Source organism: Ovis aries, chromosome 20 (assembly GCF_016772045.2).
Source record: "Ovis aries strain OAR_USU_Benz2616 breed Rambouillet chromosome 20, ARS-UI_Ramb_v3.0, whole genome shotgun sequence".
Classification (NCBI taxonomy): Eukaryota; Metazoa; Chordata; class Mammalia; order Artiodactyla; family Bovidae; genus Ovis; species Ovis aries.
In genome coordinates this window covers 49,978,858-50,121,115 of record NC_056073.1, presented here as the reverse complement: position 1 = coordinate 50,121,115, position 142,258 = coordinate 49,978,858, and the positions used below count along the sequence as shown (strand labels likewise).

The following is a 142,258-nucleotide window of genomic DNA, read 5'->3' as shown; positions in this document are numbered from 1 at the left end:
AGGCTCTGCTGGGAGTGGAGGGTTGGCCGCAGACACAGGACGTGGAGACCCCTGGAGTCCCTAGACACAATCAGACATGGTCCGCAGAGCTTCAGGCCTTTCTGTTCGGCAACAGAGTCCCCTGTCCATCCTGCGATGTCTCCAGAGCTTCAGGCCTCTCTGTTCGGCAACAGAGTCCCCTGTCCGTCTTGTGATATCTCCAGAGCTTCAGGCCTCTCTGTTCGGCAAGAGTCCCCTGTCCGTTCTGGGATGTCTCCAGAGCTTCAGGCCTCTCTGTTCGGCAACAGAGTCCCCTGTCCGTCCTGTGATGTCTCCAGAGCTTCAGGCCTCTCTGTTCGGCAAGAGTCCCCTGTCCGTTCTGGGATGTCTCCAGGGCCGTGGCCTCAAGCTCTCCGGCAGCCCCTCTTCACTCAAGCCTGCACGTGTGCTTTTTTTAACCAGCTTAAGTACAATAATGGCAGGAGGTAGAGGAGGAGGGAGACGAGGTGGCTGCGTGCAGGCCCCACCCCGCCCCAGCCCCCTCCCCAGGCCTTCCTGACCCTCGCAGTCTGCGTCTCTCTGTGTGCTGGCTGTGGGGTGTTTCGCCCTTCCTCCCTCCTAGCTGTGTTCAACTTGCTGTGCTCCTTGCTGAAGTCGGTGAAAATTAAGATCTAAGATGCCATGAGTATTAGTCAGGCATGTGTTTAACTCAATGCAATACAAAACCTGAAGATGTTTAAAAACTAAGGGCATCAGCTGTGTCAGTTAATGAGGAATCTCAGTGTGGCCGAAACCAGGCTCCTCCCCAGGCTCCATCTGCCTTCCTGCTCTGGTGCCTTCTCTGCGGGTGCGCTTCGTCCTCACGGTGGCGAGATAGCTGCTGCACCTCCAGGCCCTGCATTCCAGGCAGGAAGAAAGGTGAGTGAAGGGGAAAGGGCGGAACCCTGAAACAGCCAGACCTACCGGATCTTTCCTCTTTAAAAAGCTTTGCGGGACACTCTGTCCTTAGAGGCCTACTGACATCTCGCCGCCCAGAACCGGCTCTTTTATCTACCCTTGGCCGCATAAACTCGGTAGCTTCTGTGTTAGAGGAAGGGGACCAGGAAGACTTCTGAGTAGCTTTGTGAGGATTTTCACACTGTTCAAGATAATCCACAGGAAACACATACCTTGATTCCAGCACGTAAGTGGTAAGTTGAGAGTCGGGATCTCGAGTGAGCATGGGGACCCCCTGTGTGAGCTGCTCTGAGCCGGGACAGCGGCAGCCTAAACTGTGTCCCCGGCCCGACGCTGTAGTGTGTCTCGTTCCCCCAAATCGTCACTATGAACGAGTCAGAAGGGTTTAACCAGAACACCTGCCTAGCCGGGACCTTGAGCCTACTATTAACAGACTCCTGCAGGCGTCTTCTCATATATCTCTCCACCCGTCAAAACCCCATCAAGACGTAAAACAGGAAAGTCCCTGATTTCCCCCTTCACAGGCAGACAGCTTCTCTTCCAGCTTTTGACTTGGCCTGTTCAAGGGCTTCAGATAAGTGGAGTCACACAGTAGATCTTCTTTTGGGTAAATGAAAACTCAGGATGATATTTTTGAGAATCACCCAGGTGTATCATTGCAAAAGCTAATTTATTTCACTCATTGTATGAGACCAAAACACACTCTGGTGCTCGTTTCGGCAGCACATATACTAAAATTGGAACGATACAGAGTAGATTAGCATGGCCCCTGCGCAAGGATGACACGCAAATTCGTGAAGCGTTCCATATTTTTAAAATGGGCCAAAGAACTAAATAGACATTTCTCCAAAGAAGACATACGGATGGCTAACAAACACATGAAAAGATGCTCAACATCACTCATTATTAGAGAAATGCAAATCAAAACCACAATGAGGTACCACTTCACACCAGTCAGAATGGCTGCGATCCAAAAATCTGCAAGCAATAAATGCTGGAGAGGGTGTGGAGAAAAGGGAACCCTCCTACACTGTTGGTGGGAATGCAAACTAGTACAGCCACTATGGAGAACAGTGTGGAGATTCCTTAAAAAATTGCAAATAGAACTACCGTATGACCCAAAACACACTCTGGATCCCAGTTGGGTTCAAATAACCTATCATATTTTTGAGGGTTATTTATTCTTTTTTTTTTTTTTTTTCCTGAGGAGCCGATGAAACTCTGGGCTTTTATCAGAAGCAGAAGCTTATCCCTATCCAAAATGAAATTACACAAATTCATACATATGGTAAAGATCCTAACTGCCTCTTAAATGAGACAAATTTTCAGCAGAAAGGCCAAAAACAAACTGGTTCTAGTCCTCTAAATTAAAAAACAATATTTATGGGGAAAAAGTCATTTTTGTTTTAAAGAATAGTTTAAAAAAAGTCCCTCTTCCAGGCCATAGGGTTTCCTTTGTCCAATCAGGTTGGAGTATGCCAGGAGGAAAGTCAGCTTGCTTAGAAGAAGCTATCTGATGAAGAAGAAACAAGAATCCTTTTTCTGAAATCTCTATAGACAGCACAGAACTTTAAAGCTCTCAGAGCAATGCTACCCTTCTCTGTGGCAAAGAATGCAATCTCTTGGAAATAAAGATCTTTATTTCATAAGAAGGAATGTGGGTTTGGGAACTTTGAAATGACTCATTTTAGATTTCTTGTCTCTGAGAGATATAAATTAGCAGCAGCAAGATCTTATGGCCCTTTGAATGCTTCAGCCCTTGAATTGTAAATTAAAGTTTGTTTAGCCAGTCGGTGGGGCTTAACCGTACCAGAAAGAGCTGTTAAATATTTTATGGTGTCTGAATGCGTTTGCAACCCTGGGCACCATTCCTGTCCCCTGACACATTTTTGTTCAAGTGAGCAAGGGAATGACAGAAAGCACATAAAAATACTCCCAGTTAACAGAAGTTTAAATGAATTAAAGCAAGAAACAGCGCACATGTTTGCATTTAGGCATGGTATAGGGCCAATTTTTTCATGAAGAGCGCCTTATTACTTCGGCTCTAAGCGATGCTCTGACTGTTCAGCGTTTGACAAGGGGAATTTCCCTCCCTGCTCTCCTTCCCCGATAGCATATATTAAACTAATTGCTTTATTTTAACAAGGGGGACCCTGTTTCCCCCAGCCATCCTCCTGACCCTCAGCTTGAACTCCAGCTCCGAGGATCTTTGCCGAGAGATAATCGCACCGTCGATGTGATTTAAGGCACTTTCGCTCTAGTGCGTGAAGTCTTCTCTGTCTCCAGAAACATTTTTAACTCTCAAAGGGTCAGATTCCCATCCTGCATAATTCTTGGAGAGTCATATAAAAAATTTGGCCCAGAGTTTCCTTATCATTTATAATTTTCAAAATGCTCTCAGAGTCACAGACCTAGCTAGTGTTCCAGAGATGAACAATATGCTGTTTTTCAAGAATAAAAATTCTCCAAAGAGTAACGTTAGGAAGCCAATGAGATCAAGACTGTCTTAGGGAAACTGTGAATAACGCGCCTGCCAGAGTCTGCAGTGCCCGCCTCTCAGGCCTCCATGCATAAACCATGCTTCAGCCTCTCCTTAAAAAGCACTCAAGGTCGAAGCGAACACACATGGAAAACTGGCATGTGGTGAGGGGTGGGCCGTCCTGCTGTGGATGGAGAGACGGAGGGGGCGCCCCTCTGAAGGCCCCCACCCTCAAGACTCAAGATTCTCCCTCTCCGGAAACTCCCCTGCCCCACCTGCCCTGAAGTCGCGGTCCTGCAGCTGGTGGACCCTGTTCCTGCCCACCTCCTCCTTTTCCTGGCAAGATGCTTTCTGCACTTATGTATCACACACGCACACACAGGCACACACACAACACCTAAAACAAACGTGCAAGCCCCACGTACCCCCAGCTTCTACAGGCAGACGCACATTCACACGCACTTTCAGAATGAGCAGCTTCAAGTCACTTACGTCCTCTCTGGCCCTTTCTCCTTGAGGAGACCCTTGCTGTCTTGGTCTGGGCCGGGGCAAGCACTAAGACTGCCTCTCCTGGAAGGCGCTGGGTCCATCAGCAACGCAAATATCCTGTATCTCCAGGTAACTTCCGCAGGACCAGGGCTCAGCAGCGCCGTTCTGTAAAGGCCAGAGAATGAGTTTTATAATAATAATACTTTAGACCTTGTGGGCCACGTGGTCTCTGCCTCAACTACTCGACTGCAAAGAGGCCACATCCACAGGCAAACAGGCGGTGTGGCCATGTGCCAATAAAACTTTATTCAAGGACATTAAAATTTGCATTCCATCTAATTTTGACATGAAATATTATTCTTCTCATTTTTCAAAACCATTTGCAACTGTAAAAGTGACTCTTGGCTCACAGGCTATAAATAAACAGACAGTGGGCTAGACTAGACCCAATGCCAACAGCTTACTGAACCCCGTACTTTCCAGAGTATAAATTCTGAGGACTGGGCTTTTCAGGTTTGTAATTCTGGAGCCTTAAGTACCATGACAGATACTTAATAAGTACTTGTTTAATAAAAAATAGCAAACTAAGTAATTTCTTCTGAATCTGTAATATAAATTTAATGCATGCTTAGTAATATGCATTATAACATAACAATAATAATAGATGGTATTGTTTAAATATAATACTATAAACTTATATTTGCCTGGTTCTTTACAGCTGGACAAATACTTTCACAAACCCCATTTGTTTAGCTTGAGTGCCTGTGATGTCTGCAGGGAACACAAATCTGTGTGACAGGTGATGGAATTTATCACCGAGTGCATTGTTGCTTTTGTGAGCACATCATGAAAACACTGATTTTTAATTTTTTTTCTCCAAATAATTACGCTATAGAAAATGCCTTCCTGCTTTTTGTTTTTAACTTTCATTACTGTCTGAGAAGTTTTAGGTGACTTTTTGACACATTATCACATTTCAGCTTCTCGGGGACTTTCGTTCACATGTGGGAAGAGAGCAAACTCCCTCAGTGTTCACAAACAAGAGGTCGGTGTGGACTCGGGACGCGCTTCCGGCAGGGGGTCCTCTCGGAAGGAAGAGGAGGCTGTCCACGGCGGCGGGGAGCCTGAGGGGCAGATGGCGGCTGAGCCGGCCGTGCAGTATGGGCTGCCGAGCCCAGATCTCTTCCCTGTCCTTCTCAGCCCACTCTGTGCCCAGGCGGGTTGGCATCCAGCGGGTATGATCATTGGACAACACCCGTGGGACCAGAGGGTGGGGCAGAGAGAGGGCGGAAGCTCGTGCGCCTGCTCTGGGCCTGCAGCCCTGGGTCCCACCGGAGCGCCGCTGCCTTGCCCTTCAGCCGAGGGTGCTAATGGTTTTCTATGCTGCTGCTGGGCCACCTGACCACCCCTAGCCTGGACTTCCTGGTGGCTCAGTGGTAAGAATCCGCCTGCAGCGCAGGAGACCCACGTTCAATCCCTGGGTCGGGAAGATCCCTGGAGAAGGGGATGGCAACCCTTTCCAGAGGAGCCTGGCAGGCTATAGTCCATGTGGTTGCAGAGAGTTGGACACAACCAGGTGACTAACACTAATTAACTTGCCCAAACTTCTGTAAATAACCTCTTCGTAAAAGCTTTCCAGGTGAGCCATCTGCTTCCTGTGTGGAGCCTGGCTGACCGAGGCATCTATGGGGTCTGCCTGGGGGATATGGGAAACTTGGTAGTTGGGGGCCCTGACTCAGAGCCGTCACTTCAGAAATGTCTCCTGCTAACCCTCCTCTTGGGGTCACAACTCTGGGTATTTCCTTTGACTCTATGAACACCCTCGCCCACATCATACGTGAACGACCATGATCCTGCTCTCCGTGGGCCGGCGTGAGGAGCAGGCCTGCTGCACCCTCTCTCCTGAGACTCGATTGCCTTCGGCACTGAGGTCAGCCCCCGCAGCGAGGGGAGCAGCAGGGGCGGGGAGGAGAGCTGGGACCGCCTTCCTGGATGGGGCTTCCCTGGCAGCCCAGTGGTGAAGAACCTGCCTGCAGTGCAGGAGACCCGGGGTCGATTCCTGGGTCAGGAAGATCCCCTGGAGGAGGGCATGGCAACCCACTCCAGTACTCTTGCCTGGAGCATCCCAGAGGAGCCTGGTGGGCTACAGTCCACGGGGTCGCAGAGTCGGACTCAGCTTAGTGACTAAACCAACTACCACTTCCTGGACGGAGCCTGCAAGGACCAGGGTGCGGCAGGGGGCAGTCAGCGAAGCAAGGGGCTACACCTTCCAGGAGCTCAGAACCGGAATCACTGATCACAGCCTGTGTCTATTTGCTCATGTTTTCAGCACCACATATGAGCCCATTGCTGTTTTTCATATTTGCATTTCTCCCCTCATCATTTCACGTTCTTTTTTAAAACTGAAGTAGAGTTGACTTGATTTACAATGTCGTGTTGATTTCTGCTGTATATCAAAGTGACTCAGTTACACACAGACATACATTCCTTTTCTATTCTTTTCCATTTTGATTTATTACTGGACTCTGAATATAGTTCCCTGGGCTATACCGAGGGACATTCCAATGGATTTTGATGTGAGTTTTACTAAAACCAACGCTTTTATTTCCTTATTGTTATTACTGTTTTCCTATTGAAAAAATTTTTTCATTTGCTTTTAGGTGATATTCTGCTATCTTGATTTTGATTTTTCAGTAACAGAAGGATTTAAAGGTTTAAAAATATTTCTAGATGGTAGGTTTGTTTCCTAGTTTTATTTTATTATTAATTTTTCATTTTATTGCTTTATGATCAGAAAAGGTTATTTTTGCTTTCTTAAAGATATGAATGGAGGTCTTCTTTCTGGCTGACTAGAGTCCATTGTTGTGACTGTTAATGAATCTTTTTAAAACCAGCTATTCTCTGATTCCAGGGTTCCGGGTGCGATGCGCCGTGCGTGCCTCTTGGCGTGACTCTGTGCCGTTCGGGCCTCTCCTCTGACCGTGTGTGTCTGCACACGCCCCACTGCTCACCCTTCAGAGGTTTCTGCTCAGTTACTGCTTTGTTTCCACCTTCACTCTGTGCAACTCTTTCCCATCTCGCGTTTTGCAAAGGCAACAAAACCCACGTCTGACAGGTCTATCTGCAGATCAGATGAGCTCAGAGCAGCGTCTTGGCCCTGACACGTTCTGCAGAGGCGCAGGCCAGGCCTGGAAAGCCCAGCGGGGGAATCTGGAAGGAGCGAGGGCGTGCTATGACAGTCGGCGCGACTAAGACTGGCACGGCTTTGGCCTGGGACCCGTCGGCTGGACTTTCTTATTTGGTGGGTGTGTATCGACACAAGACCTCGGAACTCTTCCCTGCGCAGCGGCCAGGGAGCGCCGGGTGGTTCTGTGAATGAGCAAATGAATGTCCTCTTAAAGCTTATATCGCAGGCAATTAAAAATACATAAAATATATGACTGTCAGACAGTAATTGGCACTAGACCAAAAATTAAGCTGGGAAAGAGGATAGTTATGAGGAACAAGGTTTTTATAGCATCAGAAAGTGGGAGAAAACATTTGCAAACCACACATTTGATAAGGAGATAATACCCAATATATATAAGGAACTCACACAACTCAATAGTGAAAAACCAAGTAACCCAATTTAAAAATGGACAAAGGACTCGAATGGACATTTCTTTCAAAGAAGACATACAGATGGTTAAAAGATACATAAAAGATGCCCAACATCACTCATCGTCAGGGAGAAGCAAATCAAAACCATGAAGAGGTATCACCTCTCACCTGTTACAGTGACTGCTGAAAAATAGACAAAAAAAAAAAAGAAGTGTTGGTGAGGCTATGGAACAGAGGGAGCCCCATGCACAGTTCCTGGGACAGAGCTTGGTGCAGCCGTCCACCTCACTCCCATTAAACTTCTGTTTGTTTCTTTGCACTTTCCCAGACTTTTTAAATGTAAATGCTAACAACTGCAACTATATACGTTTAATCTCTCCTTTCATTGTTACACAAAATGATTAGACAATACCCGCAGCTTTTTCACCTTGCTTTTTACACAAAATTATGGATCTGGAGATTTTTGCATACCAATATATAGGAAGACTCCTCATTGTTTTCTAATAACTGCTTGCTCCATACCGTAAATAACTTCTACTAATGGAAGTTCGGAGCGTGTCCAGTGTTTCGCTGTTGGAAACAATGCCGCAGTGGAAAGCCTGGTTTCTGTGTCATTTTGCGGGTGTGCAAGTCTACAGGATAAAGTTAGAGAAGGGGAGTAATGGGTTAAAGGGTAATGCGCATGGTAAGTCTGGCGATCACTGACAAACAGACCTTACATAGCAGGGCCCGGAGGAGCACTCACTCCCACCCGCAAGGCATGAGGGTCTTCTTTTCCTGAAGCCTCCCAATGGAAGGTGCCAACAACTGTCAGAGTTTTGCCAACGTGAGGGATGAAAAACGACATCGCAATATAGTTTTAATTTGCGTTTTTCTTCCTCTAAATACAATGAGCTTCTCTTTCTGTCGTATTTCGTAATTTTAAGATGTAATTATCATCTTTTCCTTTGCCCATTTTTCTCCTGGATTGTTGGTCCGCACTCTGTGTTTTTAAGCCAACTGAAAAATGTGAAATGCTGTGCATTATTTTGGATCTAAAAATCCCATCGCATTTTTAATGTTGTAAAACTTACAATAACCCTTCCATTTTAATAAGAGTAAATATGTGTTATTATACTACAAAATAGTTTCTTTGTTCAGAGTCTGAAATTGGAAATTTCAAACATGGCTCATATGTATGTGTGCGTGCATATAATGATGGCCTTCTTATAAAGTCATGTGAGGCCATAAAACTTTACTCCAAAAAGGGAACCAACCTCAAATGAGGGCTCTGGAATAGAGCTATGCTGAAGCTTAGAAATAAGGTCTCAGATTAGTCCAGGCATTTCTCCCACTAAGGGGATAACATTTCTAATTACATTTCTAATTATTTTAAGCCCGTTTGTTGAACAGATTCCAGCCTAAATCATTAATATCAAACCAGATTCCTGCAGTGGCTGCTCGAATGTGTATTGCATTAAATTGAACTCCATTTTATTAATAATTTTTAAAAGAATAATAGACATCGTGAAATAAAGTGTCAGAGCTTGTCCTCTTGTCTAATCCCCTCATTTTATGTAGGCCTTTAATAGGGGCTTTGATTCTCACCCTCCCTCTTGATGTTTCCTTGCCGTTTAAAATGCATTCAGTACTGACCGTAACACCTGGTCACAGGTGAGTCCACACAGCGCCCGTGCGGCCTGATGCCCCTCACGCCTCGGAGCACATGAGGTCTTCCCTGTTTAGTTCTTGCCTATTCCAAATCTCAGGGGTCACCGGAGAGAATCCTCTGGGACTGCAGCAGTTCTATTTTTCTCAGTTAGTAGGCTTCAGTTTCTCCATGGGTCCCTTAAGGATTTTTGACTAGAAGCCTTCTAAGTTCCCCAAAAAGCCAACCATTGCTGAGTTTGGACGGGGAGAGGAGGGTGGGTGATGGATTCTCCACTTTCTCTGGGGAAAGCACTGCCCTGTTTGGGGGCAAAGTTAATATTTCTGCATAGCTTTGTTACATTCTGTTTCCTGAGGTCATAACAGTCTGGGTTCCAATTACATTCCCAGAATAATGAGCCTATTACAGTAAATGAACATTTTCAAGTGCGACCGAACAGCCGTCTATTGAATATGCCCGCACCTAATAATTTTCCATTTGGCAGAAGGAGAGAAGGAGGCGTTTGGGTGACAGGAAGCCGTCTGTGAAACGTGATCGAAGAAGGAGGATGAGATGATGAGGCGGGGCTCACGTCTCCTCTCCCGCGGCGTCTGCTTAGCCAAGGCTGCGGGGAGACGGAGGCTGCAGGCCTTTTCTGCGAACGCCGAGGCCCCTGACTCCAAACCGCTTGAGGGTCCCCACGAGTCACCTGCTCTGAGTGTCCCCTTTCTCCTTTGAAAGCTGTGGTGGATATCAAATGGCAGCCCAGCACCCTGACTTTGCTGGCTCGGCGCTATCACAGAGAGTGGGGGCGGATCAAGTAGCCCATGCGGAGAGTGAGCTTTGGGAACAGGTGTCATTTTCAGTGTCAAAAACATAGTTTAAACAAAGCCTGTTCTATGCAACTATATTGCAAGAAGATGAAAAAGATATATTTAATTTATGCATCAAATTAACTTACAAATATGTAGCTTTATATAACATATAGAACACTTACATGTAAAGCAGAAAAATATATAATATGTAGAACAGAGGCAGATGTCAAGTCAGTGTGAGAAATATGTCCCACTGCTGCTGGTCCTGTCTGTGTGACTGATCATGAGACCACAGTTGATATGTTTTTAAGTGTATTTGTTGACATATAATTTACATGTCATAAAATCCATCTATTTAAAGTGCCCAGTTCAATGGTTTTCGGATGTTTGCCGAGTTGTGCAACTCTCGCCACAAACATTTTAATCAGCCTCCGAAGCAGACCCTGTTCCATCACCCCCCTTTCCACTGGCCCACCCCCCAGTCCCGGGAAACCACTAACTTACTTCCTGTCTTTAAAGACTCGCCTATCTAAAATTGTATACTTCGTATAAGTGAAATCATACGATGTGTGGTCTTTTATAATGAACTTCTTTCATTCAGCATGTTTCCAAGACTCCTGATATATTCATGTGTGTGTGCCTCTCAGTCATGTCTGACTCTCTGCGACCGCATGGACTGTAGCCCACCAGGCTCCTCTGCTCATGGAATTTTCCAGGCAAGGATACTGGAGTGGGTTGCCATTGTCTACTCCAGAGAACCTTCCTAACCCAGGGATTGAACCCGGGTGTCCTCCGTCTCCTGCATTGGCAGACAGATTCTTTACCACCGCACCACCTGGGAAGCCCAGTTTTTTCATAGCTGATGTTTATAACAGCTTAATAACTGATACAGTGTACAACAGCAATGTTTATAGAGTGATTATGGGAAGCAAATGAATTAATACATATAAAATCCGTAGGATAATGTCTGACAGAGCTCGCGCTTAATAAATTATTTTTTGTCTTTATAAAAAGAACTCACTTTAAAATTGCATTTTTTCTAACTATAACAATAATAGCACAGAGATGACATCCAAGGTCATTCACAATAACCGATATCAACACCATAATTCCCGTCTCTGACAATATTTTGGAACATATGTAAGGTATACATATATACACACACACACATACACAACTTACTACAAATACATATGCACGTATATAATACCCCACTGTCTCACTGAAGTACAGCTGGTTCACAACGTTGTGTGAGTTTAAGGTTTAGGACGAACTAACTCAGTTATACATTACACATATGTCTGTTATTTTCCAGATTTTTTTCCCTAATAGGTTATTACAAAATATGGAGCAGAATCCCTGTGCTGTGCCGCAGGTGCTCGTTATGTGTCTGTCCCATACATAGCAGAGCGTATCTGCTCATCCCAGTCTCCTGTCTATCCCTCCCCACCCAGCTTTCCTCTTTGGGAACTGTGAGTTCTTCCTGTGCCTGCGGGCCCACTTCTGTCTCGTAAGTGAGTTCACTTGCATCACCGTTTCAGATTCCACCTGAAAGCGGCGTCACGCGATGCTTGTCCTTCTGCGTGACTGAGTTCGCGCGGCACGATTGTCTCCAGGTCCATCCCTATTGGCACCAGTGGCAGCATTTCATTTTCTACGGCCGAGGAGCATTCCGCTGCGTGTCTACCACGTCTTCTCTGCCCACTCGTCTGTCGGTGGACGTCTAGACTGCTTTCATGTCTTGGCTATTGTGAATAGTGGTGCAGCGAACATCAGGATGCATGCTTGTTTTTGAATTATGGTTTCCTCTGGATATATGTCAAGGAGTGGGATTGCAGGATCATTAATTAAAACTATCATTGATTACTTCATTTGGTACAGGAATACTCATGGAGATAAACAACAGTAGGTGTCTTATATTCTGGCCTTACCGAAAAATCATCAATTTTTTTTTCCAGTATAGGGTTTTCAATAGCAAAAGCATGATTACCGTGATACTTGGCATGAGTTGAGTTTTTCCGCGAGTTTTTCCTGTCTCTCCCTCAGGTTCAGCAACGGCACAAGGTCTGCGGGCAGATGTCGAACTTGCCAGGCTCTTCTGAAATGTGGGAAAACACTTCGAATTAGTGTATTCTTATTTGCTGTTGTTTAGTCCCTTAGCCGTGTCTGACTCTTTGAGACCTCAATAGAGGAACCAAGAGATCGGGATCGAGTTTAAGCATCTTTTAGTTTTATTCCTGTACTGAATGAAGACTTTGGACTATCAGAATTTGTTTTTTATAAAAGCAGCAAATAAAAATAGATCAAACAGCCTGTGAGTTACTAAGGATAAGAATTTTGTGTTTAACCAACTTAATTGCCTCGGAGTCTAGCACAGCGCCTGGCTCAGAGGGGGTAATCAATTGATGTTTGCTGTCTTCTTAGATTTATCGAAGATGTAATTGTCACCATCGTGACCGTACGTGGTTCACTCTTCATTCTCGCCCGTTTTCATGGTGCCTCAAGTATAAGCGGATCTCAGTAAACGCTCAAGAATTGAGCTCGGCTGCTTGAAGACGATGTGACTCCTTTCTGTTGGGGTAGATGTTTCTTGAGAAACATTTTTATTATTTAGCTTATCATGGAGATTTGGATTTGCTACGCAGCTCATAACTGCATCTACTTTTTTATTACTTGTTTTATCCCTCTGGGTTTCTTGCTCACAGTACGCAGCGCTCTCTGGTGTGGCAGATCTTGGCACAAGTAATTCCAAACTCAGAGCTCTCTCATCATCCAGCCCCAAGCAATCACATGAGCACTTGCGAGCCTGGCGGAATTAGAAGCGTGGACGTGAGTGAAACAGACAAGGTGGAGAGGAACTCAGCCAGGCCTCGAGTCGCCTGCCTCAGGCGCCTACCCCTTCCTCTGTCCTCCCATCGGCTCACGATGTCCCAGGGCCGTCTCCCTGGACTGTGCAGGCCTCATCCTCAGTCAGCCTGCAGCCCCTCCAGGCAGGCGACACCCGGGACGGCGCATCGGTCATTTTCCCGAGCTCCGTGCCTAAGCGTGGATCTGACCCTGTATCTTTGGAAAGTGATCCTATGTGTAAACTCTTAAACAATCTTTTAAGACCTCTGACTCCTTTTCTACAGAGAGTTCACATACAAGACTTGTGTCTTGGCCACGACCCTTTTAATGAAATTAAAGATAGAAGGAAAACTGAGACTACTGGTTGTTCAGGTGATAGAGTGTTTGGGTTTAATGTATGCTCACTCTTTCCTGGATCTCTGAGATGGATTTTATGGTTTTAATCAAAAGTGTAAGCTTTCGGGATAATGCTAAGAGATGGTCCATTGAACTGCATTCTTAAAATATGAAAGCTGTCCAATCATTCTACAATCCCTACATTGTAAAATTTTATGTCTCAACTACAGTTAATTTTCCATCACCCAGCCTCTTGGCTGGACTTCCACGTCTTCTCAATAACGACTTCTCTTACTTGGCTAGTCATGTTAAATTTAGCAAAAGCTGGGGTGCCGATCACCTCTGCCCGGCTCCCCTGTATTAAGTCGTCTCTGATGCTATCTCAGGCTCCTTTCATCACCTTGTGGGTCCCCTCCGTCACTGGGCTCCACGTTCGTAAGAAATTGCTGATTTGGACATCCATCCAGGCAGGCCCGTCAGCCCTTTTGCATCGGATTGCCTGAGCCTGGAGCTGAAGCCGCTGGTGCAGACAGCAGGCCTTCGTGCCCTTGCATTCATGCGTGGGGAGGGGGCATTTGTCAGACGCTTGCCACTGCGCCTCCCTGCGCGCCATCGCTGTCCACGTGGGAAGCAGGGACCGTCCATGCTCACGAAGCGCCGTGGCTCCAGGGGAGAGAGGGGCCACCTCCCTCTTCCTCTCCTGCGTGACCACAGTCGGCTCTCTGTGCGTCCTGAACGATGTCCGTGGAGCACGAAGCGAGAGGGTGGAGGCCACGTGGAACGGTTTCCCCGGGGACAAACCCAGAGGGATATCCCAGGGGCTCCGATTCTAGCAGAAGGCGAGTGCGGCTGGGGCGGCAGCAGTGTTGCCTCTGTCTCGCGCTGGGACCTGGGGGACGGGACCTCGTCTCTGCTGGCTCCCCAACCGGGACCCCCTGCCCCCTGCCTGCACCCCAGGCTACAGTCTCAGCCCCAGCACTCCCTGCCCGCCTCTGCTGCTCTCTGGCGTACTGATCTTGAAGAAGGCTGTTTATCCCCCGGCCACTTTCCTTGTTCACACACACACAGACGATTGCGCCCAGGCGCACGCATACGCTGGGACAGATTGCGCATTCAGACGCACGCACACACAGCTGTGAGCACCTCAGAGGCAATTCCACGTCTAAGTCTCCCCACAGCCAAAACCCTTGCCCAGAGCAGGCGTCAGTGACGCCGCTGAGTGAACGCTAAGCAGAGAGCAGGGTCCCGGAAGTGTCCACCTCTCAGGGCCAGCTGCCGGCAGATATGGGACCTGGAATTTCCCATCTGCTTTGATTCTCATTGAAAGTCTGCTGATCACAGCCTGGACTTGGAAGGCCAGTTATGTCTTACCGGTTGCCCAGATACACCGTCAGATCAACCTGGAATGCACATGACCCAGGAGCCGTCAAGGGCAGAATCATTCTGTCCTCTGATTAGGTCTCATCAGAGACTCAAACAAACAAATAAAAACCAAGCAGCTCCCACTCGGGAGTAAACATTGCTTGAATTGACAGTAGGTCCACGAGAACCTGGGCGGGTCGGCATCCACCAGTAAGTGAAGCGGCACATCACTGCCAGTTGTCCAAGGTCAGCCCACAGCACAGACATAAGCATACGTACACATGAAATACAAGAAATCATGAATCACAAACAGCAGCAAAGACTGAGAAAGTACAGCTTCATGAAAGACGCAGATACGGAGATTCACACGGACACGTGTGCATAGATGCAGAGATGGATGGTGGATGGAGGGACAGTGGGATAGAGAGACAGGCAGATGGGAAGTGTAACGTTGCGGGGAGGCAGCCTGCTGTATATTTTTGAGGCTGAAGGTTGAGACGCGAGAATTTGCAAATACATGTGTTTCAAGACGGTAGCAAATGAGAGCCTCCGGGTGAGGTTGGCTGGAGGTCGGCAGAGAGCAAGGGTGTGTGGGAGTCAAACAGCCCACTCCAGCCCCTTTGGCAAACCCCCTCTTGAAGGGACAGGTGGGGGTGTGAGCTGGGGGACACTACAGACAGAGCCAAGAGCAGGGGAAAATGAGGCAATGCAGAGAAGGACCATCAGCAGAACCTCTGTCCCCACCCAGATCCAAGATTTCCACTCAACAAATGCTTGGGAAAGATCTCCAGCGCCCTCCAGAGCTTTCTGGAACAGGAGCTGAGCTTCTTTCCTTTTCCACACCCCCCAAGGCTGTGCCTAAGTACCCAGTTGTTCTTCAGTTGCTAAGTCATACCTGACTCTTTGTGACCCCAGACTGCCGCACACCAGGCTCCTCTTCATTTCCCACAGTTTGCTCAAACTCACGTCCGGAGAGTCAGAAATGCCATCCAACCATCTCATCCTCTGCTGCCTTCTCCTTTTCCAGCACCCAGCACATTGTGCAAAATCTCGATAATAAAAAAAATACCTCCTGATGTTTATACTTACCCTGCAAAGCATTTCCACACTTGTCGTCTCCCTTGGCCTGTGTCTGAACAGGCTGCTTCCACACCCACGTGCAGGCAGGGGTCAGGGACAGGGTGGGGGGCTGAGGGGCCGGATGCCCGAGCCCGCCCTCCCCCTCGGCTCCACCCGAAGCCCTGGGTGTCCAGAGACTCTGGCGCACACTGCCTCCAGGGGCAATGTCCCAAGGCCCCCAGCCTCAGGGCACTTCCTGAAGCCTGTCATCTTGCGGTAAAAGTTTTCCTTATTTTGGATAGCTCAGACTTTCCCTCCGGTGCTCCTATTCCTGAGATAAATGTGGAGCCCTAGCTACTCAGAGTGTGGCCCACGGACTGGCAGCATCACCATCGCCTGCGGTCTTATTAAAACACAGGCTGCCAGACCCCAGCCCAGAGCCCACTTTGAGGGAACGCGCCCACCAGGCCAGGCCTGTGGGGACATGGGGACCTCCACTCATGCCCACCAGGTTGCTGAGTTTCTCCTGAAGAGTGTCTTAAAGGAGAAGCTCTCCAATATTCACTCCATTAGCTAAGGGAAAAGGCAGGCGTGGGGGTTGTGGGGAGCGCAGAAGAACATACATTATCCCTTGAAAGGGGACTGATATGTTTCCCAGCAGTGTGACCTCGCGCCGCGCCTGTGAAGGACTAGTGTCGATCCGAAGTCAATTCGAGTTAATAAAGCGCGCCTCTTCCTTACAACGACCTTTTGTTGGAGGTATTTGAAGTTTGTTTTCATAAACAGCTTTTACTTAAATGAGAATCTTGTTATCAGTTTATTGTAAAAGTCAGTTATCCCGTAGTCAAGGGATATAGAGCAGAAGCTTGCTTTTGCCCAGTCTGGAAAATGTATCCACCCTTTTGAAATAAAATTACTTCAGTAGATTTTAGTAATAACACATTACGTATGTGTGGATGTGTGTATACGATAGAAAACATAAACAGGTGTTCATATATAATAAAGTATAATCATATACACAACTATGTACTTATTTGCCATACAAAACATTTTCTGTCCATGATCCCTTTCCAGAGTCATGAATACAGAACCTTGGGCACACTGGATATTACTTCTGTTTTGCTGGTGAAAATATGGAAGCTTTAGGTTCACCGAGTCGGCCAAAGGCACAGCCCGGTTCAGTGGTAACTAGACGCCACCCTCCCCAACCTCTCTTGCCCCCCACAGCCACTCAGATTCCCTGAGACCCTCTGTGGACGTGTTAGCTGATTACTCAGTCTCGGCTTCCATTTCATGCTGCGGAACGCAAGGGTGACTGGCTCCCTGCGGCTCACAGAGAAATTAGGGAGAAAACTGAGTTTTAATCCGAGCACTGAACACACACACACACACACACACACACACACACACACACACACACGTCTACCTCCTATTTTCAGAAAGGATTTGTGGTGGTTGATATCCACATTAGGGACAATAATAATGTCACGGAAAGAGACAACAGCAAAAAAGGTTTAAAAACTAAAAATTACAGAATCTCTACTATTTATTATATGCTGACTGTTCAGACTCTGAGATGATAGCAAAATGAGAATGTCCCTTCTCCTCGGTGATGTTTCAAAGGTCACAGCAGTTCAGAAAGCGCAGTGGCGCTCTGTGTTGGTAACAGCGTGAAATAAGCCTGTTACAGAAGGAAAAAGACCCCGGGCTGCCGGGCCTGGGACGTCCAGGAGGAGGGGTCCTGTGGTGAAAACAAAGCCAAGGTACAACCAGGGACCAGAGTTTCCAAAGTCCACCTCAGAAAACAATCTATGGGACGCTCCCGAAAGCTTTATTCTCCCGGACCCCAGTTTCATCATCTGCAACAAAGAAGCAAAGGTATTTTATGGGTTGTTATTCAGAATGGGGACAGTGTGCTAGACCATCTCTGCAATTCTCCCCAGCAAAATCTTTTAAAACAGTAAACCCCGGAGAAAAATAATACAATCTGAAATACACTGAGGAAGCACAGTGCGATGCAAATGCTTCGTGATGAGGTGATGAAAACCCAACCGAGGCCTGCAAATAGCCGGTCTGCCTGACTCCACCGCCGCAGAACAAGTCTGGCTGCAGCAATCTCAGGAAGCGCAGATTTCAACAAACAAACACGGACCCTTTCTGAGAGACGTCACCTCTCCCAGCACCACCTGACGTGCAAACCCCTGATAGTGTGAATCGCTCAGTCATGTCCAACTCTCTGCAACCCCCTGTACCGGAGACCACCAAGCTCCTCGATCCCTGGAATTCTCCAGGCAAGACTACTGGAGTGGGCAGCCGCTCCCTTCTCCGGGGGATCTTTCCAACCCAGGGATCAAACCTGGGTCTGCTGCACTACAGGCAGATTCTTAACAGCTGAGCCACCAGGGAAACCCCGGATAATGTCAGGACAAATTCGGCTCCTTGGCCGTGGAGTCCGGGACAGGCCCACCTCCCCTGCCCCCATCACTTCGGCCTCGAGGGACAGACCGCTTCCCTGCTCGGTCCTGGCGAGTCTGACTCCCGCGTAGTCTGCGGGCTGAGGGTAGGACTTGCAGAGGCCTCCCGTATGGCGACTTGCCCCCAACGCTGCAGCTACGTTTCACTAAGCTCGTAGCTTCCCAGGTATGCCTTGGTGTACATTTTCAGGGGCGGGTTCTTTCTCTCTCCTTCCATCCCTGGATTTTCTTTCTTTCAAAAGTAAAATACAGCCGCTCCAAGTGATCATTTTGCCCTTGTTGTTTGCCGTAGGATCCCTGGTGCCCTCTGTGGCTCAGGCCGGGTGGTTCCCCAGTGCTGCCTCTGGCTCCTTCTTACAAACGGGGACGTGGGCACTGTAGTCGGTCAGGGGAGCTCCGTCTCCCGCAGACAAGCACGTATATGCGCACATATACACCCTATGATACGCACGAACACTATAACGTGTGTACTCAGTTGCTCAGTCGTGTCCAGCTCTTCGCAATCCTGTGGACCATAGCCCACCCGGCTCCTCTGTCCATGGGATTTCCCAGGCAAGAATCCTGGAGTGGGTTGCCATTTCCTTCTCCAGGGGATCTTCCCGACCCAGGGGTCGAACCTGCGTCTCCTGCGTCTCCTGCACTGCAGGCAGATCCTGTACCTGCTAAGCCACCGGAAAAGGTCATGTTGTATATATACACACAAGAAAAAACTAGCCCCCAAACCACACATATTCACACATGTGTGGGTATGCATGTATATGTATGTGCGTACATATGGTTTGGAGGATATCTGCACACACTCAGTAGGTCTGCCCCGGTTCCCCAGTCAGATGGTCTGAATCAGCCCTGAGACTCGTGGAATCCAGCCTCCTCTTCACCTGGTCCCTTCCCGCCCACGCTGAGCCATCCATCCGGAGGTCCTCCACGTGGAGACGCAGTGCGGTCGCCGCGGGGCGGAAGTCCAGGCCCCAGGAGGAGAGCTTCCGCCCTGAGTGCTCCGCTCCTGGGCTCCGTGTTCTGCAGTTTTCCCCGAGTTGACAAGAGCGTTACAGGGTCCCTCGGGGACCAGCACACCCCTTCCTGCCGGCCACGCCACGCGCCCTCTGCCTTGATCTTGAATCCAGGCGCTCTTGGGCGAAAGCGACCTCGAAGTGCGCGGGCCCCGCCCTCGACGCCACCCACACAGGCCCTGCCCATCGCGGGTCGAGGTGCGCCGCCCGGAGGACGCAGGGCAGCCGGTGGGAAGGGGCAGGGCGTCCGGAAGAAAGGACGCAGGGGCAGCCGGTGGGAAGGGGCAGGGCGTCCGGAAGGGGGAGGACGCAGGGGCAGCCGGTGGGAAGGGGCAGGGCGTCCGGAAGAAAGGACGCAGGGGCAGCCGGTGGGAAGCGGCAGGGCGTCCGGAAGAAAGGACGCAGGGGCAGCCGGTGGGAAGGGGCAGGGCGTCCGGAAGGGCCCGCGGAGGGGCCGCACCTGCCCCCGCAGAGCCAGGCCTGGACGCGCCCACAGCCCGCGGGGTTCGTGCCGACGTCAGAGCCGGGGCGGGGGTCGGCCTTGGCCGCGCGGTGTCCGCCGCCCGCCGGGAGGGGAGACCCCCTTCCATAATCCGAATGCAGAGAGCCGGACACCCAGCCCGGCCCAGCTCAGGGCCCCTGGTGACAGAGGAGCTGCCGGGGCGGGGCGGGGTCCGCTGGGCCCCGGCGCAAGGCCCTGGAACCCAGAAGGAGGGCACCGGAAAGAGGGCCTCTCTGCTGATGGCTGTGATCTCCGGAACATAACCCGCTGAGCCCTCTCCTTTTTCCAAAGTCGATTTAGAAGAAGCTCTGGGGACTGTGAGCCAGCGTTTGTTTACGGCCGATTGCAGTTATCAGTCGGAGGCTCGTGTTTCACAGGCCACATGTGTAAACGCCCGCTCCTCCCCGCACTGTTCATGGAGAGGCAGAGCCCGAGGTTTCCAGGGTGCCCCGGCTCCTCCGGAGGGCCGGTGGGGGCTGGGGGCGCAGGAGGTCAGCCTCCCTCCTGCAGGAATCTCGGAGCTTGCCGGAACCTTCCAGCACGTGGGTGGCAGATGTATCAGCTGACGGGAAAGCGAGAGCGTGAAGGCGGCCACCCAAGACTTCGGGTCACCCCCCGACATCCGTGCCGGGGCTGGATCGCAGCGCTCGGAGGGCACCTGCTGGCCGAGCGGAAACCCCAGCCCTGCGAGGGGCGCACGGCAGAGGAGGGGCCGAGGGCGGGGGCTCCAGTAACCGGCCCAGGACAACGCGATGCCTTGGGCGCGGCAGGCGGACAAAGGGCCCCACTCAGATCTGGCAGCGCCCCCGCTGAGCGCTGGAAACCAGCCGGCTGTGCTCGCACCGCACTCTGGTGGTCCTCCGCTGCCGGGCTCTCCCACCGCTCTTTGTTGTCTTTAGGCCTGAGAGTCCATCTGGTTTTGATTCAGGTGGCCTCAGGCTCGCCTCAGAGGTGAAAAGGGTGCACACTCAAATTGAATTTCTCACAAATCTCAAACCAGAAGAATCCTGGTCTTCTCACACAAAGCCTGTTCTGCCTGGGCAGCCCCCGGTCCTGGGAGCCTGGCATAAATCACTTTCACCTGTTAGGCCCAAGAAGCCCGGGTTAGTCTAACAGGAGGGGCCAACACATCCAGAGGGCGTCTGCACGTGCCTGAACCAGAGAGAACAGGGTGGTGACCTCTTGTTGACCTCTTGGTGGGGACAGTGGGTCTGGGTCCTGGTGGGGCAGGACTGGGCAGTCCCGGACATGCAGTGGGGTTCTCTGGGGCTTCCCAGGCAGCTCCGAGGTAAAGAATCCCCTGCAGTGTGGGAGACTTGGGTTCGATCCCTGGGTGAGGAGGATCCCCTAGAGTAGGAAACCCACTCCAGTATTCTTGTCTGGGAGAGACCGTGGACAGATGAGCCTGGTTGGCTGCAGTCCGTGGGGTCGCAAAGAATTGGACACGTCTGAGCACACACACCGATGGGATTCTCTAGCCAACTGAGCCGGGCTGGGGGAAGGCAACTTCCCATCTGCAGAGGGTGCATGTCATATCTGAGCCATTAGGATAAAAGGCCCCCTGAGGCTGCAGATCTGAGCCATTAGAATAAAAGCCCCCCTGAGGCTGCGGATCCGGCGGCCAGGCTTCTGAAGAGAGATGTTTAGGCCGTGGCCCCTTGTTTCGGAGGTCAAGCCTTGCAAACAGCCCTCCTGTCGTCGAGCAGGGTGAGGAGGGCCCGGCTGGTTGTGGGACACGTGGTCCAGCGGGCACACCTGCCAAGGATGCACCGGGAAGGAGGGATGTTCCCCCGCCCGGGGTGCCTGGGCATCCTTGGGACCTGTGGTCTGCCATCACGGTGACTTATTAAACACCTCAAGTAAGATGAACAAAGAGAAGTTGGATCCTCCAAACAGGGACCAGCAAACTGGCTGGTGTGCTGACTTCAGCCCACAGCCTGTTTCACCTGTGAAGTTTTATTGGTACACATACCTGTGCACACAGGGACATGCCGCCTGTCACGTGTTACCCAGGGCTGCTTTCTGAAGGGCAGAGTAGCTGTGACGGGGACTGCAAAGCTGAAAATATCTGCCGTCTCGTGCGTCACAGGAAAAGCGTGGTGCCCTGTTCCGGAGGCGCAGGCAGCTTCTTCCTGGGTCTTCTGCAGCTGTCGTCACGCTATCATCTTCAGTGGCAAAACTGGCGGCCTTCTTTTCTAAGAAGTCGTCAAAATCCATAGTCGTTTTGCAGCGAGCAAAAAGCAGACATACCACAGAGGGGTGGGGGGGGATCTCTGGAGGGGGTGGAACTCCAATTGTCCCCGGACTCTGCGCCATGAATTATTCTGGGACTCGAGGGAAAATGAAGCCTGATTTCCTGTTCAGAAAAACGTCATCCATCGCCGAAGCCAGCCACACTGGACAACAGCTGGAAAGGGCTCAAGACGAGGTAAAAGCCTTGGAATGTCTTGGTTTTCAAACACACGCTGGATTGTTTTCTCCAGCTTCATCCGTCAGCATCTCAGGCGGGTGGCAGTGGTGTCACCAAGGGCCTCTCAAGGTTTTTATGCAGAAAAGCAGCTTGAAACGATCCTATCTCCACAGGAAAGACAGATCCGTGCCAAGGTCAGCAGGCTGAAGCTCTGATTTCAAGAGGAAAGCAGAACGGAGTGGAGCAGAGGGTCGGCCTCGGCCCCTGGATGGAGGCAGCCCGCTCTGCGCCTCGCCCCATGTTCTCCCCCAGCGACGGAGCGCAGCGTGATTCTGGGTCACACTGTGACATGCGGACCACACAGAACAACGGAGGGCAGGGCTGTGAGCTGACCGCTGCCCCCGAGCTCTCCAGGGTGTGATTTCAAGGAGTAAGTTAATGGCCTCCTTACAAAAGAGCCCCAGGGGTCTCTGGAGCTTGACCCCCAAACTTGAACTCTACCTGAACTGATTTTCTCATTTTTCCCCCTTTTTTGAGGTTTGAAAACATTTAATCAACTCTCCTCCCAGGACATTTGAGTTCCGTGCACCCCTGCCCTTGTGGCTCCATCTGGGAGAGGAGGTGCCAAAACCACCGCTGGAAAGGCGGCCCGGGGTATTTTCAGTCGATGGAAAGCAGCAGGTAACGGAAATCTTGTGAGACGGCTTGTTCTCAGGAGATGGTTTTGGGTCCAGTTTTGCTGACCAGAGCATTCCCCGGGTTTGGCTAAACCTTGAATTAACAATTGCACTTTGAGACGCAGGCTCTCAGTTGTAACTGCAGTGGAAGTGCTTGCAAGCCCTGCCCCCGCCCTGCAGTCAGCCTCCCCGGCAGGTCTGTCCTGACACAGTGCTTCCCAGCTCCCCAGGGGCGTTTACGCCCTTCCCATCCAGAAACGCCGGCTGTGGCTGGATAAATCCCTAAAAGCTCTCAGTTCACGTCAACGTGCATCTATTCAGCATCAATAACATTCCATTGCCCTAGGAGTAAGCGAGGGGGCCTGGTGCCCCGATTCAAGGGACTTGCCTGGCAGAACAGGCAGACACTGTCACGAGATGGTATCAGTGACATTAATAATGCTAGTTAAGTATGGTGGGAACACACAGACACCAGGGTAAGTAACTGTGTTTTGTTTTTTTTTTTAATAATGGCTCACACAAAGTTCTTCCCCTCAAATGCTAGTTAACTTAGGGAGGAGTTTGCTTTGTTTAAGAGTCTAAATGTAGGGACTTATCTGGCGGTTCAGCAACTAAGACTCTGCACTCTCAATGCAGGGGGCGTGTGGTCAGTCCCTGGCTGGGGAACTAAGAGTCTGTGTGCCCTTCGTATGACCAAAAATAATTTTGGGAAAGAGTCTAAATGTACAGACCATGGGTGGCGGGTCGTTTTCAATGCCGGGCTCGTTTTCTGGGAGTTGTTGTTTGGGGGTCTGTGTTGAGAAAGACTCCGAGGTCGTGTCTGGTCTCCGAGGTTGTGATGGGCTGGTTGTCCTGGATGCCCGGTGGAGGAGGAAGGCACGTGGTGCAGGAACACCAGCCCTGAAGCCAGCCAGTGTGGACCCCGCATGAACCAGCGAGGAGTGGAGACATAGCCTGGCACTCGCCTCCTGGGCCCCCACGGCGAGCCGCAGGCGGCCTGTCCGTGACCCCGATTTGTGTACCCTGCGAGCCCCAGGCTGGCTCCTGAAGCGGAAGAAGGCCAAGAGGACAAGGCAGAGACAGCCGCTCGTCGGAACACTGACGTCCGCACGGACCCCCGGTCTGAGTTTGTAAGAACTGGCAGAATGAAGCCCCCACACGGCGCTTTAAGACTGAACATGCGCTGTGGCCTGTCGTGAGCTAGAGTCAGGATTGTTCGTAAACTTCAGATTCACCGAGCAAGGAGCTGAGGGGGTTAGGCCTAGAAACCTAAGGATGTGCCGAGAGGTGGGACACGTGTGAGCTTGTGGAGACGCAGATTTCCAGCTAAGTCTGGAAGACTGAGGGCCCAGCCAGGGCCGGCCCGACAGCAGTCACCAGGAGGCTCCTGGTGGGATGCGCACGGGCGCATTTATCATCCGAGCTCCTAGGAGAAAGCAGGACTCCAGGACCAGCGCGCTGTACAACTGTCTGGGTATTTCGGGCATGATTCTCATGAAAGTTCTCTTACCATGAAACATGTTCCTGGGTGGATTTCTGTCTGCCTGGCAGCACCAGCCCCATAAATCCTGCAGGAGAGAACTGGCTGGCTGGAGCTGGAAGCTGCGTGTAGCATTTCTTCAATGGCAAGAAAATGGCCACACATTTTTTTAATTGTTTCCCTCGCAAATAACTTTCAAAGAGCCTTACAAAAATGTTTTCCTTGCTTCACTCCCCTGTGAGTTAAACTCGCAGCCCCGGGCCTGCCAGTTGGCATCCCCCTCCTGACTCCGGCAGAGGGGTGGATGAGATTGCTGGGGTCAGGGAGAGGCGGGGGGCATGCGTTTCCTTGCAGTGAGCAAAATGAGCCTTTTGATTTGTAACCAACTCCTTAAAGCCAAAGCACTTCCTGCCCATGAGCGTTGCCTAGCTGGGGGGCTTGGGAGATGAATGAAGACAGGAGCCTCAAACAGAGAGGGCTCCCTGCTCCCATCTCCACGCCACTTAGTGGTCAGCGCGCAGATCACATGCGCGGAGCCACCCTGTCCAGAGGCCTGCCTGGGCCTCCGGGGGGTGGACACGCGGCCGGGGCCCCGAGCGGTTTGATGGGACCCTTGCTCTCTCACCCCTCTGCGTAAAGGAGGATGCGCTTCCGTACGGGGCTTGCGGTTCTATAATGAGATGCTTTTCTTCTTCAATTATACTGTGGTGGATCAAACTTTACACAATAAGCCTCAAATAGGACTGCAGCCTGCCCCAGAGGAAAGCATATGAGTGGGTGTCAAGATGCAGGGGTCAATTGATGACATCCTGAACTGTGCGGGTCGCCCCTGTCAGGATCGGGGCTTGCTACAGGCACGAACTTGTAAAGAGGCCAGGAATCTGGTTTTGACACATGCCTAACCCTCTTGCAGACCTTTAAAAAAATTTAAAGCTCTGTTTCTCTGCTCTTTTACCCGATGAGAGCCATCTTCTCGGTTCTCCCCGCTCCCACCGTTAAGCAGGGCTGTATTCCAATCTGCGGGGTGCTGTCACACCGTGGAAAGATGCCTGGGTGGGGAGTTCTTTCATTCATTGATTTAATCAATAATTGTTTAGGCACCTGTTGGGTGCTGGGCTCCAGACTAGGAATGAGGGGCTTGACACCGAGCGGAACGAACATGCCCCGGCTGCCTGCTGTGTGGAAGGGACAGACACGAGTCAGACAGTGACAAAGAGGCATGTGCAGTTAAATCCATGGCCTGCCCTGTCCTCCAAGCTAACGGAGGAGTTGACTCCATGATGGGGTTCTTGGCAAGGAAATGGATGAAGGCGAGGGGCTTGGGGGAGACATCTTTGTGTTGACCAAGAGCAGCTGAAGGAACAAGGGGACGAAGGGTGTTCGCATGTGAGCGGGGCTAACCTGGGGAGCCCCCAGGATGGGGACTTGCCGGGAAAAACCAGGACTGTCCCTGAAAGGGGGTGGGGTGCGTAGACCCCGCTGCAGCTGGAAGCCGGTGCTTTGGGGATTGGGGAGGAGGCCAGCCTCACTGGGAGATGCGGGCAGCTCCCTACCCCAGACAAGATCCGGTGAGACTGACAGGGCCAAACCGTTCAGGGCCTCAAAGGTCGTGTTAAGGTCTCTCTCCCAAGAGCAGAAAAAAGCGTTTTATGCAAGTAAACAGCAGGTCCTGTGTCCTTCCCCGAAGTTCATCCAGTTAGAATACGGAGAACACGGCCGGGCGACGCCTAGCAGCCTCCTCCTGGGTGCAGCGGGCTGTGGCCCCTTGGCCCTGGTGTGCGGCTGTCCCCAGGGGCGCCCGCAGCAGCTGGAGACCCGGCTGGTAGAATTTGCCAGTTTCCGCGGTGTACGTCTCCCACCTGGTCCATTTCAAGCCACCACGTGGCGTCCCTGAGCCCAGAGGTGGCAGAGACGCCACATGGCCTCCAACAGCTTCCGCTCCCTTCCCGTCGTGAAACACCAGAGGACTGTCAAACAACCCTGAGTCTAGTGACCGATAACCGGAAGCCTTCCCCTGAGGACTCTGGCCCCGGAGGGGATTTTAAAACCTGCTACGTAATGGGGAAATGTGGTAGGCATGGGCCAGGCTTGCTACCCTGAATCTGGAGGTCCCTAAGGACATAGAAAATAACAGAACCCTGAGAGAAATGTAAACCCGACACCAGGTTAGCAAGAAGCGCTTTGCAGCGGCTGACCAGTGCCCGACTCTGCGGCCCCATGGACTGTAGCTCACCAGGCGCCTCTGCCCATGGGATCGTCCAGACGAGAATACGGGAGTAGTTTCCCATCTCCTTGTCCAGGGGATCTTCCCGGCCCAGGACCGAGCCCCCATCTCCTGCACTGGCAGGCAGGTTCTTTGCCTCTGGTCCTTCTGTGACGCAGGAAGTCCCCCCAAGCGCTGAAGGCCAACACCGGTGTGATCTGACATCACTAAGGTTTCTGCTGTCTCGCCACATAGCTTCAAAGACTTTGAAATTCCAAAATATTTTAACAAAAATTCCACAGACTGGCAGACTCGGAATGCTGTGTGCCCCTGGCCTTGCAAAGAAGAGGGGCAAGCGCCGTTTAACCCCACCTGGGCAACCAGAGTTGTAGACATTCAGGCCCAAGGTCAAGGAGATCTGCAGTTCTTGTGGGCAGGGGTCATTTCTTTCCCACTTATGTGTCCATAGTCTCTGAACATGGGGTCAAGTTCAAATTAGAAGTTAAAAGATAGATAGATGATCTAACTTGCATAAAAAGATGTCTTCCGGATTAGCTTTATAATTTTCTGTCATTTAAAGCTATCTTATTCGTTCAGCTTTAGTATAATTATTTGCTTTTCAGAAAATGATAGCTTATTCATTAAAAAAATTTGAATACATTTTTATTATGGAATAGGCAGGGTGTACAGAAGCTTCTGAGGATGGTGCACAGAGCTCCCATAAATCCGCTTCCAGTTTCCCTGATGTTAAGACTTCACATTACTGAGGTACCTTTGCCACAATTAAGAAGCTGACATCGATACATCATTATTCCTCGAAGTCCATAGTTACTTGGATTTCCTGAGTTTTTACCTAATGTCTCTTTTCTGTTCCGGGGTCTCATCCAGATAGCGCTTTACACCGAGTCGTAATGTCTACACAGCTCTTCTTGACGGTGGTTCTCCTCGTCTTGTCTGTTCCGAGGCGTACTGGCCAGGTGCTCCCTTTGTATTTTCAAGACAGTCCTTTGGACTGGAATCTCCTGATTAGACCGGGGTGCCTGGGAGGAAGGCCGGAAGGAACATGCCTTTCTTGCACAGAGTGCCCAGGGCACACACCATCAGCATGGCCCATCACTGTGATGCTGGCTCACAGGTTTCTCTGCTGCAAAGCTGCTCTACTTTGCTCTGCTTTCAATGTTGTAAGAAACTGCCACCCTGTCTTCTGAACAGGTTAGAGCACTTCCATGCCTGCTGGCAATGCCTGGGAGTTTGTTTTCCTCTGTGTCCTCACCAGCAATCACTCTGGTTAACTTTGGATTGTAGCCATCCTTATGGTACGAAATGGTATCTCACTGCTGTTTTAATTTGCGTTTCCCTAACGACACGAGGTTCTGAGCATGTTGCTGTATGCTTATTTTCCATCTGTGTATCATCTTTGGCGGGCTTCCCTGGTGGCTGACGGTAAAGAATCTGCCTACAATGCAGGAGACCCTGGGAGAAGTGGAAGCAGTGACAGATGTTACTTTCCTGGGCTCCAAAATCACTGTGGACAGTGACTGCAGCCATGAAATTAAAAGACGTTTCCTCCTTAGAAGGGAAGCTATGACAAACCTAGGCAGAGTATTAGAAAGCAGAGACATTGCTTTGTCAACAAAGGTCCATATAGTCAAAGCTATGGTTTTTCCAGTGGTCATGTATGGATGTGAGAGTTGGACCATAAAGAAGGCTGAGTGCCGAAGAATTGATGCTTTTGAACTGTGGTTTTGGAGAAGACTCTTGAGAGTCCCTTGGACTGCAAGGAGATCCAACCAGTCCATCCTAAAGGAAATCAACCCTGGATTTCATTGGAAGGACTGATGCTGAAGCTCAGGGCAGGAGGAGAAGGGGGCAGCAGGGGATCAGATGGCTGAATGGCATCACTGACTCAATGGACATGAATGAGAGCAAACTCCAAGAGACAGTGGAGGTGAGAGGAGCCTGACGTGCTGCAGTCCATGGAGTCGAGAAGAGTTGGACACAATTTGGTGACTAAACAACAATAATTTCATGGTATGTTTGTGCCGTTCAAGGACCTAGGGGTTGTGTCCAGTTTGGGGGGGGGGGTGTGTGTGCTTAGTCGCTCAGTTGTGTCCAACTACTTTGGGGGTTATTATAAATAAAAATTTTATGCACAGTGTTTTGTGTAAGCATATTTTTTTCCTCTGGGATAAATGCCCAATTGGGCAATTGCAGGTTGTGTGGTAGCTGCGTGCTCAGTTTCTTAAAGAGCTGCCACGTTGCTTTCCAGAGCGTCCGTCCTGTTTTGTATCCCCAGCAGTAGCGCGTGTGACCCAGCTTGCCAGCGTTCTCAGCAGCGTTCAGTGGTAGCACTACCAGAGCCTTCGCTGACTCGCGTGTGAGATGAGACACGACGGTGCCTAACTTGCAGGGGTGCGGAGAGAGCTCGATTGGACGCTGCATTCGGCGTGCTCAGCACGGTGTCTGGCAATTAATTAACCGCCAGCCCGTGAACGTTGCTGCCGCTGCTGCCCTTGCCCTCATTCTCCCATTTCTGCTCTTCCCCGTTTGCTTACTTGTTCCACGTGGTCATCCTGTCGACCCTGCTAACTTGGGAGCTCTCCAGAGGGGAAGGCGATGCGGTCTTTGCAGTATGTTCTGCTCCTGCGTCACGCACACTCACACACGCACACACGCACACACACACTGGACATGGCTGGGCTAGGGCCGGCTGAGCAGATGGCAGATGCGCGAGTTTCCCATCTCCCGGTGTTGGGGGGGGGGGGCGCCTGGGCCCCGTCATCTGTAATGATGGGAGGTGGGCCCTGAGTGAGGAGGCCAGGCTGCCAACCGGGAGGGGCACTCACGAGGGGCATGGCTGTCTCATCGAGTGTCCCCCGGAGGAAGGCTAGGACGACATCGGGTGACTTATAAAAACAGGTGAAGAGCAGCTGATGGGGAAGGGACAGCTTCTAGAGTCAGGATCTCAGGGAACTAGAAGAAAGGTGAAGACAGGAGAGAGGCAGGAAGGGTCCCAAATCGCAGCCCGGGCGATGGCCGTGCAGGACTTTCCCATCTCAGACTCTTACTTCTAACACTATTTCTCATGAAGCAAAACCGAACTCCAGGTAACATGGAAGGAAAAAGCAACAGAAGGCAACTGAGGACAAGCAACGGGAACCAAAATGTTCAGTCCTTATCACGTCTCACCTCCACGCAGAGCGAAGAGGCAAGTCACAGCCCTCCAACGCTCCCTGGTTTCCAGGCTGGGACTCCCCGAGAGGCAGAGTTCCGACTCGTACTATTGTTGCTTCAACCAGCTCCGGGGCACTGATTTTATCTCTCCAGATTTATTCACTTGTTTTCCTGTCTCTGAAACGCGCCATTGTGTAGACTCCAGGCGTGGCTGCAGAATTGCCCCATTCTCCTCCGCAAAGTCTGCTCTGAACGCTCGTGGCAGCCCCACCCCCTCCTACCTCCCACCTGGGACCAGGAGCACCCTGGACCCTCGTCTTCAGGCAGCATCTGGAGCACCAGCAGGCCGGGGGTTGGGGAGAGAGGCATGAGGGGTCTCAGGGTATAAACACCAATGATTCTGACCTTGACCAGACCAGCGGAAGAAATGGATCCTTCAAGGGAGACAAGTCCGTCCACTAAAAGGCAAACAACCACAAAACAAAAGAAAACCAAGGGCCTGGGGTGATCAGTCTCTCAATGTAACATGGCCCTTTGTTTCTTAGCTAACCTCAGTGTTTTCATTTCAGTGCTACAGAGACTGGGGTTGCTGGTGGACACAGGTGGGCCTGTTTGCATTCTGGTCTGTGCAGTCGACACAGATTTCCAGGTAGGCTGAGTCAGTTAACCAAAGAAATAAAGAAATAGAAGTGGTTGGCCCAGGGCAGGCCTCGCTCTACAGATGGCAGATTTCGGAGTCACGAATGCCGTCACTACAGTGAGACCTCGGTCACGGCCGGGACCACCAGACGAGAACCAGCACTGGAGGGAGATGAGTGCTCTCGTCTCCCTGGGGGAAAGTGTGCCGGTGTAGACGCTTTAAAAACCCCGAGCCCGTGTCCCCGGGTCAACAGTCAAAGCTTCTGCTTATATTAGACACAAGTGAGACCTGTGCAACTAAAGGTAGAGCCTTTCTCTTGTCCTGGAGAACGAAGCCCGAGGTTGAAGAGTCGGGTCCTGGTGGCCAGGAGCACCGTCGTCTGCTTTCGGTCTGACACCAGTTTGGGGCTGGCTCTGGGGTCTCTCTCTCCCTCTCTCAGCCAGAGAGCATGGGGGGCAGAGGCCAGCCTTACAGTCCACCTAAGAACGTCTCACTGAGATGGCAGACCTGCAGAACACCCCAAATCAGAGCAGCTGAAGCAAGAATCTAGTGCCCTCCACACACACACTCACACACACACACACACACACACACACTCACACGGCTCCTTGCCGAGGCAGACAGTGAGGCCTCTCAGATGCCCTGCTCCCCTCCCACCAGCGCCGAGAGCCCTTCGGGTCAGAATTTGCCTCTGGCCTTCACAGTGACCAGGGTCTCAGGACACGCACTTGGTAACTTGCCAGACATTTGTTGCCGTGACCCAGCCCTGGGCTGCCAAGGTCGGAGCCAACAAGGGCGTCTGAAAATGTGCAAAGTGTGTTCTCGCTGCCTGCCTGGCAGAAGCCGAGCCCAAGGGCAAGGAACCAGACGTCTTCCTGCCAGAATTCAGTCCCCAGCTTCATGGAGACTGGAGATGGTTTCTGAAGCTCCTTTTGACGGTGCCAGGGCTGAAGGCAGCTGCAGCCTCTCCACCTCCCACTCAACATATCCTTGGCCCTAAGACCCTGGAGACGTCTTAATCACTAAGTGCATGTTAATAAAAGCCAGTGGGATATACCATATTTGTATGGTGAGTACAGAGGAAAAAGCAAGCTGGGCAGTCAGGCAAGAAAAGGAAATGTGTTAGAGGGAAACGAGAGGGTGACAGGCCCTTAAGGAGAACCCGTGTCCTCCCTTTCTGACAGGGTCTTTCTTATACTCCACCAGTGAAAAATTCTCGGAAGGGGCGGTTAATTTCTAGCTTGTAGTTGAGCCCTGTGGTCACGCAGCAGAGGTCTGGAATCTGGTGGTCTCGCAGCCTTGAGAAGGTAGGCGCCAGTGAGAAAACAGAACGTCATTTGGGCAATTTGGTCAGTCTCAAGGGTCACTGTGGTTTTATTCTTTGTTTGCGAGGTCAACATCATGAGCCATCTTATTAATGAGACCCCAGATGGACCCTATCAATATTGTAACATATTTAGCACAATAATATAAGAATGTTATTCATCAATACAAGAATATTGTATTAATTGTATATTAACAGTCTTCCCTGATGGTTCAGATGGTAAAGAATCTGCCTGCAATGCGGGAGACCTGGGTTCCATCCCTGGGTCAGGAAGATCCCCTTGAGGAGGGCATGGCAACCCACTCCAGTGTTCTTGCCTGGAGAATCCCATGGACAGAGGAGCCTGGAGGGCCACAGTCCGTGGTGTCGTGAAGAGTCGGACACGACTGAAACGACCATGGAGCCCGGTCTGTCCCAGCCCCGGACCCGGGGAGGCTGAGAGCCCAGGACCCTGGTCTGTTGGAGCGGCTCCGCCCAGCACATGAGGCCAGAAGCTGCCCAGCCGGCCGCAGCCTGCAGGGCGGAGCGGGGCCCTCCCTGAGGGAGGGCGCAGGGCAGCTCTCCTCAGCAGGCAGGGCTGACTCCAAGGCGGGCGGCACAGACCTGGGCGCCCCCGGGACCGCAGGGCAAAGCCCATGGAGCAGGTGGCGAGAGCCCAGGAGACAGCGCTTCACCCTCAGCGACCGCGGCAGGCACACGGCGTCAGGGTTGGAGGGGCCTGCACACCACGGAGATGACCGCGGCAGGCACGCGGCGTCAGGGCTGGAGGGGCCTGCAGACCACGGAGAGAACGGCGACAGTCACATGGTGTCAGGGCTGGAGGGGCCTGCAGACCACGGAGATGACCGCGGCAGGCACGCGGCGTCCGGGCGGGAGGAGCCTGCAGACCACGGAGATGACTGTGGACTGCGGTGACACCGAGGCGAGAGCGATGGGCCCAGACGAGAGCGAGACGCCGGTGGCCCTCGTAAGCCAGAGACGGCGCGGAGGCAGGGGGCCCAGCACACACGCAGGGCCCTCGTGGCCAGCTTCCCGGCGACCTTCAGGAGCACTGCCCGAAGAAGGGCCTGGTCCTGAGATGCCTGCGTCCGCGTCTCAGGTCACTGGGTGCCAGGGAAGCGGGGAAGCCCAGACCCCTGGGGGCGGCTGGGGTGACGACTTTGCTGAGCACTGAGGGTCCCGGGTAGACCTGTGCCAGCGGAGGTGGAGAGCGCCCGGCTGGTGGAGAGCAGGGGCTCACGGGTGAGCCCCCAGACCCCGGCAGAGCCCGAGGCCCAGATGGGCTGCCAAGTGACCACAGAGCCAGAGTGCCTGTCCCAGCACTGGGACCTTGCTGGATGCCGGGCCGGGCAGTGGGTCTCATTCGAAACTGTCTCCAAGTCAGACAAAATGGGCCACAAACACGCGGATCCCCCCAAAGGGCTCATTGCACTTCCTTTGCAGAGCAGCGGCTCCAGGAGGAAAAAAAATCATTAAAAAAAAAAAAAAGTTGTTAAAGTGAATGGAAACATAAGGAGGTCCTTCACTGGCTTAAGAAAATAAACCAAAATCCAAAATATTCTGAGAAACACATTAGGGAATTAGAGGGGATCAAAACGTCCACCGCTGGGCCAGTTATCCGTCAGGCTCAGAGACATTTAATTCTGCATGAACAGCAGGGGGACCTTAGCTCGCCCCAGTCCTGAGAAATTCCCTTCAGCTGTCCATTCTCTGCCTCAACAGTGGGGAGAAGGCCAGCCCGTCCTTGCAAATGGCAGGAGGGTCATGACGGCGATTCTCGCAGGGCAGGCTGAGCTCTTCCAGGAACCAAGCGCCGTGTTTACGCAGGACGAGGCCACCTCGGGTCAGGGTCCACTGCCAGCCACACACTCGGTGGTGCGTCCAGATGCCCCCACCCCCGTGGTGACACGGAGAGCTCCTCCGGGGACACCAGGCCGGCGCAGGGCCGGGGTGGGGGTCCCGTCTGTGTCCTTGTTGTCCTGCCGTCCAGCCACGTGCCTCCGTGAAGACAGGTGCAGATGCAGGGAAAATGGAGACCGTGAGCACGTGTCCAGCCACTCAGTCATGTCCTCCCAGGGTCGGCCTTCGTTTCCGCTTGACTGTCTCCGTGTGAGTGTGGGTGTCCTTTCCCTTCTGATATGGCCAGCCGTCACACTGGATTCGGGCCATCCAATCCAGCATGACTTTGTTTTAATGTGATCTCGTCTTCAGTGTGAGACCCTATTTCCAAAGCAGGTTCCATTCATTGGTTAAAATTTCAGCATATCTTTAGGGACACAATTCAACCTATAATAATGTGTGTGGTGAACATTATTCCACCTTGGTTCTGCACTCTCCATAACCCTTGTGCAGGCACGTATTTCTTCTATGTCCTTCCAGAGCGGCTTTATATTATTACAAACAAGCACAAACCCAGACACTGGTTACTTTTGCCTTTATTCCTTGTCATTGTCACCTAGTGCTATATCTGTCTTTATCTCCTGTTACGAGCAAGCCATAAGGCTTTCTCTCCTGTTACGAGCAAGCCATAAGGCTTTACATGGGCTTCCCTAGAGGCTCAGATGGTAAAGTATCTGTCTGCAGTGCAGGAGACCTGGGTTCGATCCTTGGGTCAGAAAGATCCCCTGTAGGAGGGAATGGCTACCCACTCTCGTACTCTTGCCTGGAGAATTCCATGAGGAGCCTGGTGGGCTATAGTCCGTGGGGTCACAAACGGTCAGACACGACTGAGCAACTAATGCTTTATTTTCACTTTCTTTTAACAAATTACAAACGCTAGATTTTTTTTTTTCAGTTAATAGTATGTAGTGGAGACTATTTGATAGAGACCCTTCATTTTTTACAGCTGTATAATATTCTATCATAGGGTTATAAAAAATTATTTAACAAGTCCTTTACTGATGAAAAGTGGGTTGTTTCTAAGCTTTTGCTATTGCAGCCAACACCAATGAATAACCTTGTACATATTTTATTTCTCCCTTGGATTAATATATTTATAAAATAAATATAACTTACGTTCAGGGCAAAGAGCATATACATTCATAATTTTAATATCTGTTGCCAGATTCCCCATAGAAGTTGAAAACAACATGTTTCCATCAGCTTTTCATGAGTGACTTTTTCCTCCTTCGCAGCTTCAGCACATTATCCTTTAAAAAAAAACAACCAACTAGGAATTGGATAATGAAATCTCAGTCTAGCTTAATTTGCATTTTGCTCCTGGGTGAGCTTGAGCACCTTCTCTACTCACATATTTAAATGTCTGTAAAGTGCTCTTTTAAGCATTTTCTACTGGGTCACTGGGTTTTTTTTCTCATGGACTTGTGGGAACTATTTAGGTATTAGTTATATCCCTTTTGCCTGTATGACTTGCAAATATTTTTCCCATTTGTTGTCTTATGAAGGCTGCTTTAACACGAATCTTGAATTTATTGTCAATTGATTGTCTTGGATCCACGTAAGTATTTTATTTCTTAAGTCAGAAGTAGTTTTTAGAAAAAGCTATAAAGTCTCTCATAAACCCAACAGTAGCAGTTGGTTGTTCATACTATTTTGTCTCTGGGAGTGGACTTTGGGGACAACAGCATATTAAGATACAAGCATAAATATGATTTATTTTTTTAGTAACAAAAACTGAGGGTCTTTTTTTTCATTTTATAGAAACATTATAGAACATCGTAGTTGTATCCATCAATTACAAAGACAGAATAACAGCGATAAACCCAAATATCTGCCCTACATAAACCTATTTTTATTACTCTGACAAGATCTAAAATTTACTAAATAGCTTGGTTTAAAAAACAAACAAACAAAAAAACTAATTAGAAGGTTCCCAGGTGGCTCAGTGGGTAGGATCCACCTGCAATGCAGGAGATGAGGGTTCAATCCCTGGGTCAGGAAGATGCCCTCGAGAAGAAAACGGCAACCCACTCCAGTATTCATGCCCGCAAAATCCCACGGACAGAGGAGCCTGGCAGGCTACACCCTGCAAAGTGTCGCGGAGTTGGACACAACTGAGAGAGTAAGCACCGGGAAAAAAGCGCATAGACTTCATGGGTAGAGTTTCAGAGAATATTTTGCCCCAAAGGGCCAAAAAAGTGCCTTTCAATTTTTATCATGTTTTAATTTTATGAAGATTTGTAAAATTTTACTAAGATGCGCGCGCGCACACACACACACACACACACACACGCGCGCACACACACACACTGTTGTTCAGATGCTGTCATGTCTGATTCTCTGTGACCCCATGAAATGCAGCACACCAGGTTGCCCAGTCCTTGACTGTCTTCTAGAGTTTGCTCAGACTCATGTCCATCGAGCTGGTGATACCATCCAGCCATCTTATCCTCTGCTGCCCCCTTCTCCTCTTCCCCTCAATCCTTCTCAGCATCACGGTCTTTTCCAATGAGTTGACTCTTCCCATCAGTTGGCCAAAGTATTGGAGCTTCAGCTTCAGCATCAGTCCTTCCAATGAATATTGAATTGATTTCCTTTAGGATTGACTGGTTTGATCTCCTTGCAGTCCAAGGGACTTTCAAGGGTCTGTAAATAGATGCATATGTATTCCTTTCTCAGATTTAAGAAACACCTGATGGCTGGCTGCTCATTTCAAGGGACATTTCAAGGGTGTCACCGTCTGCTCTGTTTGCTGGTGTTAGTGGGTGGCTGCCTGAACCTTCACCAAGGGGGACATCGTGGAGGGGCTATCTGGCCACATGGGAGCATCTCACCTACCTGCCAGCCTCCCCAGGAGTTCAGGGCTCCCGGGAACCCACCTGACCTGTGACCTCCACCTCGGTGGGTCGCACCCCAGCCCCTCAGGGAAGGGGCTGCAGAGCTAACATTTTGAAAGCGATTTTCTGCTGCTGAACAAACGTGTGGTTTATCACAGCCTTCAGAAACGTCGATTGATCGGGATTATCCCCTTTCTCCTTTCCTGTGTGCCTTCAATTAGCTGAATGAAAGCAAACCCCGGGCTTTAGGACCAAAAATAGCTGGGGAAAAGTGACGCAGACTTCACCGAGATGAAAGAGTGGAGCCCAGAAGCCTAATTAAAAGCAACTGAGAAACCAGCATTTGATACGGAGTTTACTCACCTGAAAAAATAAACGGAGAGCTGCAGCAGGGCTCGGGGGGAGGGCTGTGGGAAAGGGCCGTGGGGTCCCTGGCGGGTCACAGGAAGGCCCTGCCCGCAAGGACGCAGGCTGCCTCTCCGCCCCTCCCGGAGTCAGAGGGAGGTCGGCCAGGAGGGGACCCAGGAGGGCGCGCCGCCCCGGTGGCAGGGACCACCTCCGTCCTTCCCCGGGTGCGGGCTCTTCCCCTCCCTGCAACGAGCGTCATTAGCGAGCATCCTCCCCCAGATCTCCCAGCCTCTTCCCTTCTCCCGTCTCCTCGCCTCCAGCCTCTCCCCCGCCACCTTCCTGACATTCAGAGCGTTTCTGTGCATTCAGCATATGGATTGTTTTTGATGGCATGAGCTTTCAAGGACTCACTGAAAGAATGAGCCCTCCTTTACCAAGAGGAAAATTCTCTGTTTTGAGATAAATCAAGGCCCAAGGTCAGTCAAGAAATAAATGACTCCCTCTTTCGAACACTGCATATTTTTAACCTACAAGTCAGCCCCACACATGGAACACTGGCAAATTTAAATGGCTTTGGCAGGGGTGGGGGGGGCCCCCTTGAGGCAGCTGCCATCTTGTCCAAGGTTTTACTTGGAGGCGAGAGAAAGAATTTCGCCTAATTGTCTTGGCCCTTGACGGCTGGGGGAGATGGCCCACATTCTCTCCTTTCCAAGCTGGATACTCATTGCCTTGGGCAGCACTCGGGTGGGGGAGGTGGAAAGATGTATTTGGTGTTTTCTAACAAATGCGGGGCCTCGTTACTGCAAATAACTGAAAAGACAGCACCGTTTCTGGAGCGATCTGCTGTGCGGAGGAGGCACAGGCCAGATGCTGGCTCCTCGGGGCCCCGGCGGCGTTTCCTCACCTCATGCTTTGTTGGGGAGGGCCCAGGACTCCGTGAGACTGTGGCGGCCGGTGTCAGCTGCTGTTCCACAGAATGTGAGGTCCAGGAGTTTTCACAGAGACAGGGGCCAGCAAACCGTGACCCAGGGGCCAAATCCAGCTGCATCCTACAAATAAAGTTTTATTTGAACGCAGCCACGCCCACGCGTCTGAGGATTGTCTGTGGCTAGTTTCAAATGGCAGAGTTGCGTAGCTGTGGCTGAGGCCATCTGGCCCCACAGAGCCTGGAAAAATCACACTCAGACCCTTTAAGAAAACGCCTGCCCGGCCCGGAATGGGGTAGGGATGGTCATCGAATATCAGAACATCCCTGTTTATGAGATTTAATGTGAACCAGGGACTCAGAGGTCAGGAGCAACAAACAGAAAGGAAATAAGGGGCCAGGGAAGCAAAGTCTATCTCCCACATCTGTGATCTTTCCAAGTCCACAGGAGGTTTTCCTAGTCTTTCAATAACCCAGTCCGAGGGTGCAGAGCAGGTAACTGAATCATGACAACTAGGGTTTCCCAGGTGGAGGTAGTTATAAAGAATCCACTCGCCAGTGCAGGAGATGCGAGAGATCCATGTCAGGAAGATTCCCTGGAGGAGAGCACAGCAATCCACTCCAGAATTCTTGCCTGGAGAATTCCATGGACAAAGGAGCCTGGTGGGCTTCCGTCCATGGGGTGGCAGAGAGACAGACACGGCTGAAGTGACTGAGCATGCAAGATTTGGAGGACAGATCTACAAGCCGAGGAACCCCAAAGGCTACCGGCACACCCTCAGAAATCAGGAGGGGCCTGGGGTGGAAGGGTGGGGAATCAGCCCAGCTTGATTTCAACTCCTGCCTCCAGGATGTGAGACAATAAATCTGTTCTGAGCCACCAGCTGGAGGCACTTTGTCACAGCAGTCCCAGAAACTGAGAGCACACCCTCCGTAATTTTTGAATACTGAACCATGTGAACGTCATATATATTCAAAGAAATTAGTAAGTAGTTGGAAAATTTTTGGCCAAGAGAAGAAATAAATAAAGTACGTCCTATACCGTGGCTCTGTTTCTAAAATCACGCAGAACTTCATGAGATATACGGGGAATTCGTTTCAATGGAGTCAGCCACACTTAGCTGAATATTGTGAAAATGAAAGAAATAAACCAGCGGGAATCCAGGGCAGGCAGGACACCAGCCCCTCAGCCTCTGTCCTGGATGCCCGACCCAAGCTGAGAACTTGACTTCATGGAGAGTAGCTCTTTCCCCAGTTTGCCGCCTTATCTCACTTTTTTTTTTTTTTTTTTTTTAAAGAAAAAAGGTGAATTCCTTTGAGGAGCAAGAGAATCTGCCTGAGCCCAGTGAAGCGACCAGAGCTGTTGGGAGAGCTGACCCAGGGGCTTTCGGCCGCTGTCCATCCGCCCAGCGGTGGTCACACAGCAGCCCCGCAAATGCCGCAGCAACGCCGGTGCCACAGACGCCCGGCTCCCTCTCCGCCTGTCGAGTGAGGCTGTGGCTTCTTGCAAGCTGGGTCGGGGTCATATTCGTACTTGCTGTCAGCTCTGAAACTGAAACGTTGTCATGATCGCAATGCAACTGACACATGGGAGTGTCTGTCAACTCAACAGGCTCAGACCAGATTTTCACCCGAGATGCTCAGCTGGATCTTTTTGAAAGAAAATACTTTTTAGTAGGATGTTTTGGATTTACAGAACAATTGCAAAGATAATACAGAGTGTTCCTGAATGTCCCACACCCATTTTCCCCCATTAGTAACCTTACTCATTGGAAAAGACCCTGATGCTGGGAAAGATTTAAGGCGGAGGAGAAGGGGACGAGAGAGGATGAGACGGCTGGATGGCATCACTGACTTGATGCACATGAGTTTGAGCAAGCTCCCGGAGATGGTGATGGACAGGGAGGCCTGGTGTGCTGCAGTCCATGGCGTCACAAAGAGTCAGACAAGACTGAGCTACTGAACTGAACTGAACTGAATCTGGTAATTAGTTACATTAATGAAACAAAATTGATAGCATCATTATTAACTGAACAGAGGTTCGTGACATTGTACAGGAGACAGGGATCAAGACCATCCCCATGGAAAAGAAATGCAAAAAAGCAAAATGGCTGTCTGGGGAGGCCTTACAAATAGCTGTGAAAAGAAGAGAAGCAAAAACCAAAGGAGAAAAGGAAAGATACAAGCATCTGAATGCAGAGTTCCAGAGAATAGCAAGGAGAGATAAGAAAGCCTTCCTCAGCGATCAATGAAAAGAAATAGAGGAAAACAACAGAATGGGAAAGACTAGCGATTTCTTCAAGAAAATTAGAGATACCAAGGGAACGTTTCATGCAAAGATGGGCTTGATAAAGGACAGAAATGGTCTGGACCTAACAGAAGCAGAAGATATTAAGAAGAGGTGGCAAGAATACACAGGAGAACTGTACAAAAAGATCTTCATGACCCAGATAATCACAATGGTGTGATCACTCACCTAGAGCCAGACATCCTGGAATGTGAAGTCAAGTGGGCCTTAGAAAGCAGCACTACAAACAAAGCTAGTGGAGGTGATGGAATTCCAATTGAGCTATTTCAAATCCTGGAAGATGATGCTGTGAAAGTACTGCACTCACTATGCCAGTAAATATGGAAAACTCAGCAGTGGCCACAGGACTGGAAAAGGTCAGTTTGCATTCTAATCCCAAAGAAAGGCAATGCCAAAGAATGCTCAAACAACCTCACAATTGCACTCATCTCACATGCTAGTAAAGTAATGCTCAAAATTCTCCAAGCCAGGCTTCAGCAATACGTGAACCATGAACTTCCAGATATTCAAGCTGGGTTTAGAAAAGGCAGAGGAACCAGAGATCAAATTGCCAACATCCACTGGATTATGGAAAAAGCAAGAGAGTTCCAGAAAAACATCTATTTCTTCTTTATTGACTATGCCAAAGCCTTTGACTGTGTGGATCACAATAAAATGTGGAAAATTCTGAAAGAGATGGGAATACCAGACCACCTAACCTGCCTCTTGAGAAACCTATATGCAGGTCAGGAAGCAACAGTTAGAACTGGACATGGAACAACAGACTGGTTCCAAATAGGAAAAGGAGTACATCAAGGCTGTATACTGTCACCCTGCTTATTTAACTTCTATGCAGAGTACATCATGAGAAACGCTGGACTGGAAGAAGCACAAGCTGGAATCTAGATTGCTGGGAGAAATATCAATAACCTCAGATATGCAGATGATACCACCCTTATGGCAGAAAGTGAAGAGGAGCTTAAAAGCCTCTTGATGAAAGTGAAAGAGGAGAGCAAAAAAGTTGGCTTAAAGCTCAACATTCAGAAAACGAAGATCATGGCATCTGGTCCCATCACTTCATGGGAAATAGATGGGGAAACAGTGGAAACAGTGTCAGACTTTATTTTGGGGGGACTCCAAAATCACTGCAGATAGTGATTGCAGCCATGAAATTAAAAGATGCTTACTCCTTGGAAGGAAAGTTATGACCAACCTAGGTAGCATATTGCAAAGCAGAGACATTACTTTGCCGACTAAGGTCCATTTAGTCAAGGCTATGGTTTTCCAGTGGTCATGTATGGATGTGAGAGTTGGACTGTGAAGAAAGCTGAGTGCCAAAGAATTGATGCTTTTGAACTGTGGTGTTGGAGAAGACTCTTGAGAGTCCCTTGGACTGCAAGGAGATCCAAGCAGTCCATTCTAAAGAAGATCAACCCTGGGTGTTCATTGGAAGAAATGATGCTAAAGCTGAAACTCCAATACTTTGGCCACCTGATGCGAAGAGTTGACTCACTGGAAAAAACTCTGATGCTGGGAGGGATTGGGGGCAGGAGGAGAAGGGGACGACCGAGGATGAGATGGCTGGATGGTATCACCGACTCTATGGACATGAGTTTGAGTGAACTCCAGGTGTTGGTGATGGACAGAGATGCCTGGCGTGCTGCGATTCATGGGGTCGCAAAGAGTCGGACGCGACTGAACGGAACGGAACTGGCACTTTATTCAGATTTCCTTGCTTTTTTCTGGTGTCTTTTCTGTCCCAGGATCACCCCCGAGACACCTGATTGCATAAAGCCATCCCATCCCCTTAGGCTCCTTGGGGCTGTAACGGTTTCTCAGACTTTCCTGGTTTTTGATGACTTGGACAACGTTGAGGAGAGCTGATTGGGAATTTTGTGGAATGTCCAGGGTTTTTTCCTCATGATTAGCTGGGATTATGGTTTGAGGAGGAAGACCACAGGCAAAATGCCATTTTCATCACCTCCTGTGAAGGGCACATACTGTTAAGATGGCTTGTCACTGTTAATACTGACCGTAAGTCCGGGCTAAGGTTGTTTCTGCCAGGCTTCTCCACTGCAAAGCTGCTCTAGCCCCCTAGCCCCGCCACACACACACACACACACACACACACACACACACACACACACACACACACACACTGTCCTCCTTGAAGGAAGCCTCTGTGTACACCACACACTTAGGGGTTGGGGCTCTGCTTGTCTCCTTGAGGACAGAATGTCTCCATAAATTATGTGGAATTTTCTGCAGAGAAGACTTGTCTCTCTTCAGCCATTTATTTATTTATTCAATCATTTGTTCATATCAGCATGGGCTCATGGATATTTATTCAGTCCAGAGCTACTTTATTTACTTAGTGAATCTTTTTATTGAACAGGGTGGCTGTTTTGGAATCATGAGCAGAGCAGCTCAGAGCTCAAAACTCGCTGCGCAACCATCCACTCCAGCCTGTTTTTGCTCGCGTGGTGACCACATTTCTGGAACTTCCTTTATTGGCCACGTAGGGGCTGGTGTGCCCCGGGCACGTGGGGGCGCGGGGGTGAGTGGGCAGGCTGTGCCCCCCACACTCCCAGTGGCATGTCTGGTGTAGTTGCTTGCACACAGCCCAGCGTTCGAACGCGGGGAACAACACAGACCCGCTAATTCCTGTCCTCAAGAAGCTCCAGCAGTCACTGGAGCAGACACGAGGCACCCCAAACCCTCACGAGACGAGAGAGAGAGAAGTCCGGCGCCGTCGTAAACCAGAATGCGTCGGGTGCGACATAGGGCAGAGTTTACCGAGGAGGGTTTTCTTGAGCTGGTGCAGGAATAGCATTTCTCAGAAAAGTTCTATTTTGTGAAAAGCGGGAACTGGAGGTGTGAGATGATGGGAAGGGATGATGGGCTCAAGTATACTTGTTTGTGTGTTTGGTTTTTTGAAGGAAGAATGAACAGATGACCCTAACCCTAATAATCACTATTATAGTCCGTCTACTCTCGTTTAAAATCTTCTCTAAAAGCCAGAAGCATTCCCTGGCTTGCCTGTACTTCATATAACTCCCTGTTTGCCAATTCATATTAAAAGAAAATCTGTGCTAAAGAGAAACTGGGAGCACATGGCCACCTGCTCACCCTGCACTCAGGAGTCGGGCCTTCATGGAGTGCGTCGGGGGTTTACCCACTCTGAGGTTTCCGTTTGGAGTCTGGGCGCCCGCAGGGCGTGGGGATTGGCTTTACTCTGAGAGACCCCAGGTGAGTTTGGTAAAAGCTTGTAATGTAGCAAATTTTCTCTACAAATCAGGAAAGCAACTGATTCTCATGAGATTTTTATATGTAGGTCAGTAAGTTTGCTGAATTTGTCTTTCAGGTCAGGAACAGGAAGAGATCTTACTGGCCACCTCCTTTAACCTCACTGTTTGCTGAACGGAGCAGGTGGGGCGCAGAGCGGGGTGACTGGACAAGGCCACCCACTGGCAAGTGCAGAGCCACGGCCAGCCTGGGGCCAGGGACGCCCAACAAAACTTCCTGGGTTCTGATGTGGGGCGGAGGAAACTCTTTGTTTTAAAAGTTAAATATTTCTGTCTCAAAACAGCTGGACTTCCTGCTTCTGTAGGGAAAATAACACTGTGTGTGCGTGCGTGCGCGTGCGCGTACCTGTTATCAGGAGGGGTTTCCCAGGTGGCGCTGGTCGTAAAGAGCCCACCTGGCACTGCAGGAGACATAAGAGACGTGGGTTTAATCGCCGGGTTGGGAAGACCCTGTGGAGCAGGGCATGGAAAATCACTCCAGTATTCTTGCCTGGAGAATTCCACAGACAGAGGAGCTTGGCAGGCTACAGGCCATGGGGTCACAGAGTCAGACACCACTGAGTGTCTTAGTACTCCCACGTGTGTAGCTGGGGAAAGTGCTAGTAGAACATCATGCCGTGTAACAGTGTTGATGGCATCCAGTCCAGTTCAGTTCAGTTCCATCGCTCAGTCGTGTCCGACTCTTTGCGACTCCATGGACAGCAGCCCACCAGCCCTCCCTGCCCATCACCAACTCCCAGAACTTGCTCAAGCTCACGTCCATTGAGTCGGTGATGCCATCCAACCATCTCATACTCTGTCGTCCCCTTCTCCTCCTGCCCTCAATCTTTCCCAGCATTAGGGTCTTTTCCAATGAGCCTGCTCTTTGCATCAGATGCCAAAGTATTGGAGCTTCAGCTTCATCAGTCCTTCCAGTGAGTATTCAGGACTGATTTCCTTTACAGTTTACTGGGTTGATCATGAGAGAGTGTGATGATGGCATTAAATTGGTATTAACTTGTGATGATGGTCATTCAGCTGAACTTCTCTACTTTGGAGCAAGCTGCTGGCTTGAAGCGTCTCCAGATAAACGCGCCTCCCCCTGTGTGTCATCTCATGCCCCGTGCTGCTGAGCTGCCATGGAAACACTCCTCTTCTTAGCGGTTGCAGTCAGGTGGCTTCAGTTAACAGAGCCGCGTGTGTGAATCCCGTTTGGTCTCCTAAGCGACACACCTGTTGAGTGTTTGGGTTATCTGTTGCTGCATAAAATTCTGCCTCCAAACCTTAAAAGCACATTGCTAAATGGAAGAAGCCAGTCTGTAAAAGCTATGTGCTGTACGATCCCAGGGACGCGACACTCTGGAAAAGGCAGAACCGCATAAAAAGTGGGGAGATCAGCGGGGAGATCAGCAATCGTCGGGTTGGGGGTGGACGAGCGAGGGATAAACGGTGGTGCGCGGAGGACTTTTAGGGGCAAAATTACTCTATATGACTCTGTCCAGGGGGCATATGACATCACAGTGCTAGTCAATTGCGTCTCATCCAACTCTTTGTGACCCCATGGACTGTAGCCCACCACGCTCTTCCGTCCATGGGATTCTTTCCAGGCAAGAATACTAGAGTGCTATGCCCTCCTCCAGGGGTCTCCCCCACCTCAGGGATCAAACCGGCATCTCTTCAGTCTCCGGCATTGGCAGGCAAGTTCTTACCGCTAGCGCCACCTGGAAAGCCGTATTCCATCATACATTCGTCAAAACCCATAGGATGTATAACATGTTGCTAGAAAACCAGGGCAAAAAGCATTGCTTCCCGCTAATCAACTGGAAGGGTGGCTTAAACCCATGAAAATTCTCAGTTATATTCAGAAAAAAAAAGAAATATTACTTTCAAGCAAAAGAAGTCATTAGACATAGGCTAACGGTATTTCTTACTAAGCTCTTAAATACTGCAGTAAACACCCATCCTATAGAAGCCACGAGGAAGGGACAGATGGGTCCCTCCGGGGACCTTCAGGGCTGATCTGGTTCTTCCCTCCAAGACAGGGCCTGGAGTCCTGGGTGCAGCTAGGGTCTCCTGGGCCGTGGGCACTGCTCCTCAGGGGGGCCTGCCGCCTCTCTGGCGGCCCCTCCCCACCCTGTCCCCCGCCTCCAGGAGTCTCTCTTCTGGCTGTGCCCCCCTGCTTTGGCAAGCGCATCTGGCAGCATCCTAAACCTCTTCTCCTCTAATGAGTTACACTTTGGGTGCACAGAAGCCAGAGGGGCTCCTAGACCATTTTTCTTTCTGGCCTGGGGCTGCCTCCAGCAAATCTGAAGGGACTCGGACAGTTATCTGCCAGAAGTGTCACTGAATTCAAGGTCACAGAAGGAAGATGAGGTCCATGGAGGGCAAAAAACAATGGAGTCACAGGGCTGTGGGAGAGGCAGAACGTGCCTGTCACCTTGGGCCTCGTTTCAGGATGGACAGATGCTCCGAGGGCTTCCTGGAGGAGGTGGCGGGAGAGGGCAGGGGAGAAAGAGGAAGCCAAGGACGACGATGATGCCGGCAACGGAGCCAGTGTCCATGGGGAGCAGCTGGAGGAATTCTGGCAAATACTTGGATGCGAGATAGTCTGAAGGAAGGCCCTCCTTTCTCTGGGGTGCTGAGGCCAGGAGTCCACAGGGAGCCGTGAGGAACGGGCTGGGGCTGCGGGGCCTGGGCTGTGGGAAAGCGCACCTGGGGGGCGAGTGGCAGGCGTGAGCCCCTGTGCTGACCGGCTGACGGGGGCCAGGTGCCGCTCAGCGCAGCCAGCGGGCGGCAAATGGGCACCCACAGGGCCCCGCCTTTGTAACAGGGACTCGCGAGGCAGCGAGGGTCTGGGGTGAGGGGAGGAGGGAAGGATTGCGAACCCCCCTGAAACCGGAGACCGAGCTTTTGGAAAGGAACGCTTTCCTCATCCTTTTCCTGGATGACAGCAGCCAGCTGTATGCCAAGTTCACATCTCAGGACTCGGGCAGGAGACGCTCTCTTCTCGGTACCTGAGCAGTTAGGGAGCTTTGGAAACTTAATTTAAAACAAGTGAAAGTTCATCAAGGAGCGTGCACCACTCAGAAGGGATTTTCAGTTGTTCGGAGTATTTTGAGGCTGTAAGTAGGCAGGGCGTTCTGCTACAGTTGCCCTATGAACACAGCCTTTCTGCTTGGAGAGAACAAAAATAAACTTCAGTCAGCGCTCCCAACCCCAGTTGCAAAGTCAGTAACCCACATGCTTCTCTTTGTCTTTGCTCCACGTCCATTAGAAAGATAGGCACCCGTGAGCTGCATCAGCCCGCAGTCATCGCGCAGACGCCACTCAGACACTGCGCTCTCGGAAAGCAAGGGGGTGGACGCCAAATGGTGTTTGTAAGAGGCTCGCAAGGGCTTTGCCTCTCAAGCACAGTCAAGTTCTGAAAATCACTTCCATCTGAGGAGGGTTTGGGGGCCTGGTGTGACAGGAGGGGACGGGGTCAGCCAGTAATCTGATCACCGCGAAAATCGTCACAATTATCACCTGTGTGGGTGGTCCTGTCCCGGGCTCAAATTGGCCTGGAACATAGCAAGCATCACACCGCTCTCTCTTGCCCCTGGAGGCACGACTCTGCAGCGCCGAGGCCCTCCGTGGTTAACGGAGAGTAGAAGGCACCCTGTCTGCGGGGCTGGAGCCAGCACAGGACTCGAAGACCTCACAACTGTTCCCCTCAACGCCCAGGACACGGGCTCCAAGACCTCCATCCGCAGCGTGTGCACACCTCCCAGCCATTCGGGTAAAGGTGACCCCGAGCCCTGCTGCGAAGGGCTCTACAGATGTCAGTAAGCTCCCAAGTCAGCTGACCTTACCACGGGGAGGTGACCCAGTGGGCTCAGAGATTCAGAGCCGGAGAGGAACTGACATGCCCTTGCTGACTGAGAGGGGAAGGGCCCGTGGTGAGGAGGTGACCCCCGCAACCTCAGAGCAAGTCCCTGCTGACACCAGAAGGAAAAGGACCCCAAGTCCTGCAACCGCAGGGAACTGGATCCTGCCAATGAGGGGCATGAGCTCGGAAACTCTAGACGAGAAGGCCGCCAGACCGTGCTGGACTTCTGACCCACAGAGACTTCAGTAATATCGAGATACAAATTCTAGCTTTCAGCCACTGTTTGTGTTAGTTCATTATTCCACGGTGGAAAATGCATAGAGCCCCCTTTGAAAGTGTTAGCTGCTCAGTCATGGCCAACTCTTTGTGACCCCAAGAACTGTAGCCACACACACCCTGACCCCAGACTCCTCTGTCCGTGGGATTCTCCAGGCAAGCATACTACTGTGGGTGGCCATTCCCCTCTCCAGGGGAGCTTCCTGACCAGGAGTCAAACAGGGTCTCCTGCACTGCAGGCAGGTTCTTACCATCTGAGCCGCCAAAGCAGCCCCCTTTACATCCTTCCACAATTACCTTCCACTGTTTTCACTCACTCTTATCCTCTATTTCTGATGCACATTGAATACACGGTAAGCCAGACGGAGAAGAATGATTTTACATCCAAGAGCCTCCTCTTAAAGAAAAGACCCTAGAGACACAGGTTCTATCCCTGGGTCAGGAAGATCTCCTGAAGCAGGAAATGGCAACCCACTCCAGTGTTCTTGCCTGGAGAATCCCAGGGACGGCGGAGCCTGGTGGGCTGCCGTCTGTGGGGTCGCACAGAGTCGGACACGACTGAAGTGACTTAGCAGCAGCAGCAGCCGCTGCCACAAGCAAAACAAAATAAAACAGGCTGCTGTCTGCGTCGGTCGGGTGTGGCCAGGCTCCCCCTGAGGTGTTGTGTTCACATCTGCGACCCCGCAGCGCTCAGATTCTCAGAGGTGGGAAAGCGGGGCCAGGACGAGGGCGAGACCAAAAGGACACAAACTCGAGGCGGAGGGGAGGGGGCGGAAAACTCAGCCGTTGAGATAAGTGGTGCGTCAAAATTCTGACCAAACACACACAGCACAAAACGTGCCTTTTAACCACTTCTAGGTTCAGCGGCTTTAAGTTCACGCTGCCCTGCCCCCATCTCTGCCTCCCCGGGACTCTTTCCGTCTCGTGAAACTGAAACTCTGCCCCCATCGTACCGGTAATGCCCCAGATAAATAACATATTAATGCAATGTTTGTATCAAACTCCATTTTTTAGAGAAGTCTTAGGTTCACAGCAAAATTGAGAGAAAGGTGCAGAAATTTCCTGCCTGCCCCCTACCCCCCCACATGCCCTGTTCCCACATTATCGACACCCCCACTGGGGATATAGTCGTTATGACCGATGATCCTACACTGACATGCCGTCAGCACCCAGGGCCCGCTGTTTACATTAGGGTTCACGCCTCGTGTTATGCATTCCAAGGCTTCGGACAGACGCTTAACGGCATGTATTCATCACCGCAGTGTCCTACGGAGGAGTCTAACTGCCCGCCCAGAATCCTCTGTGCCCTGCCTGTTCACCCCTGCCTCCCTCCCTGCCCCCCAATCCTGGGAGCCCCTGATCTCGTCCCTGTGTCCATCGTTTTGCCTTTTCTGGGATGCCATCAAGTTGGAATCACAGCACACAGCCTTTTCAAACGGGCTTTTTCCATTTAGTAATACGCATTTAAGTTCCCTAGTACAATATTTTTTTTTTCAAAGATCAAAATTAATACCAAAAAAATCCAGGATGAGCAAAATATCTAAATGTAAAGGCCAGCTGGGTCTTCACGCGTCAACTCTCTCTGCAATCCGATCGTGTAACAGACTCCGTCCTGTAATAAAACTGGGACTTCGCTCTGACCGTTCGCTGCCAATAGTTCCGCTTATTTGAGGAGGTCGTCTACATGAATTATGGAGCCGGCCGTGACAGATTGGACCTGGAGCCTGGCGGCCACGGGCATTCCTGCTCGTCCCGCCCCTCCCCTGCCGGACGTTTCTGGGAAGTTCATAGGTGGTGGGTGGTGTCGATTACAGCTGAGAAGTCAGTCCAGATCATGAAATAAACAAGGCCTGGAGAGTCGGCATGGAGCTTGTGTCCCCGGCTTCCAGCACAAGCTCCCATCACTGTTTCCAGAGCATTTCCTGGCTTGACTTCAAAATAACCGCGTTCCGAAGTTCAGCAGGAAAGCGCTTCCAGGGATGAGAGAAGTACTTTGTGCCGGGAAAGGCAGGGTCCTGTCCCTTCCCAGCCCTCTCCCTGCCCCCTCGGGCGGTGTGAGGTGGGGTGGAGGGGCTGCCAAGGCGGGCCCCCTCCTTTTGGCAGGAGGAGCCCCCCCAGGAGGCAGCCCCAACAGTGCTGAGCACGCGTGACTCACCGGGACTAGCATCTCCAAGGAGCTCATCGAGGGCACCGGGAAGGAAAGACGTCACCCCCTTGAGCCCGGTCCAGGGAGGGTCAGAAGATGCCATTTCTAACGTCCTTTGGATGGAAGAGGGTCTCCAGGCTTCTCAGAGGCCAAGGAGTGACTTGGCCAGAGTCGGTTTCTGAGGGCGTGGGGTCCATGTGGGGAGGAGGAAAATGCTCCAAGCCTGACAGCAACAGCGTGGGGAGATGGAGGAGAGAGCCGGCGATGGGGCCGGGCTTGAGCAGGGCGCGAGCAGGCTGAGGGCTCTTCCGGGCGGAGCAGCTGTGAGGCGCTTTCCTGCTCAAGAGATTAACAGGGCCCCCTCCTGCCCCCAGGGGAAGGGACTGTTTCTGGAGTGACTGTGGGCGCCACCACCTCGCAGGAAAGGAGCACTCGCTGCTTTCTCACAGCTACTCTCCTATCCTGAACATGCCAGGTTAACACGGACCACGTTCTGGTCGTCATTCAGCCATGTCCGACCCTTTGCGACCCTGTGGGTCGATCCCTGCAGCACACCAGGCTCCGTTCTCCACCATCTCCCAGAGTCTACTCAAACTCACGTCCATCGAGTCGACGAGGCCGTGAAAGAACTGGTTTTTATTCCCCGATCTTCTGGACCTTAGCTCTTAGCTCCTAGAGCTGAGCCTCCTTGAGCTTTCAAGGACTGACAGAAGCAACGGCTGGGAGTTTTGCATCTCTTGGCATTGCTTGTGAACCCTGACTCTGAGAATAAGGCCCACGCCCTGCACTGGAGTCACGCCTTTCCACGGCAGGGAAGGGGGAGCACGAGTCACCTGTCGTCTCACGGGCTGCGCTGGAGCTTGTTGGGTGAGGGCTCTGGGACGCCCTGGGTCTCAGCCCAGGCCTGGCAGAGATTAGCTCTTCTCTCCTGCCCTCAAATAGAGGCTGGGTGCTGCTCCCCTGCTCTTTCCGAGTGTCTCAGGACTGGGTGATGAGAGGTGTCTGAAATAACCACATTTTCTCAGGATGGAAAGTCCAGCCCGGAGCTGCTCAGGGGTGGCTGGGGTGGGCTTCCCTGGAAATTCTGCCCATGTTGAAGGATCTCATGTGACGATCAGGACATCACGCTGCCTTTCCATCTCCACAAAAACAACAGAAATCGAGTTCAGCCCTAAACCACCTCGTTCACCAACACAGAACTTCCCTGAAACAACCTCTAGCACACACACAAACACACCCGCCAAGATTACCTCCCCTGATGGTGAAGTGCAAAGCAAGAAGCAAAGAGGAGAGGGGCAAGGGAAACAGACCAGACAGGTGCGTTTCTGTGTCACGCTCTTAGCAGGGAAGTCCAACAAACACAAAACAAGATGTGAATACAGACAGACTCTGGAACACCGAGCGCTGGTCCTAACCCTGCCCCACCGGCGCTGCCGCTCGCTGTGTCTGCTGCGTCCTGGGCCTCTAATTGTGATTTTCTTTCCTCCCCCGTTAGATTTTTGTTCTTTTGAAGTTAGGAAATGTCAGTGGTTTCTTTCAAGCGTTTTTGGGCAAGACTCTTTTTTTTAAGAGTCGGAGCAGGAAAAGGCCATTCAGCTTATCTCGTTCACTTCCTGAAATCCAAACAAGCTCTCAGAAAACCGCATCACACCCCATCCATTCAGCGAGGGGCTCTGCACTTGGACAGGAGATTTCAGGGCCATTTCGCTTTTATAAAAACCTTCAGAACTGGATCTGAAAAACCTCCAGAGATTTGGAGAAATAACTTGAAAGCTTGAGGCTAAAATTGGGTGGTTATTTCCCTCCTGAGGAAATGATTCAGAAAAATCCTTTCTTTCCTCAGAGAATTCCATCCCCGCTGGCCGCCCAGAGCCCCCACGTGGACCAACGGCTGAGTTTTTCAGACTTGTGGGCTGATTCCGTTTCTCTGCTGAGCAGAGGATGCCTCCAGCTGCGCCAGTTCCTCCCCGGTCCTGAGGACCAGACTTTGAGAGCCACATGTGATGGGGAGGAAGAGTTTTGAATGAAACTACTTGCCCCCATCAACTAGCACTTATTTAAGAGTCATCTGCAGAGACTCCCCTGGCGGCACAGTGGATAAGAATCCGCCTGCCAGCACAGAGGATGCACTGATTGCTGGTCTGGAGTGATCCCACAGGCTGCAGAGCAAGCAAGCCCCCATCTCACAACTGCTGAACCCCGAGTGCCTAGAGCCCGTGCTCCGCAACAAGAGAGGCCACCGAGGGGAGAAGCCTGCACACCTCGACGGGAGCAGCTCTCACTTGCCGCGACTAGAGAAAAGCAACAAAGACCCAGCGCAGCCACAGAAAAGAAATCACTTTGAAAAGTCACTTACAGAGCATCGAATTTCTCACTAAGCAAAACAAAAACAAAGTTAGAATTCCAACCCCAAACTTAAAATCTTGTTTTCTCAAAAAAAAAGGTTTGAAGCTCCCTGACTTAAAAAGACAATTATGAGAGGGCCAGTGGTCAACACAAGTCAGCCATGTCTCCAGAGCCTGCCCCACCTCGGTCAATGGTCTGTGCTTTCAGGATTCCTCCCCTTTTAACGTGGAAGAGCAGAAACATCGAGCAAAACAGACGGCAGGATCAGGCAGCAGGAAGAAGACAGCACCCAACGCGACCTCCTCATCTGGCCGGACAAAGCTCCTCAGAAAGTCCCTGGCGTGGTCCCGGCACCGTGACAGCAGCGTGAGTCCTTAACACTGCGGTCAACAGGGTGACGACCGACCTCGAGTGGTCGCACCTCTGAGTAGAAGCCGCCGCTCCGGGGGCCCGCGGGGGTCGCTGCGGGGCCTGCGGGGGTTGCTGTGTTCGGTGCTGGCCGCCAGGAATCCGCTCGCCGTTGTCAAGGCAGACAGTCCACCTATCCATCCTTGAATCACCCCACGCACAGCGGTGGAATCCTGAGGCCGCAGAATCAGAGGAGCCGCAGAAACGGGCCCAGTCATCCAACATGGGTTTTCTTTAAGTTCTACTATCAAACCACAAGATTTGTAGTCATATTTCACTGCCACAGTTTAAAAAAAAAAGCCAGTCCCCAAATCATGACATCTGATTCTATTAGGACCTGATTGCTTGCTGTGTGTGTGTGTGTGTGTGTGTGTGTGTGTGTGTGTTTTTTGCTTGCTGATTTTGAACAAATCCCAGTGACATCATGACCATCAAGTCTCTGTGATAAAGGAGACACTGTTCCTGAGCGTCTCACGAGGAGAGAGTCTGCTTACCCTTCTAGGCACCACCGTTTTATTTTGAATCATATACGTTTTGGTTATTTTTTTCCAAAATATATTACAAACCTCCCAATCCTCCTAAGACCTGATTTTTTAAATGGTAGTGACATACGTAGCGTAATGTTCACCATGCTCATCACGTCTGCGTGCAGTTCAGTGGTCGTCAATACATTCACACTCTCGCGTGACCATCACCCCTGCCCGTGAGACTGACTATCGTGAACATAACACAAACTTGCTTTGATAAAGACTCAGCGCCGCCCGTAGGCCTCCAGCGCTGTGAGCCCTGTAACCTTACTCACGGCGAGAGAGGGCACGAATGAAGAGTCTGTGCAGTTTACGCTGCACATTAGCTAGCCTCGAGCCCCTAAGGCTTTGGGGTCGTGAGATGGTTTTTATTGCTCCTGTTTCTGTTATTCTGTCTTCTCCCATCAGGGGCTAACAACCGTTTTCTCTGCTTTCAGGACACTTTTCTGTGACGCCCACTCTTTCCTAGCGCACTGCAGGAAAAGTCAGCGGTCAGACTCTAAAATGTGCTTAACTGAGAGTCCGGCCGTGGGGAAAAACTTTCCCTTGAGTTAGGGTCAAAATAGCCTGTGAACGGACCTCACGATGTGCGTTTTCTTTGGAAAACATTCCTGCTTCTTCCAGATTCTTCCCTGCGTCTTAGGTGGCAGTGACTGACGCGCGTCTGGCCTGCGGAGAAGGGGGCTCATGCTTGCGGCTCTTGGTTGTCCGGAGCCCCCTGAACATCAAAAGGCAGCGGTAACATCTGGAAGCCTGGTCCCCACCGGGAAAACAACAGAGAAAATTAAATTAGGGAGACAAAAATTTAAGCAAACTCCCTTTCAGGTTCCTATCATTTCCTGCCATAGAAATAAAAGACAGATTCTTTCTCTATTTGCTCTCAATTTGTCTTGACCATATCGTTTTTACTCATGAAATTATCCCTCCTAAGTGTAGCCAGCAGAGAAATAAACTCAGAACCGAGAGCTCCAGGGCAACCTTGGAGGGCCCGTCAGGCTGCACATCCTTCCGTCCTTTCCACCAGCGCCTGCGGGCAGAGTGGGCGGGCTGGCTTTTTCTCTGAGAGCATCTGCCATGGGGACTCTACCGAGGGGGTTTGACTAAGTCACTGGTTCTCAGTTTGGGGCAGGTTTGCCCTCATGAGACATTTGGCAAGGAATGGAAACAGCTGTGATTTCACAACTGGGGGAGGGGGAGAATCGAGCAGGTAGACGCCAGGGAGGCTGCTGAACAGCCTCCAAAACCAGGAACCCCCTACCCCCTGGTGTGGACTCCTCAGCCCCCGCGTCAGCAGCGCTGAGGTGGGAAACTAGGGCTGAGAGGTCCAGGGCGACAGAGGAGACGGATGCTGCAGGCGGGGACACAGAGGACCTCGGTGACTACTCGGGGACCCAGGGCTGGAAGAGTTACTGCAAGTGGATTTTTTAAGCCAGAGGACTTGCTTTGGGGGGCTTGAGCCTATAAAATGTAAACGATCCTTGTGGAATTGAGGCCTCAAAGTTGAGCTGAGCTGAGCATTCTGAGAATTGTTGTGATTGTATATATTACAACCATTTCATATAAAAATATGTGTTTATATATATTAAGTATATATAAAGAGAGAGTGGGTTCTATACCTACGTGGATAGAGACATGATTACTTCACACACACACGCGCACACACACGCGCACACACAATTGGTCCCATTTCTCTGATGAACCCCGATGATCATTCACTAACTCGTTTGTAAGAGGAGAATTTGAAGACAGTCTAAATTTCCAACATCAAGAGCCAATATAATGGAACACAAAATATTTATTAAAGGGAACAACTGAGTTTATGCCTTGAACAGCTCTTGAAAACAAAATGTTGAATATACTAAGTGGTCTTAATCAATGCCCACAACGGGATGTCACTTATGTAAATTTTGAAAATACAGAAATCAATCCTATGCCTTTATTATGGAAAACAGAAGTGTAATGACTATATAAGCAAGTGACCCACAAGGGACCGACCGCATCGGGTGAATCAGAGCTGTGTCCTCTAAGGAGGGAGGGGGACAGGGGCGGCAGGGATGTGGAGAAGTGGGGTCCAGAAGGAACCCAGGGAATTCCAGTTTCCTTGGTGAAACTTGGTTGTTTCATAAAAAATGTCTGAGGCATGAGGGACAAGATGTTTGCTCTTTGCAGACAGAGGTCGTCGTAGGTAGGATCCTGGTTCCTTCCAACATGCATCCACAAGGAATCCACGGCGGTGGCATCGTTTGGGAAGAGTCTGTGCAGAGGTAGCTAAGCGGTGATTCCAGGTGAGACCACCCTGGATTCAAGTGAGCTCCAGATCTTATGACAGCTCCTCTTCATCATGGATTTCCATTCCGCTTCCACAGTTCTGGGCCTGTTATTCCCAAATATGTTTATATACTGGTGAGAAAAGAGCTAACCTTCACATTTCTTCAAGGTGCCTTCATCAAATGTGAAAGTTAGAGCTTGTTCTTGAAGTGGTTCCAAACCTCTGGTTTTGGCATCGGAATATGGTCTTCAAAGCACCCCACCCGCCCTCAGGCCCTCACTTCTTCAGTGTGGCAGCCTTGAAACCTGGCAGCTCCCTGGCAGGGCCACAGGGGAAACGGCTAGGACCCCTGCTCATCCTTGGGAGTAGAGCTGCCCTGTGAGCCAGCCAGCCTGCACTTGGATAAGAGATCGGCTTTTATTGCATTAGGAGACCCAGGGGCTTGTTTGTTACGCAGCATGACCCATTTTCCTGACTGATACAAGTCCCCGAGCAGCTGTCTCATTATTCATTCTCCTGAACTCCTTGAACATCAGCATTTACAAACCTGCCAGAGAAATTCTCCCAGTGACCATGGCTCAGTCCGTTCTCCTTCAGATCCCCAAAGTATTCGTAAACAAGCACTAAAGTCACTTTATGGTCTCTTCCACTGGGATTTCACAAATACCATCTCATAGCCAACATCTTCCCTCCCTCGTCTGACTCAGAAAAACATATGGTAATCAGAACACCTTTTGCACAATAAGGAAAACAAAGGCGCCTTCACAGCTGGTGCTGGCTCCCAAACGCGGGCGGGCGCTGGGCTCTGAGTCCTGGCCAGCCCCGGCTGCTCACTCCCAGGCTGCTCTGAGAGAGGGAGGCCCGGTGCTGGCGCGAGGTGTGTGAGCACCTGTGTGCGTCTGCTGCATCTAACTCCTCCTTTCCCCAAACCGCAGCTTCCTGTAGACCTCTCCCACGCAAAGCCACCCCTAGCGATGGCGACGTGACTCAGGGACACACTGAAGGGACGCCGAGCGCAGGCCCCCAAGGTACAGAGGCCTGGGGGCCAACACTGGCCCTTCTCAGCTGCGTTCCCACCCAAGCGACTCCGTTTCCTCGTGTGGAAAATGGACCATCATGTCGCCTCGTGGAGTTTCTAGACAATATTGAAAGTGCTTCCTGGAGGGCCTGGCTGGAGGGAAATCCCCACAGTCAAGGCAGATGAGGGTGGACGTGGCTGTCAATCTCCAGGACCTGTCCCCAGAATCCTGCCCCCAGAGGCAGATCACATCCCCTCTCAGAAGCGGGTCAGAGGCCACAGATGCTTGCAGCAGCCTTGCCCCAGTGGGTGGGGGACAGACACGGGGGTGAGGCTCCCTGAAGCCAGGGAGGCCCTTCCCCCCACGGAAACCCCAGGCCCTCCCCACTGGGCAAACCTGAAAACCAAAGAGCCAGACACTTCTGGTCGACGAGATGTGTTGCGACTGGTTTTCAAGTAGGAGAAACCTGTGTGTTGACAAGTTCATCTTGAAATGAATGCAGCAGAGAGACGTCTTCACAGAGAGTCACTGAAATGTTCCTGGTTGCCGATGGCTGATGACATCTGAGATGGTTTTTCAGACTGTATTTTATAAGAGCAGTAATGTCACGTGCACGAAGCAAATGAGGTGTGCTTTCTTATTTCTTCTTATTTTGTATTTACGGAAATAAGGAGGATGTGCCCCAAGTTTTGAGTCTGGACCCAAGTCCAATGCCGGCTCTGCAGCCAGCAGCCAAGGCCCCAAGTGACCCCGCGTCTCCAGGGGCCTCGTGTCCACATCTCAGCACAGAGATGGCGGTGTCAACCTCCCGGGAAGGTCTCGCACTTCACGTGCGTAACTTACAGCGACACGGTTAGAGTAGGACTCGGAGAACAGGCGATGTTTTTTAAATCCTGACACTCCCAAACAACCTGACCTCCCTGTGGCTCAGCTGATAAGGAAGCCGCCTGCAATGCAGGAGACTTGGGTTCAATCCCTGGGTCGGGAAGATCCCCTGGAGAAGGGAAACGCTACCCACTCCAGTGCTCTTGCCCGGAGAGTCCCATGGACAGAGGAGCCTGGCAGCCTACAACCCACCGGGTCGCGAAGAGGAGGACACAACTGAGTCACTTTCACTTCCAAAAAAACCTGCTGGGGAAAGTCATTTTTCAAAGAAGGTACTTACTGGACATTGATCAGCCCCAGCAAAGCCAGAGAAGGCCGTGCTCCTTCTGCTTCTCCTCCACGTCACCGTGGGTCAGAGGAGGTGGGAAGACTTAGCTGTGGACGCCGGAAGGTGGTCCCAGAGCAGGCGTGTGAAGCTGCAGCAACTGTGCAGCCCCCGCTGGTGCAAGCCCACCCTAGCCCACCCGCCCCACGCGGAGCAGCCTGGCTCCAGCCTGTCTCCACTGGAACCCAGCACCGGGCTCCTCTCTGCGGGTCTCCTTAGACGCGGAGGGGCAGAGAGGACCCCGCGCCTCACCACGGCGCCATCCACATTTGCTCTCTGCTTCCTCCTCCCCCAGCTCCGCACCTTCCCCTTGTGGCCGGCCTTCTCTTTCCAGAAGTTGGCAGGTCAGCTGGAGGCCAATCCCCACCAGCTCCTCGGTCTTTCCCGTTGTCAGGTTAGACATCCCGTGAGGACCAGGGATCCGCACTCTGCTCATCAATAACGTCCTCAGCAAATCCGTCCACGTCCTCCCGGCTCCCCTCGCTCCTCCACTCGGTCAGGGGGGGCTGCGGTCTCCAGCCTCCCAGTCTTCCCACCTCTCTTCTCCCGGGAGCTCAAGCTTTCCCTCCCTGTTTGAATCCTACGCTCGCCATTTCATCACTGCAAGGAACTTAAGAGACATCATCATTCTTGGGGGCTTGCAATTTTGTAGCAGGGAGGTTTCCTGCCTACAGCTGAACAATGGTCTTGTTTTAAAAATTGCAACAAACTAAAGGGATAAGGTATTCGGCCTGCAGGGCTCACGATTAGAGAAGCAAGTTTCCTGGGCACAGTTTATCGCCCCCCACCACCAAATGTGCACCGCCACGGCCTCGGGGACCACGCTTGGCCGCCCTCCGCGGCTTGTCGGACAGGCTCCCCAGGAGTGACCAGCAGGGGCTCATCCTCTCTCCCGCGCCCTGTGAGTGACTCCCAGCAGAAAATAGGCCGCAGGAGACCCCCTGGGCCCGGGTCTTCACAGCAGCCCGGTTCCCACCTGGAGCCGGGGAGGAGGGCAGACAGGCGCGAGCTCTGGACGCTCCTCCTCCCGGCCAGCGGGAAAGCCTGAGGGATGCAGGCGAACCCTTCCGAGGTTCTGTGCGGCCATGCCCGCCCGCGTCTCCGCTTTGTTTAGGACGCACCTCGGTGCCCCTAAGGCACCTGGGAGCCGAGGGGCCTTCGCTCCAGCTCCCAGACGTATCTCGTTGGCCACGTAATCTTGACCATCGGGCCTTCAGCATCCTCCTCTCTAAAGCAGTGATGACAACGGCTGCTGCGCTAGACTGCTGGGAGAGCTGCTTAGCATAACTCAGGGCACGAGGTCTGATGGGCGGGGGCTCAGGGCAGGCGGCCTGATGGGCGGGGCCTCAGGGCACGCGGTCTGATGGGCGGGGCCTCAGGGCACGAGGTCTGATGGGCGGGGGCTCAGGGCAGGCGGTCTGATGGGCGGGGCCTCAGGGCACGAGGCCTGATGGGCGGGGGCTCAGGGCACGCGGTCTGATGGGCGGGGCCTCAGGGCACGCGGTCTGATGGGCGGGGCCTCAGGGCACGCGGTCTGATGGGCGGGGGCTCAGGGCACGCGGTCTGATGGGCGGGGCCTCAGGGCACGCGGTCTGATGGGCGGGGGCTCAGGGCACGAGGTCTGATGGGCGGGGGCTCAGGGCACGCGGTCTGATGGGCAGGGGCTCAGGGCACGCGGCCTGATGGGCAGGGTCTCAGGGCACGAGGCCTGATGGGCGGGGGCTCAGGGCAGGCGGTCTGATGGGCGGGGCCTCAGGGCGCGAGCCTGATGGGCGGGGGCTCAGGGCAGGCGGTCTGATGGGTGGGGACTTAGAGCACGTGGGTGCCCGCACCGCTGGAGGTGGACCCCCCCTCCGACCTGTGTTGTCGGGCCGCCAGCTCGCAGCCCGAGGTTCCACTCGGCCTCCCACGGTCACGGTGTTTCCATCACGCTTCTGCTTTTTGTTTGCGTCCCGTCTACGCGCTCCCCTCTGGCCCACACACGGTCATGACTCACCCCCTTTCCAACGTCCCAGAACTGGGTTTATAAGCTTTCGGCTGCTGTTACAAAGGCCCCACCTGTAATGACCACCCTGTTCAGAGCACTGTCCCCAGAAGCAGGGTCCCTGGTGTCCCCAGCTTCCCGGCCCGCTCGGTCTCAACTGCACCAGTTCCCTAAACCATGAGGAGCGTGTTTGGCTCCCTGCAGACTGAACTGAGCGCCCGGAGCCAGCCCAACTCCGGACAGAACACAAAGGCTGAGCCGGGCCCAGCAGGTCCCAGCTGCAGTGTTTCGGTTGCTCACCACCAAAGGAAGTCTTGCCTCTATCTTTTACGGGAACAGATTTGCACATGTGCCCACTGGAGGGGCTGCCTTCCGTGCTAGCTGGGACACGGCTGGCCCCGGGGCTGGCCCCTCCCCTGCTGGCCGGGGCCTTGGCCGCTGGGCCCCTTGGGTCAGCAGATTTCTTTCCAGATGTCCACCTGTGCGCGTCCATCAGACCACCTTACGCCTTGCCGGGGTCGCTCCCCTTGCTGGGTAATGCTTTCTCTGAAGCAGCTGCGGCCAGGGAATCTGCGGAGGAATGGCGCTTTATAAATCAAAAAATAATAACGGAGCGCAGGCTGAGCGCTGGAGGCTGGACATGCCTGGGCGACCTGGCCAGCCCGGGCGCCGCGGGCGCTGGTGAATGACCACAGTGCCACCTGGTGGCCGAGCTGAGCTAGCGCCCCAGGGTGCATGCGAACCAGTGTTAAAACTAAAATCCCAGAGAAAACATAACCCAGCAATCCAAAGAGCTCCCCCGGAAGCCTTCAAGCTGGGAAGAAGCATAAGAGAAAAATCTCATTTTTTTAAGACTTTGAATTTATTTACTTTGGTCCCCAAATAGTGAGCTGAACTTCTGAGTAGTTATTTTTTAGTGAGAGCTCACTAAAGAATATACTTTTTAAGGGCATTTTATAATATTGCTTTTAATAAGCAAAATATTTAAGACACTGCTATCTCTGTTAATAAGAGTGGCCAAAAATGCTATGAGACTCGAAAAGGAATGAAAGTTTATGCTTCCTTTGTGTTACATAAAAATGCTGGGTTTTAAGTTAAAAATTATTCAGATTGAGGACTTCCTATCTAAACTCAGAGCTCAGGTTCTTTCTGAGCCAGAAACCTGGCTTCTGCCCCCATCCGCACATCCGTGAGAAAGGCATGCGTGACCCCGTATGTGTAAGCCAGGCTTGAAGAAGTCTGCCTCTAACAGAGCGTTTCATTAAAGTTCCAACCTCTTGCTGTAAACGTCTCCAGTCTAGACTGAGGAAAAAGCCGTGGCGTATCTGGAAATCAGGGTGGGGTATGGCAGTTCAAGGAGGCGTGCTCCTTCTGGAATTTTCCACTCCCTCAACTGTTTCTTCATAACGGGAAGAACCCTGCCACTTCCCTCTCTACCGCATTGCTCTGTGAGAAAGATTCATACAGTGGATTTTTATAAAGCTCTTTGAGCTTCTTTCAAGGGAACAGCCTCGTAAAAGTAACCAGTAAAGGAGAAAAAAACTCAGCTGACACTTAGGTATGATGGTTCCAAAGAAGACGTGCTCTAAGCATTATGGATCAAATCTGCCTTAAAAGCAATGGATATAAACTCCAGGGAAACGTGCAAGGGGCGTTGCGCGTGCATTCTATGTTGCTTACACGCCCGATGAATAGAAACATCGGTGTGAACCAAGTGACATTTTCCAGCAGAGCCATAAGCATCACAGGCAGGAAAAGTAAAACCCAAACAAACCGGAGAAATAGGCAAAGGCCTGAATGATGGAACCGAGTGCTCGGCCCTCCTCGAATCGGGAGAAACTGACCAGAGCCCCGTGTACGGAGGACGAGCGGCCGCCATGGGTGCAGCGGGGAGTGAGCGCCTTCGGGGGTGGAAACCAGCTTCTCCACCTCGAGAGCGCCTCGTCCCCGGGGTGGAGAGCTGCTTTCTTCTTTGTTACCCTGGTGGCTCAGACGGTAAGGAGTCCGCCTACCAATGCAGGAGACCCGGCTTCAGCCCCTGGGTCGGGAAGGCCCCTTGGAGGAGGGAATGGCAGCCCACTCAGTGTCCTCGCCTGGAGAATCCCACGGATGGAGGGCTGAAGTCCCTGAGGTCACAGAGTCAGAACTGAGCAGCCAGCGCAGCAACGGAAAACGTCCGGTCTTAACCGCTTCACACGCGCAGGCCAGTGGCGCTAACAGGCGCGCGGTGGTGCACCCGTCACCACCGTCGCCAGAACTCTGCTTGCAAAACTGAGACTCTGTCCCCATTAAACATTCGCTCCACCTTCTCCCTGAGCCCCTGGAAACCACCTTCTGAGTCTATGAATCTGCTCTAGGGAGCTCGTGCAAGCGGAATCACGCGGAGCTTTTTCTTCTGTGGCTGGCTTGTTTCGCTGAGGGTGTTCTCAGCGTTCCTCCATGCTGCAGCAGGTGTCGGAACCACCTTCCCTTCTGAGACTGAGCCGTAATCCACCGTGGGGATGGACCGCGCCTTGTTTGCCCGGCGTCCGCTGACAGGTGGGCTGCTCCCACCCTTCCGCTGCTGTGAATGGGGCACCTTTTTTGAGTCCTTGCTTTTCAATCTTTCGGGTGTACATGCAGAATGGAATTGCTGGTCATGGAGTAACTGCACGGTTAAGGTTTCGGGAACAGCTGAGCTGCTTCCCCAACAGCTGCGTGCCGCATTCCCACCAACAGGGCCCCGGGGCCCCACTTTCCCGCCAGCGTCGCTTGGCTGTTTCTGTGATGGAGGCTCTGACAGATGTGAGCTGACAGAGTGCCTTCCTCTGATCAGTGAGACCCTCACACCCCCTGCCTGGGGGCTTTGTAGAAGGTGATCTTCTCGCGGCAACTCGCAGGGGGACGTGCTCTACTGGACGTGGCATAAGTTTCCCCTGCGTGGCCTTGTGATGGGCCTGTTTCTTCTGCTCCCCCCCTGCCCCGCAAAGGACCTTGGGAACTGGAGGAGGGGGGACGTCCCCTAAGACTTAGGGACCCTGGGGGCCGTGTGACTCGTGCCCAGGTGGCATCCAGAGGACAGCAGCCGCCAGGCTGGACCTTCTGCGGCCTCACAAAGCCCCCGCACCCCCCACACATCAGCCTTGAGGGCCAGTGGCCACCAGGCTGGGGGTCTGTGCAGATCATAAAGGAACAAGACTGAGACGCAAATGACCCAGGGGAAGGCCGCACGCCCCGCCAGGCCTGGGAGCGAGCGCGATGGCCGGCCGCCCCAGTGGAGCCCGTTTGTGGCCGGCAGGATCTGCTCACGCACAGTGTGTGTGCGAGGCGGTCACTGTAAGACAGTTGTTCTCAACCAGCCATCTTTCTCACTGGCCTTTTATTTACCCTTGAAACGATTTTATTGTAGGGAGCCGGGAATTATAACCCCAGACTTGCTGTGGTTGGAAGACATGCACAGCTTCCCACGAAAGCTTAATTGGTCTGCCTGTCTCCGTGCTTGAGTGTTTAAGACAAGATAAAAATAATCGGGAGGGATCATCTCTATTTTCACATCCCAGCACTCATCTCAGTCCCTCAGTCTCCTACTGAAAAGTCTAATGCTCTCTGCAAAGAGTCACAAAGATGAACAGCCCTCAGGAATGGGCCCATTTTAAAGGGTGGTAAGTGGGGGCACGGGGGATCTAAGGACCCTGCAGTCATGAGGACTGTCCTTGCTGGAAAGGACTGGAATTGCAAAGGTGGGCAGAACTTCCCCAGCTAAAAACCGTCAGGGTAGACTTAGTGGGACACACCCAGGGGATAAGCTGAGTCCTGTTACCCAGTGAGAAACCCACGTCTCCATCCCTCCTACCATGAGAATATTTCCTCAGCTTTCACGGTCCAGCAGCTTCTGCTTGGACCCTGTTCCTTCTGCAGCGAGTGGTCCCCGACCTTGATACGCCCTGGGGCGAGGGGTGAGGAGCCCTGGGGAGGTCTTGAAAAACCCCAAGGCAGATGCCCGTCGGGCGGGAGGCCCCCGCCTGCAGAGGTGAGGCGCGCAGCACGCGGGGCTCTGGGCGGAACCACAGGAGCAGGCTGCTTCCCTCGACCTCCTCCTCCCCTCGGTCATGAGCGTGAACAGGCAGGCGGGGATTCTGCTGGCGTGTGGACTCACCCCGGCGTCTGTTTTCACTTGAGGGATCTTGAAAGCAGGTCCTGAGATGTGAGCCCGGACACAGTTGGTTTATGGGGAAAGTCGTCCCACAAAGGAGTGAGGGGAAGGGTGCGGGAGAGCCAGAGGCAGAGGAGCCCGTGGGGCCCTTGTCGCTGGGAGCCGGCTGCGGGCGTGGGCTGGGGAGTGTGCCCCTGCTCCTTTCCGGGCTGAAGGGACGTCTCTCTCTGGTCCAGCTCCCCTGGGTTGAGGGTCCCTGGGGTTTTGCTCCAGGGCTGTGCCCACCTGGACTAGGTCACTTCCTGTGGCTCAGGAAGGGGTCCTGCATGTTGAAAGCCGGGGGAGGGCTGGCGCCTGTGCAGCCACCGTGAACCCAGGTGGCTTGAGGGTGCGGCTCCGGCTGCAGGTAGAGTTCAAGCGGGGACACCAGCAGGGAAAGTCTTTCTGGGCAAAGGGAACACAGATCCATCGCCCTCTGAGATGCTCAAGGGCAAGGGGCACTTGGGGTGCCCGTCCGTGCTGCTCCAAGGCAGGAGGGTGAGCTCAAGCTTCCCCACATTGTCATTAGCCCTCTGGGCCCGGGTCCCTGTCACGGCGAGAGTCTCCCTGAGGCAGGAAGGATCCGAGCTTCGAGATTGTTACCTCGCACCTCTCATCCCTAGACTTAAGCCAAATCATTGCACAATCAGACATGGGAGAAGGTTTAACGGTGTCCAGTTCCTCCAGGCAGGCCAGGGGCGCACTTCTTGCCCTGGGCCCTGCACGCGCCACAAAGGCCCCATGTCTAATGGAACCCAAGGTTTACAGGGAGAACCCAACACCCCAGCCTCACGCCGGGGGCCGGTGGACCGGACGTACACGTGTGTAACAGGAGCTCCGGGCTGCCAGACGCCTGCCGGAAGCCTGCGAGTCACCTGGGCTTTTTGAACTTCTCTCTGGAGATGGGGGAAGACCAGACAGTTTCTGAAACATCAGCCTGATGCTCCCAGCCTGCTCTGCAGAGGCCCCTCTAGCCTGGAGTACTGGAGAGGCGTCCCTGAGTCTTCACGGAGCTCATGTCCTGGAACAAAACCCTTGTTCTCCCAACAGAGGAGAACCGGAGTCCCGAGCAGCCCAGAGGGGCCCAGAGGTGAGGGAATGGAGCACAGATAAGCCCTGAGCCATGGCCAGCTTTAATAACAGCGGAGCCCCTCTGCACCGGGCCTCCCAGGGCCTGCTGAGCACTCTGGGTGACAGCGAGGCCAGCCTCGCCCAGAGCAGATTCGGCACTTAATAAAAAAAAAACCTGTGCTGATATCAGCCGCTGCAGGATGGCCGATGGATATGAACGAAGCTTCAGACTAGCAGGGAGAATAAAAATGTAACGCATTGCTTCTTCGTCGAATGAACAGACGGAGCCTCAGACAGATGATGGGTCAGAGCATCTAACGTGAAGCACGTTTCCCGGGAACGATTACCTGGTGAGCCCTCACCTGGCTGCGCAGAAGGTGGGGGCATCCGGTGACCACCCCCGGCCCCCGACACATCCTCATCTTCCACTTCGACCTGTGACCCTTCAGGGCAGATGCTGCAAGGGAACACTCAGGAAGCTCTACCTGTGAGCGACCAAGGGTGTCTGTGTGCATTTAAACAATTTTCCACCCTTAACCCAACTATGCTCCGATGTTTGATGTATGAATTCATGACCATTTAACTTAACCTTTGTTAAAGGTTTGCTTGAGGGTGAAATCGTGTGTGTGTGTGTGTGTGTGTGTGTGTGTGTTCACAAACAATAGAACACAGTACAGTGAACACGGGCATAAAGACAGCTTAACTTTGCCCGTCGGTGCCCGTGGGCACTGGCTGACCATGTGGCCACAGCCGCCGCTGGGCCATCTCATGAGCTGAGGTGGCTTCTCCCAGGAAGCCCTCGGGAGAAGACGTGTCTCTCACAATGGGGAGAATCGCAGTTGTCACATTTGCAGCTCTCGCTCGGCTTCTCCCCTGCCCCACGACTGGGGGTCACCTCTCCAGGCCAGCAATCGTGAGGGGTCACCTGCCTATCTGCGCACAGGCTGCGGATGCAGTCAAGAGGGAGAGGGTTGCTTTGTGATTTGGGATCAGAAAGACCTTAGGATAAACCCATGTCCACGCTCACAGAGAATGACCTTCAACCTCGCTGTGGAGGACGCAGCTTCCTGGTGTGGAAAATGGCATTATCGTCGGACCAACACCTCACACAGATCACCATGGAGATGAAGTGAGAGAATGAGAGCAACTCTTACACACAGGATCCTGCGCAAAACGTCTGCTCAGTTGGCGGCGATACGCATGCACATGGTACACCAGAGGGCTGACTTTTCCTGCACGTGAACTCCAGAGCTTACGTTCACTGAGACGAGAAGCACAGTGTGAGAATTAAGCTTCACCTGGGGCAAAATGCAGACCGTAGCCGGGAGGCAGCGTGTCAGAGGCCTCTGAGAAGCGGCTCTGCACAGGCATGGGGAGGTCCGTGCACACGCAGCTGTGCTAAGGGCAGTTCACGCCGCAAAGAACACGTTTTTGCAGACAGTTTCTGCCAAGCTTGTGAAGGTTACTGCTGGTCCTGAGGAGCAGGCGTCACCACGGAAGATTCTGGTGCTTTTCTAGACACGAGGAGACGCAAGAATTGAGCTCATAAAATCTTCTCCTGGAAATACCTAGCTATCTAAAAACGTGTTCTGGCAGTTTTTCCCAGAGCACAGAGCGCCTCATTCCTGATCTCCACCCTGAGCTCATTTCAGAGGGCGTTGAAGGTCAGCGGTCACGGCAGTTTGTGAATTAATCCTTGCAGAGGCAGATGGCAAGTGCCAGCCTTTCGCTGAAGCATGTTAGAACCTCACTCTTAATGACGCAGGAGAGCGTAAAACTCAGCAACATGGCTCTTCCATGGGCTGCGTCCAGGGAGTGCAGTCATGAAGGGGTTACTAGTTTCGTCTGCAAGGACACCCCTTGAGAGGGCCCCATGGGCAGTGCTATCAGGAGGCAGCTGGGTGCTCTGTTTTATGATGCCACCTGATGGCCTCCCCCTTGTATCACAGGCTTTAAGGCGGTACTTAGGGAAATCATTCACACTGAGTGCCCGCGTTACAAAAGAAGAAATATTTCAAATCAACAGCCTACGTTTCCTCCTCAAGAAATTTTTTAAAAAGACCAAACTGAACTCAAAGTAAAGAAAAGAAAGGGAATATAAATGATAAAATTAGAAAGCAATTAAACAGAAAAGAGAAAATTAATAGAGAAGACTGATGGGGGAAAGGGTTAGTTATTTGAGATGATCAATAAAATTGATAAACGTCAAACCAGATTGATCAGCAAGAGATGTTCACGCAAAGAGCCGCTCAGAATGTTCACAGCAACTTTATTTGTAAAAGCTAAAATTTGGATATAACCCAAATGATCAACAGGTGAACATACAGAAAGGCTATTTTTAACGTCAGAAAGCCCATCAGCATTTATACCTTTCTGAAGCGTGAAGTGTTAGTTGCTCAATCGAGTCTGACTCTTTGCGACCCCATGGACTGTAGAGCCCCAGGCTCCTCAGTCCATGGGGTTTCCCAGGCGAGAACGCTGGAGTGGGCTGCCATTTCCTTCTCCAGGGGACCTTCCTCACCCAGGAACTGAATCCAGGTCTCCTGCATCACAGGCGGGTTCTTCACCAGCTGAACCGCCAGGGAAGCCCCCTGTGCCCACCTAAGCATTTTTGTTGCTGCCAGCTCTTTAATGTTACCACACGGTAACTGCCAATAACTAATAAATGGCTGTTGTGATTATAGTTCTTCTTTAGCCACTAAGCCGTGTCTGACACGTTCATGGTTTCATGAGCTGTAGCCTGCCAGGCTTCTCTGTCCGCAGGACTGCCCAGGCAAGAATACTAGAGTGGGTTACCATTTTTTTCTCCAGGGAATTTTTCCGATCCAGGGATCAAATCCACGCCTCCTGAAATGGCAGACAGAGTCTTCACCACCAGGCCACCAGGGAAGCCTGACTTTTAAGTTCCTATGCAATAAAACTCCCATATGAAGGCTAAACAGTAAACACTGCTTACTGCTTACTGGGACAAAAGGGAGACCTTACTTTGCCGATATGGACAAGGCCTCCTCTTCTATTTTAAAGAATATTATTTTGAAATTTCAAGTCCCAGTAGATTGTCTCAACAGGAACCATCATTACCCGATTTGTGGTGGCTCAGCAGTAAAACAAACAAACAAAAAAAAAAAATGAAAAACATCTTCTAATGCAGGAGACTTTTGAGTTCAACCCCTGGGTCAGGAAGATCGCCTGGAGAAGAAAATGGCAACCCACTCCAGTATCCTTGCCTGGAGAATCCCATGGACAGAGGAGCCCGGTGGCAACAGTCTCTGAGGTCAAAAAAGAGTTGGACATGACTTAATGGCTAAATGATAACAACAAAGTAATATCCTGTGTGCTGAAATACCTTAACCAAACATGTTTTAAGAAATAAGTGGATGTCAGACAAATTTCTAAGGTAGCACAGCTGGGACTGAATAACTCCTGAGTGAGACAGAAGCAAAGTGAAAATTGCTGCCGGAAAATCGATCAAAACCACAGCATCTGACACTTGAAAGGTCAGCAGAAGGCAGTCTTGATAGAGTGGCAAAACTCCTGCTCTCCTTGGAAAGTTGTGAGCCCCTGCTCAGGAGAAAAGCCAGTAAGTGAATTGTGGAATGATAAGATTTGAGACAAATAGGAAAATTTTCAGTGAAAGGAGTTTTTAAAAACAATTTAAAAAGCATTTATAAAGGCAGGCTGTACATTATCTTTTGAAAAAAACCCTAGGAAAACTTCATAATGTTTTAAAGTTCAATTTTATTAGACATATGGGCAAGTCTGAAATTATTCAGAATATTAAAATTGACTTGAGAATAATTAAAATTCAGAAAAACCTCAGGTGTGTGTCCAAGTTCTGGACAACATTAATATAGTGTAAAAAGTTCCTGGGAAATTTACAGTGAACAGGTGTGTGAAGTCATTGAGGGGAAAGAAGTTCAGACATTAATTAGCAAGAATTATAATATCCTCGTTGGGTTGTTTTCTTTCAAGTTGACATATTTTTGAGCATATGCACAGGGGAAATAATTTTTAAATCATGAGTACACATGGCAAAGAAAATCTTACTTATTCATAATATTCCGTACTTTTGCCATCAATCACTTAACAACCGAGTGAGCTTTGAGGGTGCCGACCTCTGCAGGCGAGGCCCTGTGCACAGGTAAGCATCTTTGTTGAGAAACGATTTGTCTCCGCAGCGACATCTGGGGACACAGGCAAGCTCTCAGGGATCCCCGTGTCGGGAGCGGGAGCAGAAAGTTACCAAAGTGGGGGCTTCCAAACCCTCTCAAACCCTGATGGGTCTGGATCCCAAGGTGGGATGGGGCCGCCTGTTAGAGGGGACCGGGAGGTGACCATGTGTCTCCCCTGGGATGCAGGTAAGGGAGACCGCCCCATCCCCTCCCCGAAGGAGGACAGGGAGCAGCCCGAGCCCCCGGCCCCAGCAGGCGGACCCTCCTGGGAAAGGGCGGAGCTGGACCCCCGAACCCGCTTGTGCCAGTACTGGAGGCAGGAGGAACCCCGCGTCACTCCTTGAAACACTCCTGACAGCAAGCGTGTAGGGCTTCTGTCATGACAGTCGCCTGGAGTCAGCGCAGACCCCGGTTCCGGGCTCAGTCCCTCAGACGCCCCAGCCCTAGACAGGCTTCTGTCCCACTCGACTACAGATCGCGGCTTCCCAAGACGCCTCCCTGAGCTCCCATCATCTGAGTTGATGCTTGGTTCACAGAACCCAGGGGCTCCCTTCACCTCCTACTCCCGGGGTGCTGCAAAGGACATAGTGAAGGGCACGGATAAGCAGCCGCCAGGGCGAGGCCTGGGCGGGCCCTGGGAGCAGGAGGCTCTGACCCCTGGAGCTGGGGTGCACCCCCTTCAGCATGTTCATTAACCCAGAACCTCTCCAGGTCCCTACGTTCAGGGTTTTTAATAGAGGTTTCGGTACCCAGGGGTGACGGATCAACTCGTGGGCCACCGGTGCTAGCTCGGTCCCAGCTCCTCCCCCCTCCCTGGGGGCGGGGGCGGTGGGGGCCAGGTGAGCGCCGATCCTGTGGTTGGGTCCTCGGACCACCAGCCTCATCCGCCCAGAATCACCTGAGGGCAACATCTCAGCTGTGGATGCTCAGGAAGCCCCGGGGCTTCTAGGAGCTCCCGGGCCAGGACCCGGGACCGGGACCCGGGTCAAACACACAGCTGGTTCCTGTCACGACATCACAGAGGCCCAGGAGGGCTCCTCCTCCGGGAAAGAGGTCAGAGGGCCTGGCCTGACACCGGGTGGGGAAGCCTGCCTCGAGTGAGTAGCAGGGTGTCTGTGTGAACACAGGGTCCATTGCTCCCAGCAGGACCATGCCAGCCAGTGTGGGTGGGCAGCCACCCCTGGGGGGCTAGACTAGTGATGCTGGCCTGGCCCCGCGTCCCCCTCAGACAATGGCTAGGCTGGGAGCTCTCACAGCAGCGTTCCGGCCGGGAAGGGGAATGGTGGCCCCGGCTGGGCAGCCGTTCCTCCCGAGTTCCTCAGCGGTAGGTGCTCTGGGGCACACGCATACCCTCTGGGTCTGAGGAATCGCCCCAGAGCTGCAGGAAAGGTGAGCTGCTGGCGGCCTTCATGATTCCTCACACGCGGTGCCGGCACCAGGCGCTCTGTGTTTATCTCAGTCTGTATCTTTGTGCTAAAATTAGGGGGAAAAACCCTGCAGCTTGTGTTGGTTCCTTGCATCCGAGTTGGGGAGTAGTTTTCCCCAGGGCTCCTGTGGGTGGTCTCGGGCCCCTGTGAGTGTAGCCTGGGTTCTTGGTATCGGCAGATGTCACACGCCACCCTCGTCCAGAGGAGAGCAATCGCATCGTGTCTGCCACATCCACAGATTAGCTCATTAACCAAAGGGTAGACAGGGTCCGAGTTTATTCTTCAATACGATACATGTATATGACTGCTACACATCTTTATAAGGAAAAGCAGTGCAGATGAGTGAAGCTGTGCCAGAAATAGGGAACACACAATATATGTAGTCACGGCTTCGGGGCTCCGTGCTCATTTCTTGTCTGCACTGAAAAACCGTCCAGAGGGCTCACCGGCATCTGTCCGCTGGGACAGCTACAGAGCGTGCGGGGCTCCACACAGGCTCACACGCGCAGCACTCCTCCGCCCCTTCGAGTGGCAGCAGGGTAGTGAGAAGCCTTCACGGACGGTGAGACCGCCCACAGAAAGACCGCCAGGACGACGCGCCTGCCTGGATCGGAGCTGGGAGGAGAGACGCACCGACCCTCTAAGGTGAGAAGCTGTGAGCTTCACACAGGGCCCAGAAGTCATTCTGGTTCAGGAAGTCCCACCCGCTAAGTGCAGCATCTCAGCCCTTTAGGACAGAAAGCAACTCGCATTTTGCAACTTTCATCTCAGAGAGGCTCTAGGGGAACATGGTGATAGATAAGAAGCCGGACTTTGATTCCAATGTAAGAAAAAGAGAAAGACGTGAAATATTTTAAAAGATGGAGCAAAGCAAAGGAGGGCATCGTGGCCAATTTGAGAAGGGCATGGGTACAGAGGAACAGCCTGAGCCCAGGACGGAGTCTCCAGGGGAGAGAGCTGAGCTTGACCCTGCCCTGCCCCTAGTTACGAGCTCACGGATCAGTTTCCAAACGAGGCCCCTCAACTGGCCTGGAGTCCAGACCAAACAGGCTCAAGTCTAATACTGGCCCTCCCACAACCCAGAGGCTGGAGTCGGGGTCGTGGGAACAGAAGGACAAAAAAGGATAAGAGGAGAGTCTTGCTCATTCCCCTTGTAGAAAAATCCATATTTGGTTCTAAAACAAGGACAAAATGCTGCCGTACTAATTTCCATAAAGACAGTGAAAACGGCGGTTCTCACAGCGTTGAGACTACGTCCTATCAGGGTCTGCCTCGCGTGACGAACCATCCCGCCTATTTGCATCTTTGAGGAAAGAAAGCAAAAAAATGTCAAGTCAGACAGGAAGTGACTCCAGGCGACTCTACAGCGCCCAAGGACACGAGTCAGCCAACCTCAACCGGGAAATGGTTTCCACGGTCAATCCAGGTGGGAGTCCGTGCTGGGGGCTTTTATGTCATGAACAACGTGACCCTTTTCTCCCTGGTTTTTCAGCAGCAGCAGACTCTGGGTCCCTGTCGGTTTCTTTTCCCTTGACGGTTTCTTTCTCCCCAGGCCGTGGGACATGTCCCACCCCCCAGCACTTAATTTCCTCCGTTTGCTGGAGGAGCAGCAACGGCCTAAAGGAGTGAGCAAGGCCGCCACGCCCACGGAGAGGACACAGAAGCCCCGCACAGCCTCTCAGCCCTGGTGACTTCTGGGGAAAAGGGGTCACGAGGACCCTGGTCCGGCCAGACTGCGCTTCTGGGTCCACACGCGCCCGTGGTTTGAGTCCTCTGATGTGCAAACCCCGTTTCCCGCCAGAGTCGCCGCGTCCCGCAGCGACACAAGGGTGTGGACGGAGGGGACCGCTGAGCAGCAGACAGGAACCCCCCATCTCATGTGACTGGAAGGCAATCATCGGCTCTTCAGCACACTGTCCTTAGCGCTCTCAGAAAGCCCCCTGGACCCCACCCCGGCACTCCCCAGCCAAGCGTGCGAATCTAACTACGCAGCCTAAGGAGAGCCGCTTTCAAGGCGGAGTCTCCTTCCTAAACCTAAAGCCCACGCCCGCTGACTGCGGCCGTCAGTGGGTGAATCTGGCAAGCAAGCACTTGCTCACTTGGCCCGAGCTGGGTCCTCCGCGTGCGGGGGGACCGGGGAAGGCAACCAGGACTGAGGAGACCCCACGCGGAGGAAGGTCCTCTGCGCGGGCCGGGGGTGGGGGGGAACCCACACCCGGGCCAGAACACGCCCTCCACGAGGGGCTTCCGCTCAGACCCCTGTGTCCCGTTCAGCAGCTGAGCGGATGCAGCTCTCTGTGGGCTGAGCATGAAACCTGGACCACCTCGTGTTTTTCCAGACCCGATGAACACCAGCAGCTAAAGATAGCGTGGTAACATAACACTTCAGTCGCAGGGCCTCGTGTGTGCGTGTGTGTTTTAAGGAAACTAAATTAAACACGAAGCAGAGTCGCAGAACAGGAGGAGGAGACGCCAGCCCTGGATGAGCGCGCAGGCCCCACCGGTGAGCTGGCAGCTGGCGAGAGGCCTGAACTAATTACACCGGCTTCTGTCTCCGCCTCCCCCGCCCCCGAAACACGTGGGCGGGTGAGGACTCTCCGGCAGGATCAGAGAGGACGGCGAACTGTCAGCGCCTGTCAGAGCCCCCTCGCCTGGGCGGCCCCGGAACTGTTCTCAGTTGGTTTCATCATTATGGAGACAACTGGAGCCTACAGCGGCTTAAGCTAAAAATACAGACATTATTATAGCTGATCTCAACACAACAGGTATTTGGAAGTGGAAAATGTGAGAGAGGCTTAAGAAGTAAGTGATGGGCGTGGTATCCATCGTCTCAGCTTCCGGGAGAAACAACCCCCGTTTCTGCAGCAGGGCTCGGGTCCCGGATTACATGTGAAGAAACGGCACTCGAGCTCCGGAACGGGAGAGCTTCCAGCTGGAAATCAGGGTCACGTCTGAGCCGGGGTGCCCTGCGCAGGGCTGAGCCAAAGGGCCGCCATGTGGCACGGCCACTGGTCCTATTTACCCAGGTCACTCGACAGGAAGCCCAGCACTGTCCCCCAAAGGACTCACCAGAGTCCTCCTCGTTCCAGCCACGTTGAGGGAAGCTCTTGGGACAGTTAACGTTACTCTCAAGGCCATGAACGGACAGACTAACCGTGCACTGCCTCTCGAAGCCCATGTTTCACGTGGATGACAGTTCCCCCGGAAGAGAGCAAGGTGCACGGTGACAACCCAGGTCCCTCAGCGGAAAGTAGCCCAGCTGCTTGGAAGACTGCTGCTCTTGGAGGAGATCGCAAAGCAGATGAAGACAGGCTTTCTGATGCCTGTTGCTCAGAATTCAAAGAAAGCGTATATTCCAGAAAGCAAATTACTCATCAGTTGGATTCACCAGATTTCAGTCCAAATCAAAATAATAAAGTCCGAGAAACTAAGCGGTCAAGGGTTCACCGGACTTAGAACTTTTTCTGGCAACATACTCACCCCTTTGAAAGGCAATTCTCTAAATGTATCCAACTTTTTTTTTTTAACATATATCCACATTCTTTCTCATATTCTTTTCCATTATAATGAGCTGACTCATTGGAAAAGACCCGGTTTCTGGGAAAGACTGACGGCAAGAGAAGGGAGCAAAGCGACAGAGGATGAGATGGTTGGATGGCATCGTCGACTCGATGGAAGTGAGTCTGAGCAAACTCTGGCAGATACTGAAGGACAGGGAGGCCTGGCGTGCTGCAGTCTGTGGGGTCGCAGAGAGTCAGACACGACTGAGCAACTGAACAATACATTCTTTTTCATATTCTTTTCCATTATAGTCTGAAATGGCAACCCACTCCAGTATTCTTACCTGGAGAATCTCATGGACAGGGGAGCCTTGTGGGCTACAGTCCGTGGGGTCACAGAGTCAGACAGGACTGAGCGACCGAGCATGAGCACACAATGGTCTGCCCTGGGACGCTGAATGCAGTTCCCTGGGCTGTGCAGGAGCACCTTGCCGTTTATCCGTCCTGTAGATAATAGCTTGCTGCTGCTTCCAACACATTTTAAGCCCTCAGCTCAGTCTCCAGTATGACCACTCTAGTGATCTGAGATGTAGCAGAGATGAGGCCCGCTGGGCCCCAGCAACGAAGACAGAAAGCTTTAAGTTCAGGATGGCTGGGAACCGTCTTCTTGGGTGTCCCCAGCCACAGGGTGTTGGGGGGTGGGGTGCAGGCTTGCCTGCCTCCAGGGCTTCAACTCTCAGCGTCCCCCGCCCCCAAGCCTGGCAGAGGTGCTCAGAGTTCAGAGTGGCACCCTCCCCCGTCCACCCACTGCCCAGAGCCACCAGTCTCCGTAGGGGTCAAGGCATCAGAATTGCTGATTTTTCCAAAAATCTTCTCAAGGCAGCAGCAACCGCAGCAGTTTTCCTGCAAAGCAAACAAAATATGACTCTTGTTAATTCAGCAAGGCTTTTAAAATTGTAATTAGTTGGTTGCGCCCCTTAGGAAAACCACAGATGACTTTTTATAATGTATGTGTGTCTGTGAGAAAAAAAGGAACCCCTTGAAGGATCCCACTGCTTACCAGAGCTGGGTGGGTTGTGTGTGTGTGTATGTTTTCGGTTTATGCAAGATATTTTGGTACTGTGTGCAGGATTGAAGGACAAGGCCCCTTTGTTTCACCTGAAGCGCAGCCAGCTCCGAGCCGCTACGACCGTGCACCCCACCAGCTCCGTCGGCATCAAAGCGTGGCCGGGGACGTGCGTGGGACTCTCTCCATCTGTCTCAGCCACGCATCCTCCCTGTAGACCCGAGGGCTTGGCCCCGGTGCGCGTCTCCCGGGCTGGCCAAGGAGCAGCAGGAAGGAGAAAGGAAACGCCACCTGGTTTGTTTTTAGAGCGCTTCCTCAACCCATCAAAAAACCTCTGACAAATTGCAGGAGATTTCTGTCCTCAATTTGCGTTGCGGGTTATGCCTTATTCATAAGGCTCTTTTTCCACAGGAATCATCTCCAACCACCAGATTTTAAAAATCAATATTATCTCAAAATTGGTTTTACTCATGTTGTGTCTTGCCAAAGCTCCCAGCTCCTCCTGGCAGGAGAGATTGTGAAGCAGGACATGCTGCTCTTAGCACAGCATCCTTCTCGAGGAAGGCTGCCCCAGCGTTAATTTCTTAAGCTTACATTTTAGTTTGAGAAAGAAAAAAAAAAATGAGAAAGCAAACCAGGAAGCACCGGCATTGCATGGACATGCGGTGGGACTGAGGGGGGGGTTCTGTGGCTCCTGGAGGGGCGGGGGGACCCAGGAAGGGAAGGAGGCCAGCCTGAGTGGCCGTCACAGAGTGGACCAGGCCGGGTTTGGAGTGGTCTCACTGAGCACCTGCAACAAAGATGCTGCGTTGCCAGGGCGACTGGCTCAAAGCGCTTCGTCGTTTGGGAAGGTCATGTACACACTGCTACCTATAAAGCAGATAACCAACAGGGACCTGCGGCACAGCACAGGGGACTCTGCTCGGCGTTAGGCGCCAGCCTGGGTGGGAGGGGAGTCTGGCTGCATGTACACCTGCACGCCTGGCTGTCCCTGGACTGCTCGCCTGAACCCACCGCAACATCTTTAACCAGCTGTGCTCCAAGACGAAATAAGAAGTTTGAATTTCGGGGGGTGGAAAACCCACAACCCTTTGTCCTTGTCCTTCCGGCTGCCGCCACCTTCCGTTGCCTTGGGTTCAAGAGCAAACCTCCTGGAACCGTCGCCCACTGCCTTTTCGCCTCATCCTTCCCACCAGCCCCTGGCGCCAGGCCTCCTGCCTGGGCACCTCCTGGCACCCAGTGACCTCGCTCCCACCAGCTCCCAGAGCCCGCCCAGGGCTTCTGGTGGGAAGAGGGTTTGCGGCAAACCCTCAGGGTTTGTGGTCGCTGGGCATGGAGCTCCCTCTGGGCAGGGCTGGGGGAGAGAAGGACCGCTGAGGCATGCTGCCCGCAAACCTCGGGCTCACGGCTCCCAGCGAAGCCGGGACGCCCACTCCACGGGGCGCAGATGGCCCTCCTTCTCCACCTCTGGGGCAGTGCACTGCCCTCGGCCTCTCCTTTGGGCCACGTGTGTGTATGGCACCAGACGTGAGGCTACCCCCTGCTGTTCCCAACACCAACTCCCCGCCAGTCTGGACAAACAAGAGTGGTCTTTGTATGTAGAAAGCAAAAGCTTTCCCGTTGACGTCACATCAATCTCTAAACAAGCGATAGGGTCCCCAGTAAAGGAACCTCGTGCCGAAGCCAGGGTGCTCGGCGACGCTGGCCCGTGACTTGCATGACGATTTGCTGATTTATTTCTACCCCGTCTCACTCCTCAACAGATTCGAGGCAGCGTGCAAGAGCGCACACGGGCAACAGACCAAGAAAACCTCGGGGCCAGAGTAGATGCAGGTCAGGGTGAGAGTTCGGACGGGCAGGCAGCAGAAGGCTGCCTCACGAGGCTCGAGTCCAGCAGGGCCGCTGAAGCCAAGCTGCCCGGCCGGCCGTGGACTCACAGCCCAGACGACAGGGTGGCTGGCCGGGGCCGAGAGTCCCCCGCACCGGGAGGGGTGCTGTGAGCCCTCTGGGGTAGTGCACTGCCCTCGGCCTCTCCTTTGGGCCGTGTGTGTGTGTGCGTGCGTGTGTGTGCGTGCGTGTGTGTGCGTGCGGGTGCGGGTGCGTGTGCCTGTGCGTGTGTGTACGCACGGGTGTGTACACGCGTGTGTGTGTGTGTGTGCATGTGTGTGTGTGCATGTGTGCGTGTGCCTGTGCGTGTGTGTGTGTACGCGCGGGTGTGTGCACGTGTGTGTGTGTGTGCTCGTGCGTGTGCGGGTGCGTGCGTGTGCCTGTGCGTGTGTGTGTACGCGCGTGTGTGCACGTGTGTGCACGTGTGTGTGTGCATGTGTGTGTGTGCGCATGTGTGCGTGTGTGAGCTCAGTCTCAGTCATGACTGCTTCTCTGATCCTATGGGCTGTAGCCCACCGGGCTCCTCTGTCAATGGGAGTCTCCAGGCAAGAGCCCTGGAGTGGGCGGCCCTGCCCTCCCCCGGGGGCTCTTCCTGAGCCAGGGGTCGAACCCGCGTCTCTGATGCCTCTTGCACTGGCAGCAGGTTCTTCACCACTGGCGCCACCCGGGGAGCCGCCTTTAGGCCATAAACTGGACCGTTCGTTGCTGTAACGGCACATGCTCATGTGTGACGCTCCTCTGAATAATTCTGACAAAATCCTAAGCAAGGCAAAGGCTTTGTATGAAGAGGCAGGTCCTTGGGGTCCAAGAGAGGGTCTGGGCCTGGCAACAGCTCGGGAGGGGGAGAAGAGTGAGCAGACTGCCCGGAGGGTCAGGCCCCACCGTGCCGCGGGGGCGCCCCCGGGGGCGGGTCCCCAGACTCCCCGACTCTGCAGACAGCGCTCTGCTACTCCCCTGCTACTTCTACTACATACGACTGTTGCAAGGACTCCCAGGAGGCTTCCTGAGTACCTACTGTGTGCCAAGCCCTGGTCTCCGGCTTTGCTTGGATGGTCTCAGTGGAGCCACTCAACAAACATGGGAAATGAGGCTGTCCCCAGCCCACAAATCACAAGACAGAGGGTCTTCTGCTAGGGAACAGCAGAGCAGACCCAAACACAGCCGCCTGGCCTCGGGCCCCCCCGGAGGAAACGTGCCCCGCTGCACGCGCAGTCAGCCAGCCACGCTCTCTCCGCCCTCTCTCTAGGCTCAGAGGCCCCTTCAGACCAACCTTTCCAGAGGGCGCTTTCCAGGCACTATTTGGTCGCCAGGTCCTGGGCATCAGAGCAGCAATTCTTCCTTTTCTAGGAAAACCAAGAAGACATTTCGAGGAGGGTCAGAACTGACGCAGTCTAACGATACCCGAAGAGGCAGGGGTTCCTGCAGAGAAGTCCCTGGACCCTGAGTGGCTCATGGCTGCAGAATCTGGCTCAAGGGCATCCCCACTCCCCGCCGCCAACATCCCTGTCATCACCGCTCTTCCCCTCAGAGTCACAGACAGAGAGACTCGCACCCCACGACCCTTAGTTGTGACACAGGTGTGTTTAGTCAAGACTCAGGTGGACGAAGCACAAGAGTCAAGACAGACTGACCAGAAGGATGAGCCAGACACAGACATGGCTGCCTGCAGACACTCTCAAGCCAGCAGACAAGCGCTAAGGGCCCCGGGAGAAGCTCGAGGACAGAGGAAGGCCCTCTGGTTGGCACTGAGGAGACCGTCCTGGAGAAGGGGCACTGAGAGTGGGCCTCAGACACTGCCCAGGACTTGGGCCGACCTGGGCACAGGGCTGGGGCCCCAACACTGGCACTCATGGGCCTGAACTGCTGGGCATTGGGGTTCAGGGTGCAAGGAGGGAAAGACTGGGAGGTTCTCTCATCAGGGGATAATATGGTCAGAGCTATAATTAAGGAAGGGATGATTTGGTAAGAGGGAAGAGCGGGCGCACGCAGACTCCGAGCATGTCCACCGTCATTAGCTCAGTACCCGGGAAGCAGAGGATGAGGCCGGCGCCCAGGAGACGGGGAGGAGAGCTGGATGGTCGTGAGCCGCGGGAGGAGAGTATCGGTCCCACCTGCTCGGCTTCCCCGCCCCCAGCCCCAAAGTGGCGACTGTGTCTGCACAGGTGCTGGCCAGGGGCTCAGGGGTTCGCCCTCCGAGAGGCCCTGCTGCAGCCCAGGCTGTGTCTGACGCAGTGGGCCCTGTGAGCCCAGCTCAGGAGGTGGAGACCACGGGCCTCGGTGTCTAAGAAGGAGAATCCTAAGTTCATGGATCACGGGCATGCTCGGTGGTTGGGAAATAGGAAGTGCTTTTAAGCACAAAACAATGAAAAGAGACAAACAAAAGTTTATTACGAAAACTTTGAAATATCAGAATTTAGATTTAAATAGTTTGGGTAAGAGCTGAATTTTCAACGTGAAGTTGAATGCTGGTTCTACAGGACATAGAAACAAGATTCTCCCAGAAGTGAATCACCTAGAAAAAATTATTCTCAATACTTCGCCAAAAAATAAAATATATTAAGCTTGAGTGTTGTCCTTCAGTAAGACGAGAGATGTCATACCAGGGTGGTCCTGGAAATGCCTCAGGCCCCCTTGGCCCAGCAGCCCGCCTCCCGTGGGACGGCTGAGTGGGGGCCTCGCGCGACTCCAGGGTAGGATCCTGGGTGGGTCTATAGCCCTGTCCTCGGCGGCCCATTCACGTAAAGGGAATGAATGGTGGCAGGTCTGAATCAGAGCATCGACCCGAGGACCAAACGAGTTCATCTTCCTGAAGCTGTCAGAACAGTGCTTGGCACAGTGCTGTTCAATTCTAACTTTCAAGGTAACTAACTGGGTTTCTACAATGGAATTTTTTTGTTTAATCCTCACCTGAAATATCTATTCACCTTAGGTACCAGCAGTTGGATAAAATAACAAAAAGGTGATTTTTGTTGTTGTTATATGGTCTAAAAAATATTTTTAAACACTTCTACACTGTATAACGCCATTAATTATCTGTTGTGGTTTCCATATTGTCCACCACGTCAAAGTGTATTTGGACACCAATAAGCTTGGATAAAAATACATGGGTGGAAAATTGGCCCAGAATAGGTTGGTAACCCTAATAAGCAGTTTATGCCGTCTGGGTGAGGTACCTACCAGGGAATCAGCCTATTTTTACTTGACATCAGTACCAATTATCAAGGAAAGGTATATTCAGACACAAATAAAACTTACAACTGATGCCGAATTTAGAAGCAATTTCAATAAAAACTGGATGTGGAAAAAGTGAGTACCGGGGGCACAGCCATCCCAGGGTTTGGTCAGTGGAAAAGCTCCGCTCCAAACCCCAGAGGAGCAGAGACGGAGGGGAGGGGGTGTGCGAGGCTGACCAGCCGCCTCCACGGCGAGTGACGGCAGGGCCTGCCCACCGCCTCCCTGGGCTCGCGCCCCGCTGACCACGCTAAATATTCAGGAAGGCTGCTTAGATGTGACCTGTCTGCCTCTGTGCTGTTTATATAATCCACGGCGATCTGGATGTGGACGTTGGCAGGAGCCGATGGTAGTCACTCAGGTGACAGGTGGCCTCAGCCTAGACGACCACCGTGACTGTGGGGACTGTACAGATTCCAGAAATAATCAGTGCAGACGTTGGAGGAAAATTACAGATGAGCTGAGGGGACTGGGGGAGGGGGCACAGAGAGGCGTCGGGGTCTGGGAGGGTGGTGAGGGTGGTCGGGGAGAGGTCATGGAGACAATCCAAGTGGAGATGGCCAGCTCACAGGGAGTATTCGGACCCAAGGCTTGGGAAAGACACCTGTGCTGGAGGTACCGACGAGGGAGGTGAGATGTAAGCGCTGGCTAGGGCGGTGAGAGGCGGTCGGGACTTTGCCTAAGAAGTGACCACACGGGGCGGCCTGGTGGCTCTCAAGGTACACCCTACCATTCAGTTTCCTTCACACGCACTTACATTAATCTCTTGTCCAAGCTGAATATTACCTTTTTTTTTTTTTTTTTTTTGGTGCTTGGAGCACACTAAACCAGGCAAGCAGGGAAGTTAGAATTCTGAGTTCTAAGTAGGAGATATACCTTGAGTGTACATTAACATGTATCCTCCGAAACTTTATGTACACCTGTGCCCGAGGCCAAACGTGTAAGTGTGGGTGCAGTTAGGGTGACGATACGATTCACTTTGTAATGGATACAGTAATTAAACAATAAAGCTAATATGTATTTCTGCTGAAAATAATTCTCTAGTGTAGTTAGCATCATTAAAAAGCACAAATTGCTCAATAAAAGCATTTTAAGCAATTTAGCGCTAGCACAAGATTAGAAGGCTGTGAGAGACTAACTGGAGCTTCACTTGAGGCCAAGGTGCTGCCAGCATCTGATCGTCAGAAGACTGAAGCCAACTAGAAAGAAGAGGGAAAACAGCAGCCGTGGTTACCTGCGTGCTGAGCCTGGAGTGGAGCTTGTGGTCCGCCAGCCAAGGGTGCTTGAGGGCCTCACTAGCACTGATTCTCCAGCTAAAGGGAAAGGCAGGGGTTATTAGGGACCCAGTGGAGACCAGATGGCCTTATGTCAAGTTGCCAGGCAATTCTGTCTTCCATGGAATTAGTATCAGGGATAGGTTACCATCCAACCCCATCAGGGTAACACTATTGGTAAGACAAGCAAGACAAACAATTCTGAAATCTTGTTGCTACCCGAACATCTTCCTTCAGATAGAAATAACCATTCTTGATGAGATGTCTGAGCTTCATAAATTGAACTTCTATCTTCCCGACCCAGGGGCTGAACCTGTGTCTCCTGCTTAGCAGGTAGGTTCTTTACCACTGAGTCACCAGGGAAGCCTGATCTTCAATAAATGTTCACCACATTGTATTTAAGCCTCTTTAAAAACTGCTCTTTTGAACTGTGGTGTTGGAGGAGACTCTTGAGAGTCCCTTGGACTGCAGGAGATCCAACCAACCCATCCTAAAGGAGATCAGTCCTGAATATTCATGGGAAGGACTGATGCACCTGATGCAAAGAACTGACTCACTGGAAAACACCCTGATGCCTGCAAAGACTGAAGGCGGAAGGAGAAGGGGACGACAGAGGATCAGATGGTTGGATGGCATCACCGACTCGATGGACGTCAGCTTGAGTAAGCTCTGGGAGTTGGTGATAGAAGGGAGGCCTGGCGTGCTACAGTCCATGGGGTCACAAAGAACCAGACATGACTGAGCAACTGAACTGAATTGAACTAAAAACTGCTCGTCTCTTCTATTAGATCACAAGTTACCTAAAGCCAGGAACTGGGCTTTATACATTTGCCCTCAAAGCCCCAGATACAATTCCTGGCGGATCAGGGACAGTGAAGTGCAGGGGAAAGAGCATCTGGGGTCAGCCCCGGACCCCACCCTGCCGAACTACCTGTCTATTGGTTCACGGTGGTGGTTATATAACTTAAAAGCTATAAAACAATAAAGCAGGTATTGTTGGCCATGAACATCTTAATGCCATCTGTCATTATATGTTTTATTATTTTTCTATTTTCTCTCATTTTTCCATTTTGGAGGTTTCTTGTTTTCCATTTTTTGTCTATTTAAAACCTTTTTAAAAATTATTTTTATTTATTTATTTTTAATTTGTTTTCTTTTTTCTTTGTATTTTTCTTTCATGTTTTTGGGAGTTGTCTTTTTAAAAATTTTTGTTATTTAGTTTTATCTTTCGTCATTATATATTTTAGGCAGAATCATCTGAAAAGTATGTTTGACTGGCTCATCACAGTCCTCCACCCGCTCCATGATCCTAAAACGTGAGCCCCTGTATTTCAGTATCACTGAATTCTGAATTATTAGCAAGACAGAAAGCAGGCCGTTCATGCGTAACAGCCACGTGCACGGCCTTGTGCTGGTTCATGGTTGTCACTTAACCGGCCATGTGATCTCGGAGTGTCATCGAAGAGCATGACCGATAACGCCCTCCTCCCACGGAGCTGGGAAGCCGGTAAAGAGAACACGTCTGCAGAGTTGGGGGGGCCTGGCCCACAGCAGGCTCTCCCACGAAACAACCGTTCAGCAGCGTGGAGCCCCCTAGCCCCACTCAAACCCTGCGATCATAGCAGTTCCAGATCTCAGGAGACCGGGTGGAGAGCATCAGAGTCACCCTGTCTACAGCTCTGCAGGTGCATCAGAGAGCCCGCCGCGGGGGCTGGTGGCTGCTTCCCTCACTGCCGTCCCCTCAGCCCCGGGGCCCCGCCTCTCTGTTCGCCCTGCCTCCTCCTGAGCCCAGAGGGGACGTGGTCACCTCTTCTCCTTAATGAGAAGCTTGGAGATGAACTCCCGGGCCTCCTCCGAGATGTCCTGGAACTCTTGGTCCTCCAGGTCCCACCTGCAGGCCAGGATGTTGTTCAGGGTTTCGGCATCGTCGTCGCCCAGGAAGGGGGACAAGCCGCTGAGTCTGTAAGACACGGCGTCCAGGGTGAGAAGTCTTTAAACACCCTCAGACTCTGTAGAGACAGGTGCCTTCTTGGTTCTGTCATTTAAAACAGAAAGAAGGCTCAGGGATAAAGAATCTGCCTGCAATTCAGGAGTTACACGGGATGTGAATTCAGTCCCTGGGATTGGAAGATCCCCTGGAGGAGGGCACGGCAACCCACTCCAGTATTCTTGCCTGGAGAAACCCATGGACAGAGGAGCCTGGTGGGCTACAGTCCATGGGATTACAAAGAGTTGGACACGAATGAGCAACTCACGAGTTTAATTTTTTGTTTATAAGCAGTGGTCGTGATGAAGGCACAGCTGCCCTCAAACACGAATCTCACAGAACGACACAAACGTCTTTTTAACGTGTTTTACCACAGAGTGCCACAGATGCTAGGAATGCCCCCACCCCGGAAAGTGAGGCTGCTTTATCACTCAGGGGATCAGGACACAGTTGGGGATGTTTTTTAAGTTACTTTTAGAGCATAGGATGGTGGTCTAGGAATCTGGGTGATTAGCGAAGAAGAGAGACTATTACTTTTTCTGATGATAAAAGGAAAGAATTCACTCCTTTGCCCACCAGATTCAACAGAACACGGGAAGTACCTGAGTATGGGGCAGAGCTGTTTCTCTTTGAAAGATCTAACTTAGGGCTTTATTCACAATAGCCGACGGAATGTACACGGCGACTGAGGACAAGCGTCTGAGGGGCTGGGGTCTGCTTACAGCATGTAGGTGATGACGCCCACACTCCACATGTCAGTGGGAAAGGAGACAAAATCGTAGTTCACAACTTCGGGGGCAAGGAACTCAGGCGTTCCGAAGTTCACCTTCAGCCTCTCTCTGGGTTTGTACCTGAAATTTAGGAGACAACACGGAAGAAGGAAGAGGGTCAGCCGAAAATCAAAACTCGAGGAAACAGGAGGACGCAGATGCCGTCTATAAGCAAAATACCTGCCGCCGCACAAACATTTAATGCAAACAGACGTTAAAGGAAATCGTATATTAAAGAGACCGTGTCCAAAACTGGTATCAAAGCTTCCCACCAGAGAGCCTGAAGGGTCTGAAACGGTAAGGAAGCTTCTCACTAGAGAGCCTTAATGATCTGAAATGGTTGTGAGAAAAGCCACTCGGAATAATTAGAACACCTGAATGATGAAATACGACTGAAGGGGCCGTGATAACAGACTGTGCCCTGTCAACAGCTCAAACAAGCCTAGTTTAATGAATAGAGAAGACACAGCCGTTCACGACCGTCTAATACTCTCACTCACGCACTGAGGTCCGTGTAAACTCTGTTCCCTCAAGGAGCTCACCTCTGCCTGAACCCTTGGCAATCCTGCTCACACAATTACTTTTTTAAAGTAAATCTCCTCTTCGCAGATGGACCAAGTACAAAAGACTGAGACAAACTCTTACAAATTGTGGATTAATGTCTTAAAATTTAATAACTGTGCTGTGCTGGGTTTTAATAGTCCATATTTTTCTTGCATGCACTGTAGAAACTCCTAAACGTTCAAATTCTGAAGCCAGCAAAGTAAAGCTGAAACATAATTTTGGTTAATTCTAAACAGGGATACGAAACCAAGGGGTATATCAGATTTATCTTTGCAAAGAAAGATCACCCATCATGTTCTCTAACCCAATTCATACACCTATGTCCAAATTGACATACCTTCTGGCCAATCCAAAGTCAATAATTTTTATTTGTTTAGTGTCTCGATTCACACACAGGATGTTCTCAGGCTGCCAGGAGAAAGAGACACATTAGCAATGAAAACAACCATCCTTCACTCAAATTGTCCTTGAACCACAACTAAAAATACAACGATGCTCAGGAAAAACATATCAGGCCCTTCACTTTGGGGCGGGCTTGTCTGTGTGGGTATTTTCTCCTTTAATTATGTGGTGGATGAGGCTGTGGGCCCCTGCCAAGCTTGCGTGGCCCTGCCTCCCCTCCCCCACCAGCTCTGCCGTTGACGACCATGCCTGAGTTCAGGCCAAGGCCTCCTGCCTCAAGACTTTCCAAATGGCCTGGTGGAGGCCGTCTCAGACTTGACATCCGCCCCCCTAAAATTATTAAGTATGAATTTCCCCTTCTTGGAGGACTGTTTTTCCCGAGGATTTATGAGTTCCAGGAGAAATGGCCTGCTTCATCCCACCAGCCACGCCGGGCACGCACCCGCATATGAGCAGCCCTGACCCCCAGGCTCTCCCTTCCCCTGCGCTCCATCTATGGGAAAGCCATCTGCAAGGGGAGGACTCCTCCACCCCTGTTCATTCTTCATTCTCGGCGATGCCAGAGAGTTGCTGAGTTTGGTCTCCGTGCCTGAAAGCCTTGACTAAGCGTTCCCGTGGAGCTTGCCTCTGGAAAGGCTTGGCCCTGCCAATGGGACGGTCTTGGGGTGCAGAGGAGAGAGGTAGATAGCACTGCACCTCGGTATTTAGAGCATCTGACAAGTGCAGCCACCCACATCAGGACAGGAGACCTGAGGGACGGCAAACACGGGGGAATCCGACTTAAGGTCAAGGTCATCCTTAAAAGAGAAATAAAGGTTTCAAAGAACCGCCTGAACTCTCAAGCTCTAACTCATCCCAAATCTTCCCTAAGCGCTAGGAGGGACCATTAGCCGAGGTGCCAAGTCCCCAGGATTCCACGTCCCACCTTTCACGTGGGTCCTGGCTGCCCCCTACCCTGCCTGTCCAGGTGGAGGAGAGGGTAGAGTGAGGTCAGAAACACAGCAACACTTTATGGGATGAGCTAGCACCAGCTTGGTGGTGGCAGTCTAGCCACTCAGTCATGTCCAACTCTGCTTCCCCAGGCGGCCGGTCTCCTCTGTCCCAGGCAGCAGAACTGGAGTGGGCTGCCATTTCCTGCTCCAATAGCATCTGCTTGTCAACATTCAATTGTCCATTTGGTTGGGCATAAGTGTGGTGCTGGAGAAGACTCTTGAGAGTCCCTTGGACCACAAGGAGATCCAACCAGTCCATTCTGAAGATCAACCCTGGGATTTCTTTGGAAGGAATGATGCTAAAGCTGAAGCTCCAGTACTTTGGCCGCCTCATGAGAAGAGTTGACTCATTGGAAAAGACTCTGATGCTGGGAGGGATTGGGGGCAGGAGGAGAAGGGGACGACCCAGGATGAGATGGCTGGATGGCATCACGGACGTGAGTCTGAGTGAACTCCAGGAGATGGTGATGAACAGGGAGGCCTGGCGTGCTGCGATTCATGGGGTCGCAAAGAGTCGGACACGACTGAGCGACTGAACTGAACTGAATGTCACTGGAAGCTTTTTTTCTAAAATATCTCTAAAACAGATGTCTCTAGGCAAAGGCAGTTTATAGAGAAGCGGGTGCCACACAGGAATACTTGGCCCCGTGCTTACATGACTGACTGATGGCGTATCAAGCTGTCCAGTTGCCAAAAGCACCACGACACAAAAGAACTGTTTGCAGAATGAAAAAAATAAAACAGCTCTGCGGACACTTCAGAAATTAATATTTTTCTAATTATAAAATTAAAGCATATTCATTGAATAAGATTTACAAAACACAAAGAATGCAAGGAGACCATTTTATCTCACCTATAATCTCCCCTACAGAGAGACAAGCCTTTGGGATTTTTGGCCCCTCTCCTTCCAAGGAGCTTTCTGAAAGGGCGCCTGGTCCTTAATGACCCATCCAGCTGTCGCCTTTATTGCATCTTTACATATGAGCTACAACGAAAACTGCCCGTTGCAAGTCCTCAATCAACATTATGAAGCCACATACGGAGCTGTTTGACTTACGGCGGGTCAGGTCCTCGCTTCAGCTGCCAATCAAATCCCTTCAGGGATATTTGGAGAGTATCTACACTCAATGAAAATGCTCCGTGAAAGTGCATTATCAAACCGGTTCGTAGCCATGGGCTCTGCTAGTGACTTTTAACCTCTGCCTGCGTCATCCTATCGACCACGACCCCCTGCTCTGTGGACGGGAGAGGCAAGCATGTAAATCAGGACGGCCAGAGGAGCCAGTTACAGGAACCGAGGCCCGTGGAAACCTAGTCGGAAGCTGAACTGACTTCGCTCTGCGACCCCTGATGACCTGCCATAGATGGTGTGTTCCACAGAATGTATATTTTATCTCAGTGTCCCACTGTGCAAACAGGGAAGTGAGGAAACGGCTGAGCCACACAAGAAGGTGCCTTGAGGACCTGAGAGCTGCTCGGAGGTGCTGGGCCCGTATTTCACTGGTCGGAACTACACACAGTCTGATTACAGGGATTTCCTAACGGGAGAGAGCGCGAGAGGGAAAGGCCGTAAACTAAGAGAAAGAGGGTGGGCTCCCCACTGTTTAAGACAGGTTCGCACGCTCCCGGGGAGGCGCCCAGCCCCACCCACCACGCTTCTGCCCCTCGGCCTCTCAGCGCCTCCCCCCAGCTGCCCGGGGTCCCATTCTGCCACAGCGTCCTCCTCCCGGCTCTAGCCTGCTCGTGGAAAAATAACCCCTAAAGTCCAGAGTCTCCTGGAGGGTTTTAGAGGACTGCTGGGGATTCTGGAGAGCTGGGAAGTTTGACCACAACCAGGGAGCTCTGAGTCAGCTAAAATGCCTCCCGCCTGCTCAGACTGATGACGAGAGGATGCAGCCAGGGTGGTGATGAGGCCGGTGTGATGGCAGAAGCCGCCTCCCTGTGAGCTCCTTTAACACAAGCAACTTACAGTAAGACGCTGAACGGCTGTCCCTAAGGATGGAGGCAGGCAGATACCAGGGAGTGGCAGAAACTGAGAATAGGGAGACGAGGCGAAGAGTCCAGAGTGTTCAAATTCCCGAACACATGCCCAGCGACAGGCTCCGTCTCCCAGTCGGGCGTCCGGCGCGCGGCGGGGCCCACGGGCCGCCTGGGGGAAGGGCTCGCACCCCCGCGGAGCGCGCACCCACCTTCAGGTCCAGGTGGAGGATGTACATCTGGTGCATGTGTCTTATCCCCTCGCATATCTGCCTGATGAACAGGATGGTGTCGAGCTCGGTCAGGCTGCAGTTGTCGTCGATGATGCGGTCGAAGAGCTCACCGCCGCCCACGCTGCGGGGAGAGGGGCGAGTCCCGCGTCAGCGCCCCGGACACGCACCTGCTCCTCGCGTCCGCGCGCCGCTGACGCGCCCACCAGACGCGTCTGCAGCTGTGCCTCTCTACCTTCCCGATAAGATGCCTCTGACGGCGTGGCCGTCGCTGGAGCCCCACCACTTGCTCAGGGGAAACGTCTCAAAGCCCCTCCCTTGCAGGGGCTGCGCTCTGGGGTGGGCCCTCTTCTGGCATCTCCTAAGGAGGACGCTGGGAAGGCAGGGGTGCAGGGAATTCCAGGCTCCTCGGGAAGGCCAGGCTGACTTAGGCGATAACGTGCTGTGTGGAGCTCATGCTGGCTGTTCCACTCCCCAAAGCTCTTATTCCACAGCGACAAGTGAGACCCGGGGTGGGGCTGGGGGCGGGGAGCTGCAGTGAACCACAGACACAGACTCAGTGTTGGCCGGAATGACTCACTTTCTAACTAAACACTCAAGCTTCTATAACGGCGATTTTATTTTATTTGTTATAATATTTTTAAAGATTTTTTTGATGTGGACCATTTTTAAAGTCTTTAATGAATTATGTTTTATATTTGGGGTTTTTTTTAGCCACGAAGCATGTGGGACTTGTAGCTGCCAGACCAGGGATCGAACACCACAGCCCTTACGTGGTGAGGTGAAGTCTTAACCACTGGACCACGAGGGAAGGCCCTAGGAAGGTGATGTTAAACAGAAGCCTCTTAGCTCTACTTCTAAGAGTCTGACATGAGTTTTGTTTTCGCCGTCAGGTCAAAAGCAGGACACAGTTCAAGGCTCACCCCTCCAGGGTACCCAGAGCAAGAGTTAAGCCGGGGCCTCGACAGTACAGTTCAGCTGAGCTGAACCTGTGTGGTCGTCCTGCTGCTTAGCAACAGAATCTCACGTGGAGACTCTTTCCTGAGTAATTTCCTTCCCGCGGCAGATGCAGTTCTGACACATGCAGGTCAGCATCCCGGGGGCCAGCAGGGCCCAGCTGGAGGCAGGACAGGGCAGCGTGCTGGGGATGTGCGCACAGGATGGGGTGTGGGGGGGACGTACTACTCCATGACCAGGACGATGTCGTTCTTAGACTCAAAGGCGTCGTAGAGCTGGATGAGGTTCACGTGGTCCAGCTGGTTCATGACACTGATCTCGTTCTTCACGTCGTCCTGGGGGAGGGAGGGCTGGTTTAGCACTGGGTGGACCGCAGCCCGCCGCGTCCGCACCGCGTGGCCCTTACCTTGTCCTTCACGCCCCTGGTCTTGATGATCTTGGCCGCCAGCTTTAAGCCCGTGGCCTTCTCCTCGCACTTGTGAACTTGGCCGAAGCGTCCGCTGCAGGAGAAGAGGGTGTGGCCTGGATGAGGCTCTGTCCCCCCGGGGCCCCGCTCTGGCTGCTGCCCGGTGGGCACTGAAGCTTTCCGGGGCCCCTCTTCCTGACTTGAGTGAGCAGGCCTGACGTGCCCCTGCTGTTGCCAAATCTCCTAGAACAGGTCAAGTTCTGATAGGAGCCACTGGCCTCAGAGTCTCCTGGGGGTGATGTCCCGGCCCTACTGAAGCAGGAAGGCTGGGGAAGACCCCAGAAGTTGCATTTTCACAACACCCCTCGGGTGGTTCTCATGCACCCCAAAATTTGAGGGTTTCTATCGTAGAGAAAATAGAATCTTTCTGAATGCATGTGAATATAACAAGCTAGGCTCTCTAAGCATAAGAATGATACAGGCTGTTGGTCGGGCAAGTCAGATTATTTTTGGAAACTGCATATAAATAAATAAGTGATCACAAAATTGCATATAGACACATTTAATCAAAGCATACACTACACACTTCAGCTTGGATATCAATTTAAATAAATGCACCTCGTAAGGCAGCTTCTTACAAACGTCACCACCTCCCCAAATACACACTCACGAGCAGTCTTCTCGTTTGACTTGCTTGCTGTGATTCCTAACTTAGTGAAATGGCTGGGGAGCTGGGGGGAGGTCACCCCAGACCACCCCCCTCAGTCACACTCCCTGCACAGAAGCACATGCGTCCTGGGCTGGGGGTGGGGTGACATTACTGTAAGCACAGCCAAGTGTGACCTCAGTCCCACACACTGATCCAGACGTGCTCTCTCTCTCAGAGCCCAGGAACACAGCCCCAGGCACTTCAGATGTGGCTGCTCATTAAGAAAGGGCTTTTTCCCTTAATTAGCAATGGCCCCCAGATCGGCCTGGCCCAGCTGTGGTGCCACATCACTGCTCAGCTTCAGCACCTCCTTCCGTCCCTCTGAAAGGCTTCACCCTGCAAGGCCTGGGGTGGGAGGTGGCCTCAAGGGTCCCTGCTGGCCCGCCAGGCTGATAACCTCACACTAGGAATAACTAACCATGGTGAGCTGCAACTCTAATCACCCCACAGGCCACAGGTGGGAAGGAAGCCCCGGGAAAATGGGGGGGGCCTGCCGCGGTGTGGGGGCCCCGGGATCCCGGCCCCGTGGGGTTGGCCCTGCCGACTCTGCAGGACAAGGGGCTGCACCTCGACTCACCCCCGACCGAGAGGAGGTCCCTGCTGATGAGGCCAGCACACCCAGCTGACTGCCCCCCTAAGCTCCTTACTGAGCCCAGGACAGGGCGATGGGCGGGTGGCCCCACCTGCAGCCACCAGAGAAGACCCCATGCTGCCCCGGAGGCTCTGAGAGTCACCGAGGGACCTCAACCAGAAACACACACAAACCCTGGGGTTGCTCCAAAGCGGCTTCTGCAAATAACTTTCCTCCTTTAGCGAAACGGTGGCTGGCTTGGCTTGCCACCCCCGTGCCTCGAGACCCTGATAAGCTAATGCTTGCTGTGAAACTAGGGGGCCCCAGGCACCGCTGCCTGCTCCAAAAGCCCCGTCCCCCTCGACCGTCCTCACAGGCAGGGGTCCTCTCCACCATCAGCCGGCTGAGGAGGAGAAAGTTCGGGTGCATCCTGTGACGGAGGGCAGAGGAGCCATGAGACTAGAAAAGCCAGGAGGGGCTTCGCAGAGTCAGCCGCACCCCTGACCACAGGCAGAAACGCACACGCTAAGAGCCACACATGCCTTCCCTGGGTCGTAAGTAAATTTCTATGTGTTGAATACATGTACAGTTTTCCTGCTTTCTGCCTCTTACTTTACATAGATTGCTGGTGGGAGTCAACACTGGAAGTCACAAGACCTCACCGGGGGTCGTGGCTGAAGTAGGAGAGGAAGGCCCCTCCTCCCTGGTGGACTCGCCTCCTCCTTCTTCAGGGAGGGAATATGCATGGGTGTCCTGCCAGCAAGTCCTTCAGGAGGGCACGTCACCGACTGAAACGAATGATGGTAACTCACATGGCATCAGTGCAAATGGAAAACCAGCGATGATAAAAAAAAAAATTAATATGTGCCATGAGATAAACAGCGTTCACACATTTCTACACTTTGCTCCTCAGCCTTCAAGCTTCTAAACCTCCTGGAGACTCACACTGCTTTCCTCTCACTCCAGACAGGACAACACAGGAAGTGAAGCAGATGAAACGCGGCAGATAGCCACCTCATCAGCCTTTCTGGCATCAGCAACAGTTTTCAGAAATGGTTAAAATCACTTAAAATAACTGTATATGATGTTTCTGGTTCTCCAGGTGAGACTGACAAACATTTATGAAACTCTTAAGGTCCACCTCTGTTTATAGCGGCACTATTCACAATAGCCAAGGCATGGGAGTCACCTAAGTGTCTGCCAATAGATGGGGGATGAGAAATGTGTGGAATATGGATTCAGTTCAGTTCAGTTGCTCAGTTCTGTCTGACTCTTTGTGACCCCACGGACTGCAGCACGCCAGGCCTCCCTGTCCATCACTAACTCCTGGAGTTCACTCAAACTCATGTCCATTGAGTCGGTGATGCCATCCAACCATCTCATCCTCTGTTGTCCCCTTCTCCTCCTGCCTTCAATCTTTCCCAGCATCAGGGTCTTTTCCAATGAGTCAGCTCTTTCCATCAGGTAGCCAAAGTATTGGAGTTTCAGCTTCAACGTCAGTCCTTTCAATGAACAGTCAGGACTGATTTCCTTTAGGATGGACTGGTTGGATCTCCTTGCAGTCCAATGGATTCTTAAGAGTCTTCTCCAACACCACAGTTCAAAAGCATTAATTCTTAGGCGTTCAGCTTTCTTTATAATCCAACTCTCACAACCATACATGACTCCTGGAAAAACCATAGCCTTAAGCAGATGGACCTTTGTTGGCAAAGTAACGTCTCTGCTTTTTAATATGCTGTCTAGGTTGGTCATAACTTGTCTTCCAAGGAGCAAATGTCTTTTAATTTCATGGCTGCAGTCACCATCTGCACTGACTTTGGAGCCCCCCAAAAATAAAGTCTGCCACTGTTTCCACTCTTTCCCCATCTATTTGCCATGAAGTGATGGGACTGGATGCCATGATCTTTGTTTTCTGAATGTTGAGCTTTAAGCCAACTTTTTCACTCTCTTCTTTCACTTTCATCAAGAGGCTCTTTAGTTCTTCACTTTCTGCCATAAGGGTGGTATCATCTGCATGTCTGAGGTTATTGATATTTCTCCCAGCAATCTTGATTCCAGCTTATATATATTACTCAGTCATAAAGAGAAGGAAATGATGCCATTTGCAGCAACATAGAGAGACCCAGAGACGATCGTGCCAAGTGAACTAAGTCAGACAGAGACAGACAAAGGCCGCATGACGTCCCTCACGTATGAGGGCCAAACATACGGTGCAAACTAACTTGTTTACAGACCAGAAGCAACTCACACACCTGGGAAGGGAACTCACAGTCACCAAAGGGGAAGGCGGGTGGCGTGGCTCTGAATTGGGAGTTCGGGATTAACCTATAAACATTATTATATATAAAATAGATAACCAACAAGGATCTACTGTATCGCACATGGAACTCTACTCAGTATTCTATAATAACCTGTAATGGAGAAGAATCGGAAAAAAATAGATATATATAGATGTAATTGAACCAATTTTCTGTACACCCAAAACTAACACAACATTATAAATTAACTATACTCCAATATAAATTTAAAAATATGAAAAATCAGTGCAAAAACCAAGGAAAGTAAAAGTAGAAAGATGAACCATGTGGGAATTTAAAAGGCCTGCATCTTTGCAAGCACGCTTTCTTCCTTGTCAAGAGGGTGCTGAAGAGGAGCGGCACTCACCCTCCCAAGATCTCGGTCCTGCTCACGGTGTAGAAGCTGTTGACGGCGGCCTGCCTGGCCGTCACGATGCGGTGGTCAAAGGGCGCAGGCGGTGCCAGGGCGTCGGCTGGGAGGCGAGAGGAGAAGGGCTGGTGAGAAGCGGCCCGCGTGCCAATGTGCTCGTTTAGAAGCAAAACGCAAGCAGCCCCCTGGGTTTCTAAAGACCCAGGGAACATAGATCTTCATTTCATATCGTGATTTGTGGATCATGAAGGTGGCACCTGACACTTTTGAGTAAGGTTGTCAGGACCTCAGTCCCCACCTTCTCCGGGAGAGCTTTCAGAAACAACAAAACAATCAAAGATCTCCATACAATGCCCAAACAGGTAATCCTTCCAAGTCTGAGTCACTTACACTCAGACCCCTGACACTGTTTGACCCATTTTTTTTAAAAGCACAACTGGTAAAGTCCACAATTTTAATTAACGTAGAGAGGGGAAAAAATGAAAAATTTCTTCCATCATTGAAACGTTTGATATTACTAAACGTGACTTTCCAAAATATTTTGGCCTTTATTTATGACACATTTAAAGCTTAAAGGGACTGCCCTGGTGTCTCAGCTGGTAAAGAGTCCACCTGCAATGCAGGAGACCTGGGTTTGATCCCTGGGTTGGGAAGATCACCCGGAGAACGGAAAGGCTGCCCACTCCAGCATTCTTGGCTGGAGAATCCCCGTGGACAGAGGAGCCTGGTGGGCTACCGTCCTGGGGTCACAGAGAGTCGGACACAACTGAGCGACTAAGCACAAAGCTCAAAGATGAATCTTTCCTGACTAGAAACAAAGCACCCAGTAACATTGGCCAAGTGCATATTCTCCAGCTCACAAATTTCCCCCACTTTCGGCCTCCCAGCCTGAGCGTTTCACCTCCAGTCTACAGCAGGATCTCTTCTTGCACACTCTGTTGTTTAGTCGGTAAGTCGTGTCCAACTCTGTGACCCCATGGGTTGCAGACTGCCAGGCCCCTCTGTCCGTAGGATTTCCTAGGCAACAACTGCAGTAGGTTGCTATTTCCTCCCCCAGGGACCTCCCTGACCCAGGGGTCAAACGTGTCTCCTGCATTGGCTGGAAGGTTCTTAACCACTGCACCAGCTTGGAAGGCCCTGAAATACATAGTTACTTACTCATATTCTTCCAGTTCACGTTCCACTTTTCCAGAGTTACTGTAAAACTTTTCTTGCCATGAACCTATTCATTTCTCCATTTATTCATTATTTAATCACCTACTGCATGCAGCTTCTTACATGTGTCCAAAGGGTACAGGGGGAAGCGAGCCGATAATAAGTTTGCTTTTAGAAATTCGCATTTATTCAGAATATAATCCTGAAACACTTATCTTGTGCTAGGCACTCTGCCAAGAGTTCATATTTTTTCAAGATTCAGATAACGACATTGATCTCTGGGCATCTGATCTGATGAGGACATTCTCCTCTCACACCATAAATACGCTGAAAAATGAAGAAGCTAGGAAAGATTCCTCATGGTGGCACTTGTCTCTTCACCGCCCCCCAAAACGGTGGCGGGGTTACAAACCGTATCGATACATTGTAAGGTCTCCTGCGGGACATTAGTCTAAGTGACATTTAGTCAGAAATGCTTGCTGGAAAAGGTTAAGATGCTTTAAAGGGCTGGAACCAAAGTTATTTCCTACCCAGGGGGGTCTCCAGAGCTTGCTGCCTGGGGGCCTCTGCTCCAGAGGGCGTGGGGGCTCTGCCTTGCAGGGAGTCCACAACGCGGCTGGCTTGCGGTGTGCTCTGCGGGCCCCCAGCTCCTCTACTCGCCACGTCTATCTTGCTCTTCTTGTTCTCCTCCTGGACCGAGCTCTCCTCGCTGCCTCTCCTCTTCCCGCCTCCCGAGGCCTCTGTTGGATCAGCTTTCTGCAAGACGGGTCTTGTCGCTGCCTTTCCCACGGCTCGTGACGGGGGCGTGGCTTTTAAGGAGCTGACTCTCCTGGAAAATAGAATCCAGCCACAGCTCTCAACGTTCCCAAGGGAAAACGCTCAGATGGTCACACTTCTGGGCAGGAAAGCTTCCTCGCGACGATGCTTTAGTGATGGGACAAGCTTCAAGACAGGGAGCTGGCGATGTCAGAGTTTGGGGTGAGACGGAGCTGCGTGCACCCCATCGTCCCAAGTAGCTGGAGATGGCCCACATCCTAGAGACGCTCCCTAACGACCTCACGGCAACCCCGAGTTAGTCCCCAGGCCCTTTACAAGCAGTCATTTTATGACTCCCTGACTAATTTGATCTTCATTTTTCACTTTCTTCCTTAAAGAAGAGGGAAACCATCGCATTAAAGTGCAATTAAAAAAAAAAAAAAAGCAATGGTCTCTGAATAGTACCAGCAGCGAGAGGAGCCTCTGCTGGTGAGAGAACTGACCTAATGTCCACTTTCCAACACCTCCAGACTCTACTAGACCCATCTCTTCAGGGATGGACGTCCTTTGTGAACATCAGTGTTTACATTTAACTCTTGAAAAATTAGACTTCTCTACAAACAGCTTCCAAAATGCATCATTCAAAAAGGAAATAAGAATTATATCTTCAATCCCTAAAAAACACCATAGATGTTTGGATCTGGGTGCTCTTTGTTTCAAGTAGATTCTTGGTTGATCACAGCATAGATTCATTCATTTTAATTGGCTGCATAATTGCCTGAATTTCTATGTGAAACTTCGCAGATGAGGACGAAGCATTAAATAACGTGCTTCGAACTCAGTCCTCACAGTGCTTGGGAAGCAGCCAAGGTACCATCTGATCAATCCGATCATTGTTCAGTTATTGATCTCCGGAAGGATGTGCTCTATATTGTCGGAAATAAGAAACTTTTACCTGATGTTTAGAAAATATAAAATGTGATCGCTAGTAATCACCGTATCTGTCTGTCAGTTGGAAGGAGACATAGAAAGTGATAAACTGCCTGAAAATGTCACAGCAAGAAGAAAAAATAATGGCAAGAAAAATCCACACCACTGGGGACGCAGCTTCTAAACCGTCATTTTGAAGAGTCCCTCCAGTTATCCTTCAGTGTGGCCTTAAATTGCAACGGCACCTAGATCTACAGAAAACGGAGGCTGGGGATGCGAGCGCTGTAAACCCTACCTTTCGTGGGGTTGACCACCCTTTGTCTTATCAACACACTGCTCTTTACGTGAACTGCGGGCCGGCCCTGTTCTGTGTGGCATCTCGGACCCTCCGTCTTCTTCAGCTCCTCCGTCACCAGGCTCTCCCTTAGAGCGAAGCCCCTTTTCCTCCCCTTTGAACACCAGGCGTTCACTTTTATCCGCAGAGCCTCGCTCAGCCCCAGAGCTGTGAGCGCGCTGTCTGCTCAGCCTCCCTGGGCATGAAATGTCTCTTCCGTCCTCACTCTCTCTCGGCTCTGCGGAATTTCTGAGGGCAGAGTCTCCTGGTTCATCGCGGGGTCTTTCTGTCTGAAATGTGGCGGAACTTCTCTGAGCTAGAGACGCAGGGGTCTTCTTAGCCCGCTTCTCGTCGAGCTTGTTAAACGTTTCTTCCTCAGAGGAGGGCAGGTTCTTCTGGGAAGATCTCTCTAAAAGCCACCACAGGACACAAAGTATTTTAATGACAGGCGCACGTGACCGGTGTCGTTCTGGCTTCACAGAATGGCACCTCTATTCAGCTTTCTCTTTATCGGCCGATACAAGCTTTGGAAAGCAAAGCAGGAGAGCACGTGGCCAATGGACTGAGGGTTGAGCCCCGAAAGATTCTCTGGCCTGCGGCGAGGAGGACCCAAAGCCAATCAGATAAAGGTGTTCAAGCAGCACTTGACCCAACACAGGCCTTCACGAAAGAGTAACTTCCTCTGGATGAGAACAACGACAGGCCTTGCGTGCCAGCGCTCCCTTCACTCATCGCCATCTAATCTCACGGAAAGGTTACCTGCGGGGGCCGCTGTCCTTTCACCGGCGGCGGGTGCTGTCTCCTGCAGGCCAGGGAGTGACCACGCTTGCTCCTTTGCCTGTGGGGACACGACGCAGTAATCAGCAACGTGAGTCACACATCCCAGCAGGCTCTGCTGACCACAGGACTCCTAACGCTTGGGGCTGGAGAAGCTTCTATTGTGGGGAATGTCTCTAGAATTACAGGACGCTTGGCAGCATCTCTGGCATCTGCCCACCAGATGTCCACAGAACCCCCAGGTGAAATACCCAAAAACGATGCCTCCAGAAATTGCTAAATGTCTGGTAGACAAATTCACCCCAGATTGAGAACCACTACATTACACAATTCAAACAGACAAAAATACCGAAAATAAATAGTAATTTAGAGGGCAGAACAGTCTGAACTGATGAAGCTCTGTGGCAACTGGAGCACTTGAAAGCGAATGAACTTTTTAAAAGAAGTTTCCTAAAACTCTGGCATCGTTTGTGGAAGAAGGCCCATCTTCTTGGATAGATTAGAGGACACTGACGATGTGTATGCTACCCTTGACCTCTGTTATTTCTGTCTTGATATCGTTCACATGTAAATCAAATGAAAATCAGAGGCTATATGTATACTGGGTTTTGCAAATCAGAAAGTAGAAGACTACAGTAAGCTTTCACAAAAGAGGCTTCTACACCGCTTAGAGCAGATGGCCCCTTTCTAAGATGAGCGTTCTTCTCCCAGTCCTGCTTTCTCTGAATTAGTTTGCCAAACCCTTTTTCAATACCACATAAAAGGTAAACATTAGCCCAGTCCACCCAAAGTATCCCAAGTTCTGAAGTTATGCATTATAAATTAATGAGATTCTATGGATGTTCAAAGAATCAGTCTTTTTTTTTTTTAATTTGGAAAGAGCAAACTCTGCCTGTGGGTGACTTGCAAGCATGAAACACTATGTGAGTGCAGGTCATAGATGTCAAGACAAATTGTAAGTGTGCTTTCAAGCAATCCAAGGGGCAGTCCAATAGGTTCAGAGCATTTCCATTTTTCAGATAAGGACCTTCAAACACAGAGGCATGTTTAGTAAATCTGCGGGAAACCAAAAGAGATTGGAGCCTGGTAGTTTGGAACTTTCTTCTTTAGTGAGAGCCAGGACTGTGTCCTTCAGCTTCCCCTTGTGTACAAGCGCCGCGGTCAGCACACCCCCCAAGCAGCGTGCAGCACTTCCTCAATGTTTTTATCATCCACTTCCCACCAGATTGTAGGGCTCAAGAGGGCAAAAAGACAGAGTCATCCTTGAATCCCTGGCACTTACTCAGGGATATGATGATGGTGGAGGTGATGGTGGTGATATGACGGAGATGGCTGGTGTATACTAAGTACTGACTACATACCACACATGTTTCTAAGTACATTACATCATTAATTTCTGGTTCCTCATAGCAACACTTTGAGACATATACTGCGAACTCCATTTTCTAATACAGTTGGATAATTTCACAGGGTTACATAAAATTCAGAAATGGCATAACCAGGATTCTAACTCTTAACTACAGCTGCACTGTCACTCTGAAAAAACAAACAGAAGATTATAGGCCAGGTATATCCTTAATATTGATGGAGTGTCTACCACACAGCCAGCACCACAGGAGACAAGACAAAAAGTTACAAGAAGACGGCATCAAATAGAGACAAGTAAGCAAAGAAATAAACATTCATCAGTCAGAAGATCAGAATCAACACGGAAGGAAGGAGAGAGAGAGAATTTCATGCAGCCTTTGAGTCAGATAAGGTAGTTTAACGAACTGAGATGTGCGGTAGCTTTGTCTTTCAACGCTTCTCTTCTGCAGTGGAAATCCCTGGATTCATACTGGACGGCATGAATGTGCTGGGAAACACACAGGTGGACGTAGGAAAGAAGACTGGAGTGTGCCAGTGGACGCCAGTCTATCAGAATATGCAACATGGATAAGGTGGCGTGCTGACCCCGGGCGCTGCCTCCAGGGACGCCCCCATGTCGGTGGTGGGTGCCCCCAGGACGCGCGCTGGGTGCCACGGTGTGGCTTGACGCTGAGGAAGGTGAGAACCAGTTTCCGGGCGAGGCTGTGTGTCGCCTTCTGCGGTGTATCAGGTAAGCTTTGCCCTCTGAGTAGTGTAAGGTCTCCCCTCGTTGCCGCGGGCTGTCATAGCCCGTTTCCCTGTGTCATACTGACACCTAGAGGAGCTTGGACCCGACGAGCTGCAAACGCGCAGCAGCTGTAGGTCTCCTTGCTGTTTGAACAGAAACTTCAGGGTGAAGTTCTGATTCCGTGCACCATCCTCGCCCGGGGCACAGACCTTTCCCTGCACTCCGTTCCGCGGCACCGCACGGCGGGCCTGCTGAACCCACGCGCAAGAAGGAAGACGTGTTTCCAGACTGCTGGTGGCAGGGCGGGAAAGCCCCATCAGGCTGCGCCACTGAAGACGGGCTCCCCGGGTGCCCCTGACGGTCTGCATCCCTGAGCTGGTGTTATGGGATCGCCGTGGCTCTGCGTGTGGGGATTACAGCTGCCTCAGAAAACTGTTTTCTTAACATCACAATGGGACACGACCAAACTAACTGCCTATATGCTGAGCTGAGGGTACATTATTGCTATTGAGGTGCCAAGGTGAACACTCTGGGTAACTTTAACCTAATGCCTTAGAAATACAAAAGCAAAATTATGAAAGCTGCAATGTTAAATGGTTAAACTTTGGTTAGGCTCCTCACAGGGGAGAGAGGAAAACAGAGCCTAAAAGAAGCTAAAAGGAAGAATTTTCACAAGAAATACTGAAACTCGGTCTCCTCGCCTGCTCCTGGAAGATGACTGTAGAGACCATTTGTAGGAGAAATGTTCTCTTCATCTTTGGCACACACGCAAACTCCCTGGACCTTAAGGAAGAAAACTCCCTACAGCCCCCGGCAGATACGACCCGCTGAGTGATGTGCCGGGCCTGGCAGGACAGGGCAGGACCGAACCTGGGAGGGAAGTGCCAACCTGGACCTCAGAGCTAGTGGGCGGACACCCCCTGGACTGCAGAAAACGTCAGGGACAGTCAGACGGTCACACGAGAACATGACCCTGCCAGGAAGACCAAAGTCTCTTGCTGTGTCCACCAAGGAAAGAGGACTGCTCCCAGGTGTGTGTCAAGAGAGAGGCCAGAATCAACGGTGTTGGTTCAGGAAAGCCTAATGGGAGCCTGTGTCAAGGGCAGAGACCTGGGTGATTTTACCCTCATTTGATTACAAGATGAATCAGCAGTGTTGTTAAACAGGCGGCACAGTGCCTAGGTCACTGCCCCCACGTGAGAGAAGGTGGGTGGGGCCAGCCCTGCTCAGACGCGCGGCCCTCCCTACCACTCGTCACGGACTACAGACGTGACTTACTTTACACACGTGCAGGTTTTGTCTGGGCTTCCAGGCGGCTCACGTAGTAAAGGGTCCACCCGCCAGTGCAGGAGCCGCAGGAGATTCGGGTTCTGTCTCTCGGCTGGAAAGACCCCCGGGAGGAGGAAATGGCAACCCACTCCAGTGTTCTTGCCTGGGAAGTCCCATGAGCTGGGTGGGCGACAGTCCCTGGGATCTCAAAGAGCCAACTGGGCATGCACACGCTTTCTCATCCCCAAAGCCCCTGCTACGGCTGAGTGACCCAGTGGGCCGCCAGTGGGCCTGAACAGGCGTGTGAAGACCCAGGGTTTTGGGAGAGGCCAACCCTTGGTCTGCCCTTCCTCCTTGGGGGCCAGGTTGTGGACTAGAGACTCAGACTGCTGAAAATAACCCTGTCTCCCACTCTCCTCTCCAGCCTGCCTTTGTCGATTTAAAAGAACTGGTTAGAACTGATCGGGAATAAATTACGACTCTTCTCCTAAAGATCTGGGCTGGCTGAGTGGTAAGGAATCCGCTCGCAATGCAGAAGATGTGGGTTCGATCCCTGGTCTGGAAGATCTCCTGGAGAGGAAATGGCAACCCACTGTAGTATTCTTGCCTGGAGAATCCCATGGACAGAGAAGCCTGGCGGGCTGCAGTCCATGGGGTCACAAAGAGTCAGACAGGGCCGAGCGACTAAGCAACAGCACCCTAAGATCCAGGCACACGGGGCATGTGGATCACACAGACTTGACTTTCCCTCTTGTTGCCGACGAACGCGCTCACCTCAGACGCCTTAAAGAGGTTCACGTTCTCTTGTCTCCGCCCCTCCACACCTCTCCGGTCTTTCCCAAGCAGAAAACGCCGGGCCCTCTGCCCCTAGTGCTGTCCTTTCCCGGGAGCCGCCAACGAGACTCTGCCTAGCTGCCCTCCGCCTTCTCACCTGCTCACATCCTCCTTTGCTCTGACCTGCTGCTTCTCGACCACCTTGGCGGGGGGCTGAAAGCCTTCAGTGCCTGGGTCCCCCCAAGCGCCTCATAAACTCCCAGGGGTGGGTTGGAGACTGGCATTTTGAGCCCCAGCCACACCCCACGCACTGTAAGAGCTGCCAGGTTTGGGAGGCGGGGCTCTGCCCACCCCGGCCCCACCCCTCTGGCTTCTGGAGCACTTTTCGGTTCCTCACCACCCAGGCAGCCCCACCGCAGCGTGAAAGACAGTGCAACACTGGGGAGGCCGTGCTCCTCAGCCTCGCCGCCTCCCTCCCCCCATCAAGGGTCTTCCATCCTCCCCAGGACGGATTATCTAGCAAACCGCTGCCTCCTCCTCACCGGCCACCAGGGACGCAGGAGGAACTCGTCTGGGGGTGCTCGCCCAGCAGACCGCAGACCCCTCTCCAAGAGGATCTTGCAGGGAATCTGGAGAGGGAGGAGCCAAGGAAAAGCCCACATTCCCACCCACAGCCCTGGTTCTCCCGTGAAATCCTCGCCTCTTTTCCTGGTCAAAATGTGGCCATCGCAAGGGACTGAATTCCTCCGTGCAAATGCCGGTGAGCAGAGGGGAGACTGGCTGCAGTGGGGAGCACTGCCTCCCAGGGCACGGAGTTGTGTGCACGCCTCACACAAAAGTGAATCTGAAACCCCCAAACGCGGCCGCCTCTGTCCCCAGAACAGCACCTGCAAAGTTGCTGAGGAGTGGAACGGGTGTGTATGTGAGTGTGTGAGTGTGTGTGTGTGTGTGTGTGTGTTAATAACCAATTTCAAACCAGGTACAAATGGGATTTGAGCTCCTTGATGTGCATTTGATTAAAATGAGTCTTACTTAGCATAATTCCTCTCTTATGCAACACAAGACCCGACCTTGGAATGTTTTCACATGAAGTTTACAGCGTTTTCTCATCACCTAATAAAACCCTTTGATTTCTCCCCACCGCAGACAGTTTTATAAGGATCCGTTCCACGTGGTGTTCTCCGTATGCGCTTTAATTTTTATTTCACGTTCGCTTCTATCGCTTCATCTCCTGTGTCCTGCTCCGAGGAAGCGGCGGGCGGTCCAGCCCAGCCCCCTGGGAAGCTGGCTCACGGGGGTGGTTGCACTCTCCGGGGAGCCCAGCGTTCCCCAGGGGGAGGGCTGTGTGGCCCCTGGGTTTAGGGGAAGCTCAGAGATCAGCTTCCCCAGGGCAGCAAGTTTTGCAAGCATATTACCAAGCAAAGTGGCTTTAAAAGGCGTCTCTGAGAAATCTCTGAATGTGGAATGTGATGCGAATGCTGGAGACAGACACTCGTCTGTGATGACTCTGCCCAAAGGTTTAGTTGGCTGGTCCCTTCTACTGGGAGTAGGGCTGTGTCCAGCTCCCCCTGAGACCTTGTCAGCAACACAGACTCTGTGTTTAGACTGCAACTTGCCTTACGTGCTTCAGAGACGTGGTGAGCACCTGTGATGACGGCGAGGAGACGAGGTTGCAGGCGCGTGCTGAACTTCATTTTACTTCACGAGGGTCAGGAAACCTAATTTTCCAGGAGGCAGCAGCAAGCGGCAGTTACCTCTTTGTGCATTGCCGAGCTCGACACTAAACCAGGTGCCTGGTCGGTGCCTTTGCTTCGGACACTGAAGTCCTTCCCTGCTTCCGTCCTGGGACCAAGGAGCCGGCCTACACACCGCGCATGCTCTAACGCGTCTGCGAGGCCGCGGACTCTGACCGAGGCCCAGCGGAGCTAAACGCACTCTCCAAATCCCTGTCTGCTGGCGAGAGATCGCTGCTGGGGGGCCTTTCCAGACACCTGCGCCCTTGGAATCGCTCTGCTGTGATGATGATTCAGTAACCAGATGCCCGTGTGGAGGTGTCTCGAGGGCAGGTCACAGAAATGTGTGGGCTTCCTCATTTGCACGTGACCCTCTTTCCATTTCTCAGCTGGTGAGGGAGTTGCTTCCACAGAGTTGACTCCTCCCCTCTGCCTCGGGCCCTGTCCACACGGAGGAGGGCGATCTCTCGACCCTTTATCAGGAGACTCGCATCTCCCCTCCATCTAAGGAAATGGCGTATGATGAGGCCTCTTTCCTAGCATTGCTCAGGGGCAGTGGCCTGGGGACTGGCCCCTGAGACGCGCACTTCAGCTCCTTTGTGAATTCCTGGTCTCGGGCAGCGCTGGCACTGAGCCTGTCCTTCTTGCTTCAGCGGGAGAGAACAGACCCGCGGACCCTGGGGGAAGAAGAGGCCGGGACGAATCGAGAGAGCAGCGTGGAGAAATATACACACGACGTGCAAGAGGGAGAGCCCACGCTGTGCTCCGTGACAACCTAGAGGGGTGGCATGGGCTGGGAGGTGGGGCGAGGCTCAAGAGGGAGGGGACACATGGATGCCTACGGCTGATTCACCCTGATGTCCGGCAGAAACCAGCGCAATATCGGGAAGCAATTATCCTCCAATCAAAAATACATTTATTTTTTAAAAAAGAAAGCGCTATCCACCGATTCCGATAAGAATAACAATCTCTTGTTCACGAAAAGATTGCTTCGTCCATGAAAAAAAACTAATACGTGTGGAAAGGTAGCACTTTTCATTACGGAAAAAATGCTTTTTATTTTCCACAACGACGGAAGACAGAACAAGGAGAAACCCACAAAATCAGCTTAGATGAAATATCACAGGTTTAAAGCAGATGTTTTAAAGGAATTAAGATAATGAAAGTAGTTTGCTTCCCAATCCGCTGGGTTGGATACCTCCCTGTTTTGTATTCCCAGCCACACAATTCACAGTGAAGGAACACAGTGTTTTAAACGTTCAAAATAAAACAAAGAAATAGAAAAGTTACTAAATCATAAAATTATCTGGAACTTGAAGAGACCTTGAACAGCATGTAGGCCAAGTCAGCTCAGCTAGAGAGAAGAGAAATGGGAGTCTTCCCAGCTCCACTCAACTGCAGGAGATTTTAATCTTGCCTGCTAAGTCGCTTCAGTCGTGTCTGACTCTTTCTGACCCCATGGACTGTCGCCCACCAGGCTCCTCTGTAATGGGATTCTCTAGGCAAGAGTACTGGAGTGGGTTGCCACGCCCTCCTCCAGGAGATCTTCCCGACCCAGGGATTGAACCCGAGTCTCTTTCATCTCCGCCTCCCGCACTGGCAGGAGGGTTCTTTACCAAAGAGCGCCCGGTTAGCTGAAGCGTTTGTGCTGAAAGGCACGGTTCTTGTGTGTACTGCTGACTTTCCCCACAGCGCCTTCCTACCTGCAGTGCCCGCTGGACCCATGCTTACGGACTCTGCTCTCCTCTCCTCTCACTGAACACCCGCCCACCGCAGCACCTTTCCCAAATGTGCACACAGCTCTCCTTGCCCCCTGCGTCACCACACAGCAGGTCTCTAGACACTTAGAACCGGCAGCCGCAGAACTGTTTTGTGTTATGAACCGGTATAAACAGAAGCATTACTCTGTCTTCTGGTATCGGGTCGCCAGAGTGAGAAGGACTTTAAAGTGACTACTTTTGTTTGGAGGGAAAGCTTCTCAAATAAGCCCTAATAGTGGGGATTAAGGAAACTCCATTGGGGCCTGCACTTGTATCTAAATAGAGTAGATTTGGGCCGGAGGGGGTCTGAAAACGAGGAGGGGCTGGCCGACTTCCCTCGGCTTGTGGGAATTCTCCACCTGGAATTCTCCGTGGGTTTCCACAGGAAGCAAAAACAGCACACAGTTGCTCATCCGTCTTCCTGGAGACTGTTGGCCAGACTACGCCCGGAAGAGCAGGAAATAAATCAGTGCCCACGAGGAGGCGACAGCTGGCCGCAGCCCACGCAGCGCTGCACCCTCCTGGATGCAAACTGCAGCTGTGGGTATTGCAAGCCCAGAACTGGAGTCTGTTTTCAGTTAGCAACCTCGTATAAACCTCGTCTACACTCACTCCACGCCACTGCAGCCCCCTCCTCGAGTTTAATGAACTCTTTCTTCTCTGTGAACCTGACTCGCACACAAAGATAACTGCACAAGGTGAGAAGTCATGAGCGAAACGCTCACATCAAACCACCGGGGCCGACACCGGCAACTCATCCTTGGTTCACTGAGACACACGGCACGCTGGAGCCTCACACGCTAGGCTGCTTCATCCAAGTCCAGAAAATACATCTAAACTGTGAAATGAGAAACTGCTAAAAGAAAAAAAAGTTAGAAGTAACTTTTTCCAAGTCTTCTGTTCATGTCTCATTATTTTCACGTATTAAAATTTAGGCAAAAGTCTAAATATACTTGAATTTCACATTTAATGAGATCAGTTCAATTTGGCATTTAACAATCACTGTAAAATTTTTCATTTTGATTTAATTCAGTTATAAGCAATATATTTTTCAAACTGACCTCATTATTGCTGGAGCACATTTACACAAGTACATAGCTTGCTGCAGCCACATCGGTCACATCTGAACCTGGACATTTCTTCACCTGCTAGCCCGTTGCTGTTGTTCATTTTCTGCTCACTCCCACAAAATTACTCATATTGGCACCAATTTTTCCTACGTAACAGAGAAGCAGTGTTATTTAAAAATCAATAAGTTCAGTTTCTAGGGTAAATGTTATAAAAAATATTAAGTACTTTTTATGAATTCTACTCTTAGTAGCACCTCAAAGTTTTTTCTCTACTAAAAGTTATGACAATTAATGTCGAAGTCAACTGTGGGGCTTTTTTTTTTTAAATTTTAAAGAAAATTAACCAGATGAGGATTCCAACTCCTATGAAAACCATGTTCTATAAAATAGGGACTCCAGCTGCAAAAAAATCCTTAACTCAAAAATTCTAAAACCTAGGAATTCTTTTCAAGTGATTAAATAACTAAGACTAGTTTATTTTATAGCATGGATATATATATATATATATTTAATGAAACAGCATACTATTTATATGCATTTCATAATCATGCATATTTTTATTAAACCTTGCTCCCATCTATACTGATTTAACCAAATTCATGTCTGAAAGTATACATAACCTTTCCCCCAGGTAATCTAATATCATTATCAAAATTAAAAAATAGGGATTTTGATAGAATTAGTCTCATCTGTATATCTAAATATACTGCCTCTAAACAATGCTTTAATAGTTCATAATGCTAAATAAGTTTCCTTACTAAATTCAAGGACTAGTCAAAGAACACCAGCTCCGAAGCCGAAGCTGGGAAAGCTGGCTGAATCTATAAACGTACTTACGCTTAGAAATAACACAACTGTGCTTATGAGTCACGTTCTCTGACGAAAATCGTTTTTTTTAATTTGCCTTTGAGCATTATATTTTGTTACTTTCTCTTCAAGTCGTTTTTGAAATCATTTTTTCAGAGGATACCAAAGAGTTGATCTTAAAGTTTAACCTCACAGATCTGCCATACAGCGTAGCCTTTGTTGTCATGAATTTTGGCCGTGGAAAAAGAAAAAAGCCACGTCTCCCGTTTCCATTCCCCCAGTGACAAGACAGAAGGGACTGTCCCCTCTTGGATTTGCTGTGACCCGGACCGTCGGTCTCGTCAGCCCGAGCTAGCACAGGAGTTAATTAGCTGCTAATAGGCTCAGGGATTCTGCCAGCGCTGGGCTTCTCGCAGGGCTGTTTTGTTCATATCCAGGACTATATGTTCCTTCCACTTAATCTTTTGGAGTCTTACTTCGTACTCCAACTCAAATTAAAAGCTCTGGCCTCCTCCCTCCACGGCTGCCTCGTTGCAGAAGTCTTTATTAAGACCGGGTTTGTCTTCTGGCTAGGACACCTCGGTAATTTTCCTGCAGAGCTCACATCCTTGAAAACACTATCTGGTTTCTTTCTAAATGAGCACCTCTGATAGGTCACTCATAAAAATATCTAACGGTTTAGCCTCCCTCCATCAGCCACGCGCCTATCAGATGGCAGACGGTCCCGTCCTCACAGACGATGCTGTGCCTTCATCCTAGACCTCATCGCAGCAGAGGTCCTCAGGGTCCATACGCGATCAGGGGCTGACGGCTGTTTGGCGAGTCTTCCTGCCTTGGGCATCATCACGCCGCTCCCGGCTTCCCCTCTGTGTGGTTGACATCTGTGAGCACCGAGCCCGTTTTTTCTCCTTGGAGGACTCACGGACACCTTCAACTAAACTCTAGACAAATGAGCTCAGAACTCTGTGTTTAATGCCATGATTCCAATGATTACTAGATCTTACCATTTGATCATAATATCAGGATTTCAAACTGTACAAATCTAAATGAAACCCACCATCTTACACTTGCGTTGGCTTGCCCTCAGGGGTTCCAGCCTCCATCCACAGTGCTGTGTCTTATTTGTGGATCTTCCAGGGAGGCGTGGTGTCTGGCTCAAAGCAACCCAGGGCCAGGCCTAACCTCGCACTTGAGTGTCCATCCTCCCACTGGGCACTGTTCTCATAGGAGCCTCGCCCACCTTAGACCCGAGGCTGTGGCAAGCTCCACAGGTCAGGCATGTGACTGGCACCACCAAGTGAGCAGAGAAAAGCAAACAGAAATCCAGAGAAGCACCACTGTGGATTCCACCTGGAACAACAAACCCTGCAAGGCTGCTCCTGGCTGACAGGCCCCGATGCTGGGCTTGGGCCCCAGGAGGCAGCAGCAGTCTCCGGTGGGGAGTCTGAGGGGTTTAAGGCCTAGACTAGGCTCTCACACACGATCAAACTTGGAAGGACCAGCAAAGCCTGGCCCTCCTCCTAATCTGAGGCCTCCCTGGGTTGTGGGGTGCCCTAGTGTGGGGACTCGGGTGTAGGAGGCCCCTTGAGAACTCAGGGTGCCCAGGGGCTGAGCATCACCTCTGAGGACCGTGCAGAACCGGGAGCAGCATCTGCGATGGCAAGGTGAGCCAAGGAGCCCAGCGCCTGGGCACAGACACTTCTTTTCGGGAGAATTCTAACAGGGAGAAGTTCCCAGGGTAAAGCTCCGCTGTCTCAGGAAGGGCAGAGATGTCAAGGTCGCCTCACAGCTCCCACTTCTCCCCACGCCTGCGTGTCACAGACCCCCACCACTGGCCCCTGGGGTCCCAAGGCCCGGGATACCTCGGAAAGGAGGCACAGACGCTTCCAACTGGAGGTCATGAGAACAGGTTCAAGGTCGAAATGCGTCCTACAGGACAGCGGCCCGCGACCCCAGCTGCAGAACAGTCACCGGGAGAGCCTCTGAAACCCCAGCCCTGGCGCCCCATCCCAGGCCACACTTCCAAAGTGAGAACTTTATTTCAACCTTTTCTAAAGCCTTAGACTTGCGAGGTTCAGCAAAGGAAAACACAAGACGCCCAGTTAAATTTAAATTCAGATGAACGACAAATAACTTTTTAATGTGTGTCCCTTACCAAAAAAAAAAATCATTCATTCTCTGAAATTCCATTCTAAGTGGCGCCCTGTATATTTTCTTGGGCAGCTCATGTGAGTAACGCACAGTCAAGGGTGGGGAACAGCTGCCCTGGGGTTGGCTCGGCAAGGTCCTAGCCGTCTAATTTGCAAACTTTGTCTTAAGTGGAGAGTTCTGTCACAGCCAAGACGCCTCTGCGAGGTTTGTGAACTAGCGTGTAACGCACCACACTGCTATGGCACGTGCCCGAGACAGCCAGGGTCAAGAGACAACCAGCAAGATGGTGTCACTGTCGTCCAAGGACTAGCCGTCCAGAGGCAGAATAGAATAATAAATTATTTCTTGTAATTTCTTACAATTCTTTAAAATATTTACCCAAATAGTAATTGATCATGTTGACAGGTCTGTTTATCAGAGAAGTCCCTTTGGAGCAAAACTTACAGAAATCAAACCTTGTTTTGAAAACTTTTGGATGGGACATCAAAGCTTCATTTTTGACAATTAACCACTTTTACGTACTGGCTTAAAGCTTCCCTCAGCTATAGGTTTCCTGGTCCTGAAGCCTCCCCTGGAGCTCTGAAGCCGCTGCTCTTGCGCAGGCTGCCCTCGGCTGTGGAGCTGGGTTTCCCCAGGAGGTTGGAAGCGCACCGCGCGGTGTCTTTAGCTGGAGTTTAGAATGTTGCCCAGGAGGAGGCGGAGGGCAAGGCCAGCGCACAGCCTGTTTCACTTAGGGTCCCTCACAGATGCTCCGACACTCTGGTGCTAATAGTGCCCCAGGCACTGAAATCCGCTGGCCGTCCATTTTCCGGACCGGAGTGGTGGGTTTATCCTCATAATAGTATCTCTCGCCCTAACTGCTCTGGAGGTGTGTTTTCTTGAGTGGCAGGGAGCTGGTCTGCACACAGCGGTGCATACGAGTCCAGGGCGGGAACCGTCCTCTGACCGAGCCACAGCGGGAAGGACGCTGAGGACCACGGCTCCGGGCTCTGTCCTGAGGATGGATGGCTCTCCAGCCAACCACAGCGTCACCCGCTCTGCTGTTGGCCAGTCCACAGGCTCTGCATTCCCCGCAAGATACGGCAAGAAACGGAGTTGCGGAAATTAACCTGAGTCGTGGCACTCTTACTAACTCACGTTAGTTTAATAACTCAGGAGAGGAAAGAATGAGTTCAGCACAACATTTCCTTGGTGATTGCAACTCACAGATTCGTGGAGGTATTTTTTAGCAGTCCTTGTCTTCACCCTCAGATGGTCCATATTCTAAATATCCTCAAGTCTCCAGTTACTTCCAAACTTTCTCATGAAATTCTCTTACCTGTGGCTCAGTAAAGATGGAATGAAATGAGGGCAAGACTTTATTTTTGAACTGTGTTTGAGCACGACACAGGAGGAAACCTTCTGGTTACCCTTCAGGAGCTTCTGCATGGGGTGTCAGCCCAGGGCTCACGAACACACTTTCACAGGGTGGTATCATCTGAGAAGCTGTAAAGTGCTAAGATGCTTTGGAAGGGCATCTCATACGTAACAGTATCCACTAATTAAAAACTATTTTTAAGTCATGCTAACGTTGGGTATCTCTGGCTTAAAAGAAATAAGGCAACATTTCGGGTCTATAATTTTTAAGTAGGCTCTGGGGAGTCGTTCTGAAGAGCAACCTAAGAGTGACAATTATTTTTCCTCGGAAACAAAAGCTCTTTCCTCCAGTTGTAGTATCCTTGACAAAGAAGGTGCCTCTGTAAAGATATAAATAATCAATCAAAGGTGTACATCTTGCAAGTAAGTATATAACATATCAGAGGTGGCCTATGAGGTGGGTTTTTCTCCTCTTTTGTTTTAAAGCAGAAAAGGACACTCTGTGAACACATCTATTTGAGGAAACCTTCACTGTGTTCCCACTGACAGTCACGAAACCTGAAACTCCCGGGCGCTGACTCCACTGCCCCTGGAACAACAGCTTCATCATGCCCCGGGGCTCACACTCAGCAGGGGCCACCTGAGCCGGGGGGATGACCTCCGTGGAGCGACGCCATCAAACGCAGCTGGCCACCTTCGTCCATCAGTGGCGCCCACCTGCTGCGTCCATGAGCCCCGGTGCCCTCGGCCACTCAGCTAGCAGCGAGCAAGTTCCAGCAGACAGACTGGCCACGCGTGGGCTCATGTCCGTGCAAGTAGCCTGGGGAGGGCCACCCAGACCTCTGTCTACTTCAGGCCACCCGAAGTCCAGCAGGGAGCCACTGGTCACCCAGAGACCTTCTCCGATGACATAGAACTTCCCGTGATCTCTGACTCAAGCTACGCAGAGCAACAAGAGAAGACCCAGGGCATTCCTCAGCCTACGGCATTCGTGTTTGGAGACACTGGTTTTAACCATCATGAGAGTCATCAGCAGAGGTCTCTAACCTTAAGCTGAGCAGAGTTAACCAGCCCTGGTCTCAAAGGCTTGTGAGGGGTACTAGGTGGAACCTGCCAAGGTTAGGGAGGCCCCAGGGTTGTGCCCATCCTCACCGAGCTGGTCTTTACCACCAGGGTCCACGGAGAAAGGGCCAGACACAAGCTACTGTCTGCCGCTGCTCGACAGGGTACTTTGCTTGAAGCCAGAAAAAGTCCTGAAGAAAGCAGGCTCTTAAAAGGCATGAAATCTTAACTCTGGGAGGGGACCATCTCTGTCAGATGGATCACTGGCCCACAGTCAGGAGGCTGGGTCCTAGGGGCGTTTCTGCTAACCAGCTGCATTCCCTGTGGAGAGCACTCCATGTTAGAGACGCGGGTTTATCGCCCCTAGTTTCAAAGACCGTTGACGGGCTAACATACAGGGACGAATGTGGAAGTGTTTTGGGAAAAAGAAAAGCATCACAAACACCAGCGTGGTGCAGGGCCCCCAGGACAGGCGGGTCGGCTGTCTGCACTGACTCTGCTGCCCGGGGCAAGTCCACCCCCACCGGGGAGGCGTGCCCAGGCCTGGCCCCGGCACTTGGAAGAACGCTCTCCTGTTGCCATGAACGCCAGCACAGAGCAGTCGCCAGGACTTTGTTAGAGCAGGCCGTTCCCACCCAGAGTCAGGGCACGATTTAACACTCAGGAATCCCCGGGGAGGTCGCTGGGGGTCAGCCTGGCGGGGCGGTGCAGGGTTTCCCAGCCAGTTTAAAGGTCGGTCCCAGCCAGTTTAAAGGTCGGATTCCTCATTTGGGCCCAGACACTGGCTGACAAACATACCCTGAGCCACATCCCACGGAGAACTTTGCTTTTGTTATTTCTCCTTAAAACACTCCCACCCAAACCCAGAACGAAGGATGATTTTTCCTGGACGACGAGTGATATAAGCCAGGGAACTTCCCTGGTGGTCCAGCGGTTAAGACCCCGAGCTTCCACTACAGGGGCCATGGGTTCAATCCCTGGTCAGGGAATTAAGACCCCACATGCCACATGGACAAAAATAAAATGAAATAACATAAGCCCAAAACCACAACGAGATACCACACCACACCCATCACGCCTGGGAGCCCAGCATAAAAACAGTAAGTGCTGGTGAGGGTGTGAAGAAATCGGAACCCTGTGCACTGATGGTGGGGACGCAAAATGGCGCAGCCGCCGGGGAAAAGGGTGAGGCGGACTCTCCAAAGATTTAACAGACAGCTACCGTATCGGCAGTCGTGCTTCCGAGGTGCACCCGAAAGATCTAAAACCAAGAATGCCGAAACGTGTCTGCACAGCCCCGTCCACAGCAGCATTATCCACAGCAGCCAAAATGTGGAAGACACTCACGCGTCTGCTGGTGGGTGGATGGATGGGAAACCCTTTTCAGTCTTGCTAAGCTAAAAGCAGCCCTGTATGTGCTAGGAATGAGCAGAGTGTGTTCAAGCGTGATCCTGCTTGGATGAATTCTTTAAAGCACATGCATACAGGCTGGCATTCCTAAAAGAAATCACAGGAAATTGTCGACAGCATTCACTGTGGCGAGAAGCTGGAGCTGGGGCCACAGTGTAATTTCTCATCATTTTCAAGTTTCCTGTCCGGTCTGAATTTGTTTCCCATGCTGGCATGTGCCCATTCATTCGTTTATGCGTTCATTCATCCGAGACAGAACGCTGAATATGCGCAGAGGAATAAGACAGAGCCCTGACGGAAAAGCCTTACAATCAAGCCAGAAAACCTGAGAACTGCATTATTAAAATAGTTATCCTGTACGGGTTATAACTGCTTAACAGACCGGATGCCTGTCCTGCCTCGGCTCTTTTTTTCTAGCTGTGTGATCTTGCGCAAGCTGCTTAACCTTTCTGTGCCTCAATTTTCATCTGTAAGCTAAGGATAATAAGGGTTCTGAGCTTGCAGAGGTTTCATGAGCATGAAGCGAACATATACGAAGCACTTAGACCGGTGGCTGGCACATGGTAAGCTCTCAATTAGCGCCTGACGCTCTTACGATAAAGATGCAGACAGGGTTACCCCAGCCCAGGGGAAGGAGGGCTTCCTCCAGGGGCTCCTGGCTATGGAGGCTTTGAGGCAGTGTTGCCCCTTGAGCCCGGCCTGAAAACATACCCAAGTGTTTGCCTGGTGAGCAGGAGGGAGAGGCTGTGTCAGGAAAAGAGAAGAACTGAGGTCAGACAGGACGGTGTGGCTGCTGGGACAGTCGCCCGAACAGGCCAAGTGAACTCCTGAACTTTCCTTCTAGGAGCTTCGCAAGGAAATAAAAAAGAAAGAGCAACTTTGTTCATTTTTAAAGTCCAGTACGTAATTTGTGTAGAGGCCGACCCCTCGTATGGCATTTCAGACTCCCTGGTTAAATTGCCTTTTTATAGTCTTCTTGGTAGAAGTTCACACCTGATCAAACATCTGTAAACGAGCCAGTATAAAAGTGAAACCCCTGAAACGGAGAGCAGACACGTAAGCAGCCCCGGGCGGGTGGACTGCGGCAGGGAGCACCCCGCACCGCGCGAAATCCGACTCGCACCTGCGCCCCGGGCCGAGCTGTTCACAAGGCGCCACTTGGCATTGGGAGTGACCCTGTGGCCGTCGACCCCAGCACCCACCATGTGGGACTCCAGGTGAAGGTCCAGCACCTCACGTCTGCCCGGTGGTCCGGTAGGCCGGGGTGGGCCTGTGACCCCAGCTCCTCAGGTTACAGGCACACTGAGTCAGCAGTACCGTGTGCGAGGCTCCCAGCCAACAGGCGTCCACAGACTCCGGCTCGTCGGCCTTCCGGGGAGTAAAGTGAGCATTTCCTCCTGGCAGGGGAGAGCTGAGCCTCCAGGAAGTCAAGCAGCTTGTCCAGCTTGACCATCACTCAGGATGTGCGCCCACCTCCTCTCGCTCCGCACTCAGCGTTCTGCTGTGAGCTGCCTCCTCTGGGAAACGCTTCACACCCAGGCGCTCACTCGGCCTGGTCTCTGGACAGACCATGCCATAGGTTGCGACATCTGTCTAATGTCCTTTCCCCAGCTTCCCTTCTAAGAGACACCTGGATTATGTGTTCAGCTAAAAAACTATGTTCTTCAGCCTCCTTTGCAGAAGGGTTGGCCACTGAGACATAACCATCAGAGAGTAAAAAGCTTTCAAGGAAAACTTCTGGCCCCTCCAGTCCTCAAGCTACAGGGAAAGCAGGTCTGCGGCAGGACCCCCACTAACCTCCTCGGGGCTGTGAGGGGGAGGCCGGAGCGTTCCAGAGAGCCTGGCTGAGAATCGAACCTCTGGACCTCTAGACTCTCAGGGTCTAAACCTTCGTGTACTGAACTCGCTAGAGTGTGAGTTCTAGAAAGTGAAGTCGCTCAGTCATGTCCGACTCTTTGCAACCCCATGGACTGTTGCCCACCAGGCTCCTCTGTCCATGGGATTTTCCAGGCAAGAGTACTGGAGTGGGCTGCCACTCCCTTCTCCAGGGATCGAACCCGGGACTCGTCCATGGCGGGCGGGCTCTTTACCAGCTGAGCCGCAGGGAAGCCCTCTGTTTCTAAGCGGCACGCTGATAGCGCATGGGCACGCACTGACTCTGACCATCGTTCACGTGTCCGCTCACACCCGTGTGGCTGGTGAAAATCAAGCCTACTTGTCAGAATTGATGAATAAAAATAGCTTTTAGTCATCTATTTTCTCAACAGGAAACAGAAGAGGTGCAGCTGTGTTTGCTGGGGAGTCTGGGAGTCTGTAAATTTCACACCCATGAGGCTGAACGTCACTAGTCTCACTGGAGCCTTCGCGTGACTTTCCGAGGCCAGCTCCCTGCCTTCTCTTTCATTCCACTGGCCTCACTCAGGACTGCTGTGGCAGACAGACCAGCTAGGAGTAAGCGAAACTCCCAGGCTTCTGAGAGAAAGCCACACTCCACGTACACACACACCCACTCACACTCACACACACACACACTCACTCACACCCTTCAAAAGGCAGGATGTGTAGCTAGGTCTGGGCTCACATCCTTGAGTCACATCCACCCACACACGGGAGAAAGCATGCCAGTCAGCCCCGGAACAGGGACCAGAGCGCTGGGAGTTCATCAGCGAGGAAGGAAAGACAGAGGGGGGAGAGGGCAGGGGGTCACAGTGGGGGAGAGAAACCAACCGCACTTCTGGGGCGGGGCGGCCGAGGCACCGCTGCCCCGGTTGCGTTACAGGCCCTGAGAACAGGAAAGAGAGCCCTGCTTCATAGGTAAACGTGTGAGCGTGAGCGCAATTAAATACAGTAACTTCCCACCTAGCTACAGAATTGAATGTGCCAAATAATTCTATATTAATTGCCTGTGAAAAGGCGTAGTGCTTTACAGCCTGGATTCCTTGCCTGTGTTTAGTGATTTTTTAATTAGAAATGACATGTTCCAATTCACAGTTTGCCTTCCCGTTATTTTCATCAAACAGACCACAATCCCAAGTTCAGGCAGACCAAACGTATGTAAAAAATAAAATTATGAAATTTGTCTAAAAAGAAGGAAGAGTTTTATTCCAGTCCTGTTAATTCAGTGACACAGATTAATAGCTACTGAAGTGTGGTTCAGGGCAGAGCAGATCAGATCAGCAGCATCTGTAATCACAGCAACTGGTTCATCTTCCTGCATTTAAGTTCTAGTAAGACCCTTGAATATTTTTCTCTTAATCAGTTTACCAGTTTCCAATCTTATTTACACTAATTTTTTAACCAGAATAATTAGAGAAAAGCAAGCTTTAACCAAGTCTGTTATCACTAGTTATAAATTAGTGGGGATTCCCTCGTAGCTCGGTTGGTAAAGAATCTGCTTCTGATGCGGGAGGCCTGGGTTTGATCCCTGGGTCGGAAAGTTCCCCTGGAGAAGGAAATGGCAACCCACTCCAGCACTCTTGCCTGGGAAATCCCATGGATAGAGGAGCCTGGCGGGCTGCAGTACGTGGGGTCACAGAGAGGACTTAGTGACTAAACCATGGATGGGTAAACGCTGACCGTGTGACCTGGAAAAGGCCCTGATGCTGGGAGGGACTGGGGGCCGTGTGAAGTTCTAACTGTACAGCTGAGGGTGGTGCCAGTGCTCTCACAGGTAAAGAAAATCTGGGTGGATTTAAGGGAGTAGCCCCTTTCTGAATAAATGAAGCGAAGTAAAATCGCTGCTGATACGTCTGTACCTATGTCAGTATCCACTAGAACTGAACTAGAAGGACCCTTCCTTCTGGTTTGAAACTGACCTCCTCTAAGAGCCCTTCCTTTCCTCTCTGTCTTACTCCGTGCTCTGCTGCTTCTTCAGTTCAGTTCAGTTCAGTCGCTCAGTCGTGTCCAACTCTGCGACCCCATGAATCGCAGCACGCCAGGCCTCCCTGTCCATCACCATCTCCCGGAGTTCACTCAGACTCACGTCCATCAAGTCCGTGATGCCATCCAGCCATCTCATCCTCTGTCATCCCCTTCTCCTCCTGCCCCCAATACCTCCCAGCATCAGAGTCTTTTTCAATAGGTCAACTCTTCGCATGAGGTGGCCAAAGTACTGGAGTTTCAGCTTTAGCATCATTCCTTCCAAAAGAAATCCCAGGGCTGATCTCCTTCAGAATGGACTGGTTGGGTCTCCTTGCAGTCCAAGGGACCCTCAAGAGTCTTCTCCAACACCACAGTTCAAAAGCATCCATTCTTCGGCGCTCAGCTTTCTTCACAGTCCAGCTCTCACACCCATACAGGACCACAGGAAAACCATAGCCTTGACTAGACAGACCTTAGTCGGCAAAGTAATGTCTCTGCTTTTGAATATACTATCTAGGTTGGTCATAACCTTTCTTCCAAGGAGTAAGCGTCTTTTAATTTCATGGCTGCAATCACCATCTGCAGTGATTTTGGAGCCCAAAAAATAAAGTCTGACACTGTTTCCACTGTTTCCCCATCTATTTCCCATGAAGTGATGGGACCAGATGCCATGATCTTCGTTTTCTGAATGTTGAGCTTTAAGCCAACTTTTTCACTCTCCTCTTTCACTTTCATCAAGAGGCTTTTTAGCTCCTCTTCACTCTCTGCCATAAGGGTGGTGTCATCTGCATATCTGAGGTGATTGAAATTTCTCCCGGCAATCTTGATTCCAGATTGTGCTTCTTCCAGTCCAGCGTTTCTCATGATGTACTCTGCATAGAAGTTAAATAAGCAGGGTGACAATATACAGCCTTGACATACTCCTTTTCCTATTTGGAACCAGTCTGTTGTTCCATGTCCAGTTCTAACTCTTGCTTCCTCACCTGCATACAGATTCCTCAAGAGGCAGGTCAGGTGGTCTGGTATTCCCATCTCTTTCAGAATTTTCCACAGTTTATTGTGATCCACACAGTCAAAGGCTTTGGCATAGTCAATAAAGCAGAAATAGACGTGTTTCTGGAACTCTCTTGCTTTTCCATGATCCAGTGGATGTTGGCAATTTGATCTCTGGTTCCTCTGCCTTTTCTAAACCCAGCTTGAACATCAGGGAGTTCACGGTTCAAGTACTGCTGAAGCCTGGCTTAGAGAATTTGAGCATTACTTTACTAGCATGTGAGATGAGTGCAATTGTGCGGCAGTTTGAGCATTCTTTGGCATTGCCTTTCTTTGGAATTGGAATGAAAACTGACCTTTTCTAGTCCTGTGGCCGCTGCTGAGTTTTCCAAACTTGCTGGCATATCGAGTGCAGCACTTTCACAGCATCATCTTTCAGGATTTAACCGCAATAAGAATAAGCGGGTCATACCCACACAGAGGAAACAGATAACATGAGAAGACACAGCGGCAATAGAGTTTCAGAGGCTGGAGGCAGATGGATAAATGATCCGGACAGGAGAGCGGAATCTCGGGACAGCAGAGGGACGTGGAGAAGCAAGCAGGCTTATTCCACAGGACACTGGGACGCTTTGAAACATACCAAGTATTTCATCTCAGTCCCAGAGATTACAATTTAATTGGTCTGGCCTGTGGTCTGGACACTTGAGTTTTTAAGGATTTCCTGGTGATTCTAACATGCAGACAAGTGTTGGCATTTCGGCCCTAGCACGAAAACCAGAGGCTAAAACTAATGGAGCAAAGCAAGCTAGGGGCAGCAGAGGTGATGCAAGAAAAAAAAACTGTAAAAGAAAACTCAGCAACGCGCTCATGAAACGTGCTGAATCTCTGTTACTAGAACAGGGTTTACTTAAAAGAAGCGCTCAGAGAATAGGAGAGAGTTGTTGGAATCGATTCCGATAGTTGACGAGAGAACTTAAAGGAACCCCCACAATAAAGAAAACTCCCCGAAAGCTGAGCAGAGAAGGAAAACAGACGTGAAAGGGTAAGGGATTCCAAGACCAGGGGATCCGACACTCAAATACTAGGAGTTCCAGAACGGAAACGAGAGAGCATGGAAGTGCCCAAGACGGCTTCCCAGACGGAAGGATGCAAGAACGCTCAGCAGAACAGGAGACGCAGAGGTTGCTCAGGAGCGCTGGGGGGCCACCCCCAGCCCAGGCTCTCCCGGGACCCGCCCGGCCGCGCTGGCACCCCGAGACGGCGAGTGCTCACTGATTTTCCATGCTCCCTCTTCACCCCAGCCCAGCCGGAGCACCTCGTAAAGTTACGGTTTCGGCTTTTGGCATCTTCAGTCAGAGCTCAGGTGGAAGTGGTCGGGCTGTGGGTGCTTCTGGCCCCAGGCAGCCCCGGCTAGACAGACGCCCTTCCTGAGGCTATTAGCACTTGCGGGAGCCTCACTGTTTCTGGGCTCTTCTCCACAAAGCGATTCTGTCTGCTTCCATCCCCATCTCCCCGGCTCTCCGGTGGGCCATTCTGAAGATGGCCGTCCCCCTTCAATGCCCTGCAGCCAGGAACGGTGTTTCTGCTCCTTCCCTGGCACCTGCGCGGGCGGGCTGGACGCACAGGCGCTTTTCGGTCGCCTCCTAGACATCACCACCAAACCTGCGTCCCGGTGCTCCTGCTCCCGAGGGTCCAGAGGGGGCTTGCTCTGGACAGGGGTCTTCTAGGGGAGAACAACAGGAACCCCAGAGGGTCTGGATCCAGTGAGGCTCTGAAAAAGGTGTTCTGACTCTGACGCAGCTGGCTCAAGCCCTAACTCAAGCAGGAAGACACCATTTGTTACCCTAGCTGAGGAACAAAAATGTGAAGAGTCAGTGATAGCTTTCTCGAAAATTGTGGGGAAGGAAAAAGGGCGCTTTTTTGCCAAGCATTAATAAAATATTCATATCACAGAAATTCATACTTCAAATGTTTATGGTTGGTTGCTAACCTCATATGTACCAAGGGAACAAACACCAGGACTCCATATTAACACAAAGCGAAAGGCCTTACAGCTGGCAGTGGCCCCGAGTGCACCTCGCCCTAGCTCCTGTTATGGTATCCTGACACGCGGGTCCAGGTTCGAGCCCACGGCCCAGCCAGGCCGCCCCGGGAGAGGCAGACCCCAGGATTCGGAAGGTCCTCCTGGTCCACCAGGGTTAGCCTCCTCGCCTCTTGTCTCACCGGGGAGCAAGCAGAGCTTCCCTCATTGCCAGCTGCACATGTCAGCCCAGAGGTAAGGGCGCCGGTTTCTGAAGAGGCGAGGACGCAGACTCTCCGACATACACAGCTGTGGACGTCCAAAAATGGCACAGAGACCCTGTAGCTGCAGGACCGCAGAAAGCGTGAGGAGTCTCAGGTTACAGACAGACGCTACAGCAGCAGAGATGTAGTGGGTGGCGGGGAAGAAGGGGGTCGGGCACACAGCAACGCTGCCTTTCACCAGGAAACGGCTCAAGTATCTTGAGACCATAGGTGAGTGGTTTCTGAAACCAGACCCCAGTGTCAGGTGCCCGCCTAAGGAAACCCCACCCTTGGCGTGGTCCCCTGCGGCCGGACTCAGAGAAGACAACAGCCGAGGCGGGAGACACGGGGGATTGAGGAGTCTCAGACCTGACGACGTGATTAACTGTAAGCAACTGAACGGTCCTTCAGGCTAAAACAGACCTCTGTGTACACGTCTTACTGCCGGCTTCTTCCCTCCTAGCAGGAGAGACAAATCCCCTGACGCTCTGAGCTGTGACCACGTCACAGGCCGCTGCTTTCTGAAGTGAGGTCCCCGTCGAGTCCCCGTCGAGTCCCCGTGGGGCTCCAGGGAACACGGATGTGGGCAGACAGGTGGCACCCCAAGAGCTTCAGGAATTTGCTCTTTCTGGTCAATCTTCACGACTCTTGAAGAACTGGCTCCTTTAACGGAATCAGAGACCCTTGAAAATGAAAGCGATCCACCAGGAACTCAAACACAGGCCCTTGGATTCTCTTGCTCCACGATTCTGGTCACAAGGAAGGGTGGGACCCTGGGGAGCCCCACAAGGTTCTGGGGGTAAAAACGGGTGCTGAGAAGGGAGGTGGGGAAGCACCAGGAAAGGGGCTGGGAAACCCCTGAGGATAGACACTCTGTCACAAGAAACGTGTTTCAAACTTCTAGAATCCTAAGAATCGCCTGAGCAGGACTCGCAGAGATCTGATGCTTTGGTCTGGAGGGGCTGGCCCACGTCTCACCACTATGTCACCATTGGCAGCGACGGCCATCTGAGGACGCAAGACAGCCCGGTGGCCCCTGCTTAACCCACCAGGCAGTCACGTGGCCTCCCCTCCACAAAGGCAAACCGGGGCCCAGAAAGTGCCGCAGGACTCCAAGGCCCTGGGCAGGAGGGAGCAGCGCCGGCCTCTGTTTCTAAAGGTCAGCGGGCACCGCAGCTTGACCAAGGTCCCCACAGGGGACAGGCGGCCCTGGGCGGCAGTCCTGGGCGGGCAGCCTGTCTGTCCTTTTTGGGGGGAGGGCCGTTCTCAGACGTAGAGCTTGGGGGTCAGCGACTCCTCCCTGCTCTCTGCAGGGGTGCGCGGTGCCCCCGCCACTCAGGAGCGGCCGCTCACTTGTCTGCAACACAGCCCAGCCCGTCAGGCACCATTTGAAGAAGAGGGTCAACAGGAAGAGTGCCTGGTGACCGCAGCTGCAGGAGATTCACGCCCTCATCAGCGCCTGGGGCCTCAACCAGCCTGCCCCTGCATCCTGGGCTCCCGCCACCTCCCTCTCACCCAGCACCCACGGGGGCCCTGCTTCTCCTGTGACTTGACCGCCAGGTCAGGTGGGGCTTCAGAACCCAGCAGGGCCGTGGGGCCATTTCTCTTCCGCCTGGTTACCATGGTGAGCACAAGTCCTCTGTATCCGGCCGTCACCGACGTGGAGACCCAGGACAGCCACACCTGCTGCTTCCTGACCGTCACACCCGTCCACCCAGCCCTGCCTCCCCGTCAGCCTCTCTCCATCCCCCGCAGCGCCCCCAGGCCTCCCTGTCTGCAGCCTGGCCGTGTCCCTCTCCCCCGCTGGGCTGTGACCACCCCCGACACTGTAAGGACATCAGCGCCCCTGCAGTGGGCCACGGGAGTCCCCACGCCCTCCTGGTTCCAGCCCGCCAGCTGGGCCCACACCTGGCCTCTGGGTTCCAGCGTCAGCCCGCGGCCACGATCACAAAGCATTCCGTGTTCACAGGCTGCGCCCTGTTACCGCGTAACTGAGGAAACAGGGGGTCCTGTGGAATTTGAGCGTCAGAGAAGCAATGAGGAACTGGGGTATAAATATGCCCCAAATACTACACGGACATACGCGTGCTAGAGTCCACGCACTCCTCTCTGGAGTTCAGATTGCAGGGGCTCCTGAACTTTCCCTGGCAGCCCTGCCCGAGCCCTGCCTGCAGCACTGGGCCAGACGCCCTCCTGGGCCTCGGGGGACACTTTCCAGATGGCGGGGTCAGCTCATCAGATGTGCTGTAGTAACTGAGCCTCCTGAGGAGATGCTGAAGGCCTTATTTTGTTTCCTCCTAGGAGGCTCCCGCTCAGAGGTTTGTCTCAGCGTTTACACACCAAAACCCCTGGGAAAGCAGTTTTTGACAAACTACAAAGGAGCCTCCTAAAACCCACACTGGGAGCCACAGTCTCTGTGATTTTTCGTTGGCATAACCTAGAAGGGTCACTGGAGCCAGTCATCCCAGCAGGACCCCTGGGCCAAGCAGCCCTGCCCCGTCCAGGTGGAGACGCAGCCAGCAACCATCCGCCTCCTCAGGCACCGTCCTCCCGGGAAACCCACCATGCTCCTTCACAAGCGCATTGTTTTATTTGGAGTCTTAGAGTAAACTGTCAGCGGTTCCCCAGGAATGAACGGATAGTTGGCTGACAGCAAACTCGCCGTTCCAGCAAGACATCCGCTGTGTGTGGTTCACAGGCTGAGCGAAGCCGCCTGGGGAGGAGACGGGTGGACTGAGGGTCAGCGGTGGTTGAGCCCCCGGGGCTGAGCCCCCGGAGGAAAGGACTTCTCCCACAGGCGTCACCAGCTGGCCAGGACATCAGGCCACCAGGCACATGGAAGGATGTCCCTGCAAATCTACCACCCAGAGGGAGCAGCTCTGAAAATTTTGCACCAAGGAACTTTGCCAGCTTGGAGTGACCCTTGAGCCCAGGAGGACCACTCAGCGCAGGAGGAGAAAGGATGAGAAAACGAAGGAGGAAGTCAGGCCTCAAAAACCCAGCTTCCCTTAAGGGCACGTCGAATAGAGAACTCCAAACAGCCCCAGAGCAGGTCCTCTGTGGTTAAAGCCTTGGGCATTTACTTATGAGGCTAATTCTCAGGCCACATTCTCTTACTCAGCACTTTTAATCAAAATAATCAGCCCAGTGTCTGGGGAGGACAGGGAAGAAGGAGTCAGTGTAAGAACCCCCGGTTGCTAATGAAATATTTAAAAACCCAGGACAGGGACGCTCTGTCCCGTTTAATACAGAGGAGGCTCTTACCACACACCCGCATACCCTGGGGTTTCTCTATTTGCCAGGGGAAAAAATAGAATTTATGCACCTTAAAAAAAAATGTGAAGTGAAAAAGTATCCATTAGCACAGCAAAGACCCATTTCCAGGAAACAGGTTTTAAAAGAGAATTCTTGACGTCCTGAGGTTAAGCCAGGAGGTGTCATGACTTTGAACGTGGACGATGAAAGGGCCACTGTGTCCAGGTGCGGCTCAGGCCCGCCTCGTTTCATCGTTAAGGGAGGCTGGTTAAACCTCTGGTTGTGATCCAAAAATATCCTGGCAGTTAGCATCCTGCATTAAAATTTATAAACCACGAAAGACCTTTTCTCACAGAAAAGTTAATTCAGGCTGGATGGCCTGAAAAAAAAAAAGTATTTAAAAGGGGTAGTCATCAGAAGTGGTTATGTGGAAAACTAGAGGTAAGTAATGCTTTTTACTCCCCTAAAACATACTAAAAATATAGCAACAGTAATTTCAGAAGGAAGGGAAGTGGCACCAGGTGTAATTTCATTTCTAAGAAGTCCCAGGAATGAGGCCTGGAACCACCAGAATAACTTTCAGGGGTGATTAAATACAGGCAGGGCTGTGAGCAGGAAGTCGGAGCTGGGGGAGCGTGCCCCCACCTTGGTATCGGGCTCGGGCAGCCCCAAGGCTCCCCCTCTCTCGGCCTGGCCGGGCCAGTCAGCAAGGGCGTCTTCTCCTCTCCTGCCGCCTCCCTCGCCCTTCACTCCAAGCCTTAATTATTGAGCGCCTCCTGAATGTCAGTGTGTCAGGTGAGAGCTGAGACGCCAATTGCTCCAGGGGACCTCCCCAGCGCCCCCAGACCAGGCAACCCCCTACACCCACTCTGCTCTCAGCCCTCCATGCCCCTTACTCACCTGCCTGCTCCCTAAGACCAAGGGCAGAGGGGAGCCAGGCGTATGTGTCGCCCCCCCGCCCACCCCACACCCCCGCTGCGTGCTCAGAGAGGAGCTGGGCAAAAGCCGGATTCTGTGAGTCCAGCTTCACAGACCCGGAGTCTCTTCTATTCCAAACGGACCTGGAGACTCGGCTCTGAAGTGAGCATTACGGGGACTGGCCAAGAAGAGGAAGCGGCGGCAGCAAAGACAGAGTGGCCGTCGCAATGGCTGGCCGGAGCCTGCCCCTCGCCCTGCAGCGAGGGGTCAGCGGACACCCGCCTGCACCCGGGCCGACCCCACTCTGCTCACCTAAGTGAGACCCGAGAAAGCCCTGAAGGGGCCCGCCTGCAGGCCTGGCCCAGACACTCAGCCCGAGCTCGGAGAACCTCCAGCCCCAGGAACCAAGCTGGGACTGCCCATCCGGTTTTCCTCCTGATCCAGATAGCCTGACATTTCAACCTCGGCTAAACGATGAGCTTTTAGATGGAGCCGCAGTGTCGCGCGTCTGCGGTGCTGAGCGCTTTCTGCGCAGACTGGGCGCACCTGTGCGCCAGCCCCCAGGTGGGCAGCATCACTAACGCCCAGGTCACCCTCAGAGCGGGCGCCGGGGTGGCCGACAGCTAGCACGCTGGGCTCTGCAAACTGCACTTCTCTGTCCTCCTCGCTGGAGCCCAGTGGGAATGGGCTTCCATTTAGCAAAGGCTTCCACTCGGCCTGAGCAGAGCCTGTGAGTCTCTGCGCCTCCGGTCACAGACTGCGGGGCCAGCCCGTCCAGAGCGTCTGTCTGAGCTGGGTCCTGGCCTTGACGGAGTTCACTGCCAGCTCCAGAGGGCACCCCCGCCCCGCCCCCAGGTTCTGCTGCTCTGTGCAGGCCGTGCTGCTGCTGCTGCTGCTGGTAAGTCGCTTCAGTCGAGGCCATGCTGAGGGAAGCCCAGAGGCCACTGATGTCCAGGTTGGTGCGGGACAGGCACTCTGGGAGGGAAGCAGAGGCTGTCACTCAGGCCCCAACACTGGAAATGGGGAGGGTTTGCAGGAATGGCCACAGGGACTGCCCCGGCCTTCGTCGGCTCCCAGAGGCCTCACGCTGCAGAAGCCAGGCCTTCTCTCCACCTGGGCTTGGATGTTCCTCCCAAACATTCCTCCGCTGCCACCTCCCCTGACCCGCTGTCCACGGGTGCCCTCTCCAGCTATTTGTGGACATGTGTAGGGCACAGAGCACTCAGGCTGGGTTTCATTCAGTCTCTCAAGTCGACTCACGGAAGACCTGCTTCACTGTTATTCTCCGCAGAGACAGGCCCGCCCGCCTGCTCGGACACAGGGCGACCTGACCGCCGGTTCTTCCTTAAACCTTGTGTGACATCTTCCTTCTGCTAAGATTCTTAATCTGTTGATTTTATCAGCATGAACCCTCTTTTGCTACCCAACTAACAGCACAAAATGTTTACTGCAGCAACTAACTTACACAAAGATAAGTGAGTTATGGCAGCAGTGGAAATACATCCCCAAAACTAGCGTTCCCTACTCCCCACGAAGCCGCTACCCCAGAGACCAAACGAGCGCTCAGAGGGCAAGAAACTCGATGACATCAGCCAGCATTCACCTATGTCTCAGAACCAAGAGGCTCCTGACATGCGTGCTGTGTGCTCAGCCTTAATCCACAGATAAGGAGACGTCAGGGGTCACAAGACTAACTTGATTAGAAGAGATGCATGCTGAGTACACATCACACAAACAGCAAATATTTCAAGGACCAAATATGTTTTACGGCCTAACCAACCCCCAGCAGAGACACAGTATCATCTTTTCAGTTGGCAGTGGGTGTCTTCTGGTGCCAGCAAGCCCCGAGAGGGAAGGAGAGTCAGCTGCACAGGAATCAGGTGGGGTCCATAGGGCACGTGGGGTCCCTGAGAAGCCCCAGAGAGCGTTAGAGGCACAAGTTCCCTCATGGGGAGTCTGGTGCTGCTGTTTCAGGGGCCTGAGGTTGGAATATCCACCAAGTACTAGGCGATTCTCACCTGCAGGAGTTTGGGAAATGCCGCCCTGGGACGTCCCAGGTGGTGCTGGTGATAAAGAACCCACCTGCCAGTGCACGAGACGCAGGAGAAGCAGGTTCAATCCCTGAGTCAGGAAGATCCCCTGGAGGAGGAAGCAGCAACGTGCTCCAAGCTTCTTGCCTGGAGAATCGCTTGGACAGAGCAGTCTGGCGGGCTATAGTCCATGGGGTCACAAAGAGTCGAACATGACTTAAGCACCTTAGCACGCATGCCCTGGATGAGCAAATATCAGAGAGCCACGCACGTGCTCAGAGTCAAGGTCACTTGTCCAATGTGATGGGCAGGACCCAGGTGGACTCAGGAGCTCGAGACACAGGGACCTTCCCCCCAACCCTAGGAGCTTCGGGAGCAGGGCCACCCTGAGTAGATGCCCTGGATCCAGCCGCCCCCAACAAGATGCTGTGCCTACACACTAGAAGGGCCTCACAGATGACCCCTTTACTCAGTTAGACTGCCTGCTGCCTTGTGGACAAGGGCTGACCAAGGAATTTCCATGACACAGCGGCTCTTCAGGGGCCCCGCCTTTCAAAGGGGCCAGGAACTTAGGGTCCATCTGGAGAGGACCAGGGACCTCACGGGGGAGGCAGGCCACACCCAGCACCTCACATGTCCCTCCCCCCAGCTCATCTAACTGGCCCTAGTACAAGTTTTGTATTTTGTCAGCCTGAGAAATCTCATGGAAAGGACTATTTATTTTAGACCTATTTATTTTATCAAGGAAAATATGTTCTTAAAATGTTCAAGAAAGGATATTGTCTGGTTCCCAAGAAATTGCCTGACAAACCCCTGCAAAGATGTACACACGAAACACACACACCCACATGCATACATACATGTACACACTGCACACAAGCATTCTGGATGTGTGTGTGCGTATGTATATAATGAAGGCCATCCCTAGCGGCTCAGATGGTAAAGAATCTGCCTGTAGTGAGGAAGACCCAGGTTCGATCCCTGGGTCAGGAAGATCCCCTGGAGAAGGGAATGGCAACCCATTCCAGTATTCTTGCCCAGAGAATTCCACGGACAGCAGAGCCTGGCGGGCTGCAGTCCATGGGGTCGCAGAGAGACGGACATGACTGAGCGACTAATGGTTTCACACGCCTGTAATATGCAAGCGCGTATTCACAACCGTGGTAACAACTGTTTTCCTGTCAGGAGCTTTTTCACAGTAAACATGAATGAACCCTTCATCCTTCAACTGCAGGAGGTACCGAATATTCTACTGCTTTTTACCCTTCGATGCGCACAGGAGTCACCAATGGACCTTGTTAAACAGCAGATTCTTGACCTGACCGTCTGCACCTCTAATCAGCTGCAGGCGACGCTGGCAAGCCATGGACCGCCCTTTCAGTAACAAGATTCTGGTTTGTGGTGAATGACCGTCTTCATCACACAGAAAACAATGACTGTCAAAGATCAGAATACCTTAGAGAAATAAATAAAAACCATGTTCAAATAAACTTATTCTTTCTTGGAAAAATTAATCTCAAAAGAGGATTTGGAGTCTATACAATGCCTCCTGGCCATGACGGTAAGCAATGCTCCCTGGATTTTGTGAGAGCCGTTCCAGAATGCAGGCTGGTAGACAAACGTCGACTTGAGAGAAGGAGGCAGCAGGTAAGCAGGGCGACGCTCTGATCTGTGTGTCAGTGAAGCACGCTTGTGTGCGTCAGATCACGCTGACTCCCAAGGCCAACCCTGCCCACATCAAGATGAGTAAAACACACTCGAGCACCCTCGTGGGACTCGGGGAAATTTTCCCACCAATATTATTCCCGACATCCTGCCCTTTGGAGGTTGGCCCTGCCCATGACTTTGTCTGAATAGTTGAAATAAGTGTGCTAATAATTATCCTAACTTCTAAGGTTTAAAGCATGAAACAGTCCCTAAACCGTGTTAGGAATAACTAGAACACAAACAGACTGGACCCGCGCGACACAAGTGCCGTGAAAGATACGACGAGATAGAGCAGGCTCCCCACGGGGAAGCCCCAGCGTCTCAGGGGCAGAGGCCACACCCAAGGTAGTTACCAGAAAGGGCATCAGAGCTGCCCGCACACGCGGCACAGGGCACGCACGGCGCCCCGGAAGGGCGATGCGGGAGGGTGGATTAGAACCAACCGCGGTGGGGTGTGAATCTGGCCCTGAGCACAGATGGACCCCCAAGGGCCCAGGAGAAGAGAGAGGGTGAGGCAACATGCAGTGAAAGGCCTCCAACCCAGTCCCCAGGAAACTGGGAAGGAGATTCCGGGCGGCAAGAGAGGAGAGGAGAGTCCCTCGGGAAGGTGGCCGGTGGGGGTCTCGGCAGGAGAGCAGTCAGACCACGGCGGGGAGGCCAGCGCCACGCACACCCACCTGTGGTCTTTGAGCCTCTCTCCACAGCAAGCTCTGCGTAGCCTGCTTTAGACAACAGCAAGCCTGTGGGGTCGGGACTCTTGACCCCAGATGAGGAAGCCGGTGAGAGGCTGGGTAATACACTCAGTGTCACAGAGGCAGCGCAGGGGACGTGAAATCCACGCTTGCGGTCTCACACTAATCTGTGCGCACAGCAACCACGGCTCACCTCGTATTTTCTCACTAAGTACAATGTGTGTAAAAACACCTGCAGAAATACCGAACACCACGATAAAAGCTGAACAAGCTGGTCCCTGGATTATCCACCTTCCCTGTCTATCGCCCACCATCTAAAGACAGTGGGAAGTCAAATCCATTCAAGAGTCCGGACTTATGACTACAGTTAATAAACTACAGACTATAAAAACTGCTATGTATTATACAACAAAGAAGTTAAGTATCTTAGGTACGCTGACACACGGCATTTAGCTTATAATTTTACAGCCTTATTACACGTTTGAGAAAATCATTAGTTCCAATGTTTTGTCTCCTGGCTTCTCCTCTGCCCAGGAATCAGCGGCTGAGAACCGGCGGACGGCAGCCTCAAGACGCTGGTTTCAGCAACTGGAAGGTGCAGCCTCTGTGGGAAAGAGCGTGGAGGTTTCTCAGAAAACTAAAAATATAGCACCGGACAACCTTGCACTCCCACTCCTGGATATATATCCAAAGAAAACGGAAACACAAACCCAGAAAGACACGCAGTCCAGCCTTCACTGCAGCACAGCCTCTAACAGCCAGGATATGGAGGTAAGGGAAGAGCCCATCAACAGACAAGCGGGTAAAGATGTCGTGTGTGTGTGTTTATACAGTGGACTATTACTCAGCCTTAAAAAAAAGAATGAAATAATGTCATGTAAAACGACATGTAAATATCATTAAAAGAACAAACCTAGACAGCACCATGCTTAGCGACGTGCTGTGGGATATCACTTACACGTAGGACCTAAAAAATCATATGGACGAATGTGCAAGCAAAACGGAAAGACTCCTAGACGTAGAGAGCAAACTAGTGGCTGTGAAAGGGGAGCGAGAAGGGCGGGCGGCGGGGTTAACAGAGGCAAACCACGGGGTATAAAACCGACCAGCAGTAGGGCGTATCGTACGGCAGAGGGGGACAGAGCCACGACCCTGTGACGACTTTAAACGGAAACACGAAGATGCTGGATCCCTATGTTGCGCACCTGAAGCCGATGTGGTGCTGCGAATCAGCGACACTTCAACTAATGAATTATGTAAACAAGTTTTAAAACCCCGTTGGAAGGAGAAGCCAAAAGTGCTCTGACCTCACGGCAGGACTGCAGTAACTTTTGCAGCTTCTTCCCACAGGAGGTCACTGTTACATCAGTCCCAGAAAAGAGCCTCAATTTGCTGAGAAAGAGACACGGGCCCTTTCTTTTAATCCGTCTGCCCTTCTGGCTGTATTTGCATCAGGGAGTAGAGCAACTGACCAGCACAGCAAAGGCGAGACGCTCATCAGATAACGTGGAGAAAATAGAAGCTGTCCTTAGAAAATTCATCAGAGGTGGTTTTCGAATACTTAATGTTTGATTTCTGGAAACTAAACTCCAGTTAAATGGTCTGCAAGTTAAATTCCAGTGAAATGGCTGGACACGACTTAGCGACTCAACAGCAACAACAAATGGCCTCCAAATAAGCCCCGCCGCCTGTCCCGCGCGCGGGGCCGCCGCCTGTCCCACGTCTCACGTGCGGGGCCGCCGCCTGTCTCACGTCTCGCGTGCGGGGCCGCCGCCTGTCCCACGTCTCGCGCGCGGGGCCGCCGCCTGTCCCACGTCTCACGTGCGGGGCCGCCGCCTGTTTCGCACGCAGGGCCGCCGCCTGTCTCACGTCTCGCGTGCGGGGCCGCCGCCTGTCCCACGTCTCACGTGCGGGGCCGCCGCCTGTCTCACGTCTCGCGCGCGGGGCCGCCGCCTGTCTCACGTCTCACGTGCGGGGCCGCCGCCTGTTTCGCACGCAGGGCCGCCGCCTGTTCTCGCGTGCGGGGCCGCCGCCTGTCTCACGTCTCACGTGCGGGGCCGCTGCCTGTTTCGCACGCAGGGCCGCCGCCTGTTCTCGCATGCGGGGCCGCCTGTGTCACGTCTCACGTGCGGGGCCGCCGCCTGTCCCGCGTGCGGGGCTGCTGCCTGTTTCTCGCACAGGGCCGCCGCCTGTCTCTCGGGTGGGGCCGCCTGTGTCACGTCTCACGTGTGGGGCCGCTGCCTGTCTCACGTGCGGGGCTATCTAACCCATCCAGATGGAGTATCGTGGCACACAGCTGCATAGCTTTGGGTGACTGGCCTCACTAACCCTCGGGTTACTCATCTACAAAACAGAGCAATCACACAGCTTCACAGGACCACTGTACAGATTAACTGGGACGAAGAGCTGAGCATGGTGCCTGGAACACAGGACACACGGCACAAATGCTGCTGATGACAACTGTCGCCCTTCAAGCTGATCGCAGTGGTGCCCACAAGGTCCCCTGAGGCAGTGATGCCATCCAACCATCTCATCCTGGGTTGCCCCCCTCTCATCCTGCCCTCAGTCTCTCCCAGCATCAGGGTCTTTTCCAGTGAGTAGGCTTTGCACATCAGGCAGCCAAGGGTAAAATACAAACCTAGCCTTACGAACGTAGAAACTTGCTTCTATTATCCTGTCAACTCATCATGCTCATCCTAGAAGGTGGGGAAGAGACAAGACCTTACTCGTGCCATCATCCATTCTTAAATTTTGAAACAACTAGAAGCCCTCGAAGGTTCTACAGGAAGACCCCATCATGAGCCCTTCTGTGTAAGCGTGCGGAGCTGCAGGCTCTGTGAGCCCTTTAAATAAACGACCCCGTTTCACCAAACTCTGCCTCCGCTTCACTCAGCGGGTGCTCAGAGATTCTTCACTGAGCAGATTAGCATAGAGTTCAGGCACAGAGTGATTATTTAAGTGAATACTTCAGCTCTGCCCAGGTAATCAGATGCATTTTGATTCCCGCTTCACCAAGTACATTCTTAAGGAGCCTGGCTCTTTGGAAAACAGAAACTAAAGCTTTCTGTTGTGTCTGGGTGTCTGGCGGGGAAACATGCCACGGTTGCTAGGACACGCTGGTGCCGTGGCCTGATTTCGTGCGGAGGTGCCAGCAGTCTTACTCATCACTGCCTTGATGGCATTGGCGCAAGTGTCGAAGCAACGGAAGAGGCAAAAATTTACAGCAGAAGAGAAAACTGTTCTGACCATGCAGACTTCCAAAAGAGTCTTAGGGTCCCCCGGGGGGCCCAGGGACATCACTGTGAGAACTGCTTGGTCCCAGGACAGACGGAGCTGGTCGGCACAGACTCATCACGGGTGCCCTTGGCCGGCTCCAGCCTTGCTTTCTCTGGGCCCTTTGGGAACACCCCCTCCTTAGGGTTGGGGCCAGATGGTCATCATGTTGAGCATCTTCTGAGCCCTCTCCTGAGAACCCAAGGCGCCTGAGAGACTTGGGAGTCTGGGCCTGCACAGGCTCTGAGAGCTTACGCCTCCTGCTGCTCCCCCCTGGTGCTTGAGGGAGCTCCAACCCCTCTCAGATCAGGGAACCATCCTGCAAACTGTATAAGTGCTGGCCTCAAAGACACCCAAGCTGGGCGTGGCCCGGAACTGACAGGCGCCCCGGGCCAGGCCCCGGGCGGAGCGGCCCCTGCCAGGGCCCATTGTCTGCTGGTCAGGTGTCCGCAGTCAACTGCCTGGCCCATCTGCGCACTGCCAACGCCAAACAGGTCAGAGCTGGGCTTGGAATCGCGCGGCTGGAAGGGCCGCACCATCATACAGCATATGCGCTGTTCCAAAGGGAGAGCCATTTCTCTGGGATGCAGGAAAAAAATGCATTCAGGAACTAAAACCTTGTCTTCACAGCTAATCTCCATCCTTGGCCCCACCTTAACTTTAAGCCCTCTGTTCTGCTCTGTCCGGGAGCTCTGTCATGTCTGACTCTTTGTGACCAGATGGACCGCAGCACACCAGGCTCCCTGGCCCCTCAGTGCCTCCTGGAGTGTGCCCAAGTTCATGTCCATTGAGTCGGTGATGCCATCCAACTAATACAGCCCACGTGGGGGCTCACTGATGAGATGGCTCATGATGCTGACCTCGCAAACAAAGAATAAAAACCACAGCGATCCTTGAGACTGAACAAACTGCCCAAATGACGTTCTGTTTTCTCACTGGCGCCTACCGTCTAAAGCTGCGAGACCACCAGATTCCAGACCTCCGACTACATGACCACCCCTTCTGGGAACTTTTCACTGGTGGGTATAAGGAAGACCCTGCCAGAAAGGGAGGACACGGGTTCTCCTTAAGGGCCAGGCACCCTCTCGTTTCCCTCTAACACATTTCCTTTTCTTGCCTGAGTGCCCGGCTCGCTTCTTCCTCTGCACTCACCGTGCACCGACCATCTCATTGGCTAAGCCCTAGATGGTACACAAAGCACAGAAACAGGGAGGGTGGCGTCCGCGCTCACTGCTCACGTTTGGAAGGCAAAGCCTACCAGCTGAAGGTCTACTAGACAAACCAGAGGCTGGGCTCACACACCCCTCACGGCCAGTCTGCTCTCTGCCTCTTTCTAAAACTTCCTCACACCTGGTCACAGAATGGAGCGTCGGCCTGCTCATCACGACCCCAGCCTTGTTGCTCAGGCTCCCAGCTCCCAGCTCAAGGCCTGGGGCGTCGTTCCCAGTGCAGGAGCCTAAAGAACAGGGGAGTCAGGACGAGGTGGCACCAAAGCCAGAGGCCAGGGTCCGGGACAGGTCAGCCACCCTGCGAGGGGCCTGCGAGACCTCTCCCGCTGACCCAGGGCCTGCCTCACGGCTGCTGGCCGCGTCCGTATGGGAACGGCCAGCTGGAACTTGGTAGCGACCTTGCCAAGGGCTGCCCAGCCACTTGTGAAGAAGGCTGCCCTCAGAGAAAGACCTGGAGCAGCTGACCTCCAAGGTCTGTGCTTCCCAGCCCCCTGAGCCCCCAACCATCACGGAAATGCCACAGTAACCTGCGCTCCCTGGGACCCCGGGTGGACGAATCCAGAGCCACGCTCGCAGGGCAGGCCTGGGCTGGGTCTGTCGCTTCTGCACCATCAGGGGACTAACCAGCCCGTGCTTCTCCCTGACCAAAGCTGTGACTGAGCGTGCAGTTACACACAGCTGAAGATGCCGGGGGTCTACCACCCTGCAGCAGGCCCTGGGGTGGCAGGGGGCAGAGGATCACGCCCCCCGCCTCACCCTCTGAGGCCTCCTGCCCGGCGATGCAGCCGTCGGGGTCCCCGCTCCCCCTCCCTGAGTGCACGTCTAGGGCAACCCCAGCACCTGCACACACGTGCCCACCTCGGCCCCACTCTCTGCTGGGACCTCAGTGACAGCGGGGAGAACCAGTGAGGGGCGCCAGGTGAGCCTGACCTGTCAAAGTTTCCTGTGCATCTGCGTTCAGGGGGAGACTTTGGGCCTCTTTGCTCTCCACCACTGTCTGCTTATCACCCCCTGTCTTTGTTATCATTGCTGTGTTTTGAGCAGAAATTTCAAAATAAAGCCCGAAGCACCCAATGGCCCAGGCGGAAGACTAGGACACAGCCCCCTGAGGCCAATGTCCAATGGTGACATGAAGTCACCTCTTTACTAGAAGCTTGGGGTGATTTGGGGGTTGTAAACCAAGAAACCATTTTTAAAATGTATTTATGTGTGTCATTGTGTATTTTAACATCTAGAATAAACACGTCGAAACCATGATTCCACTCTATTCTTACTTTGCTAAACACTTTTAATGACTTGATATGTGAAGATATATTAACTAATAGAAGTAAAAGCAATGTGTAGGTGCAGCAAAAATCAGGAAGGGGGTGTGAGAAAAATTGGTCTGGGAAACCCTGACAGACAAAGGTGCTCTTTACAGTCGTCATGTCTTAGGTAAGTGGATCAGGACACAGTTTGGTCAATTGTATCTAGGAATTCATTATCAATATGCTGATCATTTTCTAACTTAGGAACACAGGCTTGATTTGCAGTGTTTGTGTATTTTACTACTCTGATTTAACTTTTAGAGAGAGAAAACAGGACATTTTTTTTCCTATCACACCAAATGACATAAAACTATCGCAGCTTTAATTATTCTGAGAAGCTAAAATGACGCAGACATAAACTGGGGCTCTCAGAACCCCACGCGAGCAGAGCTCTGCTCCCCGAGTGCTGGGAGACCTTTCCATTGCTTTCTGTCTTCAGTGAAGACCGACGCCCAGATAGTATTCTCTGACACCCTGAGAAGGGAGTTCCTAAGACTGCTCTTGCAGACACTTTTCAGACAAGAGGTCGCCCACATTTCCAAATAACCATTCACAATGGAAAAGAGAAGAGGGTATATTGTAAAATCTGACTTAAGAAACATTTTCTTTACTTTCTTTAGAAAGTTATAGCAATGTTTTATAAAAGATACACCCCAGAGCACTCCTGATGAGCTCAGCTCCCTGCCGGCCCCTCCTTCGGGACACACCTGGGGGCCACCTCTCAGAGCCAGGGGAGGGGCCTATTCTTTACCACGGGTCCCCCATAGACAGAAATCTATTGCAGGCATAGGCGCATATCAGCCAACTCCCCCGGAGGCGTGTGTGCAACAGCCAAAAAGATTCGGGCTTGGGCAGCAGTGAGAGGGGCGCTCCCCGTGTCGGCTCCTCGGAGAGGCGCGGGGCCACCGTGGGGATCTGGCGCCTCGGGTTCTGGGTTCTCCGAGCACCACGGATGCGGAGCTGGCGGCTTCTTGTTGAAAAAGACAGAAATCTACATGCAGGCATAGACACATGTCAGCCAACTGCCCGGGAGAGATTTTTAACCACAAATTCATACATTTTCAATGGGGGCCAAATCCAAAGAGGCAAAAATTAATTCTCTGGGAGAGGTGAAGAAAATCTTACTGTTTTCATGCACAAAGCACAGAACCACCTGCAATACCCACAAGTACAGAGTGCATCTGGGACAGTAGAATTCAAGGAAGGGGCTTGACTATGCAGAAAAAAGCCAGACGTCCCTGCAGCGGGGGACATGGTGATAAGCAGCTCTGCTGACAACCACTTCCTGTAGGAAAAGCAACGCAGAACACCTCCTGGAGTATTTGCTAAACTGCCTCCATCGGCCTAAAGGTAACTCATTCTATGCTAATTGATGAAAGAAATAAGTGGAAAGAACTGATTTCCCAGATACAATACTCTCTCGGGAAGCGCTAAAGTCTTTAGAATCTGAATTCTTTCTCTTCCTTCAAAATTCTCCTGTTTTCCTGACTGAAGCCCATTCTGAGAGCAGCTGTGGCATCCCAGGAAAGGCAGGGAGGGGCAGAGGTTCCAAGGAAAGGCACGGAGGCCATCTGTGCTCGCGAGCTTGCTCAGAAGAGGTGGCCACTCTTCTGCAGACACTTCTTAAGGAGGGGAAAGGACGCTGTGCCTTGGTGCCATTTTACCTCCCTCGGTTACATAAGAAGGAGAAGAGGAGATGCTGACATTATTTTTAGCTCTCACAGACAAAAATAGAACGCCAGCTTTCATACATGTCAGGAATGACTGCCTCCAGGTTCCCCGAAAGTTGGTGGAGAGTTGGAGATGTTGACAAGGGCTGCCTACCTCTCCTGATCCCAGCCCCCGCAGGGTGGCCATCCCAGGGGAGGACGAGGCAGGACACACATTCCGTCTGCTGGGGCGAGCCCGCTCCCCGGCCAGAAACAGTCAGCTAGGACAGCAGCCACATTACTACCTGGGTGTCCTCAAGAGCAGGCGCCTGTCGGTGACCTCCGCGGGCCATCACGGACCGGAGCACACGCCAGAGGACGGGAGACGAGAGAAGGCACAGGCTACCTGCGATCCAGATGCCTTTTCTTCTGAGTGACACGTCCATCCTGGCCTTCCCGCCCTGACCCTGCGCGAGTACGTTTCCAGGCAGAACTCTGCTCCAGGCAGGAGGCGGTGCTGAGTGGTGGGGTCTGCAGGACCCCGCGGTGACGGTTCCAGTTGCACCATCAACGGCTAATCTGCCTCTTTAAAAGGGAAAATATGACGGCCGGGCGGCAGACGGCAACAGGTGCAGGGAGGGAGGCCGGCTGGCGGCAGGTGGCGCTATGGAGAGCGCGCTCGTCTCCGCTCAAGGACGATTCGCACCCGGGAAACGGGGCCGCCGCCAGGGAGCCTTCTCCTGCCCACGCGGGCAAGGGACTCGGGGTGGGCGGGAGGGGCACGCACGGCTTTAAACATCACAAACCCTGCGCCCGCAGCTACGTTATTTTGAGATCTAAGTTATAATCACGGTGACCACCGCTGATGGTACAATTTCACCGCGCGAGGCAGGAAGGGCCTGCACGTAAACGCACCGACTGCCATCGCGACAGGGAGACCCGAGCTTGGTCCCGGCTCAGCCTCGCCTGCTCACAGACTGATCACGAACAGTTCGTTCTGTTTGGTCTTTGCACATTTGTGCCCGGTGGTTCAGCATTCCGGGAGCTGTGACCCCCACCTCCGCATGGTCCCTTCCTCCCCCGGGACCCTGCCTGTTGGGGGGGCAGGGGCTGAGGACCAGAGGACAGGAGGTGAGCACAGACAAGCCTGGGCAGAAAGAGCAGGGCGCGCAGAGCCAGTGGGGCCGCAGAGGGGGCAGAAAACCGCAGGGGAGAGCAGCCTCAGGCTGCTGAGAGCAGGAGCTCCTTGGTCTCCCATTAGGCCAACAGTGTGTGTGTGTGTGTGCGCGCACGTGCGTCAAACAGCAAGTCAGATCTGAGGGGAATACAGCATGGCGGTTATTTATACGGGTCACAGAGAACTGACAAGAGGAAAACCTGGATTTGATTGTGTAAAAGGAACGCTAATTACAGTTATGAGAGTCGTTATCACTCTGAGTTAATGACACACACAGTAGCTATGAAACCATCGCTCACATATGCCACGTTCATTATTTAAGTTCCACTCTGTTTCAACACCATATTGTGTGGCTTTCCATCTGGTTTATTGTAGTCTATCTGCTCTGTGCTAAGTCGCTTCAGTCATGTCTAACCCTGCGACCCCATGGATCATAGCCCTCCAGGCTCCTCTGTCCATGGAATTCTCCAGGCAAGAATACTGGAGTGCGTTCAGGGACCCAGTCCAGAGCTGTGCCCGCCTGCAGGAGAGCTGCGCCCTCCTGCAGGGAATCTTCCCGCCCCAGAGCCTGAACCCACGTCTCCTAACGTCTTCTGCATTAGCAGGCAGGTTCTCTGCCACACGTGCCACCTGGGAAGCCCAGGGTATCTGCCACAAGCTTCTAAAAGTCTACACTTCTTAGGTGGTTTCCAACAGTACGTAGACGATAAGAGAACACAAGAAAAGCCTTTCAAAACCAGAATCAAAAGGGAAGCTGGAAAACACAAGGAACAAGACACAGTAGGAAAGTGGAATCCGTGGTGTTGTATCAATTCAAAAAATAAATCAGAGGAAGCGAAGGAAGAGAGGCAAAAAGTACGGTCAGAAGCAGAAGAGAAACCTGGGTAAGAGCAGGAAAGGAAGAATCTGAGCCACACTGAACTGCCTCGATAGATGGAAGTTGTGGAATGCACAGACAATTTGCTCTTGTTAGGAGAGAAAAGAGTCTTCTAGAAAGAACGTGTGCTTCAGGCCTTCCGCGCAGTTTGCCTGCCACCAGATCGCCTGCAATGCAGAGTAAGTTCCCCTCAGGGCAGCGCAGTGAGGGTTCCTTCTATGCTTAGCTGTGCTAATCTTCTTAAAGAGAGAAGGGATGAAGAGACGGAGGAGAGGTGGAGAGAGTCATGGCAGGCATGTTTTCATGGTCCCTGGAGAGAAAGGCCCGGGATTGTGAAGATTTCCTGTGGCCCCAGCAGGAGGTGGAGACCTGTCAGCCTAGCAAGTCTGCATTCCTGACGACATCCGAGCCGCTGGAAGGCCCTCTCCGCCCACCCCTGCCAAGGCCTGCTGGCCGCCTGGGCGCCCGCTCACCGGGCCAGCAAGGGCTCGGGGACTGTGGCCTTGGCAGACATGGACAGGAGAAGGGCTCTGTGCCTCCCGGCCCAGCCCGTCCGTCCCCCGCCGGGCGAGAGAGAGAGATGGGGAAATTTACTGCCGACACCTCTGGGCCCTGAGCCACTCGGCAAGAAACTGAATGGGACACGCGGCCATTCCTCCCCACCTTCCGCGCGGCCGTGAGCACCGGGCGCAGGCGCCACCGGACATCAGACCCATCGCACAGGACCTTCTCTTAGGACCACAGGGCCAGCATCCTCAGGCGTTCCCTCGGAGGTATCCTAAAGTGTTTCACTTCACAGTCACTTAATTTTTCTGGAGCAGATCATCACCGAAACAGTTCTTCCTGAAAATCTTCGTGTTTCCACCTAGCACCATCTTGCCTACTTGCAAAACTTGTATCACAGAACTTGGCGAAAAATCGTCCTGGAAACCTAATCAAACTCATAGAAACTATTACAAATCATTGGTTATTTCAAAGTTAGCCTATAAGAATACTTCATCTCCCCTGTTCCACAGAAATTAATGAACAGAAAAGGAAACTCTTCTGATTATTCGTTTGCACTGCAGCAGCCCCAACGAGGAAGTCCTCGGCTCTGACTTCAGTTTTGCTGAGGAAGTGTCTTCTTGGTGTGTGCAGGACAAGATGTTAGCTCACAGGGGAGGTCGGTCTCCAAACACCACGCTTCAGCCTGACTCATTACCCCTATCCAGCAAGGTCTATCTCTCTGTACTCACAGTGAAGAGACTCCTCCCCGCTTCATACCTAATAGCTGTGTTCCACTGTCTGTTGCACCGTTAGAAATGCCCTTCCTACCGGGACAGGGATTTTCGGAACAGAAGCTGGACAAAGAGGAGAGTGAAAGTAAAGCCGCTCCGTGCCTGCAGCCTCCCAGGCTCCTCTGTCCATGGGATTCTCCAGGCGAGAACCCTGGAGTGGGTCGCCAAGCCCTCCCCCAGGGGATCTTCCTGACCCAGGGATGGAACCCGGGTCTCCCACATTGCAGGCAGACGCTTTACTGTCTGAGCCCCCCGGGGAAGGACAAAGAGGAATGTTTCCCAAGCTCGCTCTGGTTATTAGAAATAATGATCCCTGGCCCTCCAGGGGAACGCGGGGCGCACTTAAACAGACCTGTTTGCTCTGCAAACATTCTCGGTGCCTGTTCGGTACCCTGAGCAGGAGAGCAGGCGAGGTGGGTGGCACGAGGTCCTGACCTTGAGGAGGGCGTCCGGGGCAGGGCGACAAACAAGTTCCATCAATCACAGGTGAGGCCTCTCTGGGCGGGAGGGAGGGGGAGGGGACCCAGGGGGCCGAGCAGGGGACAGAGCCCGCCAGTCCACACCCGTGGACACCCCTCACCATGACGGAGCCGGTGCTGGGTGCTTGGCATGCAGGCGCGTCCACTGCTCAGAGCGGCAGCCCCCACGCTTGGCGAGGGACCTCCCGAAGAGCCGGCTGCCAGGATGGGGCCTGCCGCCGCCAAGAGCCTGTCCCCGACCCCAGCGGCCACTGTCGACAGCCCTGACCCCTACTCCGTGGGGACCTCGGGGTCCTGAGGGAAACGTGTGCAGAGCAGCTGTGGCCCCCGCGCTTCCCCAGATTGCATGCCCAAACCACTGCTCCTAAGAAACCGCGCTTCCACCCGACCCCCATGACCTCTAAGCCGCACGCCAGACCGTGGTGGCGCCCACTGGGAGAGCTGCTCATTCAAAGGCTGCCCAGTGGCGACCGCGCCCACCTGGAGGAAACCTCCCGGTAGCGAAGCGCGGGTTTGCCGGCTCCTAGAGCGTCCTTAACTCTACACCGGCGATGACAACACAGAATCTGAACACCGCCTGACAGATGGGCACAGGCGTTGCTCACCTGGTTCTTTCCAGATCTCGAATCTTGTTCACCGGAACTTTCTTCCAGAAAGCACTTCTCCACCTCCTCCATGCACTGGAAAAAGGCCATCTTCTCCAGCTGGTCACTGCGGTAACACGCGTTGCTTCCTCCCAGCCTCTTCACTGTTAGCATCTTGGTGGGGAATCCGAGGAAGTCCGTGTCTGGAGTGTGGTCTCTGTCCCCCTCGGTCTCTGATTTGTAAATGAGGACACAGTCAGCGTGACTCTTCTCTCCACTGCAAGAGGGAGAAACAGCTCCCATCACCGAGACACACGTTTGACTCTTTGGGAAAATGTACAGTGGGAAGTTTGAGGTTGCTTCTATTTTAACTAGAGAAAGGGCCCCAAATGAGGATGAGAAATGCAAATATTAACCTTGAGTCTCACATGTTGGAACTTTGAAAGGAAAAAGCTTTCTCTCCCTTCTTTTTCCTACAAAAGCAAATAGTGAGAAGCAACCCTGAGCGTCATGGGGGGACTGATTGTCCCCTCATTGCCTCAAAGAAGACCTAGGCTAAGCGGCCAGTTTAAGGAGACAGACTCTTCGGGTTTAACCGGCTTGCTGGCCTTGCCCCTCCGGCCCCGGGCAAGGACATGGGAAGGGCATGCTGTGTGAGGAAGGGGCCCCCTGGGCTCCCCCGGGGAATTCTGCCCCCTCGGGGTATTGTTCTCACCAAACGTGCCATTTTCAGAGCCTTTCACTGCCTACGTCTTAAAATGTTTATTTTAAAAAGAATTTGGCTTCCTAACAGTCCTATCACATAGATGAGATTCCCAGACACCTTTCTCTGCGTCATTAGCAGCTGAGCACAGAAGATTTCACACCCTAGATACACTTTCCCTACAAACGAAGTAATAGGCTCATTACTGCTCTGATACTAAAGCCCCACGCATGCGTGGATGTCTGTATCCACGCATCGCCTGACCATTTCGGGGAGGCTGATGCGAGCTTGTGACTGGTTCCCTCCGGAGGCCCCTGTTGGAGGTTTTCTGTAAACTGCTTCTTCCTGCTTTTTCTCAATTTGAAATCATCTGTAATTATCCCCACAAAACTTCATCTTTCATTTTCTCAACTCCCCTAGTATAATAAAATGATACCTTGAAATTCTAAATTATTTAAAAGCCAATGCTCTACATAATTCTACTGAACCGTAGAAAGACCATAAACTTATTCACACTAAAATGTGAACAGGATCAACCAGAGCTCTGCGAGATATACTACAGACCATCATTAGTGTTCTTACAAGCTGCCCTGAAAAAAATCTGTTATTATAATAAGGATTTCACAGCTACATCTAAGACAAACTATAACGAAAATCTAATACATCATTGTAGAAGGTGCTCAAGTTGGCTCAGGAAGCCACATAAACATTAACACACTGAAGCAAAAGCTTGGGTCCAAGATATAAAAATTTTGCAGAGAACTATTAAACGTTAAGCTGTGCCTGGAGTTTGATAAAACTTGCTATGTAGGACAACATAGAAAGAAAGAAAGAAAATAGAGTTATTACCATTTATAAGAGGACATGCTGGGGTCCAGACCACTCCAAGCGTCGAGCACAAGTTCCAGTAGATAAAGGAGAGTTCGCAGAGTTCAGAACGACTGCTCAGCCCCCGGCAAAGGTCTTGCCTTGCGGTCAGAGTAAGTCTTCTGAAGAGACAAGTGTCCACTCCGGGAGGAAGTAGCCTCTCTCTCGAATGCCACTTTGAGCCCCTGTTTAAACTCAGATGGTCCTTGAGCTCATGTTGCTCAGCTGTTGCCTTCTTAGTCAGATGGGGAAGAATATTAATTTTAGACACCGGGCTTTTCAAAGCCGATGGCTCCATTTCAGAGGTCAGGTAAGGAGAGGACGCACCGCAACAGTGGATGAAATATCACCTTCACCGTCTTGTCGCGTCATGGTGGCAGCAGCCTCGGGACGACAAAGCTGTGTTTGTCTTTGCCATCACACGCCCCACTCTGCTGCCCTTTTCGGTCTTGGCATCTCGAGCACATTCCCAGATGGAGGGTTCAAGCGTGGGAAGCCCACCTTTTTTGCCCACCTTACACTTTGAACACATCCCACTACAATAGGG

At 52.2% G+C, this 142,258-nt stretch overlaps 1 protein-coding gene and 1 non-coding gene across 5 annotated transcripts; one reads left to right on the top strand and one right to left on the bottom strand.

The window, feature by feature from the left end:
• The first annotated feature begins 1,643 nt into the window (after positions 1-1,643).
• On the top strand, positions 1,644-1,750 carry LOC114109781 (U6 spliceosomal RNA). The gene has a single exon (XR_003586356.1). It is a non-coding gene; the product is annotated as a U6 spliceosomal RNA (small nuclear RNA).
• Positions 1,751-70,177: 68,427 nt separating this feature from the next.
• On the bottom strand, positions 70,178-141,876 carry MYLK4 (myosin light chain kinase family member 4). 4 transcript variants are annotated; one of them, XR_009597687.1, is made up of 14 exons: positions 141,694-141,876; positions 140,163-140,374; positions 97,043-97,121; positions 93,106-93,211; positions 89,162-89,255; positions 88,981-89,090; positions 87,781-87,922; positions 84,535-84,605; positions 83,586-83,714; positions 82,684-82,836; positions 80,837-80,915; positions 77,642-77,714; positions 74,577-74,736; positions 70,178-74,321 (listed from the first exon to the last, which is right to left on the bottom strand). XR_009597687.1 is itself a non-coding variant. In XM_027958720.3 (13 exons), exons 2-12 carry the CDS (start codon positions 140,313-140,315, stop codon positions 77,667-77,669), a joined length of 1,164 nt encoding a protein of 387 aa, XP_027814521.3. In that variant the 5' UTR covers positions 140,316-140,374; positions 141,694-141,876; the 3' UTR covers positions 70,178-74,321; positions 77,642-77,666. The 4 variants fall into 4 exon arrangements, 3 of the variants coding, with proteins under 3 accessions (XP_027814521.3, XP_060259523.1, XP_060259524.1); XM_027958720.3 differs by lacking the exon at positions 74,577-74,736; XM_060403540.1 differs by lacking the exons at positions 74,577-74,736; positions 140,163-140,374; positions 141,694-141,876 and adding an exon at positions 136,053-136,336.
• Between the last annotated feature and the right edge of the window lie 382 nt (positions 141,877-142,258).

Bases quoted from the DNA above. Each gene is read 5' to 3' on its own strand.
- MYLK4 (XM_027958720.3), bottom strand. From the start codon at position 140,315: ATGCTAACAGTGAAGAGGCTGGGAGGAAGCAACGCGTGTTACCGCAGT. The intron at 89,091-89,161 runs GTAAGGGCCACG...TCCCTCCCCCAG, and splicing joins CCAGGGGCGTGAAGGACAAG to GACGACGTGAAGAACGAGAT. The intron at 87,923-88,980 runs GTACGTCCCCCC...CTCTCCCCGCAG, and splicing joins ATCGTCCTGGTCATGGAGTA to CGTGGGCGGCGGTGAGCTCT.